Raw genomic sequence first — 144179 nt, 5'->3', positions numbered from 1 at the left:
ACTGAATATTGTAACCCACAAATAGTCCAAAATTAAACCAATAATATACCTATTCAAAAAGGCAGATAAAAATTCACTTGACGCTTTCCTGAGAGACAATCTCCACTCATTCCAAATTAATAATATAAGTGTAAACCAGATGTGGCTTGAATTCAAAGAAACAGTATCGGCGGCAATTGAGCGATTTAGACCAAATAAATTAACAAATGACGAAGCTGATCCTCCTTGGTAGACAAACGGGTTAGAACACTGTTGCAGAAACAACGAAACAAACATGCCAAATTTAAACAGACTCAAAATCCCCGAGATTATTATAAGCATCTCGCATTGAAGTCCGCGCGAAATTTCAAGCTTCTGTGAAAGTTCGCCAGTTTCCACAACGAAACGTTGTCCCGAAACCTGGCAGAAAATCCAAAGAGAATCTGGTCGTATGTGAAGTATGTTAGCGGCAAGAAACAATCAGTGCCTTCTCTGCGCGATTGCAATGGATATACTACTGAAGACAGTGCTGCCAAAGCAGAGTTACTGAACACAGTCTTCCGAAATGCCTTCACAAAAGAAGACGAAGTAAATACTCCACAATTCGAATCGAGAACGGCTGGCAACATGAGTAACGTAGAAGTCAATATCCTCAGAGTAGTGAAGCAACTTAGATCACTTAATAAAAGGAAGTCTCTGGTCCAGACTGTATACCAATTAGGTTCCTTTCGGAGTTTTCTGATGCATTATATCCATACTTAACAATCGTATTCAACCGTTCGCTCGACAAAGATCCGTACCCACAGACTGGAAAGTTGCACAGGTCACACCAATATTCAAGACGTAGGAGTAATCCACTAAATTACAGGGCCATATCGTTAACGTCGATATGCAGCAGGATTTTGGAACACATATTGTGTTCGAACATTATGAGTTACCTCGAAGGAAACTGTCTATTGACACACAATCAACATGGGTTTAGGAAACATCGTTCCTGTGAAATACCACTAGTTCTTTATTCACATGAACTGTTGAGTGCCATTGACAAGGGATTTCAGATCAATTCCGTAATTCTGCGCTTCCGGAAGGCTTTTGACACGTTACTACACAAGCGGCTTATGGAATATCGTCTCAATTATGTGACTGGATTGGCGATTTTCTGTCAGAGAGGTCACAGTTCGTAGTAATTGACGGAGAGTCATCGAGTAAAAAAAAGAAGTGATTTCTGGCGTTCCCCGTGGTAGTGTTATAGGCCCTTTGCTTTTCCATATCTATATAAACGATTTGGAAGACAATCTGAGCTGTAATATTAGGTTGTTTGCAGATGATGCTGCAGTTTATCGACTACTAATGTCATCAGAAGATCAAAACAAATTGCAAACCGATTTAGAAAATATATCTGTATGGTGCGAAAATTGGCAACTGGAACTGGAAGGAACACATAGAAAATGTTGTGGGAAAGGCTAACCGAAGACTGCGTTTTATTGGCAGGACACTTGGATAATGTAACAGATGTACTAAGGAGACTGCCTACACTGCGCTTGTCCGTTCTCTTTTAGAATACAGCTGCGCGGTATGGGACACGTACTAGGTGGGACTGACGGAGTACATCGAAAAAGTTCAAAGAAGTGCAGCACGTTTTGTATTATCGTGAAACGTGGGAGAGAGTGTCACAGAAATGATACAGGATTAGGAATTTCGTGAGAAGAGTCCGTCGCAGCTAAACACGCCTTACTTTATGTGATGTCCAGCCCAATCACCAACTTTCTCCTTCGAATGCGAACATATTTTATTGACTTACATAGGGAGAAACGATCATCACGATAAAATAAGGGAAATCAGAACTCGTACGGTAAGATATTGGTGTTCATTCCTTCCGCGCGCTATACGAGATTGGAATAATAGAGAATTGTGAAGGTGGTTTAATGAAACCTCTGCCAAGCACATAAATGTGATTTGCAGAGTATCCATGTAGATGCAGTCGCAGAATGATGGTGTGAATGGGAAGTAAGATATTACATGATTATTATTATGCCTATCGACTAAGTACACATAAGCGTGAGAACTGTGATTGTACAGAAAAAGTAAATTACAGTCTCAAAGATATTTTGTAATGTACAACAATGGAAGTTATGGAATTGGGAAAACAAGAAATACATTTCGAAAATTCTGTTATTTAACCCTCCGTTAGAAAGGTGAATCCTATAACACCAACAGAAAGGAGGGGTGAGGCATACATTTCATTGTTCGAAGTGTGTGAGCGCTCGGATGTAGGGAGTTTATGTAGTTTAAAACGGAAATGAAGGAAAGAAAACCATTTTACCATGTACTTTTGTCCGTCTGTTATCACAGTAATAGCTTCGAAGTATACCAATATACTTGAGATCCATATAAACCTGTTCAGAGTTGCATTAATTAAACGCTAGTGATGATACAGCTTTGCGGTCTAATACACATTTAAAATTTCATAGATATAAGAGTGAACGTGAGACACGAAAAATAATACAAGCTGACCTACTCTCTCTTTCTTACCACGCATTAATTCCGACTTGCGGGGTCTGCTGTTTTGCTGCATCTCCTTCATTTCTCCCTGTCGTTGACATCTTCTGGTGTTAAGCCAACAACGTGCTTGTCACCCCTGACGTTGTCAGTCCATCTCTTTGCCGGTCTTCCTCGTATTCTTGTTCCTCCAGGGTTGATGTGGAGCGCTGTTTTTGCGACTGAGTTGTCTTGCTTCCTCATGACACAAGCTAACCTACTGCACCAGGAAAAAATATCACTCTTGTTTTTGGTAGAAAGTACTGTGACTAAAGAAGTTCAGAATAAATTTTGGCTTTGACACCGATTCACCGTTACGGTATTAAACCAAGAAAAGGAAATATGTAAAGCATTCATTCCTTGTACACTTCAGTGCATTCTCGCAAAAAGCAAAAATAGCATACAAAGAACACGCATTGTACAAGTACAGTTTATGAAAATACAACTCTCGTACCAGCAGTTTGGCCCCAGTATGTATATGTCATATACAAGAAATGTAAGAAAAAACTTCACTCTCATTACTTTTGTATCATAGTTTTAATTTTTTCAACAAGAATATTGTCCACTCCTAAGTAGTTCCATTCAGGAGGTGCACTCCGGTGGAGTCACTCCAGTCTTGGTATAAGACCTGAAGGGCTTCAATTGTTAGGTCATTTAACATGGTTATCACACTCCTTTGAATGTTGTTCAGAGTTCTAAAATTACGCCCATTTAAATTATTTTTCAGTTTTGGGAAAAGAAAAAGTGGCAGAGACTGAAATCAGGTTAATAGTAGGGGTTATGGAACAACAGAAATGCCGTTTGATGTCAAAAAATCTGTGATGGATGAGACCACTTGAAGTGGACTGTTGTCATAATCCAGCAGCATCCACCTGCCTGTAATGTCCAGCCTCACTCGATTCACCCTTTTCGTGGCTTTTAAAGGACAACTTTGTGAAACTCTTGCTTGATGGTTTGTCGTGGATGAAGTATCTCACAAGAGCCCACACACGTTCGATCTTTTGGTCGGATTTTGAAGTTGAAGGCTCTCTCTGAGCACAGTCCTTCTTCAACGTGTTCTCGGTCTTCCTAAATCTATTAGTGAGAGTGAAAAACTTGCGTTCTTTGTAGAATTGTTTCTTAAGGACCAGTTTCTAGTTATCTAAGGTCACACTCGCGGATTCCCCAATTCAACATCAAACTTGATGGCATAGCGTTGCTCTAAATTCCGCCGTTCCATTTTCGGACCAGACAATAAAAACTCAACACCACTGATGGCACTATCAGGAATCACATAATGTATGTACAGAGGTGAAGCTCAGAGTATCAGGGAGGTATTAAAGCATTGGTCTACGCAAGAACAACAAAACAGTGTTTCCAGATCTCTCGCATTGTTGCACACACTTTGCTGCAGAGTTAAAATCTCATTCAGAAAAGCAACGAGACTGACAACACTGCGAACTGATCTGGCAACGCTGTAAAGTTCTACTTGTGCAGACCGACGTGTTCATCCCTTCCAGATGCTCATCCGAGTTTCAGCTCCATGCAGCCATCAGGGGATGTTCGAGGGTGCCATCAGCGAAGTAGTATCCTTGTTGTGTGTTACGAAAATGGAACAGTGGAATTTAGAGCAACGTTATGTCACTACGTTTAGTGTCGAACTTGGGCAATCCACATGTGTGACCTTTGAGAAGTTGAAACAGGCCTATGGGGAACATTTATAATAAAAGGCCCAAGCTTTTTGATGGCACAAGTCATTTTTGGAAGGCCGAGAACACGTTGAAGATGAATCTCCCTTAGGGAGACCAGTTTCATAAACCAATGAAAACAAGGGAAATGTGTGTGCTGTTGTGAGACTGCTGCTCCCGGAAGAACTGACAACCAAGAGTTGTAAAAAGCTATCTGTGAAAGACTCAGGGAAAGGGTGACACGAGGGAGACCAGACACTACAGACAAGTGGATGCTGCGTCATGGCAATGCCCCATGGCACAGGGCCACTTCCATCACGGAATTTTTGGCCTCAAAAGGGACCCCTGTCATTGAGCAGCTCCTGTTTTCGCCTGATATAAGTCCTTGTAACTTTTTTATTCACCCTAAACTGGAAAATGTCTTAAAAGGACGTTATTTTGGTATTTTGTGACTTGGAGAACACTGTCAAGAATGTGCCCGGCACGTTAAAGGCCTTTCAGCGCCGCTACCAAGACTAGAACAACGACTCCACTGGTGTGTATCTGACGAAGGGAAGTACTCTGAAGAGGAAAATATCGTTGTTTGAAAGCAATATAAACATTGGTAGATAGTAAAATCAGTCTTATTGCTTTCCTTACACATCTCGTTAATTCACTCATAGCCCTGTGCCACATTCATCCAGCTAACGGCACCCAGCGTTAGATGGCATTTGGAATACGGCTGGCAGCCAGTGGCCACTGAAGGCGAGGAACCTCTCAAGCATAAACTGTTCTGATCTTGACGCAGCCACGAGCTGTTTTAAAGAATAGTTTCTGGAAGGTTTTGTTATTACAACTGGATTAGAAGGTGAAGCGTACCATATTTCAGTCAATCTAAATGCTATTTGAAAATAAAGGGAATGGAGTGAACAAAACTCGAAACTTTATTCCTACATTGGACGGTGCCTAGCACTATCCCCTGAGCAGACACAGCACTGCGACAGCTCGTGGAGGGTGACAGCACTTCCTCCATACACGTTTGCATCCTACAGTGTTGCCAGATAGTGCATATGGCCAGACATAGAAAGCTTATGGGCGGCTGGTTATAGTGGCCATCTTGAGTGAACGATTCTGACAGCCTTTGTGGGAGCTGGACACGGGCCAGGTTTTATGTCTAAGACTGTACACGATCCCTGGTTGTAGACAGTTCCATAGGCAGTCAGCAAACAGCATCTTGAACCATGGTTCATCAGGATTTCAGCTTAATTTTTTCGGGAATCCCATTTAATTGGGTATTGTTCCTTTCACGTCCTACATCCTGCTTTACTGCAAAGTTTTCACTGCATGCAATTCCATCTGTATCTGCGAGATTTTTTCTCACAGTCTGAGACCTAAGCCTCGATGTCCTCCGTATTTCACAAAACGAAACTCACAATACAAAACAGGCACTGTTTGTGTGAAGGTGTTTAATTCACGGCAAAGTTCACTTGTACATATGGCCACATGCTGTGATGTCAGAGCAGTCTTACGTGAGTACATAATTTTGTACTGAGGTTGTAATCAAGACAAATACTTATTGCAATCGCTATCCATACGGGGCAACATAAATTTATTACTTGTGAAATACTGAGTATTCATTGAAACGGAGTGTGTGTAGATACTGACACGAAGTTTATAAAAAAGGGTGTCAGTGCTTTACGTCTGTTGTGATGATCGACGTGGATGAAGGGTATCAGACTGATGCCATATTCCTTGACTTCCGGAAAGCTTTTGACTCGGAGTCCCACAGCAGACTCCTAACTAAGGTACAAGCATATGGGATTGGTTCCCAAATATTTGAGTGGCTCGAAGACTTCTTAAGTAATAGAACCCACTACCTTGTCCTCGACGGTGAGTGTTCATCGGAGGTGAGGGTATCATCTGGAGTGCCCCAGGGAAGTGTAGTAGGTCCGCTATTGTTTTCTACCTACATAAATGATCTTTTGGATAGGGTGGATAGCAATGTGCTGCTGTTTGCTGATGATGCTGTGGTGTACGGGAAGGTGTCGTCGTTGAGTGAAAAAATGGTTCAAATGGCTCTGAGCACTATGGGACTTAACTTCTAAGGTCATCAGTCCCCTAGGTTGGTTAGGTTTAAGTAGTTCTAAGTACATCACGCACATCCATGCCCGAGGCAGGATTCGAACCTGCGACCGTAGCGGTTGCGCGGTTCCAGACTGTAGCGTCTAGAACCACTCGGCTACTCCTACAGTCACTCAACGAAGCCGGCCGGAGGATACAAGTTGAATTGGACAGGAATTGTGATTGGTGTAAAGAATGGCAGCTAAATCTAAATATAGATAAATGTATATTAATGCAGATGAATAGGAAAAAGAATCGAGTAATGTTTGAATACTCCATTAGTAGTGTAGCGCTTGACACAGTCACGTCGATAAAATTTTTGGGCGTAACATTGCACAGCGATATGAAGTGGGACAAGCAAGTAATGGCAGTTGTGGGGAAGGTGGATAATCGTCTTCGGGCCATTGGTAGAAATTTGGGAACATGTGGTTCATCTGTAAAGAAGACTGCTTATAAAACACTTATACGACTCATTCTTGAGTACTGCTCGAGCGTTTAGGATCCGTATCATGTCGGATTGAGGGAGGACAAATTTTTACTCACCACTGGTTGCATAGCTAAAGCTTTCTTAGTACGTTACCTCTGTGACTCGTGTGTTGACGGCTTCTTCGTGCAGCCCCTCCATCCAGCTGCAGCGGTCCTGGGCGCTTCCGAAATGCTTCAGCACCCACGCAGACACCATCTCGTGCTTCTCCTTCGTGTAGGTTTCCTGCAACAGAAAACCACAGATTAATTCAGGATTACTTTCCCCGTTAAAGAAACATGTGCCGATCACAACCAAGAGGTGTCACTGTTTGTATTCCAAAAGAAAACCGATTTTCCGATCTTCTGATATTCATCTAGTCTACACTTCCGTCCTGCAACAGGTGACGACACTGAAGTCAGTATAGGGTTAACGAACCGCTAGGTCTGTTTAAATAAAACTTTTCTCTATACTGAGTGTTAGATCACTGTTGTAAATGGTGGCGTGAACGAAGAATGCATAGAGAATGCGAGCCATTCGGTGTTGGTCCGTAATGATCTTACAAACTCTCAGAGGTGATGGAGAGGGATATATATATAAATCCGACGCATCTCGTCTTAATTTGCAAGCGAAAGTACTTTTGATACCTCTGACAGTGGACTACTTCTACTGTAAATTCTTGGTTTTTCATGTTTTGGGATTAGGTAGTGTGAACCAAAACAACAAAAATATCCAGTAAACAAGGGCTCTAAAACGCATACCTAATGAACCATGAGTAGTTGTTCAGCAGAAGAGATGTATTTCACAGTAGCAAAAGTTAACAACTGCTCATAGCACTTCTGGTAAGCATATTTACTGAACCATTTTGATTTTTTCGAGCCATTCTAATTTCTCCCCACGTACGACTACGAAGGATCTGCAGCAGAAGGGCGACTGACAGACACACCGGAGCAATTTCCGCTTATAACATCCGATTCGGTCGTTTCCTGACCATGGCTGCTTTCGTCCTGTTGATACAGTCTACAGTCTGATTCCATGATGATAGTAGGCCTAAAAACTCTCAGGATTGATAGAAAAAGATAAATGAATGTTATCCTCCAATGATAACATTGCCGATAAGTACCATTTGTATACTTCTTGGGGACAATATTATGGACTTTGTTTATGATTCAACACTTCATACAGTAGCATCTATGCTTCCTATTGCTAATATATGAAGAGTTGAATGAGAAACAAAATATGTTTACATTAGCGCATCTTCTTGTATCTGTAACTAATCAAAATGGTCAGTACTCACACACCCTTTTATTAACGTATCTACAATGTGTGTATTAATGCGTCAGGTAAATTGAGAAATACGTGACAATTGTGAAATTTTTTGTTGATTACGCCTGTTCTGTATGTATCAACGTGCGATATAGAGGAATAAAGACAAGAACTTTTCAGATTGTATGCTAGTATGTAAAATCCCAGCCCGTCTTTATCTGCAGGAAATCCCAACGTCTAACGCAAGTCCTTGTGTCCTTAAATATGTAGCATTTCTGGTTGACATATGAGAACACATCAGTTTGGATGTTACCAGCCAGCAGCTAACGCAAGTGCAATTTGACCTATGATATACCCAGAAGGTTTAATGTAGCCAGGGGATTTCTTGATTTCGAATAACGGAGAGGTGGCTGCAATGGCTTACAAACAAGACAGATCTCCGAAAACAGTGGACAGAACCAGGAAATTGTAACCCCCTTTAATTTTGATTAGATAGAAACGTGACCCAGCAGGAATTATCAAGGGCATATTCCTAAGCATGTGTAACAGGGCAGAGTCGGTGATTTTCCTGACGAGTGTTACAGGTAAACTGCAAATGTTGAGAAGATAGTGAAGTTTACTGAGTTACAATATCAAGGCTATCAAAATTTCGTCTCAGAAAATGTCACATTCAGTAAAATAAATTAAAAATTATTCCTATTCCCCTGTTGCAAACAAGTATTTCGAAAGCTTACCTTAATTTAAAGACATATTCCAATCTGGAAAACTTCGCTAAATATTTCCAGATGGGGAACCGTCTGATTACTACCAAGTCAGCTGCCCTGTAATTGACTGTGACTGTGGATCCTACCTCAGACAACCAACACTACTATATGTGGTAGAGAATGAAAAGTATAAAAAGATGATAATTTCAAATTTTTACTTTTTACCATTTCCTTAATTGCAGAATATCATTTCTTTTACAGGTAGAGCCATGGTTATATCGTGACTCATACATTAGACCGCATACGCAGACTGAGTTACTATTTATTGCTAGTGTTTTTTCAATTAAGCTTCGCTAGGCTTCTGTCGTGATGAGTACAATTAACCATATATTTTCTTTCAGGTGAAATGATGCCAAGTACCCTCTATCATTACGCAGATAACTATTAATCAAACTAAAGAAATGGCTAGGGAACAAGCAGTGACATCTTACATGCCTTTAGAAAGATGTCATAAGTTTTGTATGTGTTTCTTTCAATACATACTGGGATTTTGTTGGCTGCGCTCACTTCCTTAGGCTGACTACCTAGTGTCGGCGTTTCTTCAGGATGAACTCTGAAACAAATTAAATATTTTTAGTTTTATTTATTCGTAAATTTAAAATAGTTTTTACACAAATTATTCATACAATAAACTAGGCATGTAGCTTCCATGCAAAACTGTTATATAGTTATCTTTACATTATTTTGATTAAAACACATACATGATTATCTCACATAAATAACCCAAACTCGTTGATACTTGAGTTACTGTTACAATTTGAATTTTTCTCATTCTTCACAGGCATTCTTTGAACTTGATTGAGCTATTTCCCTACAATCAAAATTCTGAAGAATGATAATTAACACTCAAGTCCCTGCACACAGCTTCAGAACATAAATTTGGATAATCCCAAACACCCCTCCCGCACTCCCTCCAACCCTAGAGGTCACTGTGTGGGACAGTACTGACGGCATATTCACGAACTGAGCTGCGCTACACGGTAAGTGCCATGCTGAAGAATTCTGTAGACATGGCACAACAGGCGAGACTCTCCTGGTGGTCCTCCTGGACCTGCGGCCTCCCGGCAGCCTAATGCAGAGGCAAGCCAGCAGCCGCCGCGGCAGGACTTGGCCTCCCTCACCTCCTCCTCCTCACTCTGCCTCAACCACATCGCGGTGCTGCTGCGGCTGCTGCTGCTGGGCTGTTTCGCCTCCGCCTTGCCTCTCTTGCACCTTACCTGCCGCCACGTTTGGTACTACGTACGTGAGCGCGGGTCTCGGGGATGGCCCAAACTACGTCGTGGCGGTAGAAGTGTCCTGAAAAATAAAAGTTCACCACTAATATCAACAACATGTATCCGCCAAAGGTCACTGTCATCCACTGCTACAGACTAATAATGTGTCATCATTTCAGTATGTACTGTCTTAGTCTCTGTGGCGGCCGGCTGGCGGTCAGTTTTTATGTCTAAGACTGTACATAGACAGCAGTAATCCAGAATGAGATTTTCACTCTGCAGCGGAGTGTGCGCTGATATGAAACTTCCTGACAGATTAAAATTGTGTGTGGCAGACCGAGACTTGAACTCGGGACCTTTGCCTTTCGCGGGCAACTGCCCTACCATCCATCTTTTTTTTCCGTTGCATCTGCTCGGGGCGGACGTCGTAAGAGACCCGTTTAAGCCTCTTGTTGATGGCTTAACTCAGTTTTTTTTATTACAGAGGGCAGCTAACTCTCTGACCGAAGCATCTGAGCTACCCAAACACGACTCACGCCCCGTCCTCACAGCTTTACTTCTGCCAGTACCTCGTCTCCTACCTTCCATACTTTACAGAAGTTCTCCTGCGAACCTTGCAGAACTAGCACTCCTGAAAGAAAGGATATTGCGGAGACATGGCTTAGCCACAGCCTGGGGGATGTTTCCAGAATAAGATTTTCACTCTGGAGCGGAGCGTGCGCTGATATGAAACTTCTTGACAGATTAAAACTGTTTTCTGGTACACACTTTTAATCTGTCAGTAAGTTTCGACAGCTATAATACTTGATATTACTGCTCGTGCATGTCAGAAAAGGTGAATACATCTTCTAGTACTTACTGCTATCCAACGTTGCTGACGCAGTTGGCGGACAAATAATAATGAAGTTAGTACCGTCTGTGAACAGAAATTTATTTGACATGATCAAATATTCATGAAGTGATCTAGTGTTTAAGAAGTATGAGACACCAGTGATGACCATCTCCTTTCCACTAAATACTGTACTGCTAATGGGCAGTACACTGTCCTCTATGACACAACCTTCTGTTTTAGAACCACTGTAGTGTATTAAGATCTCCTCGTTGTTTTCTCTAACTTTGTTACTACCACATGGATCTAGCTGATAGTTACATCAGGAAGGAGTGCACTCAATGACAGAGGAGTAGCTAGGACAAAGTCCATGAATTCCGTCTGTCAGGCTAATGAAGAGAATACGACCTGTAAAAAGTTGATACTCAGATACAAGTGGTCGGTACAGAGCTATTTGCTGTAAGACTAGCAGAACTGAATATCCTTCCCATAGCAAATATAACAGATTCCCCAAATCACGTTACGTATAAAGCAGACTACAACAAAGTAACAAAGAAGTTCCAACGCTACATTCATTTCGTGTTTATTTGAGCAGACGCAGATGGGATACGGAAACAAGTTGCTGATAACAAACGTAAGCTGTGTAACAAAGCCACTTCATCAAAACCATTACACTACTAGAATCATTACTACTCGTATCCTCGGCACACCAAAAGGTACTCACGGTACTGGAACAAGACCTCCACGTCTTGCTCCCGTAGAGGCCGTAGAGGTGGATTGGTCCTACGCTCTTCATCACTACTCGTGACAGAGATAATGAATGCAGTGAGTAATTGGTGTTACGCTAAATAAGAAGACACGGAATTTTATGAATAGAAGTAAATGTTTGTAAAACCTCCAGAAAAAACTTTTGACCGATATTCAATCCAGTAATAACTCCTACACAGTGATATTAGGACAAACTCGTATGCAATATTGTGAATGCAAAAATGGGAAAAATCGTCTGCTTGCATCGATATAAAAAGGAATTCTTTTAGCCATTTGTTAGTCATGACGATAGTTTCCGAGTAGGGCATGTCGGTAGAATGTACCTACATTCGGCAGCAGTACTTACGACCTGGAACAGAGACACAGAATGCAATGACTGAGGGGTATTATGCTGTATCAAAAGTGACGGTATTTTCTCAATGTTAGTCAACATATTGTAAAACTCACATCAAAATTTTTGTCAACATTCAGTTCAGTAATTGTTATAAAAAGTATTTCATCATGCACCATCATTAATAAGAACAAGATAAAGCGTCTTGCACCGACGTGCTAAGTGAAACTTTCAAGATTCTTCTGTAAATCACGTATAAAGCACTTCGAATGAATGGTTATTAGTCATATACACTCCTGGAAATGGAAAAAAGAACACATTGACACCGGTGTGTCAGACCCACCATACTTGCTAGCTGCGCAGCATTTGTGCACCGCCGCCGTCAGTGTCAGCCAGTTTGCCGTGGCATACGGAGCTCCATCGAAGTCTTTAACACTGGTAGCATGCCGCGACAGCATGGACGTGAACCGTATGTGCAGTTGACGGACTTTGAGCGAGGGCGTATAGTGGGCATGCAGGAGGCCGGGTGGACGTACCACCGAATTGCTCAACACGTGGGGCGTGAGGTCTCCACAGTACATCGATGTTGTCGCCAGTGCACGTGCCCGTCGACCTGGGACCGGACCGCAGCGACGCATGGATGCACGCCAAGACCGTAGGATCCTACGCAGTGCCGTAGGGGACCGCACCGCCACTTCCCAGCAAATTAGGGACACTGTTGCTCCTGGGGTATCGGCGAGGACCATTCGCAACCGTCTCCATGAAGCTGGGCTACGGTCCCGCACACCGTTAGGCCGTCTTCCGCTCACGCCCCAACATCGTGCAGCCCGCCTCCAGTGGTGTCGCGACAGGCGTGAATGGAGGGACGAATGGAGACGTGTCGTCTTCAGCGATGAGATTCGCTTCTGCCTTGGTGCCAATGATGGTCGTATGCGTGTTTGGCGCCGTGCAGGTGACCGCCACAATCAGGACTGCATACGACCGAGGCACACAGGGCCAACACCCGGCATCATGGTGTGGGGAGCGATCTCCTACACTGGCCGTACACCACTGGTGATCGTCGAGGGGACACTGAATAGTGCACAGTACATCCAAACCGTCATCGAACCCATCGTTCTACCATTCCTAGACCGGCAAGGGAACTTGCTGTTCCAACAGGACAATACACGTCCGCATGTATCCCGTGCCACCCAACGTGCTCTAGAAGGTGTAAGTCAACTACCCTGGCCAGCAAGATCTCCGGATCTGTCCCCCATTGAGCATGTTTGGGACTGGATGAAGCGTCGTCTCACGCGGTCTGCACGTCCAGCACGAACGCTGGTCCAACTGAGGCGCCAGGTGGAAATGGCATGGCAAGCCGTTCCACAGGACTACATCCAGCATCTCTACGATCGTCTCCATGGGAGAATAGCAGCCTGCATTGCTGCGAAAGGTGGATATACACTGTACTAGTGCCGACATTGTGCATGCTCTGTTGCCTGTGTCTATGTGCCTGTGGTTCTGTCAGTGTGATCATGTGATGTATCTGACCCCAGGAATGTGTCAATAAAGTTTCCCCTTCCTGGGACAATGAATTCACGGTGTTCTTATTTCAATTTCCAGGAGTGTATCTAGTTATGTCCCTATCTCCTATTAAATTACTGAATAACATCACGGAAAGATTTTCTGAAGTAACATTATATATTTTTATTTCTGTACCAGCAGAGCTGCAAATTATTTATCAGTGTCCAAGGCGTATGAAGAAACGCAGCAGGATCACGAAACTATACGAAGAGTTATGCGGTAATCGCAATCGATTTTTGAAACACGATTTGCAACACCAAACATCTACTAGGAGATTATCCTTTAATCACATTACTTTAGGTTCCAGAATTACGAAAAATTGTAGCTCGCAATCACCAAACCTCAGTCGTATGATTTAATTTCTTCTGCTTTTCTAATTGTAACATTACAATACAACATAATTGAAGACAGAGAATTGTTTTACTGAAAGTGACCTGCAGATGAGTAGGCCGATCCACAGGGGGAACCTCCGTCGTCGTTCTGCTCTTCACTGTGTTAGAGATTAAATGGCGAGAACACAGATAACATCAGATTACGTGTCATACGCTGCCATTACAATTAACCGACACTTCTTATAACCTTCGTCGAATCTCCTTGCGTTTTGAGCTAAAAAAGCATTTTAACACTCAAACGAAGTAAACGTTTCTAAGCGATATTTGTCTACCAACACCATTTTGTGTGGTGCATCACAAAATTTGTGAGTTTCTAGCCTGTACTACCGGAAAAGAAATATCCTTTTCGATAAAGGAAATTGGAATGGACAGTGTCTTGGAAGAAGGATACAAGATGAACACCAACAAAAGCAAATAGAGGGTAATTGGATGTGACGCTGAGGGAATTAAATTAGAAAATGAGACAGTTGAAGTAGTAGAGAAGTTTTGCTATTTGGGAAGCAAAATACCTGATAATGGTCGAGCCAGCTGGAGTGGCCGTGCGGTTCTAGGCGCTACAGTCTGGAACCGAGCGACCGCTACGGTCGCATGTTCGAATTCTGCCTCGGGCATGGATGTGTGTGATGTCCTTAGGTTAGTTAGGTTTAATTAGTTCTAGGCGACTGATGATCTGAGAAGTTAAGTCGCATAGTGCTCAGAGCCATTTGCACCATTTGATAATGGTCGAAATAGAGAGGACATAAAATGTTTCTGAAGAAGAGAAATTTGTTACCATGGAGTAAGGATTTAAGTGTCAGGAAGTCTTTTCTGAAAGTATTTGTGTTGAGTGTTGCCATGTATGGAAATGAAACATGGACGATAAACAGTTTACACACGAAGAGAATAAAACCCTTTGAAATGTGGTGCTACAGAAGAATGCTGAATATTAGATGGGTGGATCACGTAAGTAATGAGGAGGGTACTGAATACAATTGGTGAAAAGAGAAATTTGTGGCCCACCTGACCAGAAGAAGGGATGGTTGTGTAAGACATATTCTGAGGGATCAACTGATCACCAATTTAATACTGGAGGGATTCATGAGGGGTAAAAAGCGTAGAGGAGACCAGGAGATGAATACACAAGCAGATTGAAAAGGATGTAGGTTCCAGTAGTGACTCGGAGATGAAGAGACTTCCACAGGATAGAGTAGCATGGAGAGCTGCATCAAAGCACTCTTTGGATGGGATATCACAACAACGGCAACAACAGCAACAAACAAAAATTTTCACTGCTTGGCTTAGCATTCGTCAAACAATTTAACATTTACCATATATCTTACAGACAATTACCATGTGCTTCTAACAATTTATTGTTCGCTGTCTAATTGAATGCAGAAACTGCACGGTAATAATTCATACTGATGGAAATAAAATCAGACTGACAACCCCTTCTAGAAAAATCTGTAGAAACTTTGTCGCAAAACTGTGATTGTTGCCAATATCAAGTAATTGTAAAAAAACGTCTTATGTTGAGATTTATACTGAGAAAACGAGACACTTAAATTCAATGCAGCTGCGCAATACACACATCAAAAAAGTTTTGTATCATCCCGGTTTCCAGACCTCTTGAAGATAGACGTTGATTGTGGATACTGTATCACAGACACAGTCCCTCTGACTGTTCAGAGATGTTACTAAACCCGCCCAAAGATGTAAACAACTATGCATGAGCAGCGCCTATTGGGCGGAGGGCGTCCGCTAGCCGATCACTTCCAGTCATTCCACCAGGAGGGAGGTACACGGCTCGTAGTCAACCATGCCTAAACGGTTAATACCGCGGTTCGATCACGTCCGCATTGTTACTTTTCCCTTGTTGATAGCCCTTCCTGGGATGGTGTCCAGGCGTTTCGGAGTGAACCAAAGTGATGTTGTTTGCACATGGAGGAGATACAGAGAGACAGGAACTGTCGATGACATGCATCTCTCAGGCAGTCCAAGGGCTACTACTGCGAAGTATGACCGCTACCTTCGGGTTTTGGCCTGGAGGAACCCAGGCAGCCAAGCCACCATGTTGAATAATGCTTTACGTGCAGACACAGGACGTCGTATCCAGCTCAAACTGTGCACAATAGGCTGCAGGATGCGGGAATTCTCTCCCGACGCCCATCGCGAGGTCCATCTTTGCAACCACGACACCATGCAGTACGGTGCAGATGAGCCCACCAACATGCCGAATGGACAACTCAGAATTGGCATCATGTTCTCTTCATCGATGAGTGTAGCAAACGGCTTCAACCAGACAATCGTCGGAGGCGTGTTTGTGTCTAAAGCGTACAGCCTGACGTGGTTACCCCCATTGTCCAGCGAGTGCCGCAAACTGGAGGTTCCCTGCCGTCTTGGGTGGGATTATGTGGGGACGACGTACGCCACTGACGGTCATGGAAGGCGCCGTAATGATTGTACGATACGTGAATGCTATCTTCCGGCCGGTACTGCAACTATATCAGCAGCATATTGGCGAGGTATTTGTCTTCAGGGCGACAATTCGCGCACCCATCTGCACATCTTGTGAATGACTTCCTCCAGGATAAATACAACGCTCGACTAGAGTGGCCAGCATGTTCTCCAGACATGAACCCTATCGCAGATGCCTGTGACAGATTCAAAAGAATTGTTTATGGACGACGTGACCCACCAACCACTCTGAGGGATCTGCGCCGAATCGCCGTTCAGGAGTGGTCCAATCTGGACCAACAGTGGTTTGATGAACTTGTGGGTAGTATGACATGACGACTACAGGCATGCATCAATGCAAGAGGATTCGCTACTGGGTATTAGAGGTACCGGCGAGTACAGCAATCTCGACCACCACTTCTGAAGGTCTCGCCGTACGGTGGTACAACATGCAATGTCTGGTTTTCATAAGGAATATAAACGGCGAAATAATGTTTATGTTGATAAGCCAAACACAGAATCGATATGCAAACGCATCTCACACCTCCTGTCTTGTCAGGACTCACTTCATTCACCCTGGTTGCTACACAGCATCGGTATAAGCCCAAAGTAGTTCACCGGAAAGACACATAGCGGATTCGTTCTCAAATCTTAACACAAACAGAATCAAATACCGTCAGATCAAGTTGTTCCGCAAGCCAATTTTGCAATTCGAGGTACCTTCGCGCCTTTCAGTCGAAGCGTTGTTGGGAAGATCGTAGTTAAAGTGATTTTCTTGTCGATGCAACAAGTAGTGATGAACTTGTGTTTCAACGAAGGTATATTAAATAATAATGGACCAAACGCGGGGGAGGGGGAAAACGAGAGGCACTTTATACCCGCCTTTTCGAAATATTGCTATCGAGTCATTTACTAGACTTGTGTAGACTTAGAGAAAGCTTTTGACAATGTTGACTAGAAGGAGTAAAACACACGGAGCGAAAGGCGATTTACAATTTGTACAGAAATCAGATGGCAGTTATAAGAGTCGAGGGACATGAAAGGGAAGCAGTGGTTGGGAAGGGAGTGAGACCGGGGTGTAGCCTCTCCCCGATGTTATTCAGTCTGTATATTGAGCAAGCCGTAAAAGGAACAAAAGAAAATTTCGGAGTAGGTATTAAATCCACGGAGAAGAAATAAAAATTTGAGGTTCGCCGATCACATTGTAATTCTGTCACAGACAGCAAAGGACTTGGAAGAGCAGCTGAACGGAATGGACAGTGTCTTGAAAGGAGGATTTAAGATGAACATCAACAAAAGCAAAACGAGGATAATGGAATGTAGTCGAATTAAATCGGGTGATGCTGGGGGAATTAGATTATGAAATGAAACACTTGAAGTAGTAAAGGAGGTTTGCTTTTTGGGGAGCAAAATAACTGATGATGGTCGAAGTAGAGAGGATATAAAATGTAGACTGGCAATGGCAAGGAAAGCGTTTCTGAAGAAGAGAAATTTGTTAACATCAAGTGTAGATTTAAGTGTCAGGAAGTCATTTCTGAAACTATTTGTATGGAGTGTAGCCACGTATGGAAGTGAAACATGAACGATAAATAGTTTAGACAAGAAGAGAATAGAAGCTTTTGAAATGTGGTGCTACAGAAGAATGCTGAAGATTAGATGGGTAGATCACATAAGTAATGAGGAGGTATTGAATAGGATTAGGGAGAAAAGGAGTTTGTGCCACAACTTGACAAGAAGAAGGGATCGGTTGGTAGGACATGTTCTGAGGCTTCAAGGGATCACCAACTTAGTATTGGAGGGCAGCGTGGAGGGTAAGAGTTGTAGAGGGAGACCAAGAGATGAAAACACTAAGCAGATTCATCTCCCAGTACCTACTGCAACCTACATCCTTCTGAATAAGCTTGCACATGGGAGAGTTGCATGGAGAGCTGCATCAAACCAGTCTCGGGACTGGAGACAACAACAACAACAAGAGTCTTTTACTTTACATTTTAAAATTTTGAATGAAATTGTTGTTTTTAATTAATTGTCCTACCAGATTACATTTTTTTTAATTTTTCACTTAAATTTAACCCAAAAATTTAAGCTGTAATTGTGGAAGCCATTTCTCTGATGTATTTTCAAGTTGAGGACATCACTTACGCATCTGTACCTCTTTAAATAGTAAGTTGTGAGTAAATTTCAAATTTGCGTTTCTTAAATAAAGTAAAAAGACCAGTTTGGATTCCGGAACGATAGAGGAACCAGAGAAGCAATATTTGCTCTAAAACTAATAACAGAGAAACGACTAGATAAGAACCTGGACATCTACATTCGTAGATGTAGAGAAATCCTTTGATAATGTTAAATGGAATAAGATATTTGAGGTACTCAAAAAAGTAGGAATAGACCATAAAAATAGAAAACTGATATGGAACCTGTACAAAAACGAGACAGCAGTTATCCATGGACGGACAAAACAAGAAGAGGTGCAGACACGGAAAGGTGTCCGACAAGGTTGCGCACTATCCCCTGTTATCTTTACTTTTTTCAGCGCCTCTTCATTGTATACGTTAAAGGAAAACTCACAGACATTTGTAGTAATTCATGTCCAACGAATAGATATGATAAGATATGCCGATGATATAGCTGTCCTGGCTGAAAGTGAAGAAGATCTTGTAGTCCTACTGAATAGAATGGATAAAGTTATGGGTGAAGAATATAATATGAGAATTAATAAAGCAAAAACAAAAGTAATGGCATGCGACAAAGAAGGTAAAGTGAAAGTGAAAGTCCAAGTTCATGTAGGCAATGAACCGCTTGAACAAGTTGATAAATTTACTTATCTGGGCAGCAATATTACCATGGGTGGAAGGAGCAAGGCAGAAGTGAGAAGTAGAATAGCTCAAGCAAAGGCTGCTTTTAACAAGAAGAAAAACATATTAACATCTAAGAGCATCACCCATGAAATCAGGAAAAGATTTTTTAAATCATATGTGTGGAGTTTGGCATGCTATGGGTGTGAAATATGGACTCTCGGGACAGAGGAAGACCAGAAGCTAAATTCTTTTGAAATGTGGTGCTATAGACGCATGTTCAAAATAAAATGTATCGACAAGGTCACAAACGAAGTGATTCTGGAAAGAGCAGGTGAGAAGAGAAGCTTCTGGAGTTTCATTGTTAAAAGAAGAGTCCAATTTACAGGCCATCTATTAAGACATAAAGGACTCCTGAACACAATCATAGAGGGATATGTCGAGGGAAAAAGACCAAGAAGAAGACCACGACTGAGATATATGGATCAAATCGTGAAAGATGTGGGATGTAACACCAATAAAGAAATGAAGAGAAAAGGTGAAAGGCGCACAGAATGGAGTCAAGCTGCCATTGTAGCTGCTGCAAACCAATCCTTGGATTGACCACTACAGAAGAAGAAAAATAATGTACCCCATCCCGTTTGTAGTACACGTTACTGAAGGTGTGTTGTTATTGTGAAGTGTGCTAAGAGATATTTGCAGGTTCTGGAGCCTACTTAACATCAGTATGTCTTCAAAAACTATGTTGCTGATACAGCTCAAAAATAAATAACGAATTTTAATAATTATTTCGATACTATTTTAGGGTTGACAGTAAGTACGCCAAACCCGCTGCCCTTGGTGAAGCGCGTTATGAAAATTCGTTGGTATTAATACTGCCAAATTTCTCACCAGATGTGAGCTGTCACTTGATCGGAAGCCACTTGAAGTGAGAGTTGTGCTAATGCATTACTTTTGTTGTATTAACAAAGACATGTTCGTAAAAGAAGTTTGGAAGGTAGGAGACGAGATATTGGCAGAAGTAAACCTGTGAGTACCGGGCGTGAGTCGTGCTTCGGTAGCTCAGATAGTAGAGCACTTGCCCGCGAAAGGCAAAAGTCCCGAGTTCGAGTCGCGGTTGGGCACACAGTTTTAATCTGCCAGGAAGTTTCATATCAGCGCACACTCCGCTGCAGAGTGAAAATCTGATTCTGGAGACATGTTCGTACATTGCAAGAAATACAGAACCGAGGTCATTATGTCAAGCAGGCACAGAAAGGGGCAAAAGATATTTATTTAATGTACTGCAGCGTCATTCATTAATATTTTCAAAGTACCCAGATGTGATTACAAATTCTTCTTTTCAGTTTATATGGCAGGAGCATAGCAAGTTCATTGTCAGGCCCTGATCTACACCATAGGCTTATATAGACAGGATACAGGCAGAAATAGAAAAGGTATTACAGCAGCGTGTCATTGAACCAACGGTTAGGTCTTACAATAATCTGTTGTTAATTACCCCAAAGAAAAGAGTCAGAATTTTATCGTCCACTGATTTGAGATAGTAGTATTGGCAGAAACGGTTGCATCCGTCGTGTCCAAGATATACGTCATCTTTGTGTAATGCCTCTTGTCATTACCTTCACAAACTGCCTCTTAGACTGACGATAAGTTTGGCTACTTCCATTAGATGTTTCAGTATTATTTTTCGTTCTGATTTAAGACAGTGTGTAAGAATGGATCTTCATGATATCTTGAAAGCAGAAAATAGTTGGTACAGGCATATTGATGGGTTAGATTTTTAAGCGTGATTGAAAACTGTAGGGTGCATGGTAACACAGAGAAAACAGATTTTAGTATGTGGGGCTTCTGTATCCTCCCACATCAGAATGTTCGTTACATTTTGGATATGTTTCGTTTTTCTATTGCAGGGTGTGATCTGCCAGTTTTTGTTTTGCCAGATTATAAACGTTTGATGAACATAAATATTTTGGCTACTCCTTTTGTTTGTGGACAAAATGGTAAAAATTCCCCATGTACTAGGGATGCCCAGGTGCAAACTGACTGTAGTGTGAAACACGTTTATTATGAGGCTTCTCTCTTAACACAGCTTGATTTGAGTAAGGATCTTTCTGTTTCGTTGAACAGTTGTAGAACTGGTCTTAGTCTAGAGCTCTTTGAAGAGTTAGAAGTCGATGATGTTATGTGTCATCTAACTGTTGTTTCTGAGAGCTGAGTACTCACAAAATTTGAATGTTACTATATAGTTATTGCACTGGAACATTGATGGTTACATGGGGATTTGTTAATTTCGTTCTTATCTGTTCGGTTACGCGAGCAAGGTACCCATGCACCACAGAGCTTTACAGTTTCTGATGAGTTTAAACATCCGTGATTTATCAGATGAGTGCTATAACTGATTTGATTTCACTGTTACTAAAATCCTAGAAAAAAATGTATTACTACTGATACTCTCCAGCGCTGCATAGTGAGAGCAAGGAGAGTCATAATGAGAATAGGTTAATTTTCTTTTATTTGCCGGGATTTCTTTCCGAAAGTTTTATTACACGTTCACTTGCCAGAAGTGGTAACAAATGGTACAAGAATCCTTCTTGGAAGGGAGTGAATTCAAAGCGGATAGTTCACTTCACTATTGCAATTTGACAATACTAGGTAGTTGAAAATGACTTTTTCTTTATGAGAAAGTATATCAGCAATTAGTGTAAGGGGACTTTTATACCGTCTTTATAATACCTGATGCTTCGTTAACATAGAGAAAAGATTCAGTAAGCCACAGCTTCACGAAAATCTTGCCTGAAAGGTAAAGCTAATGACTCTACCTCAATGCTGCCTGTACCTGCGATGAAACATCACTATCCTAGCAGCTATGTTTCAGGAGATTGTGCCAATGCCTGGTGTTTGAAAATTAAAGCACTGTAACATGGTGGTCTCTTGAACTCATCGCACATCTTGCATTTCTTTCCCACCTTCTCAGTATAGCCCATCGCATATTCCTATAACATAATTCACGCTGTAACAAAGGTGCTGGTGAAATCTCAAAAGTTAACGAGCAAGATAAATACATTGCCACTTGAGTTTTTCCTGTTTTATGCCGAACCAGTTTTGGTAATGTAAGTGGAGCAATGTAATGCTGAGGACAAAACTGTGTTGTGCCCTAGAACAATGTACCGAAACCTGGAAATTGTCTGTCACATTTGCGCTTTCCATTTCTGAATTTCGAGCATTTGCTGAAAAGTAATGAGTCCACACTTTTTATGTGAAATCTCTGAACTGAATTCCGTATGTTTAATGTGAGGATAATGCATTTCAGATGTGTTTGAAATTGCTTTCACTGACAAAGTTTCATGAGCAGCAGTGTTTTTTTGAAAATATCTAAATAACGCAATGTTGTAGTAATAACTTATAGTTTGAAGAGACAGGGAGGATTATTTTTCTCAATTAAACGTGTGCTGTTGTATACAAATTGTTGTTTATAAAACACTTCCCTCTGGGTGAAGCTGACGTCTGTGTCTGTATTAATTGTATTGAAATGTATATATTTGTAATTTTTCGTCTCACGAACTGCAAATTTTCAGTATCTGGCAGCTCAATGTCAACGTCTCGCGTCATTTCAGTTAACGCTCTGCAAGGTGTTCATTGCATGTTCAGTAGTGAAGTGTAAAGATAGAACTAACAGTACGTCTACATCTCCAGCTACAGCCACAAGTCACTGTATGGCGCACGGTGCAGGGTACCTTGTACTACTAGTCGTAATTTCCTTCCTTTTTCCACTCGTAAATGGAACGAGGTATAAACGACTGTCTATATGCATCCGTGGGGCCACTAGTTTCTCTTATCTTGCCATTGTGACCGTAACCATAATGTATGTGGTGGTAGTAGAATCGTTCTGCAGTCAGCTTCAAATTCCGGTTCTTTAAAACTTCTCGGTGGTGCTTCGTGACAAAGGAAGTCGTCTTCCCTCAAAGGATTCCCATTTGAGTTCCCAAAGCAACTCTGTAATACCTGCAAGATGATCTCACGTATCGAAAACAAGTCTAAGCGGCACACGTCAGAACTGCTTTCTTTCTTTCTTTGATCGCACCTGTTGGGAATCGCACACAGTTGAGCAATACTGAAGTATTCCTTGAAAAATGAGTGACGTTTTCCTAAAATTCTCCCAGTAAGCCGAAGTCATCCATTCTCCTTCGCTACCACGGCCCTTACGTGCTCGTTTCATTTCAAGTAGATTTGTGACGTCACCCCTACACAGTTTAACGACGTGCACACCACTCATGCTTTATTCGAACGTTACAGGATTATTTTTCCTTCTCATCCGCATTAACTTACATTTTTCAACTTTTAGAACATGCTGCTATTCGGCACACCAACGTGAAGTTCTGTCCAATTCATTTTGTATCCTCCTATAGTCGCCTAACGATGACACCTTCATGTACACCACAGCATCACAAGCAAACAGCCGCAGATCTCTGCCCACCCTGTCCACCAGATCATTTACATATACAGAGAATGAGGGCGCTCCTGTCACACTTGTAGGACGCAATCCTGACGACGCCCTCCCTCTGACGAATACCTGCCGTTGAGGACAACTCACTGTGTTCTATTGCTAAAGATGTCCTTGAGCCAATCACGAATGTGAGAATATAATCCGTATGCTCGGACTATATCATTCTGCAGCGGACACTGTACCAAACGGTTTCCGAAAATCTAGGAATATGGATTCTATGTGTTTCTCTTCACCCATGGTTTGCAGGAAATCACGTGAGAAACCAGTAAGCCGTGTTCTGCACGAGCGTTGCTTCATAAATCGGTGCTGGTTTACGGAAAGTAGCTTTTCTGCCTCAAAGAAATTTATTATATTCGAACTGCGAATATCCTCAAGAATTCTGCAGGAAACTGATATTAAGTGTATTGAGCAGTAATTTTGCGGCTCCATTCATTTAGTCACATCATACACATGTGCCATTCGAGGTTTGATCCCAGGTAAGAGAGGGTTTCGCAATAAATTCAAGCTAAGGAAATGTCAAATGCCGAACAGTCCTTGGTATAAAAATAAATTGTGTTTCTACCCGGTACAGGCGGCTTGTTTTCAAATTTTTCAGGACGTATGTTTCACTATCCCCCTCACGGGAGTCTGCGCGACGCTCATACGATTCTCCTTAATGATGACTTTTTAAACAAAAATTAAAATTTCAGTCTGGAAAGAAACCGTCGACTCGTTCAGTGGTTACTATATAACGATGGAAATTGTTGTATGCTTCGGGGCTCGACCTTTTTCTACATGCACGAATTGCTAATTTTGCCTGTCGATATTTCCGCCTTCCTTTTCTAATCCTGAGCATTTTCTGAATGTTATTATTAAACCACGATGGGTCTTACGCGCTTAGTCGCCACATGCTACTCCAGAGCGCGATTTGCAGCCAGATTAGTCTTGGCCAATGATGCATCCACGCTAATCGTATTGGAACTAAGTGCTGTTGATTTATAGTCTATGTGGAATGCTAACAACTGTTGATCCGCTCTTTGGAGTTTAAAGAACGGTCCTAGCTTTCTTGATCGACTGAATTTAAACTTTGTATTATTTCCAGCTACTCGGTTCAGCACCAATGACTACGGTAGATTTTAATGGCATGTGTCTATTCTAGCATCTTCAGAAACCTCATTTATCTATCTGCGCCTCATATTCTCGCGAGTCAATGTCCCTTTTATCTTTCCTCATCCGCATCAGAGACTTTCACAATGAGTGAAAATTTAAGTTCGTCATTGCTCTCTCAGTCATTCCTGGAAACTCCCTCCTGACGACAAAAATAAGACAGAGGTAGTGTCATTGTCTCTCCTCCCACGACGTGGGTGTCGGGCCTTACCCAAAAACGTTGCTCTCTGCTGTTCTATTCCTATCATGAATGGCTTCTGTGGATCTTAGCTGCAGACGAATTTAGAAAGATAACGAGAATTAGTTCAACTGCAGAGGAATTTGGTGAGTATACAACAGAACGACAGGTGGTTGAATGGTAACGAAATAAATTGCGTAACGGTGATAATGTAAATAGATAGAAAGACCAGTGGGTTCTACACAAAGGTATCTTGTTTAATACATGCAGATATGGTTTAGAACGAAGGAGAGTGTGTATTCCTTTGGATTATAGATGTGAATTCATTTGGTATATCTACTAGACTTACGGTCATTTTGGTATTAAGAAATATATAGCTCACTTAAGGAGATATCACTATTGTAAAAGCATTAATCGAATTATCAGACAGAAATTAAGTACATGTAAGCTATGCCAACAAACCAAGTATGCATTAGACACTAGGCTGGTACTCATTTTCCATTTATACGTAGGAAGTACGCTGACATTTCTTCAACTGACACGTTTTGCCGGTTACCGAGAGGAATAGATGGTATATGTTAAATTATAGTCACGGTAGACTTATGTTCGAAGTTCCTTACATTACATCCTGTCAAAGCTGCCACTGGCGAAGCTGTTTCTATCGGGATTCCATATCTAATGCTGGGAAACCTGAGAGGTAACATCTGACATTGGAGTGCAGTTTATATATAGAGAATTAAAGAATTCAAAAAATAACTGGTGTAGCACGTGGCTACATTCAGCACCCACACCTAATATGTTCCATACCCACTTACTCCTAAATATAAAAATCAGTGCCAATTTTGAGCACACTAATTAAAATCTACATAGAAATTAAAAAAAATTATTTTTAAATGTTTGCCATCCTGAGCGAACTAGAATTAAAAAAATAATAATTTGATGTTCAATAGCATTAAATATTATTTTATAATCAGTCAACAAATTTTCAGCAACACCTTTTGATTGGAAACGTACCAGGTTTTTTTCTGGTGGTACTCTCTTTATTTCATTTCAACCCACTAATTTTTTTTTAGTCAGTATCGCTTTTGGACTGCGATTCACCCATCGTCTTCTTCTTCTTGTTCTTCTTCATCTGGCATCCTCTTGGCAACAATTTCTGCAGATGGTGCAGTTGCTAATAACAGATGTCCTCATTTTCTTTTTGATGTGCTCAAGCAAATAACAATAGTATTGGCCAGGCAAATGTAAACGTTATTTGCTTGCCTGTGGAGACAGCTGAATAGCTGTAGGTTTTAAGTTGTATGTACAGTTAGTATTTGAGAACAAAGCTGATTTAAGAACAAAAATGAGACACCAGCTTGCGGTTTCCTGGTCCAGCTCCAGCTGCTAAGGCTGTCCAGGAAGCTGTGGCTGGACAGCACGGCGCGGCCTCCCCGCCGCTCCGGATGGCGATCAGAATGTGAGAGAGACACAGGTCACTCAGGAGGCAGGTGCTAAGCTATATTTCACGCCAGCCAGCCTGCTGAATTGATCTAATTTCTTTGATTTTTCAGCCAAATATTAACCAGTTTTAAAAATTCAAAATTCTGGTATAATCTACATGAAAATGGATGTTGTTGTGGTCTTCAGTCCTGAGACTGGTTTGATGCAGCTCTCCCTGCTACCCTATCCTGTGCAAGCTTCTTCATCTCGCAGTACCTACTGCAACCTACATCCTTCTGAATCTGCTTGGTGTATTAATCTCATGGTCTACCTCTACGATTTTTACCCTCCACGCTGCCCTCCAATACTAAATTGGTGACCCCTTGATGCCTCAGAACATGTGCTACCAACCGAGCCCTTCTTCTAGTCAAGTTCTGGCACAAACTTCTCTTCTCCCCAATCCTATTCAACACTTCCTCATTAGTTATGTGATCTACCCATCTAATCTTCAACATTCTTCTGTAGCACCACATTTCGAAAGCTTCTATTCTCTTCTTGTCTAAACTATTTAGCCATGTATGGAAGTGAAACATGGACGATACACTCCATACAAATACTTTCAGAAACGACTTCCTGACACTTAAATCTGTACTCGATGTTAACAAATTTCTCGTCTTCAGAAACGCTTTCCTTGCCATTGCCAGTCTACATTTTATATCCTCTCTACTTCGACCATCATCAGTTAATTTGCCCCACCAAATAGCAAAACTCCTTTACTACTTTAAGTGTCTCATTTCCTAATCTAATACCCTCAACATCGCCCGACTTAATTCGACTACATTCCATTATCCTTGTTTTGCTTTTATTGATGTTTATCTTATATCCTCCCTTCAAGACACTATCCATTCCGTTCAATTGCTCTTCCAAGTCCTTTGCTGTCTCTGACAGAATTACAATGTCATCGGCGAACCTCAAAGTTTTTATTTCTTCTCCACGGATTTTAATACCTACTCCGAATTTTTCTTTTGTTTCTCTCACTGCTTGCTCAATACACAGATTGAATAACATTGGGGAGAGACTACAACCCTGTCTCACTCCCTTCCCAACCACTGCTTCCCTTTCTTGCCTCTCAACTCTTATAACTGCCATTTGGATTCTATACAAATTGTAAATTGCCTTTCGCTCCCTGTATTTTACCCCTGTCACCTTTAGAATTTGAAAGAGCGTATTCCAGTAAACATTGTCAAAAGCTTTCTCTAAGTCTACAAATGCTAGAAACGTAGGTTTGCCTTTCCTTAATCTAGCTTCTAAAATAAGCCGTAGGGTCAGTATTGCCAGACGTGTTCCAATATTTCTACGGAGTCCAAACTGATATTCCCCAAGGTCGGCTTCTACTAGTTTTTTCCATTCGTCTGTAAAGAATTCGCGTTAGCATTTTGCAGCCGTGACTTATTAAACTGATTGTTTGGTAAATGTCACATCTGTGAACACCTGCTTTCTTTGGGATTGGAATTATTATATTCTTCTTGAAGTCTGAGGGTATTTCGCCTGTCTCATACATCTTGCTCACCAGATGGTAGAGTTTCGTCAGGACTGGCTCTCCCAAGGCCGTCATTAGTTCTAATGGAATGTTGTCTACTCCCAGGGCCTTGTTTTGACTCACTGCGTGAAGAGTTTGACAGAGCACTGAAAGACCTATCATATCTCCCATTTCATCTTCATTTGCATCCTCTTCCATTTCCATAATATTGTCCTCAAGAACGTCTCCCTTGTATAGACCCTCTATATACTCCTTCCACCTTTCTGCTTTCCCTTCTTTGCTTAGAACTGGATTTCCATCTGAGCTCTTGATATTCATACAAGTGATTCTCTTTTCTCCAAAGGTCTCTCTAGTTTTCCTGTAGGCAGTATCTATCTTACCTCTAGTGAGATAAGCCTCTAAATCCCTACATTTATCCTCTAGCCATCCCTGCTTAGCCATTTTGTACTTCCTGTCGATCTCATTTTTGAGACTTTTTTATTCCTTTTTGCCTGCTTCATTTACTGCATTTTTATATTTTCTCCTTTCATCAATTAAAATCAATATTTCTTCTGTTACCCAAGAATTTCTACTAGCCCTCGTCTTTTTCTCTACTTGACCCTCTGCTGCCTTCAATACTTCATCCCTCAAAGCTACCCATTCTTCTTCTACTCTATTTCTTTCCCCCATTCCTGCCATTTGTTCCCTTACGCCCTCACTGAAACTCTGTGCAACCTCTGGTTTAGTCAGTTTATCCAGGTCCCATCTCCTTAAATTCCCACCCTTTTGCAGTTTCTTCCGTTTTAATCTACAGTTCATAACCAATAGATTGTGGTCAGAGTTCATATCTGCCCCTGGAAATATCTTGCAGTTTAAACCTGGTTCCTAAATCTCTGTCTTACCATCATATAATCTATCTGAAATGTGTTAGTATCTCCAGGCTTCTTCCATGTATACCACCTTCTTTTATGATTTTTGAACCAAGTGTTAGCAATGATGAAGTTGTGCTCTGTGCAAAATTCTACCAGACGGCGCCCTCTTTCATTTCTTACCCCCAATCCATATTCACCTACTACGTTTCCTTTTCTCCCTTTTCGTACTACCGAATTCCAGTCACCCATGACTATTAAATTTTCGTCTCCCTTCACTATCTGAATAATTTCTTTTATTTCATCATACATTTCTTCAATTTCTTCGTCATCTGCAGAGCAAGTTGGCTTATAAACTTGTACTACTGTAGTAGGCGTCGGCTTCGTGTCTATCTTGGCCACAATAATGCGTTCACTATGCTGTTTGTAGTAGCTTACCCGTCTTCGTATATTTTTATTCATTATTAAACCTTCCCCTGCATTCCCCCTATTCGACATTGTATTTATAACCCTGTATTCGCTACACCAAAAGTCTTGTTCGTCCTGCCACCGAACTTCACTAATTCTCACTATATGTAGGTTTAACCTATCAATTTCCCTTTATAAATTTTCTAATCTACCTGCCCGTTTAAGGGATCTGACATTCCACGCTCCGATCCGTAGAACGCCAGTTTTCTTTCTTCTGATAACGACGTCCTCTTGAGTAATCCCCGCCCGGAGATCCAAATAGGGGACTATTTTACCTCTGGAATATTTTACCCAAGAGGACGCCATCATCTTTAACCATACAGTAAAGCTGCATGCCCTCGGGAAAAATTACGGCTGTAGTTTCCCGCCGGCCGCGGTGGTCTCGCGGTTCTAGGCGCGCAGTCCGGAACTGTGCGACTGCTACGGTCGCAGGTTCGAATCCTGCTTCGGGCATGGATGTGTGTGATGTCCTTAGGTTAGTTAGGTTTAAGTAGTTCTAAATTCTAGGGGACTGATGACCACAGCTGTTAAGTCCCATAGTGCTCAGAGCTATTTGAACCATTTTTTGTAGTTTCCCCATGCTTTCAGCCGTTCGCAATACCAGCACAGCAAGTCCGTTTTGGTTAGTGTTACAAGGCCAGATCAGTCGATCATCCAGACTGTTGCCCCTGCAACTACTGAAAAGGCTGCTGCCCCTCTTCAGGAACCACATGTTTGTCTGGCCTCTCAACAGATAACCCTCCGTTGTGGTTGCACCTACGGCATTGCCATCTGTATCGCTGAGGCACGCAAGCCTCCCCACCAACGGCAAGGTCCATGGTTCATGGGGGGAGGTGAAAATGGATGTTCAGAAAAATTATAATGAATAAAATTGGGTATGACAAGTATACAGTTTTTCTGTTTAAATGTTTTCAGTAGGTATTCTGTGTTGAGCTTCCCATCTAAGTTTTTTCTTACTATACATGAGTATATAGAGAAGTGTGTCTTTTGATACCTTATCATTAAACGGACCCGCCAAATTCATTGGTGTCTTTTGACTTGTAACTATTTTGTCCAAGTGTCATGTTGATCACATATGAAGGACAATGTGTTATGAAATTAGGGGGATTTATACCAGTACCTCTTTTGTTGAGTAACTCGTTTAAAATAAAGAGAAGTGTCACAAGCTTTCAGATAATTATCTACAGGTTCTAAATTCCAAGCTTCTTGTGGAAACATGTCCTTTTTTCCGATTTTCATATACAGATTATACAGCCTTAGACGATCATAAATTGACTATCAGGAAACTGGAGGAGAGAGTCACTGCTCAGAATAACATCAAATTTGAGTAACATATTATTGATGCAGCGGGGAAATGCCATGGGATAAAAAACATTTAACGAAAATTTGACCAATAGATGGCACTGTAAGCGTCAGAATCTGCTTACCAATAGACGCACAGCACATAGCCCTCCCAGAATTGCGATTCATCTGTCAACGATAGCCGATTCCAGTTATGTTAAGACCCTTACAGCGCCATCTGGTGGGAATATTCGTCTCCATGATGTTTCCCCCTGTGTCAATTATATGTTGTTCAAATATAGCGTCAATCTGAGTATTGTTTCTCATTCTACGGCGTTTTGAAACGAAAAATTTAATTACGGACATCCTATGTGTGTGTATGTATGTATGTATGTATGTATGGTCCACAGCAGTTCCTAAATCACTGTCCCGATTTCAACCACAATTGGTACAAATACCATTTACGATCTGGAGAGAAATACTGTCGAGTTAAGAACTGCCATCCTCCTAGTGGGGTGGGGTCGGTAACTTCAGAGAGTGAATGGGGGAGGAGTAGGCTGTCATAAACAGGGGAAGGAGGAATTGTGCAGAGAGAATGTGGAGGAAGAAATAGGCCGAGACTGGGGGATGGAGGATAAGGTTGGTGATGATGTTTGGTTTGTGGAGCGCTCAACTGGGGGATGGAGGAAGTGGATAGGGAGCAGAGTCAAGGGAAGCAGGAGACAGATGGGATGGTGGTGAGGGGGGAGAGAATGTGATGGACAGAGAGAGGGGTAAGGGGGAGATGGACAGAGAGAGGTGAAGGTGGAGATGAACGCTTGCAAGACTGGGATAAAAAAATATGTGGGCCATACCAGGTACTCAGTAAGTTCATTATAATTGCTTCATTGGCAAAAAGCCAGGAACAATCGAATGCCCATTTTAATATTCATAACACTATCTGTCTAAAATCGTGTCCTAATCTTTTACTTCTATTGTGTTTTGTCTTAAATAATAACTGGTTCCTAGGCAATGGTCTAGGGGTAGCGTCTTTGATTAATAATCAAAACTTCTTCGGTCCCGGGTTCGATCCCCGCCACTGCCTAAATTTTGATAAATAATCAGCATTGGCGGCCGAAGACTTCCGGCATTAGAAGTCAGCCTCATTCTGCCAACGGCCTTGTCAAAGAGGGCGGAGGAGCGGATAGAGGTTCAGGGCACTCTCTTGTCCTAGGGGTGGGAAATTGCCCCTGCCGCCGTTGGATAAGCAGCTGCAGCAGCAAGTCGTATACTCCTAGCTCACTCATTTGTTACATAGTTTAATTCTTAATTTCTTTGCGTGTTTTTGGTACTTGCATTGTGTAATTCATAAATTTCGGGCGTATTATAGTATTTGAGAGTTGTAGCATCGCGTTTTAGTACCTGAATAGTGTAAATTCGCGTAGTCGTTTGTCTACTGTTTTGTTTTGAACGGCCAGTGTCGGTTGGTCGCAGTCAGTGTGCTCCCTGCCGCCGTTGGATAAGCAGCTGCAGCAGCAAGTCGTATACTCCTAGCTCACTCATTTGTTACATAGTTTAATTCTTAATTTCTTTGCGTGTTTTTGGTACTTGCATTGGTTAATTCATAAATTTCGGGCGTATTATAGTATTTGAGAGTGTAGCATCGTGTTTTAGTACCTGAATACTGTAATTTCGCTTAGTCTCCTTCCGCCGCCGAGCAGTGTCAGCAGTGCGCAAGTAGCAGCATTACTGCATTTACTAGGCAATCTTGTATTTTAATAACCGTTTAAATTTTGTCGATTTGTTTGCGCTCTCTGTAGATTAGTTCAGACGTTCTTAGCAAAACAGTTTTTAGCATGGATAGTGACTGCAACTGCTGTGTTGGCTTCGGTCACACAGCTTGAGGCTGTTGCCAATGGGCATCACTGTGGGGGTCGGGATGGGGGTTTGTCGGGGACGGCCAGCTCGTCCCACGCATCCCCTGATCGGACTACGACTGTGGTTGCCCGGGATACTGCCCGCATTGAGGCTGATCCCTCACCTGTGGTAGAGTGGGAGGTCGTTTCAAGGTGTGGCAGGGGGCGAAAGACATTCCGGAGGGCTGAACGGAAAGCCTCTCCAGTTTGTCTGACGAACCGGTTTCAGGCTCTGTCTCAGGCTGATACTGATCTTCGGCCTGACATGGCTGCTTGTCCTGTTCCAGAGGTTGCCCCTCAGTCTGCAAGATCCGGGCAGTCGCAGAGGGTGGGCTTACTGGTAGTTGGGAGCTCCAACGTCAGGCGCGTAATGGGGCCCCTTAGGGAAATGGCAGCAAGAGAGGGGAAGAAAACCAATGTGCACTCCGTGTGCATACCGGGGGGAGTCATTCCAGATGTGGAAAGGGTCCTTCCGGATGCCATGAAGGGTACAGGGTGCACCCATCTGCAGGTGGTCGCTCATGTCGGCACCAATGATGTGTGTCGCTATGGATCGGAGGAAATCCTCTCTGGCTTCCGGCGGCTATCTGATTTGGTGAAGACTGCCAGTCTCGCTAGCGGGATGAAAGCAGAGCTCACCATCTGCAGCATCGTCGACAGGACTGACTGCGGACCTTTGGTACAGAGCCGAGTGGAGGGTCTGAATCAGAGGCTGAGACGGTTCTGCGACCGTGTGGGCTGCAGATTCCTCGACTTGCGCCATAGGGTGGTGGGGTTTCGGGTTCCGCTGGATAGGTCAGGAGTCCACTACACGCAACAAGCGGCTACACGGGTAGCAGGGGTTGTGTGGCGTGGGCTGGGCGGTTTTTTAGGTTAGATGGCCTTGGGCAAGTACAGAAAGGGCAACAGCCTTAACGGGTGCGGAGCAAAGTCAGGACATGCGGGGACCAACGAGCAATCGGTATTGTAATTGTCAACTGTCGAAGCTGCGTTGGTAAAGTACCGGAACTTCAAGCGCTGATAGAAAGCACCGAAGCTGAAATCGTTATAGGTACAGAAAGCTGGCTTAAGCCAGAGATAAATTCTGCCGAAATTTTTACAAAGGTACAGACGGTGTTTAGAAAGGATAGATTGCATGCAACCGGTGGTGGAGTGTTCATCGCTGTTAGTAGTAGTTTATCCTGTAGTGAAGTAGAAGTGGATAGTTCCTGTGAATTATTATGGGTGGAGGTTACACTAAACAACCGAACTAGGTTAATAATTGGCTCCTTTTACCGACCTCCCGACTCAGCAGCATTAGTGGCAGAACAACTGAGAGAAAATTTGGAATACATTTCACATAAATTTTCTCAGCATGTTATAGTCTTAGGTGGAGATTTCAATTTACCAGATATAGACTGGGACACTCAGATGTTTAGGACGTGTGGTAGGGACAGAGCATCGAGTGACATTATACTGAGTGCATTATCCGAAAATTACCTCGAGCAATTAAACAGAGAACCGACTCGTGGAGATAACATATTGGACCTACTGATAACAAACAGACCCGAACTATTCGAATCTGTATGTACAGAACAGGGAATCAGTGACCATAAGGCCGTTGCAGCATCCCTGAATATGGAAGTTAATAGGAATATAAAAAAAGGGAGGAAGGTTTATCTGTTTAGCAAGAGTAATAGAAGGCAGATTTCAGACTACCTAACAGATCAAAACGAAAATTTCTGTTCCGACACTGACAATGTTGAGTGTTTATGGAAAAAGTTCAAGGCAATCGTAAAATGCGTTTTAGACAGGTACGTGCCGAGTAAAACTGTGAGGGACGGGAAAAACCCACCGTGGTACAACAACAAAGTTAGGAAACTACTGCGAAAGCAAAGAGAGCTCCACTCCAAGTTTAAACGCAGCCAAAACCTCTCAGATAAACAGAAGCTAAACGATGTCAAAGTTAGCGTAAGGAGGGCTATGCGTGAAGCGTTCATTGAATTCGAAAGTAAAATTCTATGTACCGACTTGACAGAAAATCCTAGGAAGTTCTGGTCTTACGTTAAATCAGTAAGTGGCTCGAAACAGCATATCCAGACACTACGGGATGATGATGGCATTGAAACAGAGGATGACACGCGTAAAGCTGAAATACTAAACGCCTTTTTCCAAAGCTGTTTCACAGAGGAAGACCGCACTGCAGTTCCTTCTCTAAATCCTCGCACAAACGAAAAAATGGCTGACATCGAAATAAGTGTCCAAGGAATAGAAAAGCAACTGGAATCACTCAATAGAGGAAAGTCCACTGGACCTGACGGGATACCAATTCGATTCTACACAGAGTACGCGAAAGAACTTGCCCCCCTTCTAACAGCCGTGTACCGCAAGTCTCTAGAGGAACGGAGGGTTCCAAATGATTGGAAAAGAGCACAGATAGTCCCAGTCTTCAAGAAGGGTCGTCGATCAGATGCGCAAAACTATAGACCTATATCTCTTACGTCGATCTCTTGTAGAATTTTAGAACATGTTTTTTGCTCGCGTATCATGTCATTTCTGGAAACCCAGAATCTACTATGTAGGAATCAACATGGATTCCGGAAACAGCGATCGTGTGAGACCCAACTCGCCTTATTTGTTCATGAGACCCAGAAAATATTAGATACATGCTCCCAGGTAGATGCTATTTTTCTTGACTTCCGGAAGGCGTTCGATACAGTTGCGCACTGTCGCCTGATAAACAAAGTAAGAGCCTACGGAATATCAGACCAGCTGTGTGGCTGGATTGAAGAGTTTTTAGCAAACAGAACACAGCATGTTGTTATCAATGGAGAGACTCTACAGACGTTAAAGTAACCTCTGGCGTGCCACAGGGGAGTGTTATGGGACCATTGCTTTTCACAATATATATAAATGACTTAGTAGATAGTGTCGGAAGTTCCATGCGGCTTTTCGCGGATGATGCTGTAGTATACAGAGAAGTTGCTGCATTAGAAAATTGTAGCGAAATACAGGAAGATCTGCAGCGGATAGGCACTTGGTGCAGGGAGTGGCAACTGACCCTTAACATAGACAAATGTAATGTATTGCGAATACATAGAAAGAAGGATCCTTTATTGTATGATTATATGATAGCGGAACAAACACTGGTAGCAGTTACTTCTGTAAAATATCTGGGAGTATGCGTACGGAACGATTTGAAGTGGAATGATCATATAAAACTAATTGTTGGTAAGGCGGGTACCAGGTTGAGATTCATTGGGAGAGTGCTTAGAAAATGTAGTCCATCAACAAAGGAGGTGGCTTACAAAACACTCGTTCGACCTATACTTGAGTATTGCTCATCAGTGTGGGATCCGTACCAGGTCGGGTTGACGGAGGAGATAGAGAAGATCCAAAGAAGAGCGGCGCGTTTCGTCACTGGGTTATTTGGTAACCGTGATAGCGTTACGGAGATGTTTAATAAACTCAAGTGGCAGACTCTGCAAGAGAGGCGCTCTGCATCGCGGTGTAGCTTGCTCGCCAGGTTTCGAGAGGGTGCGTTTCTGGATGAGGTATCGAATATATTGCTTCCCCCTACTTATACTTCCCGAGGAGATCACGAATGTAAAATTAGAGAGATTAGAGCGCGCACGGAGGCTTTCAGACAGTCGTTCTTCCCGCGAACCATACGCGACTGGAACAGGAAAGGGAGGTAATGACAGTGGCACGTAAAGTGCCCTCCGCCACACACCGTTGGGTGGCTTGCGGAGTATCAATGTAGAATTTAGATGTAGATGTAAAGGCGGAAGAATCCGCAATGTTCAACGACATGAGGATGCAGAAGGCAATGGAAACCACTGCATTAAAGACACGTAACGTGTATCCACATCCATGTGGCCTGTAATTGAAGAAGTGTCATGATGATCTCTCCATTGGTAAAAGATTCCGGAATAGTCCCCCATTCGGATCTCCGGGAGGGGACTGCCAAGGGGGAGGTTACCATGAGAAAAAGATTGAATAATCAACGAAAGGATAACTTTCTACGAATCGGGGCGTTGAATGTCAGAAGCTTGAACGTGGTAGGGAAACTAGGGGAAATGCAAAGGCTCAATCTAGATATAGTAGGGGTCAGTGAAGTGAAGTGGAAGGAAGACAAGGATTTCTGGTCAGATGACTATCGGGTAATATCAACAGCAGCAGAAAATGGTATAACAGGTGTAGGATCCGTTATGAATAAGAAGGTAGTGTGTTACTGTGAACAGTTCAGTGACCGGGTTGTTCTAATCAGATTCGACAGCAGACCAACACCGACAACGATAGTTCAGGTTTACATGCCGACTTCGCAAGCTGAAGATGAACAGATAGAGAAAGTGTATGAGGATATTGAAAGGGTAATGCAGTATGTAAAGGGGGACGAAAATGTAATAGTCATGGGCGACTGGAATGCAGTTATACGGGAAGGAGTAGAAGAAAAGGTTACAGGAGAATATGGGCTTGGGACAAGGAATGAAATAGGAGAAAGACTAATTGATTTCTGTAACAAGTTTCAGCTAGTAATAGCGAATACCCTGTTCAAAGATCACAAGAGGAGGAGGTATACTTGGAAAAGACCGGGAGATACAGGAAGATTTCAATTAGATTACATCATGGTCAGACAGAGATTCCGAAATCAGATACTGGATTGTAAGGCGTGCCCAGGAGCAGATATAGACTCAGATCACAATATAGTAGTGATGAAGAGTAGGCTGAAGTTCAAGGCACTAGTCAGGAAGAATCAATACGCAAAGAAGTGGGATACGGAAGTACTAAGGTATGACGAGATACGTTTGAAGTTCTCTAACGCTATAGATACAGCAATAAGGAATAGCGCAGTAGGCAGTACAATTGAAGGGGAATGGACATCCCTAAAAAGGGCCATCACAGAAGTTGGGAAGGAAAACATAGGTACAAAAGAAGGTAGCTGCGAAGAAACCATGGGTAACAGAAGAAATACTTCAGTTCATTGATGAAAGGAGAAAGTACAAACATGTTCCGGGAAAATCAGGAATACAGAAATACAAGTCGCTGAGGAATGAAATAAATAGGGAGTGCAGGTTGGCTCTGAGCACTATGGGACTCAACTTCTGAGGTCATTAGTCCCCTAGAACTTAGGTTAGTTAGATTTAACTATTTCTAAGGACATCACAAACATCCATGCGCGAGGCAGGATTCGAACCTGCGACGTAGCGGTCTTGCGGTTCCAGACCGCAGCGCCTTTAACCGCACGGCCACTTCGGCCGGCGGAAGTGCAGGGAAGCTAAGATGAAATGGCTGCAGGAAAAATGTGAAGACATCGATAAAGATATGATTGTCGGAAGGACAGACTCAGCATACAGGAAAGTCAAAACAACCTTTGGTGACATTAAAAGCAACGGTGGTAACATTAAGAGTGCAACGGGAATTCCACTGTTAAATGCGGAGCAGAGAGCAGATAGGTGGAAAGAATACATTGAAAGCCTCTATGAGGGTGAAGATTTGTCTGATGTGATAGAAGAAATAGGTGTCGATTTAGAAGAGATAGGGGATCCAGTATTAGAATCGGAATTTAAAAGAGCTTTGGAGGACTTACGGTGAAATAAGGCAGGAGGGATAGATAACATTTCATCTGAATTTCTAAAATCATTGGGGGAAGTGGCAACAAAACGACACTTCACGTTGGTGTGTAGAATACATGAGTCTGGCAACATACCATCTGACTTTCGGAAAAGCATCATCCACACAATTCCGAAGACGGCAAGAGCTGACAAGTGCGAGAATTATCGCACAATCAGCTTAACAGCTCATGCATCGAAGCTGCTTACAAGAATAATATACAGAAGAATGGAAAAGAAAATTGGGAATGCGCTAGGTGACGATCAGTTTGGCTTTAGGAGAAGTAAAGGGACGAGAGAGGCAATTCTGACGTTACGGCTAATAATTGAAGCAAGACTAAAGAAAAATCAGAACACTTTCATAGGATTTGTCGACCTGGAAAAAGCGTTCGACAATATAAAATGGTGCAGGCTGTTCGAGATTCTGAAAAAAGTAGGGATAAGCTATAGGGAGAGACGGGTCATATACAATATGTACAACAAGCAAGAGCGAATAATAAGAGTGGACGATCAAGAACGAAGTGCTCGTATTAAGAACGGTGTAAGACAAGGCCGTAGCCTTTCGCCCCTACTCTTCAATCTGTACATCGAGGAAGCAATGATGGAAATAAAAGAAAGGTTCAGGAGTGGAATTAAAATACAAGGTGCAAGGATACCAGTGATACGATTCGCTGATGACATTGCTATCCTGAGTGAAAGAAAATGAAGAAGAATTAAATGATCTGCTGAAAGGAATGAACAGTCTAATGAGTACACAGTATGGTTTGAGAGTAAATCGGAGAAAGACGAAGGCAATGAGAAGTAGTAGAAATGAGAACAGCGAGAAACTTAACATTACCATTGATGGTCACGAAGTCAATGAAGTTAAGGAATTCTGCTACCTAGGCAGTAAAATAACCAATGACGGACGGAGCTAGGAGGACATCAAAAGCAGACTCGCTATGGCAAAAAAGGCATTTCTGGCCAAGAGAAATCTACTAATATCAAATACCGGCCTTAATTTGAGGAAGAAATTTCTGAGGATGTACGTCTGGAGTGGAACAGAAGAGAATCGAAGCATTTGAGATGTGGTGCTATAGACGAATGTTGAAAATTAGGTGGACTGATAAGGTAAGGAATGAGGAGGTTCTACGCAGAATCGGAGAGGAAAGGAGTATGTGGAAAACACTGATAAGGAGAAGGGACAGGATGATAGGACATCTGCTAAGACATGAGGGAATGACTTCCATGGTACTAGAGGGAGATGTAGAGGGCAAAAACTATAGAGGAAGACAGAGATTGGAATACGTCAAGCAAATACTCACCACCACTTCCATGTTTCCAAGATCGTAATTTTATAATGTAAGACCGAAAGTCTTCGTAGAGGTCTACGATGATGATGCAGAAATGTCAGTCTAGCTCGCACTTAGCTTGGTAAAACGCATTATCAATTTGAAGAAACAGTCTTTATGAAATTTGTCATAAGACAAAAAAGGAAAGAACACTGCGTACACATTATTTCACATGACATTAAAAATAAGGTTTACCCATTAACTGATGAAAGAAAATTTCCTTCAAAAGGAATCTGAAAAGTAGTTCATCGTATCGCGTCAAGTGGAATACGATAGTAGCGAGTATAAGAGCATTTTGGTTATATCAGAGTCACAGGAGAAGAAGTTAGTTGTACATTGGCTACCAGGTTGCGCCCACAATAAAAGAAAAACATAGTCTACATTAATAGAAGAACAACAGGCACAAACGTAAGTAAAATGAAAGTTACATTAAAAATATTGTTTTCGTTTGTCTTTCCATACTTCGGTACACAAAAATTAGCACATAACAACGATAAATATACAAGTTTAGCAAATTCTAATTGACTTGAGGACTAAAAAATATCAGACAGCTCTACAATAGAACGACATAACATTTTTCACATAAAATGAAAAGTTCGGACAATGGATGCAATACCCCAGGAAGTTACTTTGATGAGGAATCTACCATTACGTCTTGCAATGCATTAGGAGCTAAGGTTCTGCAGAGTCCAAAATTTGCAGTGACAAAGAGATGGAGTACAATGGAAATCCTTCTAAGTTGAAGTTCAACAAGTACTACTTTGGAACATTAAAGATAACTTCTCTTCTGAAAATAGGGAAAAAGAAAAAATTGGAATTATTTCTACAGAAGACTCATATATAAAAGTTGGCAGTAGAGGAAACAACATTTTTAGATAAGAATGTGATTGATAGACAACATTAGAATTTAGAAAGGTAGCCCAACAATAAAAATAGTGGAAAACACGCCAGTGTTTGAAACAGCAATTTATGTAAGCAAAAAATTGTTGGTAGTATAACAGAATTTACGTCTACATCAGAAAAATATGCATGCTAACACCAAAGCGCAAGAATAAAAGCTATAGTGTTACAAATTTCCATGCACTATAAATGATTACAGAAGAAATTTGCAGGAAGTAAATCAGTTTTGGGGTCTTTTAGATTCTGAAGTCACCAATACACCTAAAACCAACGTTACACTTCTTTTCCTTCCCAGCTTGGACGTTGAAGTGACCGAGAAGTATTTTAAGAATATTGTAGGCGTATATCCAGCACACTTACGAACAAACAGAAATGGAGAAAGTCTGATAATGTGCGTAAAATGTTGCACTTAAAACGATCTCCTGCACATTTTCGCAAACTACCAAGAAAAGCCAAAACTTAGATATCTCCAAATCAAAAAGTAGGAGAATATCAACTGGATCACATAGCCACATGTAACAGGCGTTTCATGGTAATCATGGACGTTAAAGCAATCAAATGTGCGGAATTTTATTGAAGCCATTAGCACAGTATAGTTAAAATACGATTTCTCCCCTTTAACAACAGTAGTACAACCAAGAAAGTAATCAGATAAAGTCTCGGAGCAACATAAAATATCGACATCACTTTAGCTTATACAGAAGCGGCGCGCCGTGTGAAAGGCAATGGATTGACGTCAAGTTACAATACCGTACACTATACCACCACTGGGAGGGAAATCCAAAACGCACAAGGCCCAAATACATCATCATGAAGGCTAACTGGGAAGAACTAAGAAGGGTGTTTCAGCGTCCGGGAAGTTCATCCCGCAAGAACTGACAGTGGCTATACATAGAGCAATGGAGGCATCCATACCTGCCGGCGCAGGTCATTCTAAAGGAGTGCCTTGCATCTGGACTGAGGTGCTGAAGAAACTAAGATGTGAAGCAGGAAGAGCCAGGAAGCTATACCTGAACAGCACGCCCCAAGGAGAAAGAATCCAAAGGTTGCATAGATACAGATACGTTAAGTAACATTTTACGGAAGACAAATGTAGGAAACAAAAATGGAACGATAAAAGCAGTTCGTGGAGGCCAACTTAGAAACCAATCCTTGGGGTATACCGTATAAAATAATCTGCGAGAAAATACGATCATTGGCAGTTTAGCCCACGCTCAAAACAAATGATGGACGGTAACAGGAAGTTGGCAACAGTCAGCTGCCCTGCTAATGGAAACACTACTTCCTGATGATGGAGATGACAGCTAGACAGAAGGTGACCATAGTTTACAAAACTGTTATGGGAAGACTACAGAAACAATAAATTTGTGAAACCCTTCGCACAAGAAGACGCTAGGCAAATAATTTTAAGGCTGAAGAAGAAGAAAACCTCCAGGACCGAAGAGACCCCTGCTGAAGTAATACAAGCTCTATGTGACCAATTAGATGGTTACTTGTGCGAACTATACAACAAATGTCTCTTGCAAGGAAGGATCCGTGTAGTGTGCAAGACTGCTGAAATGGTAGTAATTACTAAAGGGCAAGACAAGGATATCCGAATCCTACATACCAATCTGTCTAATGCAAGTTTTCCATAAGACATCTGAAAACTATTATTCAAATCGTTACAAGGTTATTGGCTGCTACATGGGATAAGCCGTCACGAGTGCGGGCTCAGAGGAGGCACGTCAACTGAAGACGTAATTAATAAGGCGATTTCGCTAACGACAGATACTCATTCTATGTACTCTCTAACGATAATGTTCGAACTGAGTGTCCTGGAGCACCGTTCCACTGCCTGAGAGATTATTGCCACCTCTGACGCGCTTCTTTAACATGCCCAGGAAAGACAATAACGAAGAGAATAAGAAAAGATTGTCCACAGGATCACTGGGCGGTCCAGAATTTTGGGATGTAGCACTGGAGCCTATACTACAAAAGTTGCATGATAGCTGCAACATAACACGTAACTGCAAATGCTACCAGACCGCTTAAGAGAAAGCAGACAGAACAGGTACAAACTTGATGAATAAAATTATAGAAAATGCAAATAGGCTATTTAGGACTCAGAGTTTACCACCAATATATATTTGCATCAGTCGTGGAATGTGGTGTGAGCGTTTGGGCCTGTAGACTGCAGATAGCGAAGCTAGCCTCAGTAGTAAGAGGAGTTCAACGAGGAGTGTTAGTAAGATTAATGTGCGCCTGCAGTGCTACACCGAATGATACCTTGGTAGTAATTCTAGGAATAGCCGTGCTTGACTTGCCAATTAGAAAAAGGCGAGCCTTTTACTGGTTAAAGAACGACAGTGAAACGTAAGTACGAAGGGTGCATGAAACTGTGGCGAATACAAAAAAGGCAATAAAAGATGGCATATTACAACTATGGCAAAATTAATGGGACACTTCGGGCCCAGGCATGGGAACATACGAATTTCACTCTAACATGAGAGACAGCCGAAAACATTTCTTAACCCATCGACTGAGTTGGTAAATTATCTGACAGACAGTGGCCCATATTCTGTAGGTCTATTCAAAATCAAAAGAAAGATGAATGATAGCAGCGCGTGCGGCTTTGTGGGCATACCACAATTCCATAGTGGGTCTGCACGCTTTATCGAGATGGGGTGGGCAATGGAGTAACGCTTCAAACGGTCTGTGCTTGGAACCACTGCTGGGAGTCCAGCAGTAGATTCCGATGCATCACTACAGGCTCACTGTAACCCTTGGACCTTCACAATGGCGACGAAACATAGAAATTGCATCGGGATTGAATAGAAAAGGCACAATGCCGACTTATGTCCATAGGGAGTAACGCTTCAAACAGTCTGTGCTTTGCACCTTACCTCGAAGACCACTATCAGGATCTGATGCACCACTAAAGGTTTACTATATCCCTTGGACCTTCACATTGACGCTGAAACACAGAAATTGCATCGGAATTGAGTACAAATGTCACAATGCCGACATATGTCCATGGGGAGTAACGGTTCAAACTGTCTGTGCTTGGAACCGTTCCTGGGAGGCCATTATTAGATTCCATTGCACCACTGAATGTAGACTGTAACCAATGGACATTGAAATAGAGGATGAAACACAGAATTTCCATCGGGAATGTGTACAAAAGGCACAAGGCCGACTTTTGTCCAGGGTGAGTATCGCTTCAAAAAGTCTGTGCTTTTAACCTATCCTGAATGTCCAGTAGCAGATTCCGTTGCACCACTGCAGGTTTACTGTAACCCTTGGACCTTCGCACTGGCCATGATGCACAGAAATTACAAATACAAATGGCACAATGCCATCTTCTGTCCACGTTGAGTAACGCCCCAAACAGTCTGTGAATTGAACCTTTCATATAAGACCACTAGTAGATTCCGATGCACCACTGGAGGTTTACTGTAACACTTGGTTCTTCACATTGACCCTGAAGCACAGAAATTGCATCGGTATTGAATACAAAACGCACAATGCTGACTTCTCTCCAGGGTGAGTAACGCTTCAGACAGTCTGTGTTTGAACCTTTCCTGGGACACCAGTAGTAGATACTGATGCACCACTGCAGGTATACTGTAATCCTTGGACCATCACATTGACGATGAAACACATAAATTACATGGTGATAGAATACAAAAAGCACAATGCCGACTCCTCAAACAGGCGGTGCTTTGAACCTTTGCTGGGTGTCTAGTAGTAGATTCCGATGCACCACTGCAGTTTTACTGTAACCCTTGTACCTTCACATTGACGATAAAACACCGCCACAACAAAATCATATTCAGATGCCACAAGGGAATTGTGCACAAACACGCAACACAAACCAACAAATGACATCAGTCAACGGAAAACAGACAGGCGATTGGCAAAGACAAAATCCTAATGTAAATATTATTGTGGTAGCTAATGAAACTAAAACTACAATTACCAATGACCAGGCAAACTAGAACCAGTGATTACTGAGCCCTAGGTCGTGACTGAGTAACGTTTGGGTGCCAACTTCAATTTAGAAACTATGTTTGAATACACTCTTGCTAGTGAAACTGTGAAACAAGAAAAATTATCATTTACACAACAAGAGTTGCCTGCACTATTCTTAAGATATAATTAAAGTGGAAACTTAGCTGATGATCTGATAAATGACAACACACAATGTAAAGAAAATATTGGTTCTGTCTTCCTCCTCAGGCATTGTTGGAGGTATACCTATTAACGTAATTATTGATACAGGAGCTGCTGTCAGTGTGATTTCTCACAGTTTTATACTATGATGAAGGAAACTTATATGATACCAGAGTTCCCAGTTCAAAACTGTTTAATATTAACTGCATTAGGTAATAAGTTAAGTAGGGTTAACAAGCAGGTATTAGTGACTGTTAATATGGGAAATGGAATCGTACAAAAGCCTTTCCTAGTTGTCCAAAACCTTGCTGCTAATTGTGTATTGGGCTTTGGTTTTCTTTGCGAGAAGGACTGCACTATAGACTTCTCCAAAGGCATTTGTTATTTTAAGCATGAAAGCAGATACATAGTTTTGAACTTGGACACTCGACTAGTAGACCATAACATGCGCTGTTCTGGCTACAAGATACAGATTATACATGAGACTGACGTAGATTCCACACAAAACCTGTATAACACTGTGAGGTAGTGAATGATAGAATTAATTTGTTTAAGTACAACTTATCAGAATGTGATGCTATTAATGAAGAGGAGAGGTCCCGTCTTAAACATATTTTATTTAAGAATAAGGATGTTTTCACTAGTAAGCCAGGTAGGATTAACACATATATGTATACGAAGTCAAGGCTCACCAAATCTATTACCGTTAAGTCATACTTCTACCATACCTCTAGCTCTGCGACCTGCGGTTTGGGAAAAACTAAAGAAAATGATTACATGGAGTATTATAGAACCATCAACACTCCATATTGTAGCCCTTTGCATGTAGTGAAAAGACACCATGGAAGTATCAGGTTAGTATTAGATGCAACAGCTATCAACCAAATTATCTTACCTGTGAGGACACAACCAGCGAATTTTTAGAGAATTAAACAGATTCATGAGAATAAATACCTCAACACAGCACACAAACAGGCTACATTGCCTAGCACTTTTGGGGGAAATACACTACAATTTAAGTATATACAACACACCCTACACTCCCAGAGAAATCATGTTTGACGCAAAGGAAACTAATGAATGGAGCAACCCACTACCAAAATTTTCTGACACCAAAACTTCACACGAGGAAAAGATAAGGGATGTACTCATCGCAAGTACTGAACAAGCTAACATTAGAAATAAGAACTATGAAGCTAATCTTAAAAGAAGGCAAAACTTTACACTTGGCATGCAAGTTTTACTTAAGACCCACTATAAATCGTCATCACCTCTAAAACGTAATGTTAAGTGGCGTTCATTATATGACGGTCCTTAAACAATCATTGATATACCACACACTGGAGCATATCTTCTACAAAACCGCAATAATAAGAGAATTTTAGGTTAGTACCCTCACAAAGATTTGAAAACCTTTAACCTATAGCCTTTAGCCCTTAGCAGAGCATGCTGATACAACAACAAGGTAAGTCACATATGGTGCATCAAGCTGGAAGAAGAAGAAGACATAAGCTATAATCTTAAGTACCTACATTTTACAGCACCAGCAACGACAGCAGCGTCAAGAAGATAAGACACAGGAAGAACTAACAATTTTCATACAATGCACAGCTACAGATTATATTTATTAATACCCTGCAGACAAGCTGACAGACTAAATGACCGGAGACAATTTCTGCCCTGAACCTGATATATTAATTGGCATGATAGACACTTGATTTGCTATTCACGCTCACACCATAATCCACATGAACAAACATGCACAAAAAACATTGAACAAGGAATGACAAATGAGATTAATTGAGCAAGGCTATATACTTTATTTTATTTGTAAATGGTACTTTGTGCATGTGCTAATTTGTAAATGATTGTGGGTGTGACGTGTTGTGTCTTATTGTAATCATGACTTTTCAGGACAGATCATCTCCAAAATGTTTTCTAATCTACTATGAAAGTTTGTGTTGCAGGAAACATTTAATGAGGAAGAACACTTATTGTCTAGTACTGATGTAAAGGAAAATATACTTAAAAGCAAAACTTTATTAAAAAAAAAACACTGAACCTATAAGATAATTTTTTCTGTGTCTGACCCATATGTATTTGTAAATATCTAGTTTAATGCAACTGCAAAATGTAAAATGTGTATATGTATTACCAAACAATGTAATGTCAATGTATAGGTACATGTTTCACAGAAAAGTTTTTATATCTACGTAGATATGTAATAGAACACTTTACTCAATGTGAAGTATAAATTGTTATGTTTTGTGCTCTCTGTTGTGAACGAACATATTGTTTTGCAATTAACAATGTATGAACAAGTTGTGTGCAAATTGTTAAAAAACGGTTCACTGCGCTCGTGATGGGACACTATAGGTGACGTGAGTCGCAAAACCACGGCACACTTTTCGACGAAACGACGACACAATATCCAGGAGACGATATACGCCTTTCGGAAGACGAAATATGGAGGTTACTGACTTGATGTAACACGGACTGGTCAGTATGGAACCACTGACACCATGTATTCCTACCAAGACGAAACCACATTTTAACTACGTCTTCCAAAGCACACTTCATTGCGCGATTGTTGATCTCCAACTTATTTCTTCAAGAACTTTCGTCTCAACGTAAACTAAACGTGTGACATGTGATGTTTATTTTAAAGTGCAAAGACTTTAGCACAGTGTAAACCATTTCTAACAAGCGACATTCTACAGAGAATACGTTCACATATCTTTGAATATGCACAAAAAACGTTAATTATTTTTATTCATTGAGTGAACATGTGAAATAACAATTTGAAGTGAAAGAGAACATTTGACTATACACCCAACAATTTTTTACAAAGTAACAGCACAAATGAATACGAACTGTGAAATGAATGTTAAGGTCTATCTTGTACAATAGCCAGACACTTGTAGCAACAAGCATCAGTAGTATCAGTCTGGCTTTAGCTGTCGCCGCGGTCGCACGCTCCTCAAGTTTGCTCCGTGAACGTTCAGTGTTTACGCCAGTGTTTTCGTGTTTCGTGATTGTTTATTGGCGTTTTTCACGTGAATAAATAGAGGTTTTGGTCTTCGTTCGTGTCGTCTTTCTACGCAGTGCCGTTGGGATTTCGGCGTTGTCCGAAATTTCTTCGCTGCAAAACACCATGGCAAACTCCGTGAGAAAAAACACCGTGATTTTCACTTTCGACAAGTAAACCCGTCGAGAACAGCCCTCTGCACTTGAAATACACGACTGGATTACCGACGTAATTGGCCTTCATTCTGAATCTGTTCATACCATGCAGCTAGACTCCTATGAATACTGCATTTTTGTATGTTAACGGTCCCGTAAGTGTAGACTGCTTTCAGGAAAGATTTGGTTATGAAACGGAATTTATACACCGTGATGGTACAAAAAGTACTGTAAAACTCAGGAATTATGAGTCTGCAATTAGAAATGCTAGGTTTGTGAATATTCCTATAGAAGTAGATAACTCGAAAATTAAAGATGTCCTTTCAAAGTATGGGGTTGTGAGGCAAATAGTCAACGAAAGGTGGGCTTCGCATTTCAAGCTGCAGTGCTTTAATGGCATTCGCTCCGTGGAGATGAAAGTGAAGGCAAACATTCTCTCCCACATCTTTGTTGACGGGTACAAGGCGCATGTTATTTACTCAGGGCAAACCCCTACATGTCATGTAAGTAACGAGTCTGGTCACCTCCGTCAGCCGGCCGGTGTGGCCGTGCGGTTCTAGGCGCTTCAGCCTGGAACCGCGTGACCGCTACGGTCGCAGGTTCGAATCCGGCCTCGGGCATGGATGTGTGTGGTGTCCTTAGGTTAGTTACGTTTAACTAGTTCTAAGTTCTAGGGGACTAATGACCTCAGAATTTCAGTCCCATAGCGCTCAGAGCTAGAGCCACCTCCGTCAGGACTGCCCTCGCCGTATTTTTGTGCTAAGAAATAACCTTACGCAACGCCGGAAATTAACACTCAACGATTTGTTGCCAGCCAGTAATACAACTGAGCCGGCGGCTGCCGTGGATCCTGTTACTACCTCTTAAAGACTGAAATTCATTAACATTGAGTGCAACATTTGCAAACCTGCTTTAACTGCTGAAATTCCGTCCCGTGACAGCGAGATTCCCACCAAAAAGCGTCCTCTAGAGGACACTGAAAAAATGTTGATGAGGACTCTCTCCCTGTGAAACACCCGTTGCCAGGAAGCAGAAGCCAAGTCCTGAAGATTTGTTGGAAGTGAAAAAGAAGAAGAAATGCAGGTCTATGTGGCTCCCACTTACGCATAAGGAATTATGCGGCCACGAAAAAGATAGTGACGCAGCTGGTAGTTACCTTTAACAGAAATGTGACCCTGAGCCTTAGGTCACAGCGGCAATAACCGCATCAAGTGCGCAGCCCATACAGTGCGAACAGTACGAGGAAGTACCAAGTAAACAACGTGCCGACACCGAAGCGCAACACCGCGCCGAAAGAGGAAATAAACAAGCATCACCGCCTCGCCAGGAAGACAACACAACAGACAACACGCCGGAGCCAAATATCGACGACTCGCAAGCCACCGCCGTTGCGCCAGAAGGCCACCGTCGGAGGCTGCGACCGAAGCCAGGTTTTGCTGCCACGCGTCATCGTGCAAAAGCCACACCAGAGAAGAAAGACACCAAGAAAAAGAATAATAAATATGAAGTCATCAGGGCCAACACTGACGAGGAGAAAGAGAATGACCACAGTGACTTATAGCAATGCATTGTCAGAATTTCAGGATAATTTTCTTTTCAAGCACCTTGTTTAAAAGCAGTAAAAAATTTTTCTACGAAGTTTGTACTTGTAATGGGCACACAGCTTGTAAAGATCGTGACTTGTAACGAAGCACGTTGCTGCTATGATCATACCGATCCTCATCCCAAATAGCTTCTTCTGGCATGTCTGTGATGAAGCTTATAGCATTACTACTATTAACATTAATAAAATACAGTCACCGTCGAAATTGGCAGCGCTAAAAGAATTCTTGTACCAGTGTGGGACAGATCGCGTTGCTACAAGAAGTTGCGATAACGGAATTTCGGATCCCAGGCTTTTTTGAAATTTTTGGTGTTTCTACGGAAGCCAATAGCGGTACAGCCATTCTTATAAGGGACGGCATTCCAGAGACTGAAATCGAACGACTAGAATCAGGAAGAGCCGTAGGCATAAAAATTTTCGATGTGACCGTGCTTAACCTTTACGCCCCTTCAGAAAATTCCCATGAATTGGATCGTGCGAAGTTTTTTCAAGATGAACTAATTTATTTATAGAGGAAAAATCCGTGTTCTCTTATACTAGGTGGGGATTTTAACTGTGTTTTAAACCAGAAAAATGAACAACCCAGTTTCAACTACTCGCCACAGTTAAAAAAGTTAGTAAGTTATCTACATCTTAAGGATGTGTGGGAACTTCAGTACCCGACGTCAGTCGAGTTCACGTATATAACCAGCCACTCCCGCAGCAGACTAGATATAATTTATGTGTCACCAAATTTGCAACATTTTTTATTAAACGTTGAAACTGTTCCCGTGTATTTTAGCGAACACAGTACACTTTGAGGCACAGTCGATTCAGAGGCCAATGGAATTTGAATATCTCTGTTTTAACTGACGAGGAACTGGAACAGGCAATAAGAGTAGCGTGGACTATGTGCCTCCGCACAGCAGACAAGCACCCAACAGTCATTGACTGGTGGACTAGGAGGGCTAAGCCGAAGCTGCGGAAAGTTGTCATTTAGTATAGTGTAGCGAGGCACAAGGAGTTGAGGAATGCAATGGAGTTTTATTATAATGTATTAAGAGACTTATATCAACAGGCACATGATGACGTAATTCGTCTGAATGATATAAAAAAATAAAAGCCAAGTTATTAAGAATTAAACAGCAACAGATGGAGGTACTAAAAATTAAATCGAAAGCCACATCAGTAGTAGCAGATAAAACAGCTTCTCTGTATCACTTGGTGCGACATGCTAAAAACAAACGTCAAACTTTTATTGATGAAGTTCAGACGCATACTGGTACTAGGCTCACATGCCAGAAAGAAATACTGGACGGAGTCCACAGGTACTATGACAACTTATATGCCCCTACCACAGTGGACGATGCAGCTCTCGATGACTTTCTCACTATTTTAGTTCCACAGTTGTCGGTAACAGAAAACGCTGACATCCTGCCACCTATTACTAAAGATGGAGTGCATGAAGCAGTGCGTAACTCACGTCTCAAAAAATCTCCGGGACTTGATGGCCTCCCTGTGGAGTTTTATGCCCGCTACTGGTCCATAATTAGGGATAAGATCATTTCCATGGCGAATGACGTCCTAAATGGAAAAGTGGTCCCTGCAGAGTTTAAGGAAAGTAAAATAGTACTGATTCCTAAGAGTAAAGGCAAAACTAACTTAAACAATTTTCGGCCTCTTTCGCTACGAAATTCTAATTACAAAATAATTTCGCATTGCCCTTTTTCAACAAAATATTGAGTCATCATCAATCTCGTTCTCCAGCCAGAACGATATTCGAAAGGCTATCTGCATACAGAGACGTCATTGCAATCACCACAGTGACGAGTGTAAAATGCGCTTTAATCTTCATAAATTTCAACAAAGCTTTTTACCGCGTTAGTCATAGATACCTCTTTGCGACACTGTCAAGAATGGCTTTCCACCCTCAGAGCGTCAACATGCTAAGAAATACAGGGTGTTACAAAAAGGTACGGCAAAGGTTCGGGAAACATTCCTCACACACAAACAAAGAAAAGATGTTATGTGGTCATGTGCCCGTAAACGCTTAATTTCCATGTTAGAGCTCATTTTAGTTTCGTCAGTATGTACTGCACTTCCTCGATTCACCGCCAGTTGGCCCAATTGAAGGAAGGTAATGTAGACCTTGGTGCTTGTGCTGACATGCGACTCATTGCTCTACAGTACTAGCATCAAGCACATCAGTACGTAGCATCAAATCACATTAATCATGGAATGGAAACACACAGCAACAGTACGTACCTGCATGACTTCAAACACTTTGTTACAGGAAATGCTGAAAAACTCCTCGTTGGCGGGGATACATGCATCCACCCTCCGTCGCGTGGAATCCCTGATGCGCTGATGCAGCCCTGGAGAATGGCGTATTGTTTCACAGCCGTCCGCAATACGAGCATGAAGAGTCTCTCATTTATGGGGGCATTTAAAAGCTCTTGTCTACGCAACCCCGGGACCAAATGTAGAGACTCTTCGTGCTCGTATTGTGGACGGCTGTAGAGCAATGAGTCGCATGTCAGCAGAAGCACCAAGGTCCACATTACCTTCCTTCCATTGGGCCAACTGGCTGTGAATCGAGGAAGTGCAGTACATACTGACGAAACTAAAATGAGCTCTAACATGGAAATTAAGCGTTTCCGGGGACATGTCCACATAACATCTTTTCTTTATTGGTGTGTGAGGAATGTTTCCTGAAAGTTTTGCTGTACATTTTTGTAACACCCTGTATTACAACAGGTATAAATGCGAAAATAGCAATCAATGGCCAAACATCTAAACACATACAGATAAGGCGAGGGGTTCCACAGGGCAGTCCCTTATCTATGTTTTTGTTTTCCGTATCATTAGAGCCCTTTCTGAGCACTGTCCACGCAATATTAACAGGCATAACATTGAATGGCGAGAAAACTGTCATACGAGCTTATGCTGATGACGTGGGTGTTGTAATAAGGAATAAGGAGGAGACAGTTACACTGGAAAGAGAAATCCAAAAGTATTGTCTAGCGTCGGGAGCGACAACAAATGAAAACAAAAGTAAGGTATTGAATCTGCGGGGCCTAAATCACCTCCGACTGGCATGACCAAAAAAAGGCAACAAACATAAAACTTTGAGAATAACCTTAATGGCATGTCCGATGAGGATAGCTGCTTTTAACTGGACGAAAACTAGGAGGAAAGTTCATGGTGCCGTAATGGAGTACATCCATCGAACTATGAACCAGGTGCAAAGAGTGAGATTCATCAACTACTGCATTTTGTCTAAAGCGTTTTCCACTGCACAGGTATTTCCAATCTCCAAACTACTAGCGAAAGGGATCATGTCCAATGTTACCAATTATTTATGGTGAGGAGACATATTCAGGGTTGGTGCGACTACCGTTATACTGGATGTCAGAAACGGTGACCTCGGTTTTGTGGATATTCGAAATAAAGCATCTGCTCTGTTCCTAAAATGGACTTTCCATATACTCAGAGAATTTCCACAATGTGTAAAAGCAAAGCTCTTTGAGGCTGTGACACCCCATAGACTGCAAGCACCGATTAATGGGCGAAGCATTAATGCCCATCTTTAGTTAAAAAAAATGGTTCAAATGGCTCTGAGCACTATGGGACTTAACATCTGTGGTCATCAGTCCCCTAAAACATAGAACTACTTAAACCTAACTGACCTAAGGACATCACACGCATCCATGCGCGAGGCAGGATTCGAACCTGCGACCGTAGCAGTCATGCGGTTCCGAACTGAGCGCCTAGAAGCGCTAGACCACCGCGGCCGGCTAGACGATATTTAATTTACTGAACTTAGATTATATGTATCGATTTCTTAAAACAAGAGAACGCAAAACAAAGGAATTAACACCGCTCTCTTTTCGCAGCCAGTAGGCATCAACTCACTCTTATGTCATTCGTTGCCCTAGAAGGACGTAATATTTTGTGTAGCTCCATATTCATACTTATTTGAAGAACAGGGGATCAGAATTAATAAGTCGCTCTCATTTGTGAATTATCAGCAATTATTTAACTAGAATTTTACGTAAGTGTCATTAATATCGTAATGTATATGTTAAAACGAATACATGTTTTATTTAATCGTATATTTTTCTCTTTTTTAGTAGTTTTAGCCACCCCATTGTCATGATTGAAGCTGAGGTCAGATATCAGACTTTGTCTAAGAAAATATATAATGAGCCCTGGCTACGTTGAGTACATCTTCGGACGTGCGAAGCTCGATAAATTTGCGGCGTAAATTACATTTAGTTTATTGTGTGACCTCAAAGAACAATGCTACGTAAGACTATATGAAACATTAAGCAACTCAATTCCAGTCTTAAACGCGAAACAAACTTTAATCTCTCAATTACTTATCCAAACAACAAAAATTATTATTGTTAAAAATTATTATTATTATTTTATTTTTCATTTTATTTGTTAAAGAGTACGGTATTAGAATCAGATGCACCACTGCAGGTTAACTGTAACCCTCGGACCTTCACATTGACAATAAAACAGAGAGACTGCGTCGGGATTGAAAACAAGAGGCACAATGCCGACATCTGTCCATTGAGACTAACGCTTCAAACAGTCTGTGCTTAAAACCTGTTCTGGGACTCCAGTAGTAGATACCGATGCACCATTGCAGGTTAATGTAACACTCGAACTTTCACATTGAAGATAAACCACAGAAATTGCATCGGGATAGAACACAAAAGGCACAATACCGACTTTTGTCCAGGGGGAGTAACGCCTCAAACAGTCTGTGCTTTGAACCCTTCCTGGGAGTCCAGTACTAGATTACAATCCACCACAGCAGGTTTACTATAACCCTTGGCCCTTCACATTGCCGATGGAACACAGATATTGCATCGGGATTGAATACAAAACACGCAATACCGAGTTTTGTCCAGGAATTGTAACGCTTCATACAGTCTGTGTTTCGAACCTTTTCTGGGAGACCAGTATTAGATTCCAATCTCCCGCGGCAGGTTTTCTTTACTCCTTGAACCTACACATTGACGATAAAACACAGAATTTACATAGGTATTGAATACAAAGGGCACGTTGCCGACATCTGTTCAGGGAGAATAAAGTCTCAAACAGTCTGTGCTTTGTTCCTTCCCTGGGAGTGCAGTAGTAGACTCCGATGAACCACCGCCGGTTTCCTGTATCCCTTCTACCTTCACATTGACGATGAAACACAGAAATTGCATCGGGATCGAATACAAAAGGCACAGTGCCGACTTCTGTCCAGGGGGATTAACGCATTAGTCTGTGCTTTGAACTTTTCTGGGAGACCAGTATTAGATTCCGATGCACCACTGTGGGCTTACTGTTACCCTTGGACCATTACATTGACGATGAAATACAGAAGTTGATTCAGGATTGAAAACAAAAGACACAATGCCGACTTCTATGCAGGGGGTGTAACGTTTCAGACGGTCTGTGTCGGAAACGTTCCTGTGAGACCAGTATTAGATTCCGGTGCACCACTGTAGGTTTTCTGTAACCTTTGTGTAGACTTATCAGTCCGTCGCTGACACAGAAGACTGCAAACCTCCCTTCCTTCCCGTCTGGGCATCCTGTGCAGTGACTAGAGTACATGTAAAGCTTGCTGGGACAGGGTAAATGCCAGCTACAATGAAGTCGGGAATTCCATCGTATTATTGCCATCTTAATTTTGTATTCCCCACAACTGACAAAGTCTACAAAAAAAATGTGAATTTCTTGTCCATCAACACACTCCTGAGAATGGCTCATTTACAATTTCCAGTTTCGCGCCCCTATTACCGGCAGCTGCGCTGATAAATACTCGGCACCTCGCAAGGCTATCTTCTGGATCGAGAGTATTGGGTAAGTTGTTGGAAGTGGTTGGGCGTTGGTGAAAATCTCGCTTCTAAGCTCACAAAGATCTCTAACCGCAGAACTCTGCACGGAACACGCGTTGGTGCAATGCTGCGATACAGGCCGTATATCTTTCTACGAAACGATGGCGAAGACGCCGTCTCCAAGGCCGTACTGCTCGATGGCTGAAGGCGAAGTCCTTCCACAATTCTCTCGGCTCGCACGCGCACGAAAAGGCGGCGGAAAAATACTCAATTTCGGCCAATGTCGATCGCTCTATCATCCCCGAGATCCCTCCACTGAGATCTACCCGATGATTGAGTAGGTCATAACGCCCCTTGGCAAACGAAACTCCCGTCCTCGCAACGTATTGCCCAGCACAGATGGCTCCGGATGCTACCCCTAAAACCGCCGTATTGTCCCGCGTTTCCGGTGACCGCTAACTACCGCCCACGGCGGCCCGGCGAGCTACGGCCATCTGCAGACTTTACGTTCCGCAACTCTCAACTTCCAACGCTTTTCGCCAACACTTTAAGATAGTGGCTCAATCCTGCAGACATGCAGGGAGTACCGCTCGAGAGTGCCTCATATTTAACAATATTCTATAGAGTCATGATCTGATGCCCCTGCCAGTCCCTTTATTATTAATACTAATGTCGGTAAGCTAATGTGTAAGTGCCCATGTCCTGGCACTTTACACAGCCCCCACCTTTGTAAAAAAAAAATTTGTTAGTATCAGTGAACCAGTGGTTATGGTGAGCGAATGGAAAATTTTTTCAGGTGTCCCGAGACTAGATACTACCCATGTGCCATTCTCCTTATTCACACACTCATACAATCTTTGTGAGACATGAATTAATGGGAAATCTACGAAAAGCAGGACTGAATCCCATTAGTTTTACCGACACTGCTTGATGGGAGCTTGTTGCCGTGCCGTCCCCACGAACATTCCCCTACCAAAATGTAATCTACATAACACGTGACGCGCTCATTCAACGTCTCATTCATATCGTTCCCAGACCGCGAATGAATGCAGCTGAAGATACATTTAGCCCGAATGGTAAACATCGGAATCTAGTAACATCGGCCGAATGCTAGAAAGGCTGTATATTTGCGACACTCTGGCGCCAACTGTATTTGCCAAAAACTATTTCGCAAATCGATCGAAGAAAAGATCGATACGCCGTCAAACTTCAGCAACAGCTCTTCTAGCGTCTCCGATCTATCCGTTTCTGGAATGATGGCGGTGTTAATTTCACGGGAGTCTAGGACCATGTGGATTTTTCCATTCTTTTTCTCTACTACACGCAAGGGGTTGTTGTACGTGGACGCAGCCTCTTCTAATACTCCGTCTCTTAGCATTTCCTGAAGTTCGAGCGCCACCTGTTTCCGATATACCAGTGGAGTGGGATAGGGAGATACACGGAAGGGAACATGCGTCCTTAATCTAAACCTATATTGAAACCGTTTTATTTCTCCTGGTTTCGAAAGAAATACCTCCGCATTTCTTCTGAGTACTGTCTCTAATTCTATTCTCTCTGCAGCAGTTATGTCTTCCAGTAACGCCACTTTTCCTTGTATTGCATCATGGATTTCTGTCAGTGCTTCGTCTCTATCCTGACAGCTCGTTTGTAATTGGTCCTGTGCAGAATACGGTCGCTCACCCTGACTCTGGTCTCCAGTAATCCTTAGATTCAGACAATCCACTGGTAGTTCACCTTTCGTCTTTTATTCTGCAAACCTAATGCACGTTTCGCCCTTTTCTCCTAACGGCAGTGTGCCTAGGCCGACATTGATTATCGCTTTGTGTTGGGTCCTAAAATCAATCCCAATGATCATTTAAACCGCGAGATGTGGTACGATGAAAAAATTTCCGTGTTGTACATACCCCTGACAACTAAACTCCAGTCTTGTCTCTCGCCTAATTTCAGTGGGTTTCCCTCTGACGGCACCTCGGATTTTAATCTTCTGGGCCTTTAGTGTCGGAGGTTTCAACATGTTGCATCTGTCAAATAGGGTTTCCGAGATCGCTCAGATTTCGCTCCCGCTATCTAGTACAGCCTCAGCTGTTACGTCACCTAGTTTAATCTTAACGACCGCGTGCAGATCTCGCGTAACATCTTCCTCCCTCTCTTCTAAGAGCGATTCCCTAATATCCTCATACATGAGCATGCAGCTGTGGCGGTTTCCGATACGTGGTGCGGGTTTTTGTGCCACCGTTCCCGCAACGTTGGCTAGTCATGGCTGTTCGTGCACCTCTTCTATCTGTGCACGCGCAGGATTTGGCCCTCTAATATCTATTGTCTGCGGATTTTTTTCTCGCCCTTTGTGAGATGCAAAGTTCGGTTGTGGGTGTCCTTGCGACCACGGCTGGTTGTTACCCCACTTTTCTTTCTTCCATCTATTACCGATATTCGTTTTTGCTTCCTGTTGACCGTTATGCATTTGCCAGCTCTTACTACTATGCCATTGGTTCATCCGTTTATGATCTGCTTGTGCAGTGAAATTTTGTGACTACTTTCGTTTCTGTATCACTCTTACGGTTACGCGCCAGCTCCTCGTTCAACACCAATTCGACTTCTTTTAGTATATTTCTGAAGCCCTCCACATCGTCTCCGCATTTACCTATAAGATTTTGTTGGTGACGTGAGAGAAGCTTCATGCAGCAAATACGGATAATCTCGTTATTCGTATACGGGTTGTCTAGGAATTCATTCTTCTTGACCTTCTGGTCGAGGAATTTCACTGTGCTCTTAAAGCCTGCAGGTTCCATGTCCTTATCCATCATCATTTCGTGTTTTATTCTGGTCTGAGTACTTTGTGACCTGTATCGATTGAGAAATATTGGCGAAATTCTTCGAAAGACTCGCAAGACATCCCACACTTAAGCATCGTTTCTGCCACTAACCCTTCTAAATGTGCACATACAAAGTTGATCTGTTTCCACGCTCGCCAATGCGGTGGAAATGCTTCTGTGGTTTGGGAGATAAAAGTCCGTGGGTGCATAACATTATTGTCCTCTCGGTAGTGTTGGAATCTTCTTAGGCTTAAGTACTTTTCATGGCCGAACTGCTCCTCGTATCTTGGAGTACGTTCATTTCCATGACCCTGCTGTATATTGTAGTGTGTCGGCGGTGTACTGTCTCCTCCGTTCGTACTGATTTGTGTTTCCGTACTACCGGAATTTCCGCTCTGCGAGTTGCACCGTTGCAGAGGTAAACTGTTCTCATGGCTGCTTCGTACCGACCTCGGCTCTGCAACCATGAGAGCCACCGTACCTTTCCTCATCACGACCTGTCTAGCTGCTTGAGTGGGACTTGGTTCGTAAGTGGGAGGTGGAGGACCTGATTGCTTCTGTCCCGCGCTACCTGCACTGCCACCGTTCAGAAACTCTGTGTCCCCAGTTAGCGGTGTTACATTTCCTGCACTCTCTTTTGATTGCACCGCGTCCCCAGTTATCTGCGTGCGAAGATATTCGCGTTCTTGCTGCACGACCTGCACGACCCTTTCGTCGATGGACTTTTCCATCTCCGCCACTCTCTCTTCAACTACTTCCTCGACATGAATCTGTAATGATTTTCCCGCAACTTTCGCTAGTTTGTCCAGGCGATGTTTCAGTTTAGTCAGTTACTTTGTTCCGACGGAGGTCGCCGTCTTAGTAAGCTCGCGAGCCTCTTGGGCAAACCGTTTCGTACCGCGTGCGTCTCGTCTCGCCAGAACTGCGTCCCCCCCCTGCGGGTCTGGGGGTTAGAATAGACCCGAGGTATTGCTGCCTGTCTTAAGAGCCGACTAAAAGGAGTCCATCCCCCTCAAGGGGGTAGTTAGCACCTGCGTCCGGAGACGGACGGTTCCACGACTCATATTTGCGGTCATTTTGGTTTCTCACTTATTCTGGTTTCTTCCTTCCTTTGGATGGTTCCTTTCTTTGTTCTTCTCCATCTCACTGTCTTACTTACTCTTTCCCTTGCCTTCTTCTCCTTGCTTTCTTCTCCTTGCCTTCTTCCCCTTGCCTTCTCTGGTCTCCGCCTCGGCGTTTGAGACAGTCCTTTCTCTACCTCTCTCCCTCTTCTTCCTTCCTCCCTGTGCGTGCCTGAAGGCCGACCCACGCGTTCGCACGCGTAGCCGGTGACGGGGTAATTCCCCGCCCTGGGTAGACAAGTAAAGCACGCATGTACCCCCTGGTAAAGGCCAGGCCCAGGAAGGGGTGATTGCCTGAGTGGGCATCTTCCGACCATGCCGATTGGTCCCTCCGTCCGTTTCTCGGGAGGTGTGACCTGAGGTGTAAACATTCACCTAAGGCGGGAGTGCCCTCTGAGAGGGTCCCCACAAGGAAGGAGCGCGCCATCGGAGATGCTGGCAATCATGGGGGATTCCTCCGCAATGGATTTCTCTCCTTCTTCTCTCTCGACTTCTGCCCAAAAACGGAAACTTGACCAGCCACCAATGACAAAAGTACTACCGCCTGCCCCACAGTTCCTCGTAGTTTCTCGATCTGAGGACGAAAAGGATTTTTCCTGTGCCAACCCTTTCGTTATATAGAAGGGCGTAGATGCCATAGCCGGTTCTGTCAAGTCTTGTACCAGGCTGCGTAACGGTACCTTGTTACTAGAAACTGAGAGCGCCTTTCAGGCACAAAAACTGCTTCGGGCCACATTCCTGTACACGTTCCCTGTCCGGGTGGAGGCTCACCGCACTTTGAATTCGTCTCGTGGTGTGGTATATACTGGATCATTCGACGGATTGACTGACGAGGAGATTCAGTCTTTCCTCGCTGAGCAGGGCGTGACAGCTGTCCATAGGGTCATGAAAAATGTCAAAAATGACCTTGTACCGACCCGGACACTTTTTTTGACCTTTGATAGTGTTCAGCTGCCGTCGCGCATCAAAGCGGGCTACGAGGTTATTTCTGTTCGCCTCTATGTCCCGACACCTACGCGCTGCTATCAGTGTCAGCGTTTTAATCACACTCGCCAGGCTCGTTCAAATGCGGCTAAATGTGTCACTTGTGGCACGGATGCCCATGAGTGTGACTGTCCACCTCCGTCTCCTCGTTGTGTGAACTGTCAGGGTGACCATGCAGCGTCCTCCCGCGACTGTCCCATCTACAAGGAAAAACGCTGTATACAGGAAATTCGGGTCAAAGAGAAAGTGTCCACCTCGGCTGCTGGCAAGATATTTGCTAGTAGGAAACCCACACTGCCCCCAAACGGGGAAATACGGTACCGTCCTCGCCTCTCCTCGGACTACCAGGGAGGTGGCGACGCAGACATGCGATCTGACCTTCAGTACTATGGTCGTCCGTTCGGCCAGTGCTAAGATCGCCCGGTCAACGTCTTCTCTTCCTCCCGTCACCCCTCAGACACGAGCACCTTCAGCAGCTTCTGCCAAGAATACCCAGAAGTCAGATGCACGGGCCTTCAAGAAGGAACTGTCCCGTGCAGACTTCCTACGTACCTCGAACTCTCAGCCATCGACCAGTACTTCCACCAAACGACCTTCCAAGAAGGCTCATAGGAAGCAAAGTTCTCCTTCTCCGCCACGGCGCTTTTCTTCTCCTGGGCCACCCAGCGGTTGCCGCCCCAGGCCGTCATCCGTTTCGCCTGGCCGCACCGCTGGCTGCCGAACATCTGGCCGTTCACCGGCGGAGGAAGCTCCCCCTCCCGGCCATCTTAACAAGATGGCCCATGAACCTATTGAACCAATGGACGACGACTGTCCGCCTACCGATAGCGGTGGCAGTGCTAGCTCGAAGCAAGGCGCTCAGTGGCCTTCGAGGTGACCCCTTCTTGCATCTTCTTTTTCTTTTTCTTCTCACGATGGCACTTATTCACTGGAATATTCCCAGTATTCGCTCCAACCGAGAGGACTTGAAGTTCCTGCTCCGCTTGCACCGTCCGCTTGTCGTAGCCCTCCAGGAAACGAAGCTACGCCCATGAGATCAAATTGCCTTGGCACACTACACCTCTGTGCGTTTTGACCAACCCCCTGTGGCAGGTATTCCGGCTCATGGAGGAGTTATGTTGCCGGTCCGGGATGATATTTACTACGATCCCATCACATTGCACACCGGCCTGCAGGCAGTTTCCGTCCGAATTACTCTCCCCACTTTCACATTTTCCATTTGTACCATTTACACTCCATCGTCGTCTGCCGTTACCAGGGCAGACATGATGCAAATTATTGCTCAGGTACCTGCACCATTTTTGTTAACTGGAGACTTCAATGCCCACCATCCCCTTTGGGGCTCTCCAGCATCCTGCCCGAGGGGCTCCCAGATAGCAGACCTTTTCAAGCAGCTCAGTCTTGTCTGCCTCAATACTGGCGCCCCTACTTTTCTTTCGGACACATCTCACACCTATTCTCATTTAGACCTCTCTATATGTACTACCCAACTTGCACGCCGGTTCGAGTGGTATGCACTTTCTGATACTTATTCGAGCGACCACTTCCCGTGTGTTATTCATCTCCTGCCTCCTGCATCATACCCCCTCTCCGTGCTCAACTAGTTGGAACATCTCCAAAGCAGACTGGGGGCTCTTCTCTTCCAGGGCGACCTTTCAGGATCAAACCTCCACAAGCTACGATAGTCAGGTCGCACACCTCAGGGAATTCATTCTCACTGCTGCTGAATATTCCATCCCTCACACTACTTCTTCTCCACGTCGCGTACCGGTCCACCGGTGGTCCGCAGCATGTATAGATGCTTTACGGGCTCGTCGACGTGCTTTACGCACCTTTAAACGCCACCCTACAGTGGCGAATTGTATCAATTATAAACGATTACGTGCGCAGTGTCCTCGTATTATCAAAGAAAGTAAGAAAGCGAGCTGGGCTGCTTTCACAAGCACCTTCAACAGTTTTACTCCTTCTTCTGTTGTCTGGGGTAGCCTGCGCCGGATATCTGGCACTAAGGTCCACTCACCAGTTTCTGGCTTGACGGTCGCGAATGACGTCCTTGTGGCCCCTGAGGATGTCTCCAATGCCTTCGGCCGCCTTTTCGCAGAGGTTTCGATCTCCGCTCATTACCACCCTGCCTTCCTCCCCCGAAAACAGGCAAAGGAGGCTAGGGCACCTAACTTCCGCTCCTCGAATCATGAAAGTTACCTGTGTTGCATCGTTCTGCCTGCATTTGCTCATGCTCAAACGGACCCTCGTGAACTTCTGCGGCTACCAACGTTCTATTTTCCTCACTATGGCCTTCCATATTTCTCTCACGAGCCTGCGTTCGCACTTCCGCCTTGGCCTGGCTACGCGTCCTCATGAACTAACGATTATTAAACCCAAAATAACAATTAACTACACAAAATGCAGCACATAAAACACAAATCAAATCACAAAAGAATTCAAATACAACTTACAGCAAAAGACAAGAAGAAGAGAAAAACAAAATATCAACGATTTTGCGAAAACTACACTTATGCACGATATAGGAAGCCCATCACATGTGCGATTTCTGTGTCACTGTCCCACCAATATTTCAACATAGTCGTAGGCTACTGTCTCGCCTCAATACATATACAAGAATATACAAACTACATAATGTATCTAATATCCTGAAAAACGGAAAAAAATCGCAACGATTCAGCAACAACACAAGAAATCATTTATCTTATATCGCACAATTGCTGCCTCAAACCTCCTACATTATTCAGTAGCGAGAGTTTACAACACCACAACCAATCGCTGAAATTAAGGTCACCTTTAACAAAAATTTAGAAAATATGACAACGTCACAAAAAATGCCTATTTATGAACAATCCTGGCTCTGATGCACCTTGTGTAAACTTAGCAGTCCGTCGCTGACATAGAAGACTGCAAACCTCCCTTCCTTCCCGTCTGGGCAAGCTGTGCAGTGACTAGAGTACATGTGAAGCTTACTGGGACAGGGAAAATGCTAGCTATAATGAAGTCGATAATTCGATCGAAATACTGGCATTTTAATTTGATATTCACCAAAACTGACAAAATTTACAAAAAAAAAAAAATATGAATCTCTTTGTCCACAAACTCACTCCTGAGAATGGCTCATTAACAATTTCCAATAACGCGCCCCTATTAGCGGCAGCTGCGTTGATAAATACTCTGCACCTAGCAAGGATAACTTCTGGATCGAGAATATTGGGTAAGTTGTGAGAAGTGGTTAGGCGGTGGTGAAAATCTCGCTTCTGAGCACACAAAGAGCTCTAACCGCAGAACTCTGCACGGAACACGCGTTGGTGCAATGCTGCGATACAGACCGTATATCTCCCTTCGAAGACGATGGCCAAGACGCCGTCTCCAAGTCCGTACCGCTCGATGGCTGAAGGCGAATTCCTTCCACAATTCTCTCGTTTCCCATGTGTACGAAAACGCGGCGGATGAATACTCAACTTCGGCCAATGTCGATCGCTCTATCATCCCCGAGATCCCTCCACGGAGATCTACCCAATGATCGAGTAGGTCATGACGCCCCTTGGCAAACGAAACTCCCGTCCTCGCAACGTATTGCCCAGCACAGGTGACTCCGGATGCCGGGCTACCCCCAAAACCGCCGTACTGTCCCACGTTTCCGGTGACCGCTAACTGCCGCCCACAGCGGCCCGGCGAGCTACGGCCATCTGCAGACTTTACGTTTCACAACTCTCAACTTCCGACGCTTTTCGCCAACACTTTAAGATAGTGGCTCAATCCTGCAGACATGCAAGGAGTACCGCTCGAGAGTGCTTCATATTTAACAAAATTCTGTAGAGTCATGATCTGATGCCCCTGCCAGTCCCTTTATTATTAATACTAATGTCGGTAAGCTAATGTGTAAGTGCCCATGCTCTAGCACTTTACACTTGTACCTTCACATTTACGATGAAACACAGAAATTGAATCGGAATTGAATAAAAAGCCACTATGACGACCTCTATCCAGGGAGAGAAAAGCCTCAAAAAGTGTGTGATTCCACCGATGTACCAGGGCAAGTTTACTGTAACCGTTTGACACTGAAATAAACGATGAATCACAGAAATTGCATTGGGATTGAATACAAAAGGCACAAAGCCGACTTCTGTCAAGGGGGAGTAAATCCTCAAGCTGTCTGTGCTTTGAATCTTTCCTGGGAGTGCAGTAGTAGATTCCAATGCACCACTCCAGGTTTACTGTAACCTTTGGACATTCACATTATCGATCAAACAAAGAAACAGCATCGGGATTGAATACATAAGGCACATTGCCCACTTCTGTGAAGGGCGAATAACGCTTCAGTCAGTGATTGAACCTTTCCTGCTAGACCAGTATTAGATATCGATACACCATTACAAGTTTCATCGTCAAAGTGAAGGTCCAAACGTTACAGTAAACACAGAAATTGCAAAGGAATTGAATACAACAGCCAAAATGACGACTTCTTTATAGGGGGAGTAACGCTTTAAAGAGTCTGTGATTTGAACCTTTCCACGTAGTCCAGTAGGAGATCGCGATGCACCACTGCAGTTTTACTGTAACCCTTCGACTTTCACATTGACGATGAAAAACAGAAGCCGGCTGGAGTGGCCGTGCGGTTCTAGGCGCTACAGTCTGGAGCCGAGCAACCGCTACGGTCGCAGGTTCGAATCCTGCCTCAAGCATTGATGTGTGTGATGTCTTGAGGTTAGTTAGGTTTAAGTAGTTCTAAGTTCTAGGGGACTGATGACCTAAGGTGTTAAGTCCCATAGTGCTCAGAGCCATTTGAACCATTTTCTTGAAAAACAGAAATTCCATCGGGGTTAAAAACAAAAGGCACAAAGCCGATTACTGCTTAGGGCGAGTAACTCCTCGAACAGTCTGTGCTTTGGAACTTCCTGGGAGGCCAGTGTCCGATTCCGATGCACCACTAGAGGAGTTCCGGAATCCTTGGACCTTCACATTGACAATGAGACACAGAAATTTCATCGGGATTGAATACAAAAGGCACAAAGCCGACTTCTGTCCAGGGGGAGTAACACCTCAGAGAGTTGGTGCTATGAAAACTTCCTGGAATGCCAGTGTTCGATTCCGGTGCACCTCTACAGATATTCTGCAACCCTTCGATCTTCACATTGACGAAGAAACACAGAAATTGCATCGGGAGTGAATACAAAAGCCACAATGCCGACTTCTGTCCAGAGGGACAAACACCTCAAAGAGTCGGTGCTTGAAACCTTTCCTGGGAGGCCAGTGTTCGATTCCGATGCACAACTACACGTTTTCCGCAACCCTAGAACCTTTACATTGACGATGAAACACAGAAAATGCATCGGGATTGAATACAAAAGGCACAACGCCGACTTCTGTCCTGGTGGAGTAACGCCTCAAAGACATGGTGTATGAAAATTTCCTGGGATGCCAGTGTTCGATTCCGATGCAACACTACAGGTTTTATGCAACACTTGGAACTTTACATTGACGATGAAACACACAAATGGCATCGGGATCGAAAACAAAACCCACAATACCGACTTCTGTCCAGGGGGAGTAACGCCTCCAAGAGTCAATGCTATGAAAATGCCTGGGAGGCCAGTGTTTCGATTCCGATGCACCAGTACAGGTTTTCTGCAACCCTTAAACGTTCACATTGACGATGAAACACAGAAATTACATTGCGATCGAATACAAAAATCACAATGCCGACTTCTGTCCGAGGGGTGTATCGCCTCAAAGAGTCGATGCTTAGAACCTTTCCTGGGATGCCAGTGATAGATTCCGATGCACCACTAGAGGTTTTCAGCAACCCTTGGTATTTCACATTGACGATGAAACACAGAATTTGCATCGGGATTGAATACAAAAGGCACAATGCCGTCATCTGTCCAGGGGGAGTAACGCCTCAAAAAGTCATTGCTATGAAAATTTCCTGTGATGCCAGTGTTCGATTCCGATGCACAACATCAGGTTTTCGGCAACTCTTTGACTTTCACATAGAAGATGAAACACAGAAATTACATTGGGATTGAATACAAAAGGCACAAGGCCGGTTTCTGTCCAGGGGGAGTGACGCCTCCAACAGTCGGTGCTTAGAACCTTTCCTGGGCGACCAGTGATCGATTCCGATGCACCACTACAGGTTTTCTGCAATCCTTGGACCTTCCCATTGACGATGAAACACAAAAATTGCATCGGAATTCTGTACAAAAGGCACAATGCCGACTTAAGTACAAGAAGACTGACTTTTCTTAGTGTCTAGGTGTTGAGCTCTTCCTGTGAGACCAGTTTTAGACTCCGATGCTTCACTTCTGGTTTACTGTGTCCCTTGGACCTTTACATTTACGATGAAACACAGAAATTGCAACTGAATTAAATACAAAAGGCATAATGCCGACTTAAGGACTAGAAGACTGAGTCATCTTACCGTCTAAGTTTTGAGCCTTACCTGTGAGACCAGTTTTAGATTCCGATGCTTCACTTCAGGTTCACTGTTTCCCTTGGACCTTCACTTTGACGATGAAACACAGAAAATGCATCCGAATTAAGTACAAAAGGCACAATGCTGACTTAAGTACAAGAAGACTGACCTTTCTTAGTGACTATGATTTGACCATTTCCTGTGAGAGCGGTTTTAGATTCCGAAGCTTCACTTCAGGTTTACTGTATCCCTTGGACATTTGCTTTGACGATGAAACACAGAAATTGCATTGGAATTAAATACAAAAGGCACAATGCCGAATTAAGTACAAGAAGACTGAGTCTTCTTACAGTCTATGTATTGAGATTTCCCTGTGCGACCAGTTTTAGATTCCGATGCTTGACGTCAGGTTTACTATATCCTTTGGACCTTCAACTTGACGATGAAACTCAGAAATTGCAGCGGAAGTAAATACAAAATTCACAATGCCGACTTAAGGATAAGAAGACTGAGTCTTCTGACTGTCTATGTTGTGAGCCATCCCTGTGAGACCAGTTATAGATTCGGATGCTTCACTTCAGTTTTACTGTATCCCTTGGACCTTCACATTGACGATGAACCACTAAAATTGCATCGCAATCTTAAGTTCAAGAAGACTGACTTTTCTTAGTGTCTAAGTTTGAGCTTTTCCTGTGTCACCAGTTTTAGTTTCCGATGCTTTACCTCAGGTTTACTGTATCCCTTGGACCTTCACTTTGACGATGAAACACAGAAATTGCATCGGAATTAAATACAACTTGCACAATGCCGACTTAAGTAAAAGAAGACTTAGTCTTCTTACAGTCTATGTATTGAGCCTTTCCTGTGAAACCAGTTTTAGATTCCGATGCTTCACTTCAGGTTGACTGTATCCTGTGGACCTTGACTTTACGATGAAACACAGATATTGCATCGGAATTCAATACAAAATGCTCAATGTCGACTTAAGTACAAGAAGACTGAGTCATCTTACCGTCTGTGTTTTGAGCCTTTCCTGTGAAACCAGTTTAAGATTCCGATGCTTCACTTCAGCTTTAATGTATCCCTTGGACCTTCTCAATGGCAATGAAACACAGAAATTGCATCGGAATGAAATACAAAAGGCACAATGCCGACTTAAGTAGAAGAAGACCGAGTCTTCCTATCGTCTATGCTTTGGACCTTTCCAGTGAAACCAGTTTTAGATTCCCATGCTTCACTTCAGGATTACTGCAACCTTTGGACCTTCACTTTGACGATGAACGACAAAAATTGCATCGGAATTAAATACAAAAGGTACAATGCCGCCTGAAGCACAAGAAGACTGACTTTTCTTAGTGTCTACGTTTGAGCCTTTCTGTTTCACCAGTTTTTGATTCCGATGCACAACTGCAGGTATTCTGTATCCCTTGGTCCTTCACATTGACAATGAAACACAGAAATTGCATCGGAATTAAATACAAAAGGCACAATGCCGTCTTAAGTACAAGAAGACTGAGTTTTCTCACTGTCTATGTTGTGAGCCATCCCTGTGAGACCAGTTATAGCTTCTGATGCTTCACTTCATGTTTTTGTATCTCTTGGACCTTCACATTGACGATGAACCACAAAAATTGCATCTGAATTAAATACAAAAGGCACAATGCCGTCTTAAGTTCAAGAAGACTGACTTTTCTTAGTGTCTATGTTTGAGCTTTTCCTGTGTCACCAGTTTTAGATTCCGATGCACAACTGCAGATCTACTGTATCCCTTGGAACTTCACATTGACAATGAAACACACAAATTGCATCGGAATTAAAGACAAATGGCACAATGCCGAGTTAAGTTCAAGAAGACTGAGTCTTCTTACTGTCTATGTTCTGAGCCTTTCCTGTGAAACCAGTTTTAGATTCTGATGCTTCACTTCAGGGTTTCTATATCCCTTGCACCTACACAGTGACGATGAAACACAGAAATTGCATCGGATTTAAATACGAAAGACACAATGCCGACTTAAGTAAAAGAAGACTGAGACTTCTTTCTGTCTCTGTTTTGAGCCATCCCAGTGTCACCAGTTTTAGATTCCGTTGCTTCACTTCACGTTTACTGTATCCCTTGGACCTTCAATTTGACGATGAAACACAGAAATTGCATCGGAATTAGATGCAAAATTAACAATACCGACTTAAGTACAAGAAGACTAACTTTTTTAGTGTCTTTGTTTGATCTTTTCCTGTGTCACCAGTTTTAGATTGCGATGCACATCTGCAGGTTTACTGTACCCCTTGGCCCTTCACATTGACAATGAAACACAGAAATTGCATCGGAATTAAATGCAAATGGCACAATGCCGACTTAAGTACATGAAGACTGAGTCTTCTCAATGTCAATGTTGTGAGCCATCCCTGTGAACCCATATATACTTTCCGATGTTTCACTTCAGTTTAACTGCATCCCTTGGACCTTCATTATGGCGATGAACCACAAAAATTGCATCGGAATTAAATACAAAATGCACAATGCCGCCAAAAGTACAAGAAGACTGACTTATCGTAGTGTCTGTGTATGAGCCATTCTTGTGACACCAGTTTTAGATTCAGATGCACAACTGCAGGTTTACTGTATCCCTTGGACCTTCACTTTGACGATGAAGCACAGTAATTGCATCGGAATTAAATACAAAAGGCACAATGCCGACTTAAGTACGAGATGATTGACTTTTCTTAGTGTCTATGTTTTGAGCATTTCCTGTGAGACCACTTCTAGATTCCGATGCTTAACTTCAGGTTTACTGTATCCCTCGGATCTTAACTTTGACGAAAAAACACAGAAATTGCATCTGAATCAAATACAAAAGGCACAATGTCGTCATATGTACGAGAAGACAGAGTCTTCTTACTGTCTATGTTTTGAGCCTTCCCTATGTGACCAGTTTTAGATTCCGATGCTTCACGTCAGGTTTAGTGTAGCCCTTGGACCTTGACATTGACGATGAAACACAGAAACTGTATCGGAATTAAATACAAAAGGCACAATGCCGACTTATGTACACGAAGACAAAGTCGTCTTACTGTCTATGCCTTGAGTCTTTCCTGTGTCACCAGTTTTAGATTCCGATCCTTCACCTCAGGTTTACTGTATCCCTTCGACCTTTACTTTGACGATGAACCACAAAAATTACATCGGAATGAAATACAAAAGGCACAATGCCGACTTAAGTACAAGAAGACTGAGTTTTCTCACTGTCTATGTTGTGAGCCATCCCTGTGAGACCATTTATAGATTCCGATGCTTTACTACAGGTTTACTGTATCTCTTGGACCTTCACATTGACGATGAACCACAAAAATTGCATCTCAATTAAATACAAAAGGCACAATGCCGTCTTAAGTTCAAGAAGGCTGACTTTTCTCAGTGTCTATGTTTGAGCTTTTCCTGTGTCACCAGTTTTAGATTCCGATGCACAACTGCAGATCTACTGTATCCCTTGGAACTTCATATTGACAATGATACACACAAATTGCATCGGAATTAAAGACAAATGGCAAAATGCCGAGTTAAGTACAAGAAGACAGAGTCTTCTTACTGTCTATGTTGTGAGCCTTCCCTGTGCGACCAGTTTTAAATTCGGATGCTTCTTGTGAGGTTTTCTGTATCCCTTGGACGTTCACATTGACGATGAAACACAGAATTTGAGTCGGAATTAAATACAAATGGCACAATGCCAACATAAGTACAAGAAGACTAAGTCATCCTACTGTCTATATTTTGAGCCTTTCCTGTGTCACCACTTTTAGTTTCCAATGCTTTACTTCAGGTTTACTGTATTCCTTGGACCTTCACTTTGACGATGAAACACAGAAATTCCATCGGAATTAAATACAAAATGCACAATGCAGACTTAAGTACAAGATGACTGAGTCTTCGACCGTCTATGTTTTGAGCCTTTCCTGTGAAACCAGTTTTAGATACCGATGCTTCACTTCAGGTTTTCTGTATCCCTTGCACCTTCACATTGACGATGAAACACGGAAATTGCATCGGATTTAAATACGAAAGACACAATGCCGACTTAAGTACAAGAAGACTGAGACTTCTTTCTGTCTCTGTTTTGAGCCATCCCTGTGTCACCAGTTGTAGATTCCGATGCTTCACTTCACGTTTACTGTATCCCTTAGACCTTCACTTTGACGATGAAACACAGAAATTGCATCGGAAATAGATGCAAAATGCACAATGCCGACTTAAGTACAAGAAGACTAACTTTTTTAGTGTCTTTGTTTGATCTTTTCCTGAGTCACCAGTTTTAGATTGCGATGCACAACTGCAGGTTTACTGTAACCCTTGGTCCTTCACATTGACAACAAAACACAGAAATTGCATCGGAATTAAAAGCAAATGGCACAATGCCGACTTAAGTACATAAGGACTGAGTCTCCTCACTGTCAATGTTGTGAGACATCCCTGTGAACCCATATATACTTTCCGATGCTTCACTTCAGCTTAACTGTATCCCTTGGACCTTCACTTTGACGATGAACCACAAAAATTGCATCGGAATTAAATACAAAAGGCACAATGCCGCCATAAGTACAAGAAGACTGACTTATCGTAGTGTCTGTGTTTGAGCCCTTCTTGTGTCACCAGTTTTAGATTTCGATGCACAACTGCAGGTTTCCTGTAACCCTTGGTCCTTCACATTGACAATGAAACACAGTAATTGAATCAGAATTAAATACAAAAGGCACAATGCCGACTTAAGTACAAGAAGACTGAGTCTTCTTACCGTCTATGATTTCAGAATTTCCTGTGATACCAGTGTTAGATTCCGATGCTTCACTTCAGGTTTACCGTATCCTTTGTACCTTCACATTGACGATGAATCACAGAAATGGCATCTTAATTAAATACAAAGGGCACAATGCGGACTTAAGTACAAGAAGACTGAGTCTTCTCACTGTGTATGTTGTGAGCCATCTCTGTGAGACCAGTTATAGATTCCGATGCTTCACTTCAGGTATACTGTATCCCATCGGCCTTCACATTTACGATGAAACACAAAAATTGCATCTGAATTAAATACAAAAGGCACAATGCCGACTTAAGTACAAGAAGACTGAGTCTGCTTACCGTTTACGTTTTTGAGAGTTTCCTGTGAAACCAGTTTTAGATTCCGATGCTTCACTTCAGGTTTACTGTATCCTTTAGACCTTCATTTTGACGATGGAACACAGAAATTGCATCGGAATTAAATACAAAAGCACAATGCCGACTTAAGTACAAGAAGACTGAGTCTTCTCACTGTCTATGTTGTGAGCCATCCCTGTGAGACCAGTTGTAGATTCCGATGTTTCACTTCAGGTTTACTATTTCCCTTGGACTTTCACTTTGACGATGAAACGCAGAAATTGCATCTGATTTAAATACAAAATGCACAATGCCGACTTATGTACAAGAAACTGAGTCTTCTTACCGATTATGTTTTCAGCGCTTCCTGTGAAACCAGTATTAGATTCCGATGCTTCACTTCAGGTTTACAGTATCCTTTGGACCTTCACTTTGACGATGAAACTCAGAAATTGCTTCGAAATTAAAATACGAAATGCACAATGTCGACTTCAGTACAAGAAGACTGACTCCTCTTACCGTGTATGTTTTGAGCCTTTCCGGTGAAACCATTTCCCGATTCCGATGCTTCAATTCAGGTTTACTGTATCCTGTGGACTTTCACTTTACGAAGAAACACAGATATTGCATCGGAATTAAATACAAAAGGCACAATGCCGACTTAAGTACAAGAAGACTGAGTCATCTTACAGTCTATGTTTTGAATCTTCCCTGTGCGACCAGTTTTAATGTCCGATGCTTCTCGTCAGGTTTACAGTATCCCTTGGACGTTCACATTGACGGTGAAACACAAAAATTGCATCGGAATTAAATACAAAAGGCACAATGCTGACTTAAGTACAAGAAGACTGAGTCTTCTCACTGTCTGTGTTGTGCGCCATCCCTGTGAGACCAGTTATAGATTCCGATGCTTCATCTCAGGTTTACGGTATCCCTTGGCCCTTCACTTTGACGATGAAACGCAGAAATAGCATCGGATTTAATTACAAAATGCGCAATGCCGACTTAAGTACAAGATGACTGAATCTTCTTACAGTCTATGTACTGAGCCTTCCCTGTGAGACCAGTTGTAGATTAGGATGCTTGACGTCAGGTTTACTACATCCCTTGGACCTTCACTTTGATGATGAAACACAGAAATTGCATCGGAATTTAATACAAAAAGGCACCATGCCAACTTAAGTACAAAAAGACTGACTTTTCTCAGTGTCTATGTTTTGAGCTTTTCCTGTGAGACCAGTTTTAGATTCCAATGCACAACTGCTGGTTACTGTTCCCTTGGAAATTTACATTGACGACGAAACACAAAAGTTGCATCGGAAATGGATAGAAAAGGCACAATGCCGACGTAAGTACAAGAAGATTAAGTCTTCTTACTGTCTATGATTTGAGCCTTCCCTGTGAGACCTGTTTTAGAGTCTGATGCTTCACGTCAGGTTTACTGAAGCCCTTGGACCTTCACATTGACAATGAAACACAGAAATTGCATCGGAATTAAATACAAAAATCACAATGCCGACTTAAGTATAAGAAGACTGAGTCTTCTCACTGTCTATGTTGTGAGCCATCCCTGTGAGACCAAATATAGATTCCGATGGTTCCCATTAGGTTTACTGTATCTCTTGGACCTTCACTTTGACGATGAACCGCAAAAATTGCATCGGAATTAAATACAAAAGCACAATGCCGACTTAAGTACAAGAAGACTGAGTCTTCTCACTGTCTATGTTGTGAGCCAACCCTGTGAGTCCAGTTGTAGATTCCGATGCTTCACTTAAGGTTTACTGTTTCCCTTGGACTTTCACTTTGACGATGAAACGCAGAAATTGCATGTTAATCAAATACAAAATGCACAATGCCCACTTATGTACAAGAATACTGAGTCTTTTTACTGTCTATGTTTTGAGCCTTTCCTGTGAAACCAGTTTTAGATTCTGATGCTTCATTTCAGGTTTACAGTATCCTTTGTACCTTCACTTTGACGATGAAACACAGAAATTGCTTCGGAATTAAAATACAGAATGCACAATGTCAACTTCAGTACAAGAAGACTGAGTCTTCTTACCGTGTATGTTTTGAGCCTTTCCGCTGAAACCAGTTTTAGATTCCGATGCTTCGCTTCAGGTTTACTGTATCCTGTGGACTTTCACTTTACAAAGAAATACAGATATTGCATCGGAATTAAATACAAAATGCACAATGCTGACTCATGTACAAGAAGACTGAGTCTGCTTACCGTCTACGTTTTGAGCCTTTCCTGTGAAACCAGTTTTAGATTCCGATGCTTCACTTCAGGTTTACTGTATCCTTTGGACCTTCACGTTGACGATGAAACACAGAAATTGAATCGGAATTATATACAAAAGGCACAATGCCGCCTTAAGGGGCTCCAGAAAGGCTCAAAATCATGAAAAGTTCAATTTTTACTTTTTTGTGTTTTCTGAATCTGCAGACTATTAATAGACATATAATTTATTCAATTCCGAAGGCTACAACTATTTTTAAATTTTTTATTGAAATGTGTCGTACATGGGCGTGACCCACTGTGGCGCTGTTAAACTGCTGTCCAATGGTGTTATTATTAACGTCCGGTTTCATCAGGTACATTTTAGTGATGTGCGATAAAGTATGTGTTGTGGCTAACCTGTGATGGATCAATATATATCGCTGGTGTGATTGTCGATTGTTTCATGTTTATTTACTCAGTCGTTATCTCGAAAATATTCGTAATTAATTCTGTTTCTTGAGTATCAGTTTTGTTGAAGTATAATAATGAGTAAAATTAAAGTTATTAGAAATCCTCTGAAGGCTTTTAAGAAAAGGAGAAATGTTGGAAAGCCAAAGGTATGTGTTATTACTGTAAACAATAAAGACGATAACCAAGTGAGTGAACCTAACCTCTCAAGTAGACCTGCCCATAGCAGTCAAAGTGGGAAAGAAAATACTTCACAGAAGAAGCTTGGTTCAATGAGTGAAAACTATGAATGTTTTATGGGCGAATCGGATGTGAATGAAATATTTGATATGTTGGTTCTCAAAGGAATGTTTTCAAACTGTGTCAGATGTATTCATTGTAGTGAAGTTGGTCTGGAACTCTCCATAATAAAGCACGTAGGACTTGCTAGTGAAATACAACTGAAATGTGATAAGTGTTCATACATGACAACCTTTTGGAACAGTGTTGCAGTAACTGCAACTGAAGAAAATGGTAGCAAAATCTACGAACACAACAACGAGCGATGCTTGCTTTAGACAAGGAACGCCTTCGGGCTGCAGACAGGACTGTAAAGAGTCTAGAAATACAAGCAAGGGTAAACAGGAGGAGGAACAAGAGGACGCTGGAGGAGGAGTGTGCAGATGATGAAGATAATCCATCCTATGGACCTGGAATGCACTAAAAAGTTAATCCAATCTTTGTCGCTCGATACCCAAAACTATTATTTTCTCATACTAATTACATGTTTTCTATGGACCTTCCAAACATATTTGTTTCAAACTTTCAGTAAATGTTACACAGTACCTTCTGCATAATCTAACACAGCCTTTTTCCAAAAAACTATATATTTTTGAATATATAAATAAAAAATTGCAAAAAAATGTTGTGAATTTTCATTACAATTGAAAAAAAGTCATCTATAATAATTGAACTAAAATTTTGTAAAATCCCTGTGTTAAGTGGTAGCCCATATTCCAATAAATAATCTGTAAAATGTTCAACTTCGTACCTCAAATACTTTGTGAGGAAAGATGTAATTTAAAAGCGTTATTTTAACATTGCAAGTATAGGGCGTTCCGGAGCCCCTTAAGTACAAGAGGACTGACTTTTCGTAGTGTCTTTGTTTGAGCCTTTCCTGTGTCACGAGTTTTAGATTCCGATGCACAACTGCAGGTTTACTGTATCCCATGGACCTTCACTTTGACGATGAAACACAGTAATTGCATCGCAATTAAATACAAAAGGCGCAATGCCGACATAAGTACAAGAAGACTGACTTTTCTTAGTGTCTATGATTTGAGCTTTTCCTGTGTCACCAGTTTTAGATTCCGATGCACAACTGCAGATTTACTGTATCCCTTGGACCTTCTCATTGCGGTGAAACACAGAAATTGCACCGGAATTAAATACAAAAGGCACAATGCCGACTTAAGTACAAGAAGACTGAGTCTTCTCACTGTCTATGTTGTGAGCCATCCCTGTGAGACCAGTTATAGATTCCGAGGCTTCACCTCAGGTTTACTGTATCCCTTGGACCTTCACTTTGACGATGAAACGCAGAAAAAGCATCGGAATTAATTACAAAATGCGCAATGCCAACTTATGTACAAGAAGGTTGAGTCTTCTTACCGTCTATGTTATGAGCCTTTCCTGTGAAACCAGTTTTAGATTCCGATGCTTCACTTTAGGTTTACTGTATCCTTTGGACCTTCACTTTGACGATGAAACACAGAAATTGCATCGGAATTAATTACAAAATGCACATTGCTGACTTAAGTACAAGAAGACTGAATTTTCTTAAAGTCTTTTCATTCAGCCTTCCCTGTGAGACCAGTTGTAGATTAGGATGCTTGACGTCAGGTTTACTATATCCCTTGGACCTTCACATTGACTATGAAACAAAGAAATTGCATCTGAATTAAGTACAAACGGCAGAATGCCGACGTATGTACAAGAAGACAGACTATTCGTAGTGTATATGTTTTGAGCCTTTCCTGTGAGACCAGTTTACGATTACAATGCTTGACTTCAGGTTTACTGTATCATTAGGACCTTCACTTTGACGATGAAACACAAAAACTGCATGTGAATTAAATACAAAAGGCGCAATGCCGACTTAAGTACAAGAAAACTGACTTTTCATGGTATCTATGATTTGAGCCTTTCCTGTGTCACCAGTTTTAGATTCCGATGCACAACTGCTGCTATACTGTTCCCTTGGACCTTTACATTGACGACAAAACACAAAAATTGCATCGAGATTGGATACAAAAGGCACAATGCCGACATAAGTACAAGAAGATTAAGTCTTCTTACTGTCTATGATTTGAGCCTTCCCTGTGAGACTTGTTTTAGATTCCGATGCTTCACGTCAGGTTTACTGTAGCCCTTGGACCTTCACATTGACGATGAAACACAAAATTGCATCGGAATTAAGTACAAAAGGCAAAATGCCGGCTTATGTACACGAAGATGAAGTCTTCTCACTGTCTATGCTTTGAGACTTTCCTGTGTCTTCAGTTTTACATTTAGATCCTTCACCTCACGTTTACACTATCCATTGGACCTTCACTTCGACGATGAACCACGAAAATTGCATCGGTATTAAATACAAAAGGCACAATGCCGACTTAAGTACAAGAAGACTGACTTTTCTTAGTGTCTATGATTGAGCCTTTCCTGTGTCACCAGTTTTAGATTCCGATGCACAACTGAACGTTTACTGTATCCCTAGGACGATCACTTTGACGATGAAAGACAGTAATTGCATCGTAATTAAATACAAAAATCACAATGCCGACTTGAGTACAAGAATAGTGACTTTTCTTGGTGTCTATGTTTTGAGCTTTTCCTGTGTGACCAGTTTTAGATTCCGAGCACAACTGCAGATTTACTGTATACCTTGGACCTTCACATTGACAATGAAACACAGAAATTACATCGCAATTAAATACAAAATGCACAATGCCGACTTAAGTAAAAGAAGACTGACTTGTCTTATTGTCTATTTTTTGAGCTTTTACTGTGTCACCAAATTTATATTCCGATTCACAACTGCAGATTTACTGTATCCCTTGGACCCTCCCATTGACGATGAAACACAGAAATTGCATCGGAATGAAACACAAAAGGCACAATGCCCCCTTAAGTACAAGAAGACTGAGTCTTCTTACAGTCTATGATTTGAACCTTCCCTGTGCGACCAGTTTTAAATTGCGATGCTTCTCGTCAGGTTTACTGTATCCCTTGGACCTTCACTCTGACGATGAAACACGGAAATTGCATCGGAATTAAATGCAAAAGACACAATGCCGACTTAAGTAAAAGAAGACTGAGTCTTCTCACTGTCTATGTTGTGAGCCATCCCTGTGAGACCAGTTGTAGATTAGGATGCTTGACGTCAGGTGTACTATATCCCTTGAACCTTCACATTGACGATGAAACACAGAAATTGCATCGGAATTAAATAAAAAAGGCAGAATGCCGACGTAAGTACAAGAAGACTGACTTTTCTCAGTGTCTATGTTTTGAGCTTTTCCTGTGAGACCAGTTTTAGATTGCGATGTTTCACTTCAGGTTTACTGTATCCCTTGGACCTTCGCTTTGACTATGAAACACAGAAATTGCATCGGAATAAAATACAAAAGGCACAAAGCCGACTTAAGTACAGGAAGACTGAGTCTTCTTACCGTCTATGTTTTGAGCATTTCCTGTGAGACCAGTGTTAGATTCCGATGCTTCACTTCAGGTTTACCGTATCCTTTGTACCTTCACTTTGACGATGAAACACAAAAATTGCGTCGGAATTAAATACGAAAGGCACAAAGCCACTTAAATACAAGTAGACTGACTCTTCTTACAGTCTATGTATTGAGCCTTCCCTGTGAGAACAGTTCTAGATTCCGATGTTTGACGTCAGGCTTACTACATCCCTTGGACCTTCAAATTGACGATGAAACACAGAAATTGCATCGGAAGTAAATACAAAAGACAGAATGCCGACTTGAGTACAAGAAGACTGACTTTTCTTAGTGTCTATGATTTGAGCCTTTCCTGTGTCACCAGTTTTAGATTCCGATGCACAACTGAACGTTTACTGTATCAATTGGACCATCACTTTGACGATGAAACACAGTAATTGCATCGTAATTAAATACAAAAATCACAATGCCGAATTAAGTACAAGAAGACTGACTTTTCTTTGTGTCTATGTTTGAGCCTTTCCTGTGAAACCAGATTTAGATTCCGATGCTTCACTTCAGGTTTACTGCAACCTTTGGACCTTCACTTTGGCGATGAACCACAAAAATTGCATCTGAATTAAATACAAAAGGTACAATGCCGCCTGAAGTACAAGAAGACCGACTTTTAGTAGGGTCTACGTTTGAGCCTTTCTGTTTCACCAGTTTTTGATTCCGATGCACAACTGCAGATTTACTGTATCCCTTGGTCCTTCACATTGCCAATGAAACACAGAAATTGCATCGGAATTAAATACAAAAGGCACAATGCCGACTTATGTACACGAAGACAAAGTCGTCTTACTGTCTATGCCTTGAGTGTTTCCTGTGTCACCATTTTAGATTCCGATCCTTAACCTCAGGTTTACTGTATCCCTTCGACCTTTACTTTGACGATGAACCACAAAAATTACATCGGAATGAAATACAAAAGGCACAATGCAAACTTAAGTACAAGAAGACTGACTTTTCTTTGTGTCTATGTTTGAGCCTTTCCTGTGAAACCAGATTTAGATTCCGATGCTTCACTTCAGGTTTACTGCAACCTTTGGACCTTCACTTTGGCGATGAACCACAAAAATTGCATCTGAATTAAATACAAAAGGTACAATGCCGCCTGAAGTACAAGAAGACCGACTTTTAGTAGTGTCTACGTTTGAGCCTTTCTGTTTCACCAGTTTTTGATTCCGATGCACAACTGCAGATCTACTGTATCCCTTGGAACTTCACATTGACAATGATACACACAAATTGCATCGGAATTAAAGACAAATAGCAAAATGCCGAGTTAAGTACAAGAAGATAGAGTCTTCTTACTGTCTATGTTGTGAGCCTTCCCTGTGCGACCAGTTTTAAATTCGGATGCTTCTTGTGAGGTTTTCTGTATCCCTTGGAAGTTCACATTGACGATGAAACACAGAATTTGAGTCGGAATTAAATACAAATGGCACAATGCCAACATAAGTACAAGAAGACTAAGTCATCCTACTGTCTATATTTTGAGCCTTTCCTGTGTCACCACTTTTAGTTTCCAATGCTTTACTTCAGGTTTACTGTATTCCTTGGACCTTCACTTTGACGATGAAGCACAGAAATTCCATCGGAATTAAATACAAAATGCACAATGCAGACTTAAGTACAAGATGACTGAGTCTTCGACCGTCTATGTTTTGAGCCTTTCCTGTGAAACCAGTTTTAGATTCCGATGCTTCACTTCAGGTTTTCTGTATCCCTTGCACCTTCACATTGACGATGAAACACGGAAATTGCATCGGATTTAAATACGAAAGACACAATGCCGGCTTAAGTACAAGAAGACTGAGACTTCTTTCTGTCTCTGTTTTGAGCCATCCCTGTGTCACCAGTTGTAGATTCCGATGCTTCACTTCACGTTTACTGTATCCCTTAGACCTTCACTTTGACGATGAAACACAGAAATTGCATCGGAAATAGATGCAAAATGCACAATGCCGACTTAAGTACAAGAAGACTAACTTTTTTAGTGTCTTTGTTTGATCTTTTCCTGTGTCACCAGTTTTAGATTGCGATGCACAACTGCAGGTTTACTGTAACCCTTGGTCCTTCACATTGACAACAAAACACAGAAATTGCATCGGAATTAAATGCAAATGGCACAATGTCGACTTAAGTACATGAAGACTGAGTCTTCTCACTGTCAATGTTGTGAGACATCCCTGTGAACCCATATATACTTTCCGATGCTTCACTTCAGCTTAACTGTATCCCTTGGACCTTCACATTGACGATGAACCACAAAAATTGCATCGGAATTAAATACAAAAGGCACAATGGCGCCATAAGTACAAGAAGACTGACTTATCGTAGTGTCTGTGTTTGAGCCTTTCTTGTGTCACCAGTTTTAGATTTCGATGCACAACTGCAGGTTTACTGTAACCCTTGGTCCTTCACATTGACAACGAAACACAGTAATTGAATCAGAATTAAATACAAAAGGCACAATGCCGACATAAGTACAAGATGATTGACTTTTCTTAGTGTCTATGTTTTGAGCATTTCCTGTGAGACCAGTTTTAGATTCCAATGCTTAACTTCAGGGGTACTGTATGCCTCGGACCTTAACTTTGACGATGAAACACAGAAATTGCATCGGAATAAAATACAAAAGGCACAATGTCGACTTAAGTACGAGAAGACAGAGTCTTTTTACCGTCTATGTTTTGAGCATTTCCTGTGAGACCAATTTTAGATTCCGATGTTTCACTTCAGGTTTACCGTATCCTTTAGATCTTCACTTTGACGATGAAAAACAAAAATTGCATCGGAATTAGATACAAAAGGCACAATGCCGACTTAAGTACAAGAAGACTGAGTCTTCTTACCGTCTATGATTTCAGAATTTCCTGTGATACGAGTATTAAATTCCGATGCTTCACTTCAGGTTTACCGTATCCTTTGTACCTTCACATTGACGATGAAACACAGAAATGGCATCTTAATTAAATACAAAGGGCACAATGCGGACTTAAGTACAAGAAGACTGAGTCTTTTCACTGTGTATGTTGTGAGCCATCCCTGTGAGACCAGTTATAGATTCCGATGCTTCACTTCAGGTATACTGTATCCCATGGGCCTTCACATTTACGATGAAACACAAAAATTGCATCTGAATTAAATACAAAAGGCACAATGCCGACTTAAGTACAAGAAGACTGAGTCTGCTTACCGTTTACGTTTTTGAGCGTTTCCTGTGAAACCAGTTTTAGATTCCGATGCTTCACTTCAGGTTTACTGTATCCTTTGGACCTTTATTTTGACGATGGAACGCAGAAATTGCATCGGAATTAAATACAAAAGCACAATGCCGACTTAAGTACAAGAAGACTGAGTCTTCTCACTGTCTATGTTGTGAGCCATCCCCGTGAGACCAGTTGTAGATTCCGATGCTTCACTTAAGGTTTACTATTTCCCTTGGACTTTCACTTTGACGATGAAACGCAGAAATTGCATCGGATTTAAATACAAAATGCACAATGCCGACTTATGTACAAGAAACTGAGTCTTCTTACCGATTATGTTTTGAGCGCTTCCTGTGAAACCAGTATTAGATTCCGATGCTTCACTTCAGGTTTACAGTATCCTTTGGACCTTCAGTTTGACGATGAAACTCAGAAATTGCTTCGAAATTAAAATACGAAATGCACAATGTCGACTTCAGTACAAGAAGACTGAGTCTTCTTACCGTATATGTTTTGAGCCTTTCCGGTGAAACCAGTTCCAGATTCCGATGCTTCAATTCAGGTTTACTGTATCCTGTGGACTTTCACTTTACGAAGAAACACAGATATTGCATCGGAATTAAATACAAAAGGCACAATGCCGACTTAAGTACAAGAAGACTGAGTCATCTTACAGTCTATGTTTTGAATCTTCCCTGTGCGACCAGTTTTAATGTCCGATGCTTCTCGTCAGGTTTACAGTATCCCTTGGACGTTCACATTGACGGTGAAACACAAAAATTGCATCGGAATTAAATACAAAAGGCACAATGCTGACTTAAGTACAAGAAGACTGAGTCTTCTGACTGTCTGTGTTGTGCGCCATCCCTGTGAGACCAGTTATAGATTCCGATGCTTCATCTCAGGTTTACGGTTTCCCTTGGACCTTCACTTTGACGATGAAACGCAGAAATAGCATCGGATTTAATTACAAAATGCGCAATGCCGACTTAAGTACAAGATGACTGAATCTTCTTACAGTCTATGTATTGAGCTTTCCCTGTGAGACCAGTTGTAGATTAGGATGCTTGACGTCAGGTTTACTACATCCCTTGGACCTTCACTTTGATGATGAAACACAGAAATTGGATCGGAATTTAATACAAAAAGTCACCATGCCAACTTAAGTACAAAAAGACTGACTTTTCTCAGTGTCTATGTTTTGAGCTTTTCCTGTGAGACCAGTTTTAGATTCCAATGCACAACTGCTGGTTTACTGTTCCCTTGGGAATTTACATTGACGACGAAACACAAAAGTTGCATCGGAAATGGATAGAAAAGGCACAATGCCGACGTAAGTACAAGAAGATTAAGTCTTCTTACTGTCTATGATTTGAGCCTTCCCTGTGAGACCTGTTTTAGAGTCCGATGCTTCACGTCAGGTTTACTGAAGCCCTTGGACCTTCACATTGACAATGAAACACAGAAATTGCATCGGAATTAAATACAAAACTCACAATGCCGACTTAAGTATAAGAAGACTGAGTCTTCTCACTGTCTATGTTGTGAGCCATCCCTGTGAGACCAGTTATAGATTCCGATGGTTCCCATTAGGTTTACTGTATCTCTTGGACCTTCACTTTGACGATGAACCGCAAAAATTGCATCGGAATTAAATACAAAAGCACAATGCCGACTTAAGTACAAGAAGACTGAGTCTTCTCACTGTCTATGTTGTGAGCCATCCCTGTGAGTCCAGTTGTAGATTCCGATGCTTCACTTCAGGTTTACTGTTTCCCTTGGACCTTCACTTTGACGATGAAACACAGAAATTGCTTCGGAATTAAAATACAGAATGCACAATGTCGACTTCAGTACAAGAAGACTGAGTCTTCTTACCGTCTATGTTTTGAGCCTTTCCTGTGAAACCAGTTTTAGATTCTGATGCTTCATTTCAGGTTTACAGTATCCTTTGTACCTTCACTTTGACGATGAAACACAGAAATTGCTTCGGAATTAAAATACAGAATGCACAATGTCAACTTCTGTACAAGGAGACTGAGTCTTCTTACCGTGTATGTTTTGAGCCTTTCCGCTGAAACCAGTTTTAGATTCCTATGCTTCGCTTCAGGTTTACTGTATCCTGTGGACTTTCACTTTACGAAGAAATACAGATAATGCATCGGAATTAAATACAAAATGCACAATGCCGACTCATGTACAAGAAGACTGAGTCTGCTTACCGTCTACATTTTGAGCCTTTCCTGTGAAACCAGTTTTAGATTCCGATGCTTCACTTCAGGTTTACTGTAGCCTTTGGACCTTCACTTTGACGATGAAACACAGAAATTGAATCGGAATTAAATACAAAAGGCACAATGCCGCCTTAAGGGGCTCCAGAAAGGCTCAAAATCATGAAAAGTTCAATTTTTACTTTTTTGTGTTTTCTGAATCTGCAGACTATTAATAGACATATAATTTATTCAATTCCGAAGACTACAACTATTTTTAAATTTTTTATTGAATTGTGTTGCACATGGGCGTGACCCACTGTGGCGCTGTTAAACTGCTGTCCAATGGTGTTATTATTAACGTCCGGTTTCATCAGGTACATTTTAGTGATGTGAGATAAAGTATGTGTTGTGGCTAACCTGTGATGGATCAATATATATCGCTGGTGTGATTGTCGATTGTTTCTTGTTTATTTACTCAGTCGTTATCTCGAAAATATTCGTAATTAATTCTGTTTCTTGAGTATCAGTTTTGTTGAAGTATAATAATGAGTAAAATTAAAGTTATTAGAAATCCTCTGAAGGCTTTTAAGAAAAGGAGAAATGTTGGAAAGCCAAAGGTATGTGTTATTACTGTAAACAATAAAGACGATAACCAAGTGAGTGAACCTAACCTCTCAAGCAGACCTGCCCATAGCAGTCAAAGTGGGAAAGAAAATACTTCACAGAAGAAGCTTGGTTCAATGAGTGAAAACTACGAATGTTTTATGGGCGAATCGGATGTGAATGAAATATTTGATATGTTGGTTCTCAAAGGAATGTTTTCAAACTGTGTCAGATGTATTCATTGTAGTGAAGTTGGTCTGGAACTCTCCATAATAAAGCACGTAGGACTTGCTAGTGAAATACAACTGAAATGTGATAAGTGTTCATACATGACAACCTTTTGGAACAGTGTTGCAGTAACTGCAACTGAAGAAAATGGTAGCAAAATCTACGAACACAACAACGAGCGATGCTTGCTTTAGACAAGGAACGCCTTCGGGCTGCAGACAGGACTGTAAAGAGTCTAGAAATACAAGCAAGGGTAAACAGGAGGAGGAACAAGAGGACGCTGGAGGAGGAGTGTGCAGATGATGAAGATAATCCATCCTATGGACCTGGAATGCACTAAAAAGTTAATCCAATCTTTGTCGCTCGATACCCAAAACTTTTATTTTCTCATACTAATTACATGTTTTCTATGGACCTTCCAAACATATTTGTTTCAAACTTTCAGTAAATGTTACACAGTACCTTCTGCATAATCTGACACAGCCTTTTTCCAAAAAACTATATATTTTTGAATATATAAATAAAAAATTGCAAAAAAATGTTGTGAATTTTCATTACAATTGAAAAAAAATCATCTATAATAACTGAACTAAAATTTTGTAAAATCCCTGTGTTAAGTGGTAGCCCATATTCCAATAAATAATCTGTAAAATGTTCAACTTCGTACCTCAAATACTTTGTGAGGAAAGATGTAATTTAAAAGCGTTATTTTAACATTGCAAGTATAGGGCGTTCCGGAGCCCCTTAAGTACAAGAGGACTGACTTTTCGTAGTGTCTTTGTTTGAGCCTTTCCTGTGTCACGAGTTTTAGATTCCGATGCACAACTGCAGGTTTACTGTATCCCATGGACCTTCACTTTGACGATGAAACACAGTAATTGCATCTCAATTAAATACAAAAGGCGCAATGCCGACATAAGTACAAGAAGACTGACTTTTCTTAGTGTCTATGATTTGAGCTTTTCCTGTGTCACCAGTTTTAGATTCCGATGCACAACTGCAGATTTACTGTATCCCTTGGACCTTCTCATTGACGGTGAAACACAGAAATTGCACCGGAATTAAATACAAAAGGCACAATGCCGACTTAAGTACAAGAAGGTTGAGTCTTCTTACCGTGTATGTTATGAGCCTTTCCTATGAAACCAGTTTTAGATTCCGATGCTTCACTTTAGGTTTACTGTATCCTTTGGACCTTCACTTTGACGATGAAACACAGAAATTGCATCGGAATTAATTACAAAATGCACATTGCTGACTTAAGTACAAGAAGACTGAATTTTCTTACAGTCTTTTTATTCAGCCTTCCCTGTGAGACCAGTTGTAGATTAGGATGCTTGACGTCAGGTTTACTATATCCCTTGGACCTTCACATTGACTATGAAACAAAGAAATTGCATCTGAATTAAATACAAACGGCAGAATGCCGACGTATGTACAAGAAGACAGACTATTCGTAGTGTATATGTTTTGAGCCTTTCCTGTGAGACCAGTTTACGATTACAATGCTTGACTTCAGGTTTACTGTATCATTAGGACCTTCACTTTGACGATGAAACACAAAAACTGCATGTGAATTAAATACAAAAGGCGCAATGCCGACTTAAGTACAAGAAAACTGACTTTTCATGGTGTCTATGATTTGAGCCTTTCCTGTGTCACCAGTTTTAGATTCCGATGCACAACTGCTGGTATACTGTTCGCTTGGACCTTTACATTGACGACAAAACACAAAAATTCCATCGAGATTGGATACAAAAGGCACAATGCCGACATAAGTACAAGAAGATTAAGTCTTCTTACTGTCTATGATTTGAGCCTTCCCTGTGAGACTTGTTTTAGATTCCGATGCTTCACGTCAGGTTTACTGTAGCCCTTGGACCTTCACATTGACGATGAAACACAAAATTGCATCGGAATTAAGTACAAAAGGCAAAATGCCGGCTCATGTACACGAAGATGAAGTCTTCTCACTGTCTATGCTTTGAGACTTTCCTGTGTCACCAGTTTTACATTTAGATCCTTCACCTCACGTTTACACTATCCCTTGGACCTTCACTTTGACGATGAACCACGAAAATTGCATCGGAATTAAATACAAAAGGCACAATGCCGACTTAAGTACAAGAAGACTGACTTTTCTTAGTGTCTATGATTGAGCCTTTCCTGTGTCACCAGTTTTAGATTCCGATGCACAACTGAACGTTTACTGTATCCCTTGGACGATCACTTTGACGATGAAAGACAGTAATTGCATCGTAATTAAATACAAAAATCACAATGCCGACTTAAGTACAAGAAGAGTGACTTTTCTTGGTGTCTATGTTTTGAGCTTTTCCTGTGTGACCAGTTTTAGATTCCGATTCGAAACTGCAGATTTACTGTATCCCTTGGACCCTCTCATTGACGATGAAACACAGAAATTGCATCGGGATTAAACACAAAAGGCACAATGCCCCCTTAAGTACAAGAAGACTGAGTCTTCTTACGGTCTATGATTTGAACCTTCCCTGTGCGACCAGTTTTAAATTGCGATGCTTCTCGTCAGGTTTACTGTATCCCTTGGACCTGCACTTTGACAATGAAACACAGAAATTGCATCGGAATTAAATACAAAAGACACAATGCCGACTTAAGTAAAAGAATACTGAGTCTTCTCACTGTCTATGTTGTTAGCCATCCCTGTTAGACCAGTTGTAGATTAGGATGCTTGACGTCAGGTTTACTATATCCCTTGGACCTTCACATTGACGATGAAACACAGAAATTGCATCGGAATTAAATACAAAAGGCAGAATGCCGACGTAAGTACAAGAAGACTGACTTTTTACAGTGTCTATGCTTTGAGCTTTTCCTGTGAGACCAGTTTTAGATTGCGATGTTTCACTTCAGGTTTACTGTATCCCTTGGACCTTCACATTGACTATGAAACACAGAAATTGCATCGGAATAGAATACAAAAGGCACAAAGCCGACTTAAGTACAGGAAGACTGAGTCTTCTTACCGTTATGTTTTGAGCATTTCCTGTGAGACCAGTGTTAGATTCCGATGCTTCACTTCAGGTTTACCGTATCCTTTGTACCTTCTCTTTGACGATGAAACACAAAAACTGCGTCGGAATTAAATACGAAAGGCACAAAGCCACTTAAATACAAGTAGACTGACTCTTCTTACAGTCTATGTATTGAGCCTTCCCTGTGACAACAGTTCTAGATTCCGATGTTTGACGTCAGGCTAACTACATCCCTTGGACCTTAAATTGACGATGAAACACAGAAATTGCATCGGAAGTAAATACAAAAGACAGAATGCCGACTTGAGTACAAGAAGACTGACTTTTCTTAGTGTCTATGATTTGAGCCTTTCCTGTGTCACCAGTTTTAGATTCCGATGCACAACTGAACGTTTACTGTATCAATTGGACCATCACTTTGACGATGAAACACAGTAATTGCATCGTAATTAAATACAAAATTCACAATGCAGAATTAAGTACAAGAAGACTGACTTTTCTTGGTGTCTATGTTTTGGGCTTTTCCTGTGTCACCAGTTTTCAATTCCGAGCACAACTGCAGATTTACTGTATCCCTTGGACCTTCACATTGACAATGAAACACAGAAATTGCAACTTAATTAAATACAGAAGGCACAATGCGGACTTAAGTACAAGAAGACCGAGTCTGCTTACCGTTTACGTTTTGCGCCTTTCCTGTGAAACCAGTTTTACATTCCGATGCTTCACTTCAGGTTTACTGTATGCTTTGGACCTTCATTTTGACGATGGAACACAGATATTGGACCGGACTTAAATTCAAAATGCACAATGCCGACTTAAGTAAAAGAAGACTGATTTGTCTTAGTGTCTATTTATGAGCTTTTCCTGTGTCACCAAATTTATATTCCGATTCACAACTGCAGATTTACTGTATCCCTTGGACCCTCTCATTGACGATGAAACACAAAAATGGCATCGGAATTAAATACAAAAGGCACAATGCCCCCTTAAGTACATGAAGACAGAGTCTTCTTACAGTCTATGATTTGAACCTTCCCTGTGCGACCAGTTTCAGATTCCGAGCACAACTGCAGATTTACTGTATCCCTTGGTCCTTCGCATTGACAATGAAACTTAGAAATTGCATCGGAATTAAATACAACAGGCACAATACCGACTTAAGTACAAGAAGACTGAGTCTTCCCACTGTCTACGTTGTGAGCCATCTCTGTGAGACCAGTTATAGCTTCTGATGCTTCCCATCAGGTTTAATGTATTTCTTGGACCTTCAGTTTGACGATGAACCACAAAAATTGCATCGGAATTAAATAAAAAATTCACAATGCCGACTTCAGTACACGAAGACTGAGTCTTCTAATCGTCTATGTTTTGAGCCTTTCCTGTCAAACCAGTTTTAGATTCCGATGCTTCATTTCAGGTTTACTGTATCCCTTGGACCTTCACAATGGTGATGAAATACAGTAATTGCATTGGAATTAAATACAAAAGGTACAATGCCGACTTAAGTACAAGAAGACTGACGTTTCTTAGGGTGTATGTTTGAGTTTTTCCTGTGTCACCAGTTTCAGATTTTCGATGCAAAACTGCAGATTTACCGTATCCCTTGGAACTTCACATTGACAATGAAACACAGAAATTGCCTCGGAATTAAATACAAATGGCACAATGCCGACTCAAGTACAAGAAAACTAAGTCTTCTTACTGTCTATGTTTTGAAACTTCCCTGTGCGACCTGTTTTAAATTCGGATGCTTCTCGTGAGGATTACTGTATCCCTTGGACGTTTACATTGACGATGAAACACAGAAATTGAAACAGAATTAAATACAAAAAGCACAATGCCGACCTAAGTACAAGAAGACTAACTTTTTTAGTGTCTATGTTTGATCTTTTCCTGTGTCGCCAGTTTTAGATTCCGACGCACAACTGCAGGTTTACTGCATCCTTTGGACCTTCACTTTCACGATGAAACACAGAAATTGCACCGGAATTAAATACAAAAAGCACAATGCCGAGTTAAGTACAAGAAGACTGAGTCTTCTCACTGTCTATGTTGTGAGCCATCCCTGTGAGACCAGTTATAGATTCCGATGCTTCACGTCAGGTTTACTGTATCCCTTGGACCCTCACTTTGACGATGAAACACAGAAAATGCATCGGAATTAAATAGAAAATGCACAGTGCCGACTTAAGTACAAGAAGACTGAGTCTTCTGACTGTCTATGTTGTGAGCTATCCCTGTGAGACCAGTTGTAGATTCCGATGCTTCACTTCAGGTTTACTGTGTCCCTTGGACCTTGACTTTGACGTTGAAACGCGGAAATTGCATCGGAAGTAAATACATAATGCACAATGCCGCCATAACTACAAGAGGACTGACTTTTCGTAGTGTCTTTGTTTGAGCCTCTCCTGAGTCATGAGTCTTAGATTCCGATGCACAACTGCAGGTTCACTGTATCCCTTGGGCCTTCACTTTGACGATGAATCACAGAAATTGCATTGGAATTAAATACAAAATGCGCAATGCCGACTTAGGTACAAGAAGACTGACTTTTGTTAGTGTCTATGTTTTGAGCTTTTCCTGTGTCACCAGCTGTAGATTCCGATGCACAACTGCAGATTTACTGTATCCCTTGGACCTTGTCATTGACGATGAAACACAGAAATTGCATCGAAATTAAATACAAAAGGCACAATGCCCACTTAAGTACAAGAAGACTGAGTCATCTTACCGTCTATGCTTTGAGCCTTTCCTGTGAAATCAGTTTTAGATTCCGATGCTTCACTTCAGGTTTACTGTATCCCTTGGACCTTTCTCATTGACGATGAAACACAGAAATTGCATCAGAATTAAATACAAAAGGCACAATGCCCACTTAAGTACAAGAAGACTGAATCATATTACCGTCTATGTTTTGAGCCTTTCCTGTGAAATCAGTTTTAGATTCCGATGCGTCACTTCAGGTTTACTGTATCCGTTGGACCTTCTCATTGACGATGAAACACAGAAATTGCATCGGAATTAAATGCAAAAGGCACAATGCCGACTTAAGTTCTAGAAGGCTGACTTTTCTTAGGATCTGTTATTTTAGCATTTCCTGTTTAATATATTTTGTGTGGAATCTAAAATTTAAAAGCCTCTCTCACACCGGCCTGATTTAGCTTCACTGATCAGGATAGTAGAAACATCCCTATGTTAAGTGAATTTTCATTCACAAGGCAGGCTTATCACTTTCACACAGTTCAATACTGTTCTGTCCTGATTAAATTGAGCTCAACGTAAATTCCTTAAGGCAGTGAAGCCTTTTCGAAGTCTCGGTGTGAGAAATATTTTTATGTTTTAGATTCCACACAAAAAATATATTAGATTTGCCTCATAGCAAAAAAAAAAAGGCTTTTCTAACTTCTTAAAATTTATAGGAACGTATGTTTCACAAATTCTAACGAGTTAGCTAAGCCAATAGTTAGCTCGCAAGGTGGATGCATATCAACTTTGCTCGCAGCGAGGGGCGATGTAATGTCTCTTGCAGCGGTCTCTCCGCGATATTTTCAGAAATTTTATAAATTATATAACTCAGTACATGTCTCGAAATATCTCTTCTTATCTTACCGATTAGCAATGCAAAGTAGTTTCAAGCCCAATTATTCCTTGGAGCGTCCATTTACTCCATGGAATAGCTTCTCTGCTATCTATGTTTTCTCTTAGGGAAGAGAATAGAGGACTTCTTGCCGATTAGTCGTGAAAGGAGGATGTATATGTATGTATTGTTGGGCTAGTCGCCATCTTGATGAGATTCTGAGTGAGAAGAAATTTAAACATGAACTAAACTAAAGTAAGTGTGTTCGCGTATTATTTAACTAATTATTATTGACAGTGTCTGCATACTACGCTGTGTTGCACGGGGTCAGTGGGGAACGTCTGATTTACACTGGACGAACCTGCCGTTTTCTATGCTCAAGATATCCAGTTACTTCAAATAAATAGGCTAACACGGTCTTACCAGCAGATCTCCGGTCTTCCCCATGTGATCACCGAAAGTTAATAATTATTACAAATGTTTGCAGGAGATCGACTGACAATTTTCATCGCACCGAGTCTTCGAAATGGCTTCACTGCCTTATGGAATTTAAGTTAAGCTCAATTTAATCAGGATAGAACAGTATTGAACTGTGTGAATGTGATAAGTCTGCTTTGTCAATGAAAATTCCCTTAATATACGCATGTTTTTACTATCCTGATCAGTGAAGCTAAATCAGGCCGGTGTGAGAGAGGTTTTTTAAAATTTAGATCCCACACAAAATATATTAAATTTGTTTTTTTACAACACTGACACCTGACCACCGAGATGCTACGCTGCTAATAGTACAGGTGGTGCCACTGACGAAACACATACAGCACTGCTGACCACTTCGGCAGAGTACGTAGGTAGGAACAGAGTATTAGGGTGTTAAAAAAAATAAATAAGTATAGTGCGACAAACAGTATGCCTCAGCTACTGTGATAGGTTAATTGACAGCATGCCAAGCATCTGTGATAGTTTAATGAACAGTAAGCGATTGCTTCTGTGATAGTATAGGAATATTTAGAAAAGTAAGTGGAACTGTAGCTACTGCTGCTGTGAAGACTTACGGATTATCTGTCTACACGATGATCACCAAAGAAGCTTGTGCATGTGAAATAATATACATTCAGGGAGTGTTAATCTCCAGTGAGAATAAGTTTACTGAAACTATATGATCGAATACGGTGCTTGCGTGTGAAGTTAGTGTTTGTAAACTGACAGTTCACAGGAGAACAAATGAACCGCGTTAGGAAATTAGAATGGATTGCTACTGTCCACAGATATAAAGACTCGCTGTTTTTTCTTTTTCTTTTTTTTTTTTTTTTTTTTTTTTGGCGCGAGCTAAATTCTATTCAAGAGAATTTAAGTAACCAGCTTGGTGTGTGTCTATAAAGTTAGAGTTAATAAGAAAGTTCTTCACTGAATTTGTAATAATGTGTCATTTTCCAGTTGGATTTGTTTATTGTTATATTGCATTCATATATGTTCATGAGAAAATGCGGCATTTGGAGTATAAAAGAGAAAAATTTTATCGTCAATAACAAAGATTAATTTCAGCTGGAGAGATCATGCAGCAAGACTTAATTAAACGTTCTCTTTCAGCAAAATTTCAATTTAAACGTGTATGACTAAGATATAATTTTTTTTGGAAATTGTCTCAAATAATAAAGATTTTAATATTCTGACATGCTATCCACATTCGTACACGAAACCAAATTAGGAAAGATTCAGATTTACTTCCACCTGGAAAAGCCAACGAAAAAAAATTAAATAAATAAATAATTAAAACCAGGATTACAACCTTTTGGCTTACTCAAGAAGATGGATGAAATCATCCATGTTTTCAAAAATTGTTTTCCGATCTGGAGTTGTGATATTGTGCAACCACAGTATCGGTTAAGACACCTAGGTGTGGAAAGTATAAGGCGAATGGATTTTCCCATTCCTCAGATGGAAGATTGGATGGATCAGGTCCATATTTGAGTTCAAAATGAATCTGGAAAATTTCGACCAACCATTCTCTTCCTGGAATCTTTAATAGTTAACCATTCCATAGACGGATTTCGATTGTTTCATGCCACAATCCTGAGTGCCTGTTCCTGAGGTTCCTTCTGGTCTCTCAAATCCCTTACGTCTCCTGTCTGGTACGCCAATGCGACGCCTGTCCTCCGTGCCGTGTCCCATGTTCCTGTTCTATCAGTTTCACCGCAGTTCAGCAAAACATCGATGAAGAAAATATTTCAGAAGATTGTAAAAAAAATTTGCATGTGTAAAGTTTTTTTTTTTTTGGCTATGAGGCAGATTTTATCTTTCCTATGAATTCTAGATAACTCTCAAATTTCTAAATTATTCTCTCTTTCCTATCATCTGTGATACCTAGTTGGGGTCTAAGCCTCCAGGTTTTACGGGGTTACCCTGTGAAGGCCAGTTCCTGAATAGGTAGACCTGATTAAAAACTATGTAAGTCCATCTTCCCTGGTTGTGTACGTGAGATGCGGGTCCGACCCAGTACACGTGAAAGCAAAAACTAGGTATCTGATAACGAAGATAATTAAATAAAAAGGCACAATGCCGACTTAAGTACAAGAAGACTGTGTCCTCTTACTGACTATGATTTCAGCCTTTCCTGTGAGACCAGTTTTAGATTCCGATGCTTCACATCAGGTTTACTGTATCCCTTGGACCTTCACAGTGACGATGAAACACAGAAATTGCTTCGGAATGAAATACTTAGGGCACAATGCCGACTGAAGTACTAGAAGACTGAGTCTTCTTACTGTCTACGTTTTGAGCCATTCCTGTGAGACCAATTTTAGATTTCGATGCGTCACTTCAGGTTTGCTGTATCCCTTGAACTTTCACTTTAACGAAGAAGCACTGAAAGTGCATCGGAATTATATACAAAATTCACAATGCTGACTTAAGTACGAGAAGACTGACTTTTCTTAGTGTCTATGTTTCGAGCCTTTCCTGTGTCACCAGTTATAGATTCCGATGCACAACTGCAGGTTTACTGTATCCCATGGAGCTTCAGACTGACGATGAAACACACAAATTGCATAGGAATTAAATACAAAAGGCACAATGCCGACGGAGCGAGGTGGCGCAGTGGTTAGCACACTGGACTCGCATTCGGGAGGTCGACGGTTCAATTCCGTCTCCAGCAATCCTGATTTAGGTTTTCCGTGATTTCCCTAAATCGCTTCAGGCAAATGCCGGGATGGTTCCTTTGAAAGGGCACGGCCGATTTCTTTCCCAATCCTTCCCTAACCCGAGCATGAGCTCCGTCTCTAATGACCTCGTTGTCGACGGGCCGTTAAACACTAACCACCACCACCAGAATGCCGACTTAAGTACAAGAAGACTGGGTCTTCTTACTGTCTATGTTTTGAGCCTTTCCTGTGAGACCAGTTTAAGATTCCGATGCTTCACTTCAGGTTTAATGTATCCCTTGGACCTTCACATTGACGATGAAGCACCAAAATTGCATAGAAGTTAAATACAAAAGGCACAATGCCGACTTAAGTACAAGAATACTGACTTTTCTTAGTGTCTATGTATTGAGCCTTTCCTGTATCACCAGTTTTAGATTCCGATGCACAACTGCAAATTTACTCCATCCCTTGGACCTTCACATTGACGATGAAACACAGAAATTGTATCGGAAATAAATACAAAGGGCACGATGCCGACTTTAGACTGACTATTCTTAGTGTCTATGTCTCGAGCCGATCTTGTGTCACCAGCTTTAGATTCCGATGCAGAACTGCAGGTTTAGTGTATCCCTTTGACCTTCACATTGACGATGAAACACAGAAATTGCATCGGAATTGAATACCAAAGGCACAATGCCGACTTCAGTAGAAGAAGATTAAGTTTTCTTGCTGTCTTTGATTTGAGCCTTCCCTGTGAGACCAGTTTTAGATCCCGATGCTTCACGTAAGATTTCCTGTATCCCTTGGACCTTCACATTGAAGATGAAATACTGAAAATGCATCGAAAATAAATGCAAAAGGCACAATGCCGACTTGAGTGCAAGTGGACTGAGTATTCTTACCGTCTATGCTTTGAGCCCCTCCTGTGAGACCAGTTTGACATTCCGATGCTTCACTTCAGGTTTACTGTAGCCCTTGGACCTTCACATTGGCGATGAAACACAGAAATTGCATCGGAAATTAAATACAAAAGGCACAAAGCCGACTTAAGTACAAGATGACTGACATATCTTAGGGTCTATGTTGCGGGCCTCTCCTGTGTCACCAGTTTTAGAATCCGATACTGAACTGCAGGTTTACTGTCTCGCTTCGACCTCCACATTGACTACGAAACACAGAAATTGCATAGGAATTAAATACAAAAGGCACAATGCCGACTGAAGTACAAGAAGACTGACTCTTGTTAGTGTCTATGTTATGAGCCTTTCCTGTCTCACCAGTTTTAGATTCTGATGCACATTTGTAGATTTAGTTTGTCCCTTGGTACTTCACATTGACGATGAAACACAAAAATTGCACTCGAATTATATACGAAGGGCACAATTCCGACTTTAGTATAAGAAGACTGATTTTTCTTGCTGTCTATGTTTTGAGAATTACCTGTGAGACCAGTTTTAGATTCCGATGCTTCACGTTATGTTTACGGTATACCTTAGACCTTCACACTGGCGATGAAACACAGAAATTGCATCGGAATTAAATACAAAACGCACAATGCCGACTGAAGAACAAGAAGACTGAGTCTTCTTTCTGTCTATGTTTTGAGCCTTTCCTGTGTCACCAGTTTTAGATTCCGATGCACAACTGCAGGTTTACTGGATCCCTTAGACCTCCACTTTGACGATGATACACCGAAATTGTATCGGAATTAAATACAAAATGCACGATGCCGACTTAAGACGGACTTTTCTTAGTTTCTATGTTTCGAGCCGTTCCTGTGTCACCAGTTTTAGACTCCGATGCACAACTTATGGTTTACTGTATCCCTTGGACCGCCACATTGGCGTTGAAACACAGAAATTGCATCAGAATTGAATACAAAAGTCACAATGCCGACTTAAGTAGAAGAAGACTGAGTTTTCTTGCTCCCTATGTTTGAGCCTTTCCTGTGTCACCAGTTTTAGATTCCGATGCACGACTGCAGGTTTACTGTATCCCTTGGACCTTCACTTTGACGATGAAACACAGTGATTGCATCGGAATTAAATACAAAAGGAACATTGCAGACTTAAGTACAAGAAGACTGCCTTATCTTAGTGTGTATGTTTGGAGTCTCTACTATGAGACCAGTTTTCGATTCCGATGTTCACTTCAGATTTGCTGTATCCCTTGGACCTTCACTTTGACGATGAACCACACAAATTGCATCGGAATTATATACAAAATGCACAATGCCGACCTAAGTACAAGAAGACTCAGTTCTCTTACCGTCTATGTTTTCACTCTTTCCTGTGAGACCAGTTATAGCTTCCGATGCTTCACTTTAGGTGTACCGTATCCCTTGAACCATCACATTGACTTTGAAACACAGAAATTGCGTCGCAATAAACACAAAGATCACAATACCGATTTAAGTACATGATGACTTACTTTTCTTAGTGTCTATGTTTCGAGCTTTTCCTGTGATACCAGTTTCAGATTACGATGCACAACTGCAGGATTACTGTATCCCTTGAACCTTCACTTTGACGATGAAACACTGAAATTTCATCGGAATTGAATACAAAAGGCACAATGCCGACTTAAGTAGATGAAGACTGAGTTTTCTTGCTGACTGTGATTTCACCTTTCCCTGTGAGACCAGTTTTAGATTCCGATGATTCACGTCAAGTTTTCTGTATCCCTTGGTCCTTCGCATTGTAGATGAAACACTGAAATAGCATCGGAAATTAATACAAAAGGCACAATGCCGACTTAAGTACAAGAAGCCTGAGTATTCTTACAGTCTATGTAATGAGCCTTTCCAGTGAGACCAGTTTTAATTTCCGATGCTCTACTTTAAGTTTACTGTAGTCCTTGGTCCTTCACATGACGATGAAACACAGAAATTGCATCGGAATTAAATACAAAATGCAAAATGCCGACTTAAGTACAAGAAGATTGACATTTGTTAGTGTCTATATTTCGGGCCTTTCATGTGTCACCAGATTTAGAAGCCGATACAGAACTGCATGTTTACTGTATCCCCTGGACCTTCACTGTGACGATGAAACACAGAAATTGCATCGGACTTAAATACAAAAGGCACAATGCCGACTTAAGTAAAAGAAGACCGGGTCTTCTTACCGTCTATGTTTTGAGCCTTTCCTGTGAGACCAGTTTTGGAATCCGATGCTTCAATTCAGGTTTACTGTATCCCTTGGACCGACACATTGACAATGAAACACAGAAATTGCATCGGTATTAAATACAAAAGGCACAATACCGACTTAAGTACAAGAAGACAGACTTTTCTTAGTGTCTATATTTTGAGCCTTACCTGTGAGACAAGTTGTAGTTTCCAATGCTTCACTTCAGGTTTACTGTAACCCTTCGACCTTCACATTGACGATGAAACACAGAAATTGCATCGGAACTAAATACAAAATGCACAATGCCGACTTAAGTACTAGAAGACTGAGTCTTCTTACCGTCTTTGTTTTGAGCCTCTGCTGTGGGATCAGTTTTAGATTCCGATGCTTCACTTCAGGTTTCCATATCCCTTGCACCTTCACACTGACGATGAACCACAGAAATTGCTTCAGAATTAAATACAAAAGGCACAATGCCACCTTAAGTACAAGAAAGCTGACTTTTCTTAGTGTCTATGTTTCGAGCCTTTCCTGTGAGACCAGTTTTAGATTCCGATGCTTCACTTCAGGTTTACTGTATCCCTTGGACCTTCACTTTGACGATCAAACACAAAAATTGCATCGGAATTAAATACAAAAGGCACAATGCCGACCTAAGTGCAAGATGACTGAATTCTTTAGAGTCTATGTTTTGAGCCTTTCCTGTATCACCAGTATTAGATTGCGATGCACAACTGCAAATTTACTGTTTTCCTTGGACCTTCACATTGACGATGAAACACAGTAATTGCATCGGATTTAAATGCAAAATTCACAATGCCGACTTAAGTACAAGAAGACTGAGTCTTGCTACTGCCTATGATTTGAGCCTTTCCTTTGAGACCAGTTTTAGATTCCGATGCTTCACGTCAGGTTTACTGTATTCCTTGGACCAACACGTTGACGATGAAACACTGAAATTGCATCGGAATTAAATACAAGAATCACAAAGCCGACATAAGTACAAAAAGACTGAGTCTTCATACTGTCTATGTTTTGAGCTTTACGTGTGTCACCAGCTTTAGATTCCGATGCTTCACTTCAGGTGTACTGCAACCCTTAAACCTTCACATTGGCGATGAAACACAGAAATTGCATCGGAATTAAATTCATAAGGCACAATGCCGACTTAAGTACAAGAAGTCTGACTTTTCTTTGTGTCTGTGTTTGAGCCTTTCATCTGACATCAGTATTAGATTCCGATGCAGAACTGCTGGTTTACTGCATCACTTGGACATTTACATTGATGATGAAACACAGAAATTGCAATGGAATTAAATACAAAGGGCACAATGCTGACTTAAGTAGATGAAGACTGAGATTTCTTGTTGTCTATGTTTGAGCCTTCCCTGTGAAACCAGTTTTAGATTCCGATGCTTCACTTCAGGTTTACTGTATCCCTTGGACCTTCACTTTGACGATGAAACACAAAAATTGCATCGGAATTAAATACAAAAATCACAATGCCGCCTTAAGTACAAGAAGTCTGACTTTTCTTTGTGTCTGTATTTGAGCCTTTCATCTGACACCAGTATGAGATTCCGATGCAGAACTGCTGGTTTACTGCATCACTTGGACATTTACATTGACGATGAAACACAGAAATTGCAATGGAATTAAATATAAAGGGCACAATGCTGACTTAAGTAGATGAAGACTGAGTTTTCTTGTTGTCTATGTTTGAGCCCTCCCTGTGAAACCAGTTTTAGATTCCGATGCTTCACTTCAGGTTTACTGCATCCCTTGGACGTTCACTTTAACGATGAAACACAGAAATAGCATCGGAATTAAATACAAAAGGCATAATGCCGAATTAAGTACAAGAAGACTGAGTGTCCGTACGGTCTATGTTTTGAGCCTTTTCTGTGACACCAGCTTTAGATTCCACTGCTTCACTTCAGGTTTACTGTATCCCTTGGACCTTCACATTGACAATGAAACACAGTAATTGCATCGGAATTAAAAGCAAAATCCACTATGCGGATTAAGTACAAGAAGAGTGAGTCTTCTAACTGTCTATGTTTTGGCCTTTCCTGTGAGGCCAGTTTTAGATCTCGATTCCACGCTTCAGGTTTACTGAATCCCTTTGACATTCACTTTGACAATGGAACACAAAAATTTCATCGCAATGAAATGCAAAAGGCACAAGGCCGCATTAAGTGTAAGATGATTGACTTTGCTTAGTGTCTATGTTTGAGCCTCTCCTGTGTTACCAGTTTTAGATTCCGGTGCACGATTGCAGGTTTACTGTATCCATTGTACCTTCACTTTGACGATGAAACACAGTAATTGCATCGGAATTAAATGCAATGAGCACAATGCCGGCTTATGTACAAGAAGACTGACTTTTATTAGTGTCTATGTTTTGAGCCTTACCTATGAGACCAGTTTTACATTCCGATGCTTAACTTCAGGTTTACTGTATCCCTTGGACCTTCACTTTGACGATGAAACACAAAAATTTCGTCGGAATTAAATATAAAATGCACAATGCCGACTTAAGTACAAGAAGACTGACATTTCTCAGTGTCTATGTTTAAAGCCGCTCCTTTGTCACCAGTTTTATATTCCGATGCACAACTGCTGGTTTACTGTATCCCTTGGACCTTCTCATATACGATGAAACACAGTAATTGCATCGGAATTAAATTCAAAAGGCACATTGCCGACTTAATTACAAGAGGACTGACACTCTAACTCTCTATGATTTGAACCTCTCCTGTGAGTCCAGTTTTAGATTCCGATGCTTCACTTCAGGTTTACTGTATATCTTGCCCATTCTTATTGACGATGAAACACAGAAATTGCATCGGCATTAAATTCAAAAGGCACAATGCCGACTTAATTACAAGAGGACTGACACTCTAACTCTCTATGATTTGAACCTCTCCTGTGAGTCCAGTTTTAGATTCCGATGCTTCACTTCAGGTTTACTGTATACCTTGCACCTTCTTATTGACGATGAAACACAGAAATTGCATCGGAATTAAATCCAAAAGGCACAATGCTGACTTAAGTACAGGAGGACTGACACACTCTATCTTTCTATGATTAGAACCTCTCCTGTGAGTCCAGTTTTAGATTCCGATGCTTCACTTCAGGTTTACTGTATCCCTTGGACTTTCTTAATGACGATGAAACACAGAAATCGCATCCGAATTTAATACAAGAGGCACAACGCCAACTTCAGTACAAGAGGACTGACACTCTAACTTTCTATGATTTGAACCTCTTCTGTGAGTCCAGTTTTAGACTCCAATGCTTCACTTTAGGAGTACTATATACCTTACACCTTCTTATTGACGATGAAACACAGAAATTGCATCGGAATTAAAATCAAACGGCATAATGCCGACTTCAGTACAAGAGGACTGACACTCTAACTTTCTATGATGTGAACCTCTCCAGTGAGTGCATGTTTAGATTCCGATGCTTCACTTCAGGTTTACTGTATACCTTGCACCTTCTTATTGTCGATGAAACACAGAAATTGCATCGGAATTAAATTCAAAAGGCACAATGCCGACTTAATTGCAAGAGGACTGACACTCTAACACTCTATGATTTGAACCTCTCCTGTGAGTCCGGTTTTAGATTCCGATGCTTCACTTCAGGTTTACTGTATACCTTGCACCTTCTTATTGACGATGAAACACAGAAATTGCATCGGAATTAAATTCAAAATTCAGAATGCCGACTTAAGTACAAGAGGACCGACACTCTCTAACTTTCTATGATTAGAACCTCTCCTGTGAGTCCAGTTTTAGATTCCGATGCTTCACTTCAGGTTTACTGTATCCCTTGGACTTTCTTATTGACGATGAAACACAGAAATTGCATCGGAATTTAATACAAAAGGCACAATGCCGACTTACGTACAAGAGGACTGACACTCTCACTTACTATGATTTGAACCTCTCCTGTGAGTCCAGTTTTAGATTCCGAGGGTTCACTTCAGGTTTACTGTGTACCTCGGATCTTCTTTTTGACGATGAAACACAGAAATTGCATGGGAATTAAATTCAAGAGGCACAATGCCGACTTAAGTACAAGAGGACTGACACTCTAATTATCTATGATTTTAACCTCTCCTGCAAGTCCAGTATTACATTACGGTGCTTCACTTCAGGTTTACTGTATCCCTTGGACCTTCTAATTGACGATGAAACACAGAAATTGCATCCGAATTTAATACAAAAGGCAAATTGCCGACTTAAGTACAAGAGGACTGACACTCTCCCTCTCCATGATTTGAACCGCTCCTGTGAGTCCAGTTTTAAGATTCCGATGCTTCACTTCAGGTTTACTGTATCCCTTGGACCTTCTTATTGATGATGAAAGACGGAAATAGCATCCGAATTTAATACAAAAGGCACAATGCTGACTTAAGTAAAAGAGGACTGACACTCTCACTTTCTATGACTTGAACCGCTCCTGTGACACCAGTTTTAGATTCCGATGCTTCACTTCAGGTTTACTGAATACCTTGCACCTTCATATTGACGATGAAACACAGAAATTGCATCCAAATTTAATACAAAAGGCACAATGCCGACTTAAGTACAAGAGGACTTACACTCTCACTTTCTATGATTTGAACCTCTCCTGTGAGTCCCGTTTTAGATTCCGATGCTTCACATCAGGTTTACTGTACACCTTGCACCTTCTTATTGTCGATAAAACACAGAAATAGAATCGGAATTAAATTCAAAAGGCACAATGCCGACTTAAGTACAAGAGGACTGACACTCTAACTTTCTATGATTTGAACCTCTCTTTGAGTCCAGGTTTAGATTCCGATGCTTCACTTCAGGTTGACTGTATCCCTTGGACCTTTATATTGACGATGAAACACTGAAATTGCATCGGAATTAAATTCAAGAGGCACAATGCCGACTTAAGTACAAGAGGACTGACACTCTAACTTCCTATGATTTGAACCTCTCCTGCAAGACCAGAATTAGATTCCGATGCTTCACTTCAGGTTTACTGTATCGCTTGGACCTTCTAATTGACGATGAAACACAGAAATTGTATCCGAATTTAATACAAAAGGCACAATGCCGACTTAAGTTCAAGACTACTGACACTCTAACTTTCTATGATTTGAACCTCTCCTGTGAGACCAGTTTTAGATTCCGAAGGTTCACTTCATTTTTACTGTATCCCTTGCTACTTCTTATTGACGATGATACGCAGAAACTGCACCGGAATTAAATTCAAAAGGCACAATGCCGACTTAATTACAAGAATACTAACACTCTAACTTTCAATGATTTGAACCTCTCCTGTAAGTCCAGTTTTAGATTCCGATGCTTCACTTCAGGTTTACTGTATACCTTGCACCTTCTTATTGACGATGAAACACAGAAATTGCATCGGAATTAAATTCAAAAGGCACAATGCCGAATAAAGTACAAGAGGACTGACACTCTCTAATTTTCTATGATTAGAACCTCTCCTGTGAGTCAAGTTTTGGATTCCGATGCTTCACTTCAGGTTTACTGTTTCCCTTGGACCTTCTTATTGACGATGAAACACAGAAATTGCATCCGAATTTAATACAAAAGGCATAATGCCGACTTAAGTACAAGAGGACTGGCACTCTATCTTTCTATGATTTGAACCTCTCCTGTGGTTCCAGTTTTAGATTCCAATGCTTCACTTCAGGTTTACTGTATACCTTGCACCTTCTTATTGACGATGAAACACAGAAATTGCATCCGAATTTATTACAAAAGGCACAATGCCGGCTTAAGTACAAGAGAACTGACACTCTAAATTTCAACGATTTGAACTTCTCCTCTGAGTCCAGTTATAGATTCCGGTGCTTCACTTCAGGTTTCCTGTATCCCTTGGACCTTCTAATTGACGATGAAACACAGAAAATGCATCCGAATTTGGTACAAAAGGCACATTGCCGACTTAAGTACAAGAGGACTGACACTCTCCTTTTGCGTGATTTGAACCGCTCCTGTGAGTCCAGTTTCAGATTTCGATGCTTCACGTCAGGTCTACTGCAACATCCCTTGGACCTTCTTATTGATGATGAAAGACAGAAATTGCATCCGAATTAAATACCAAAGGCAAAATGCTGACTTAAGTAAAAGAAGACTGACACTCTTACTTTCTATGATTTGAACAGCTACTGTGACTCCAGTTTTAGATTCCGAGGGTTCACTTCAGGTTTACTGTGTACCTCGGATCTTCTTTTTGACGATGAAACACAGAAATTGCATCGGAATTAAATTCAAGAGGCACAATGCCGACTTAAGTACAAGAGGACTGACACTCTAACTTTCTATGATTTTAACCTCTCCTGCAAGTCCAGTATTACATTCCGGTGCTTCACTTCAGGTTTACTGTATCCCTTGGACCTTCTAATTGACGATGAAGCACAGAAATTGCATCCGAATTTAATACAAAAGGCACATTGCCGACTTATGTACAAGAGGACTGACACTCTCCCTCTCCATGATTTGAACCGCTCCTGTGAGTCCAGCTTTAAGATTCCGATGCTTCACTTCTGGCTTATTGTATCCCTTGGACCTTCTTACTGATGATGAAAGACAGAAATAGCATCCGAATTTAATACAAAAGGCACAATGCTGACTTAAGTAAAAGAGGACTGACACTCTCACTTTCTATGATTTGAACCGCTCCTGTGACACCAGTTTTAGATTCCGATGCTTCACTTCAGGTTTACTGAATACCTTGCACCTTCATATTGACGATGAAACACAGAAATTGCATCCAAATTTAATACAAAAGGCACAATGCCGACTTAAGTACAAGAGGAATTACACTCTCACTTTCTATGATTTGAACCTCTCCTGTGAGTCCCGTTTTAGATTCCGATGCTTCACATCAGGTTTACTGTATACCTTCCACCTTCTTATTGTCGATAAAACACAGAAATTGCATCGGAATTAAATTCAAAAGGCACAATGCCGACTTAAGTACAAGAGGACTGACACTCTAACTTTCTATGATTTGAACCTCTCCTGCAAGACCAGAATTAGATTCCGATGCTTCACTTCAGGTTTACTGTATCGCTTGGACCCTCTAATTGACGATGAAACACAGAAATTGTATCGGAATTTAATACAAAAGGCACAATGCCGACTTAAGTTCAAGAGGACTGACACTCTAACTTTCTATGATTTGAACCTCTTCTGTGAGACCAGTTTTAGATTCCGAAGCTTCACTTCATTTTTACTGTATCCCTTGCAACTTCTTATTGACGATGATACACAGAAAGTGCACCGGAATTAAATTCAAAAGGCACAATGCCGACTTAATTACAAGAATACTAACACTCTAACTTTCAATGATTTGAACCTCTCCTGTAAGTCCAGTTTCAGATTCCGATGCTTCACTTCAGGTTTACTGTATACCTTGCACCTAATTAATGACGATGAAACACAGAAATTACATCGGAAGTAAATTCAAAAGTCATAATGCCGGCTTAAGTACAAGAGGACTGAAACTCTAACTTAATATGATTTGAACCTCTCCTGTGAGTCCAGTTATAGATTCCGATGCATCACTTCAGGTTTACTGTAATCCCTTGGACCTTCTTATTGACGATGAAAAACAGAAATTGCATCCGAATTTATTACAAAAGGCACAATGCCGGCTTAAGTACAAGAGAACTGACACTCTAAATTTCAATGATTTGAACTTCTCCTGTGAGTCCAGTTTTAGATTCCGATGCTTCACTTCAGGTTTACTGTATCGCTTGGACCTTCTAATTGACGATGAAACACGTAAAATGCATCCGAATTTGGTACAAAAGGCACATTGCCGACATAAGTACAAGAGGACTGACACTCTCCTTTTCCGTGATTTGAACCGCTCCTGTGAGTCCAGTTTCAGATTCCGATGCTTCACGTCAGGTCTACTGCAGCATCCCTTGGACCTTCTTATTGATGATGAAAGACAGAATTTGCATGCGAATTAAATACAAAAGGCAAAATGCTGACTTAAGTAAAAGAAGACTGACACTCTCACTTTCTATGATTTGAACTGCTACCGTGACTCCAGTTTTAGATTCCGATGCTTCACTTCAGGTTTACTGTATACCTTGCACGTTCTTATTGACGATGAAACACAGAAATTGCATCGGAAATAAATTCAAAAGGCACAATGCCGACTTAAGAACAAGAGAACTGACACTCTCTGTCTTTCTATGATTAGAACCTCTCCTGTGAGTCCAGTTTTAGATTCCGATGCTTCACTTCAGGTTTACTGTATGCCTTGGACTTTCTTATTGACGATGAAACGCAGAAATTGCATCCGAATTTAATACAAAAGGCACAATGCTGGCTTAAGTACAAGAGGACTGACACTCTAAATTTCAATGATTTGAACTTCTCCTGTAAGTCCAGTTTTAGATTCTGATGCTTCACTTCTGTGTTACTGTATCCCTAGGACCTACATATTGACGATGAAACACAGAAATTGCATCCCAATTTAATACAAATGGCACAATACCGACTTACGTACAAGAGGACTGACACTCTCACTTTCTATGATTTGAACCTCTCCTGTGAGTCCAGTTTTAGATTCCGAGGGTTCACTTCAGCTTTACTGTATACCTCGGATCTTCTTATTGACGATGAAACACACAAATTGCATCGGAATTAAATTCAAAAGGCACAATGCCGACTTAAGTACAAGAGGACTGACACTCTAGCTCTCTATGATTTGAATCTCTCCTGTGAGTCCAGTTTTAGATTCCGATGCTTCACTTCAGGTTTACTGTATACCTTGCACCTTCTTATTGACGATGAAACACAGATATTGCATCCGAATTTAATACAAAAGGCACAATGCCGACTTAAGTAGAAGGGGACTGACACTCTTACTTTCTATGATTTGAATCGCTCCTGTGAGTCCAGTTTTAGATTCCGATGGTTCACTTCAGGTTTACAGTATCCCTTGGACCTTCTTATTGACGATGAAACACAGAAATTGCATCCGAATTTAATACAAAAGGCACATTGCCGACTTAAGTAAAGAGGACTAACACTCTCCCTCTCTATGACTTGAACCGCTCCTGTTAGTCCAGTTTTACATTCCGATGCTTCACTTCAGGTTTACTGTATCCCTTGGAACTTCTTATTGACGAATAAACACAGAAATTGCATCCGAACTTTTTACATAAGGCACATTACCGACTTAAATAAAAGAGGACTGACACTCTCACTTTCTGTGATTTGAACCGCTCCTGTGAGTCCAGTTTTAGATTCCGATGCTTCACGTCAGGTTTACTGTATACCTTGCACCTTCTTATTGACGATGAAACACAGAAATTGCATCCAAAGTTAATACAAAAGGCACAATGCCGCCTTAAGTACTAGAAGACTGACACTCTCACTTTCTATGATTTGAAACCCTCCTGTGAGTCCAGTTTTAGATTCCAATGCTTCACATCAGGTTTATTGTATACCTAGCACCTTCATATTGACGATGAAACACAGAAATTGCATCGGAATTAAATTCAAAAGGCACAATGCCGACTTAAGTGCAAGAGGACTGACACTCTAACTTTCTATGATTTGAATCTCTCCTGCGAGTCCAGTTTTAGATTCCGATGCTTCACTTCAGGTTTACTGTATCCCTTGGACCTTCTTATTGATGATGAAACACAGAAATTGTATCCGAATTGAATAGAAACGGCACAATGATGGCTTAAGTACAAGAGGACTGACACTCTAAATTTCTATGATTTGAACTTCTCCTGTGAGACCAGTTTTAGATTCCGAAGCTTCACTTCAGGTTTACTGTGTCCCTTGGACCATCTTATTGACGATGAAACACAGAAACTGCATCCAAAGTTAATACAAAAGGCACAATGCCGACTTAAGTACAAGAAGACTGACACTCTCGCTTTCCATGATTTGAACCTCTCCTGTGAGTCCAGTTTTAGATTCCGATGCTTCACTTTAGGTTTACTGTATACCTTGCACCTTCTTATTGACGATGAAACACAGAGATTGCATCGGAATTAAATTCAAAAGGCACAATGCCGACTTAATTACAAGATGACTGACACTCTAACTCTCTATGATTTGAACCTCTCCTGTGAGTCCAGTTTTAGATTCCGAAGCTTCACTTCAGGTTTACTGTATACCTTGCACCTTCCTATTGACGATGAAACACAGAAATTGCATCGGAATTAAATTCAAAAGGCACAATGCCGACTTAAGTACAAGAGGACTGACACTCTAACTTTCTATGATTTGAACCTCTCCTGTGAGTCCAGTTTTAGATTCCGATGCAACAGTTCAGGTTTACTGTATCCCTTGGAATCTTCTTACTGACGATGAAACACAGAAACTGCATCCGAATTTAATAGAAAAGGCACAATGCCGACTTATGTACTAGAGGACTAAATCTCTAACTTTCTATTATTTGAACCCTTCCTGTGAGTCCTGTTTTGGATTCCGATGCTTCACTTCAGGTTTACAGTATACCTTGCACGATCTTATTGACGATGAAACACAGAAATTGCTTCCGAATTAAATACAAAAGGCACAATGCCGACTTTAGTACAATAGGACTGACACTCTCCCTTTCTATGATTTGAACCGCTCCTGTGAGTCCAGTTTTAGATTCCGATGCTTCACTTCAGGTTTACTGTATACCTTGGACCCTCTTATTGACGATGAAACACAGAAATTGCATCCGAATGTAATACAAAAGGCACAATGCCGACTTAAGTACAGGAGGACTGACACTCTCCCTTTCTATGATTTGAACCGCTCCTGTGAGTCCAGTTTTAGATTTCGTAGCTTCACTTCAGGTTTGCTGTATACCTTGCACCTTCTTATTGACGATGAAACTCAGATATTGCATCCAAATTTAATACAAAAGGCACAATTCCGACTTAAGTACAAGAGGAGTGACACTCTCACTTTCAATGATTTGAACCTCTCCTGTGAGTCCAGTTTCAGATTCCGATGCTTCACTTCGGGTTTACTGTATCCCTTAAACTTTCTTACTGACGATGAAACTCAGAAATTGCATCCGAATTTAATACAAAAGGCACAATGCCGACTTAAGTACGAGAGGACTGACACTCTAACTTTCTATGATTTGAACCTCTCCTGTGAGTCCAGTTTTAGATTCCAATGCTTCGCTTCAGGTTTACTGTATACCTTTCACCTTCTTATTGACGATGAAACACAGAAATTGCATCGGAATTAAATTCAAAAGGCATAATGCCGACCTAAGTACAAGAGGACTGACACTCTTACTTTCTATGATTTGAACCTCTCCTGTGAGTCCAGTTTTACATTCCGATGCTTCACTTCAGGTTTACTGTATCCCTTGGACCTTCTTATTGACGATGAAACACAGAAATTGCATCCGAATTTAATACAAAAGGCACAATGCCGACTGAAGTACAAGAGGACTGACACTCTAACTTTCTATGATTTGAACCTCACCTGTGAGTCCAGTTTTAGATTCCGATTCTTCACTTCAGGTATACAGTCAACCCTGCACCTTCTTATTGACGATGAAACACAGAATTTGCATCCGAATTTAATACAAAAGGCACAATGCCGACTTAAGTACAAGAGGACTGACACTCTCCCTTTCTATGATTTGAACTGCTCCTGTGAGTCCAGTTTTAGATTCCGATGCTTCACTTCAGGTTTACTGTATCCCTTGGCCCTTCTTAATGACGATGAAATACAGATATTGCATCCGAATTTAATACAAAAGGCACAATGCCGACTTAAAAACAAGCGGACTTACACACTCCCTTTCTATGATTTGAACCGCTCCTGTGAGTCCAGTTTTAGATTCCGATGCTTCGCTTCAGGTTTACTGTATACCTTGGAACTTCCTATTGACGATGAAACACAGAAATTGCATCCGAAATTAATACAAAAGAAACAATGCCGACTTAAGTACGAGAGGACTGACACTCTAACTTTCAATGATTTGAACCTCTCCTGTGAGTCCAGTTTTAGATTACGATGCTTCACTTCAGGTTTACTGTATCCCTTGGACCTTCTTATAGACGATGAAACACAGAAATTGCATCTGAATGTAATACAAAAGGCACAATGCCGACTTAAGTACAAGAGGACTGACACTCTCACTTTCTATGATTTGAACCTCTCCTGTGAGCCCAGTTTTAGATTCCGATGGTTCACTTCAGGTTTACTGTATACCTCGGACTTTCTCATTGACGATGAAACACAGAAATTGCATCGGAATTAAATTCAAAAGGTACAATGCTGACTTAAGTACAAGAGGACTGACACTCTAACTTTTTATGATTTGAACCTCTCCTGTGAGACCAGTTTTAGATTCAGATGCTTCACTTCAGGTTTACTGTATACCTTGCACCTTCTTATTGGCGATGAAACTCAGAAATTGCATCCAAATTTAATACATAAAGGCACAATGCCGACTTGAGTACAAGAGGACTGACTCTCTCACTTTCTATGATTTGAACCTCTCCTGTGAGTCCAGTTTTAGATTCCGATGCTTCACTTCAGTTTTTCTGTATACCTTGCGCCTTCTTATAGACGATGAAACACAGAAATTGCATCGGAATTAAATTCAAAAGGCACAATGCCGATTTAATTACAAGGGGACTGACACTCTAACTCTCTATGATTTGAACCTCTCCTGTGACTCCAGTTTTAGATTCCGATGCATCGCTTCAGGTTTACTATATACCTAGCATCTTCTTATTGACGATGAAACACAGAAATTGCATCGGAATTAAATTCAAATGGCACAATGCCGTCTTAAGTACAAGAGGACTGACACTCTCTAACTTCCTATGATTAGAACCTCTCCTGTGAGTCCAGTTTTAGATTCCGATGCTTCACTTCAGGTTTACTGTATCCATTGGACCTTCCTATTGACGATGAAACACAGAAATTGCATCCGAAATTAATACAAAAGGCACAATGCCGACTTAAGTACGAGAGGACTGACACTCTAACTTTCAATGATTTGAACCTCTCCTGTGAGTCCAGTTTTAGATTACGATGCTTCACTTCAGGTTTACTGTATCCCTTGGACCTTCTTATAGACGATGAAACACAGAAATTGCATCTGAATTTAATACAAAAGGCACAATGCCGTCTTAAGTACAAGAGGACTGACACTCTCACTTTCTATGATTTGAACCTCTCCTGTGAGCCCAGTTTTAGATTCCGATGGTTCACTTCAGGTTTACTGTATACCTCGGACTTTCTTATTGACGATGAAACACAGAAATTGCATCGGAATTAAATTCAAAAGGTACAATGCCGACTTAAGTACAAGAGGACTGACACTCTAACTTTCTATGATTTGAACCTCTCCTGCGAGACCAGTTTTAGATTCCGATGCTTCACTTCAAATTTACTGTTTCCGTTGGACCTTCTTATTGACGATGAGACAAAGAAAGTGTATCCGATTTTAATACAAAAGGCACAATGCCAACTTAAGTTTAAGAGGACTGACACTCTAACTCTCTACGATTTGAACCTCTCCTGTGAGACCAGTTTTAGATTCTGAAGCCACACTTCAGGTTTACTGTATCCCTTGGACCTTCATATTGACGATGAAACACAGAAATTGCATCCGAATTTAATACAAAAGTCACAATGCCGACTTAAGTACAAACGGACTGAAACTCCAACTTTCTGTGATATGAACCTCTCCTGTGAGTCCAGTTTTAGATTCCGATGCTTCACGTCAGGTTCACTGTGTACCTTGGACTTTCTTATTGACGATGAAACACTGAAATTGCATTCAAACTTAATACAAACGGCATAATGCCGACTTAAGTACAAGAGGACTGACACTCTAACTTTCAATGATTTGAACCTCTCCTGTGAGTCCAGTTTTAGATTCCGATGCTTCACTTCCGTTTTACTGGATCCCTTGGACCTTCTTATTGACGATGAAACACAGAAATTGCATCCGAATTTTATACAAAAGGCACAATGCCGATTTAAGTACAAGAGGACTGACACTTTAACTTTCTATGATTTTAACCTCTCCTGTGATTCCAGTTTTAGATTATGATGCTTCACTTCAGGTTTTCTGTATCCCTTGGACTTTCTTATTGCCGATGAAACACAGAAATTGCATCCAAATTTAATACAAAAGGCACAATGCCGACTTAAGTACAAGAGGACTGACACTCTCCCTTTCTATGATTTGAACCGCTCCTGTGAGTCCAGTTTTAGATTTCGTAGCTTCACTTCAGGTTTACTGTATACCTTGCACCTTCTTATTGACGATGAAACTCAGATATTGCATCCAAATTTAATACAAAAGGCACAATGCCGACTTAAGTACAAGGGGACTGACACTCTCACATTCTAGGATTGGAACCTCTCCTGTAAGTCCAGTTTTAGATTCCGATGCTTCACTTCAGGTTAACTGTATCCCTTCGACCTTCTTATTGACGATGAAACACAGAAATTGCATCCGAATTTAATACTAAAAGCACAATGCCGACTTAAGTACTAGAGGACTGACACTCTAACTTTCAATGATTTAAACCTCTCCTGTGAGTCCAGTTTTAGATCAAGATGCTTCACTTCAGGTTTACTGTATCCCTTGGACCTTCTTATTGGCGATGAAACACAGAAATTGCATCCGAATTTAATACAAAAGGCACAATGCCGACTTAGGTACAATAGGACTGACACTCTAACTTTCTATGATTTGAACCTCTCCTGTGAGACCAGTTTAGGAATTCCGAAGCTACACTTCAGGTTTACTGTATCCCTTGGACCTTCTTATTAACGAAGAAACACAGAAATTCCATCCGAATTTAATACAAAAGTCACAATGCCGACTTAAGCACTAAAGGACTGACACTTTAACTTTCTATGATTTGAACCTCTCCTGTGAGTCCAGTTTTAGATTCCGATGCTTAACTTCATGTTTACTGTATACCTTGGAACTTCGTATTGACGATGAAACACAGAAATTGCATCGGAATTAAATTCAAAAGGCTCAATGCCGACTGAAGTACAAGAGGACTGACACTCAAGTTTTCTATGAATTTAACCTCTCCTGTGAGTCCAGTTTCAGATTCCGTTGCTTCACTTCAGGTTCACTGTATCCCTTGGACCTTCTCATTGACGATGAAACACGGAAATTGCATCCGAATTTCATACAAAAGGCACAATGCCGACTTAAGTACAGGAGGACTGACATTCTAACTTTCTATGATTTGAACCTCTCCTGTGAGTTTAGTTTTAGATTCCGATGCTTCACATCAGGCTTACTGTATACCTTGGACCTTCTTATTGACGATGAAACACAGAAATTGCATCGGAATTAAATTCACAAGGCACAATGCCGACTTCGCTACAAGAGGACTGACACTCTAACATTCTATGATTTGAAACTCTCCTGTGAGTCCAGTTTTAGATTCCGATGCTGCACTTCAGGTTTACTGTATCCCTTGGACTTTCTTATTGACGATGAAACACAGAAATTACATCCGATTTTATACAAAAGTCACAATTCCGGCTTAAGTACAAGAGGACTGACACTCTCACTTTCGATGATTTGAACCTCTCCTGTGAGTCCAGTTTTAGATTCCGAAGCTTCAATTCAGGTTTACTGTATCCCTTGGACCTTCTTATTGACGATGAAACACAGAAATTGCATCCGAATTTAATACAAAACGCACAATGCCGACTTATGTACAAGAGGACTGACACTCTCACTTTCTATGATTTGAACCTCTCCTGTGAGTCCAGTTTTAGATTCCGATGCTTAACTTCAGGTTTACTGTATACCTTGGACCTTCGTATTGACGATGAAACACTGAAATTGCATCGGAATTAAATTCAAAAGGTACAATGCCGACTTAAGTACAAGAGGACTGACACTCTAACTTTCCATGATTTGAAACTCTCCTGTGAGTCCAGTTTTAGATTCCGATGCTTCACGTCAGGTTCTCTATGTACCTAGACATTCTTATTGACGATGAAGCACAGACATTGCATCTGAATTAAATTCAAAAGGCACAATGCCGAGATATGTACAAGAGGACTGACACTCTAACTTTCTATGATTTGAACCTCTCCTGTGAGTCCAGCTATAGATGCCGATGCTTCACTTCAGGTTTACTGTATCCCTTTGACCTTCTTATAGACGATGAAACACAGAAATTGCATCCGAATTTAATACAAAAGGCACAATGCCGACTTAGGTACAAGAGGACTGACACTCTAACTTTCTATGATATGAACCTCTCCTGTGAGACCAGTTTAGGAATTCGGAAGCCTCACTTCAGGTTTACTGTATCCCTTGGACCTTCTTATTGACGAAGAAACACAGAAATTGCATCCGAATTTAATACAAAAGTCACAATGCCGACTTAAGTACTAAAGGACGGACACTTTAACTTTCTACGATTTGAACCTCTCCTGTGAGTCCAGTTTTAGATTCCGATGCTTAACTTCTTGTTTACTGTATACCTTGGACCTCCGTATTGACGATGAAACACAGAAATTGCATCGGAATTAAATTCAAAAGGCACAATGCCGACTTAAGTACAAGAGGACTGACACTCAAACTTTCTACGATTTTAACCTCTCCTGTGAGTCCAGTTATAGATTCCGATACTTGAAGTCAGGTTTACTGTGTACCTTGGACCGTATTATTGACGATGAAGCTCAGAAATAGTATCGGATTTAAATTCAAAAGGCACAATGCCGAGTTAAGTACAAGAGGACTGACACTCTAACTTTCTATGATTTGAACCTCTCCTGTGAGTCCAGCTTTTGATTCCGATGCTTCACTTCACGTTTACTGTACCCCTTTGAAGTTCTTATTGACGATGAAACACAGACATTGCATCCGAATTTCATACAAAAGGCACAATGCCGACTTAAGTACTTCAGGACTGACACTCTCACTCTCTATGATTCGAACCTCTCCTGTGAGTCCAGTTTTAGATTCCGATGCTTCACTTCAGGTTTACTGTATACGTTGCACCTTCTTATTGACGACGAAACACAGAAATTGCATCCGAATTTTATACAAAAGTCACAATGCCTACTTAAGTACAAGAGGACTGACATTCTAACTTTCTATGATTTGAACCTCTCCTGTGAGTTTAGTTTTAGATTCCGATGCTTCACATCAGGTTTACTGTATACCTTGGACCTTCTTATTGACGATGAAACACAGAAATTGCATCGGAATTAAATTCAAAAGGCACAATGCCGACTTCGCTACAAGAGGACTGACACTCTAACATTCTATGATTTGAAACTCTCCTGTGAGTCCATTTTTAGATTCCGATGCTTAACTTCAGGTTTACTGTATACCTTGGACCTTCGTATTGACGATGAAACACTGAAATTGCATCGGAATTAAATTCAAAAGGTACAATGCCGACTTAAGTACAAGAGGACTGACACTCTAACTTTCTATGATTTGAACCTCTCCTGTGAGTCCAGTTTTAGATTCCGATGCTTCACGTCAGGTTCACTATGTACCTTGGACCTTCTTATTGACGATGAAGCACAGACATTGCATCTGTATTAAATTCAAAAGGCACAATGCTGACTTATGTACAAGAGGACTGACACTCTAACTTTCTACGCTTTGAACCTCTCCTGTGAGTCCAGCTATAGACTCCGATACTTCACTTCAGGTTTACTGTATCCCTTTGACCTTCTTATAGACGATGAAACACAGAAATTGCATCCGAATTTAATACAAAAGGCACAATGCCGACTTAGGTACAAGAGGACCGACACTCTAACTTTCTTTGATATGAACCTCTCCTGTGAGACCAGTTTAGGAATTCCGAAGCTTCACTTCACGTTTACTGTATCCCTTTGACCTTCTTATTGACGATGAAACACAGAAATTGCATCCGAATTTAATACAAAAGGCACAATGCCGACTAAGTAAAAGAGGACTGACACTCTAACTTTCCATTATTTGAACCTCTCCTGTGAGTCCAGTTTCAGATTCAGATGCTTAACTTCATGTTTACTGTATATCTTGGACCTTCGTATTGACGATGAAACACAGAAATTGCATGGGAATTAAATTGAAAAGGCACAATGCCCACTTAAGTACAAGAGGACTGACACTCAAACTTTCTATGATTTGAACCTCTCCTGTGAGTCCAGTTTCAGATTCCGATGCTTCACGTCAGGTTTACTGTGTACCTTGGACCTTCTTATTGACGATGAAGCTCAGAAATTGCATCGGAATTAAATTCAAAAGGCACAATGCCGAGTTAAGTGCAAGAGGACTGACACCCTAACTTTTTATGTTTTGAACCTCCCCTGTGAGTCCAGCTTTAGATTCCGATGCTTCACTTCACGTTTACTGTATCCCTTTGACCTTCTCATTGACGATGAAACACAGAAATAGCATCCGAATTTAATACAAAAGGCACAATGCCGACTAAGTAAAAGAGGACTGACACTCTAATTTTCTATGATTTGAACCTCTCCTGTGAGTCCAGTTTCAGATTCCGTTGCTTCACTTCAGGTTCACTGTATCCCTTGGACCTTCTTAATGACGACGAAACACAGAAATTGCATCCAAATTTAATACAAAAGGCACAATGCCTACTTAAGTACATGAGGACGGACACTCTCACTTTCTATGATTTGAACCACTCCTGTGAGTCCAGTTTTAGAATCCGATGCTTCACTTCAGGTTTACTGTAGCCCTTGGACCTTCTTATTGACGATGAAACACAGAAATTGCATCCGAATTTCATACAAAAGGCACAATGCCGACTTAAGTACTTGAGGACTGACACTCTCACTCTCTATGATTCGAACCTCTCCTGTGAGTCCAGTTTTAGATTCCGATGCTTCACTTCAGGTTAACTGTATACGTTGCACCTTCTTATTGACGACGAAACACAGAAATTGCATCCGAATTTTATACAAAAGTCACAATGCCGACTTAAGTACAAGAGGACTGACACTCTAACTTTCTATGATTTGAACCTCTCCTGTGAGTTTAGTTTTAGATTCCGATGCTTCACATCAGGTTTACTGTATACCTTGGACCTTCTTATTGACGATGAAACACAGAAATTGCATCGGAATTAAATTCAAAAGGCACAATGCCGACTTCGCTACAAGAGGACTGACACTCTAACATTCTATGATTTGAAACACTCCTGTGAGTCCAGTTTTAGATTCCGATGCTTCACTTCAGGTTTACTGTATCCCTTCGACCTTCTTATTGACGATGAAACACAGAAATTGTATCCGAATTTAATACAAAAGGCACAATGCCGACTTAAGCACAAGACCACTGACACTCTAACTTTCTATGATTTGAACCTCTCCTGTAAGTCCAGTTTTAGATTCCGATGCTACACTTCAGGTTTACTGTATCCCTTGGACATTCTTATTGACGATGAAACACAGAAATTGCATCTGAAAGTAATACAAAAGGCACAATGCCAACTTAAGTACAAGATGACTGACACTCTCACTTTCTATGATTTGAACCTCTCCTGTGAGTCCAGATTTAGATTCCGATGCTTCACTTCAGGTTTACTGTATCCCTTGGTCCTTCTTATTGACGAGAAACACAGAAATTGATCCGAATTTAATACAAAAGGCACATTGCTGAATTAAGTAAAAGAGGACTGACACTCTCACTTTCTATGATTTGAACCTCTCCAGTGAGACCAGTTTTAGACTCCGATACCTCACTTCAGGTTTACTGTATCCCTTGGACCTTCTTATTGACGATGAAACGCAGATATTGCATCCGAATTTAATACAAAAGGCACAATGCCGACGTACGTACAAGAGGACTGACACTCTCACATTCTATGATTTTAACCTCTCCTGTGAGTCCAGTTTTAGAATACGATTCCTCACTTCAGGTTTACTGTATACCTTGCACCTTCTTGTTGACGATGAAACACAGAAATTGCATGCGAATTATATACAAAAGGCACAATGCCGACTTAAGTACAAGTGGACTGACACTCTAACTTTCTATGATTTGAACCTTTCCTGTGAGTCCAGTTTTAGATTCCAATGCTTCACTTCAGATCTACTGTATACCTTGGACCTTCTTACTGACGATGAAACACAGAAATTACATCGGAATTAAATTCAAAACAGCACAATGCCGACTTAAGTACAAGAGGACGGACACTCTAACTTTCTATGGTTTGAACCTCTCCTGTGTGTCAAGTTTTAGATTCCGATGCTTCATTTCAGGTTTACTGTATCCCTTGAACCTTCTTATTGACGATGAAACTCAGAAATTGTATCCGAATTTAATTCAAAAGGCACAATGCCGACTTAAGTACAAGAGGACTGACACTCTAACATTCTATGATTTGAACCTCTCCTGTGAGTCCAGTTTTAGATTCTGCAGCTTCACTTCAGGTTTACTGTATCCCTTGGACGTCCTTATTGACGATGAAACACAGAAATTGCGTCCGAATTTAATACAAAAGTCACAATGCCGACTTAAGTACAAGAGGACTGACACTCTAACTTTTGTTTGATTTGAACCTCTCCTGTGAGTCCAGTTTGGATTCCGATTCTTAACTTCAGGTTTACTGTATACCTCGGACCTTCTTATTGACGATGAAACACAGGAATTGCATCATAATTAAATTCAAAAGCCACAATGCCGACTTAAGTACAAGAGGAGTGACACTCTAACTTTCTATGACTCGAACCTTTCCTGTGAGTCCAGTTTTAGATGCCGATGTTACACTTCAGGTATACTGAATACCATGGACCTTCTTATTGACGATGAAGCACAGAAATTGCATCGGAATTAAATTCAAAAAGCACAATGCCGGCTTGAGTACAAGAGGACTGAGACTCTAACTTTCTGTGATTTGAACCTCTCCTGTGAGTCCAGATTTAGATTCCGATGCTTCACTTCAGGTTTACTGTATACCTTGGACCATCGTATTGACGAAGAAAGACAGAACTTGCATCGGAATTAAATTCAAAATAGCACAATGCCGACTTAAGTACAAGAGGACAGACACTCTAACTTTCTATGATTTGAACCTCTCCTTTGAGTCCAGTTTTAGATTCCGATGCTTCACTTCAGGTTTACTGTGTCACTTGGACCGTCTTATTGACGATGAAACACAGAAATTGCATTCGAATTTAATACAAAAGGCACAATGCCGATTTAGGTACAGGAGGACTGACACTCTAACTTTCTATGATTTGAACCGCCCCTGTGAGTCCAGTTTTAGATTCCAATGCTTCGCTTCAGGTTTACTGTATCCCTTGGACCTTCTTATTGGCGATGAAAAACCGAAATTGCATCCGAATTTAATACAAAAGGCACAATGCCGACTTAAGTACAAGAGGACTGACACTGTAACTTTCTATGATTTGAACCTCTCCTGTGGGTCCAGACTTAGATTTCGATGCTTCACTTCAGGTATACTGTATACCTTGCACCTTCTTATTGACGATGAAACACAGAAATTGCATCCGAATGTAATACAAAAGAACCAATGCTGACTTAAGTAAAAGAGGACTGACACTCTCAATTTCTATGATTTGAACCTCTCCTGTGAGTCCAGTTTTAGATTCCGATGCTTCACTTCAGGTTTACTGAATCCCTTAGACCATCTTATTAACGATGAAACACAGAAATTGCATGCGAATTTAATACAAAAAGCACAATGCCGAATTAAGTGCAAGAGGACTGACACTATCAATTTCTATGATATGAACCTCTCCTGTGAGTCAAGTTTTACATTCCGATGCTTCACTTCAGGTTTACTGTATACCTTGCACCTTCTTATTGACGACGAAACACAGAAATAGCATCCGAATTTTTTACAAAAGGCACAATGCCGACTTAAGTACAAGACGACTGACACTCTAATTTTCTATGATTTGAACCTCTCCTGTGAGTCCCGTTTTAGATTCCGATGCTTCACTTCAGATTTACTGTATACCTTGGACCTTCTTAGTGACGATGAAACACAGAAATTGCATGGGAATTAAATTCAAAAGGCACAATGCCGACTTAAGTACAAGAGGACTGACACTCTAACTTTCTATGATTTGAACCTCTCCTGTGAGTCTAGTTTTAGATTCCGATGCTTCACTGCAGGTTTACTGTATCCCTTGGACCTTCTTACTGCCGATGAAACACAGAAATTGCATCCGAATTTAATACAAAAGGCTCGATGGCGACATAAGTACAAGCGGACTGACACACTCACTAACTATGATTTGTTCCTCTCCTATGAGTGCAGTTTTAGATTCCGATGCTTAACTTCAGGTTTACTGTATACCTTGGACCTTCTTACTGACGATGAAACACAGAATTTGCATCGGAATTAAATTCAAAAGGCACAATGCCGACTTAAGTACAAGAGGACTGACACTCTAACATTCTATGATTTGAACCTCTTCTGTGAGTCCAGTTTTAGATTCCGATGCTTAACTTCAGGTTAACTGTATACCTCGGAGCTTCTTTTTGACGATGAAACACAGGAATTGCATCATAATTAAATTCAAAAGCCACAATGCCGACTTAAGTACAAGAGGAGTGACACCCTAACTTTCTATGACTCGAACCTCTCCTGTGAGTCCAGTTTTAGATTCCGATGCTTCACTTCAGGTTTACTGTATACCTTGGACCATCGTATTGACGAGAACGACAGAACCTGCATCGGAATTAAATTCAAAATAGCACAATGCCGACTTAAGTACAAGAGGAGTGACACCCTAACTTTCTATGATTTGAACCTCTCCTTTGAGTGCAGTTTTGGATTCCGATGCTTCACTTCAGGTCTACTGTATTCCTTGGACCTTCTTATTGACGATGAAACACAGAAATTGCATGGGAATTAAATTCAAAAGGCACAATGCCGACTTACGTACAAGAGGACTGACACTCTAACTTTCTATGATTTGAACCTCTCCTGTGAGTCCAGTTTTAGATTCCGATGCTTCACTTCAGGTTCACTGTATACCTTGCACCTTCTTATTGACGATGAAACACAGATATTGCATATGAATGTAATACAAAAGGCACAATGCCAACTTTAGTACAAGAGGGCTGACACTCTCACTTTCTATGGCCTGAACCTCTCCTGCGAGTCCAGTTTTAGATTCCGATGCTTCACTTCAGGTTTACTATATCCCTTGGACCTTCTTATTGACGATAAACACAGAAATTGCATCCGAATGTAATACAAAAGGCACAATGCCGACTTAAGTACAAGAGGACTGACACTCTAACTTTCTAAGATTTGAACCTCTAATGTGAGTCCAGTTTTAGATTCCGATGCTTCACTTCAGGCTTACTGTATCCCTTGGAGCTTCTTTATGACGATGAAGCACAGAAATTGCATCGGAATTAAATTCAAAAGGCACAATGCCGACTTAAGTACAAGAAGACTGACACTCTATTAATCTATGATGTGAACCACTCCTGTGAGTCCAGTTTTAAATTCCGATGCTTCACTTAAGGCTTACTGTATCCTTTGGACCTTCTTATTGCCGATGAAACACGGAAATTGCATCCGAATTTAATACAAATGGCACAATGCCGAATTAAGTAGAAGAGGACTGACACTATCAATTTCTATGATGTGAACCTCTCCTCTGAGTCCAGTTTTAGATTCTTATGCTTCACTTCAGGTTGACTGTATACCTTGCACCTTCTTATTGACGACGAAACACAGAATTTGCATCCGAATTTTATACAAAAGGCACAATACCGACTTAAGTACAAGAGGACTGACACTCTAACTTTCTATGATTTGAACCTCTCCTGTAAGTCCAGTTTTAGATTCCGATGCTTCACTTCAGGTTTACTGTATCCCTTGGACCTTCTTATTGACGATGAAACACAGAAATTGCATGGGAATTAAATTGAAAAGGCACAATGCCGACTTAAGTACAAGAGGACTGACACTCTAACTCTCTATGATTTGAACCTCTCCTGTGAGTCCAGTTTTAGATTCCGATGCTTCACTTTAGGTTTACTGTATCCCTTGGACTTTCTTATTGACGATGAAACACAGAAATTGCATCCGAATCTAATACAAAATACACAATGTCGACTTAAGTACAAGAGGACTGACACACTCACTAACTATGATTTGAACCTCTCCTGTCAGTCCAGTTTTAGATTCCGCTGCTTAACTTCAGGTTTACTGGATACCTTGGACGATCTTACAGTCGATGAAACACAGAAATTGCATCGGAATTAAATTCAAAAGGCACAATGCCGCCTAAAGTACAAGAGGACTGACACTCTAACATTCTATGAATTGAACCTCCCCTGCGAGTCCAGTTTTAGATTCCGATGCTTCACTTGAGGTTTACTGTATCCCTTGAACCTTCTTATTGACGATGAAACACAGAAATTGCATCCGAATTCCATACAAAAGGCACAATGCCGACGTAAATACAGGAGGACTGACACTCTAACTTTCTTTGAATTGAACCTCCCCTGTGAGTCCAGTTTTAGATTCCGAAGCTTCACTTCAGGTTTACTGTATGCCTTGGACCTTCTTATTGACGATGAAACACAAAAATTGCATCCGTATTTATACAAAAGGCACAATTCCGTCTTAAGTACAAGAGGACTGACACTCTAACTTTCTTTGAATTGAACCTCCCCTTTGAGTCCAGTTTTAGATTCCGATGCATCACTTCAGGTTTACTGTATCCCTTGGACCTTCTTATTGACGATGAAACACAGAAATTGCATCCGAATTTAGTACAAAAGGCACAATGCCGACTTAAGTACAAGAGGACTTACACTCTCCCTTTCTATGATTTGAACCTCTCCTGTGAGACCAGTTTTAGATTACGATGCCTCACTTGAGGTTTACTGTATACCTTGCACCTTCTTATTCACGATGAAACACAGAAATTGCATCCGAATGTAATACAAAAAGCACAATGCCAACTTAAGTACAAGAGGGCTGACACTCTCACTATCTATGACTTGAACCTCTCCTGCGAGTCCAGTTTTAGATTCCGATGCTTCACTTCAGGTTTACTGTATCCCTTGGACCTTCTTATTGACGATGAAACACAGAAATTGCATCCGAATTAAATACAAAAGGCACAATGCTGAGTTAAGTACAAGAGGGCTGACACTCTCACTATCTATGACTTGAACATCTCCTGCGAGTCCAGTTTTAGATTGCGATGCTTCACTTCAGGTTTACTGTAACCCTTGGACCTTCTTATTGACGATGAAACACAGAAATTGCATCCTAATTTAATACAAAAGGCGCAATGCCGACTTAAGTAGAAGAGGACTGACACTCTAACTTTCTATGATTTGAACCTCTAATGTGAGTCCAGTTTTTGATTCCGATGCTTCACTTCAGTCTTACTGTATCCCTTGGAGCTTCTTTATGACGATGAAGCACAGAAATTGCATCGGAATTAAATTGAAAAGGCACAATGCCGACTTAAGTACAAGAAGACTGACACTCTATTAATCTATGATTTGAACCACTCCTGTGAGTCCAGTTTTAAATTCCGATGCTTCACTTAAGGCTTACTGTATCCCTTGGACCTTCTTATTGCCGATGAAACACGGAAATTGCATCCGAATTTAATACAAATGGCACAATACCGATTTAAGTACAAGAGGACTGACACTATTAATTTCTATGATATGAACCTCTCCTGTGAGTCCAGTTTTAGATTCCGATGCTTCACTTCAGGTTAACTGTATACCTTGCACCTTCTTATTGACGACGAAACACAGAATGTGCATCAGAATTTTATACAAAAGGCACAATGCCGACTTAAGTACAGGAGGACTGACACCCTAGCTTTCTATGATTTGAACCTCTCCTGTGAGTCCAGTTTTAGATTACGATGCCTCACTTCAGGTTTACTGTATACCTTGCACCTTCTTATTGACAATGATACACAGAAATAGCATCCGAATTTAATACAAAGTACACAATGTCGACTTAAGTACAAGAGGACTGACACACTCACTATCTATGATTTGAACCTCTCCTGTGAGTCCAGTTTTAGATTCCGATGCTTAACTTCAGGTTTACTGTATACCTTGGACCATCTTACTGTCAACGAAACACAGAAATTGCATCGGAATTAAATTCAAAAGGCACAATGCCGACTAAAGTACAAGAGGACTGACACTGTAACATTCTATGAATTGAACCTCCCCTGCGAGTCCAGTTTTAGATTCCGATGATTCACTTCAGGTTTACTGTATCCCTTGAACCTTCTTATTGACGATGAAACACAGAAATTGCATCCGAATTTCATACAAAAGGCACAATGCCGACGTAAATACAGGAGGACTGACACACTAACTTTCTTTGAATTGAACCTCCCCTGTGAGTCCAGTTTTAGATTCCGATGCTTCACTGCAGGTTTACTGTATCCCTTGGACCTTCTTATTGACGATGAAACACAGAAATTGCATCCGAATTTAATACAAAAGGCAAAATTCCGACTTAAGTACAAGAGGACTGACACTCTCACTTTCTATGATTTGAACCTCTCCTGTGAGTCCAGTCTTAGATTCCGATGCTTCACTTCAGGTTTACTGTATACCTTGCACCTTCTTATTGACGATGAAACACAGAAATTGCATCCGAATGTAATACAAAATGCACAATGCCGGCTTGAGTACAAGAGGACTGAGACTCTAACTTTCTGTGATTTGAACCTCTCTGGTGAGTCCACTTTTAGATTCCGATGCTTCACTTCAGGTTTACTGTATACCTTGGACCTTCTTATTGACGAAGAAGCACAGTGATTGCATCGGAATTAAATTCAAAATAGCACAATGCCGACTTAAGTACAAGAGGACGGACACTTTAACTTTCTATGATTTGAACCTCTCCTGTGAGTCCAGTTTTAGATTCCGATGCTTCACTTCAGGTTTACTGTATCACTTACACCTTCTGATTGACGATGAAACACAGAAATTGCATCCGAATTTAATACAAAAGTCACAATGCCGACTTAAGTGCAAGAGGACTGACACTCTAAATTCTATGATTTGAATCTCTCCTGTGAGTCCAGTTTTAGATTCCGATGCTTCACTTCGGGTTTACTGTGTACCTTGGACCTTCTTATTGACGATGAAATACAGAAATTGCATCCGAATTTAATACAAAAGTCACAATGCCGACTTAAGTACAAGAGGACTGACACTCTAACTTTCTATGATTTGAACCTCTCCTGTAAGTCCAGTTTCAGATTCTGATGCTTCATTTCAGGTTTACTGTATCCCTTGGACCTTCTTATTGACGATGAAATACAGAAATTGCATCCGAATTTGATACAAAAGTCACAATGCCGACTTAAGTACAAGAGGACAGACACTCTAACTTTCTATGATTTGAACCTCTCCTGTAAGTCCAGTTTTAGATTCTGAAGCTTCACTTCAGGTTTACTGTATCCCTTGGACCTTCTTATTGACGATGAAATACAGAAATTGCATCCGAATTTAATACAAAAGTCACAATGCCGACTTAAGTGCAAGGGGAGTGACACTCTAACTTTCTATGATTTGAACCTCTCCTGTGAATGCAGTTTTAGATTCCGATGCTTCACTTCGGGTTTACTGTGTACCTTAGACCTTCTTATTGACGATGAAGCACAGAAATTGCATCGGAATTACATTCAAAAGGCAAAATGTCGAGTTAAGTACATGAGGAGTGACACTCTAACTTTCTATGATTTGAACCTCTACTGTGAGTCCAGCTTTAGATTTCGATGCTTCACTTCAGGTTTACTGTAACCCTTGGACTTTCGTATTGACGATGAAACACAGAAATTGCATCCGAATTTAATACAAAAGGCACAATGCCGACTTAAGTACAAGAGGACTGACACACTCACTATCTATGATTTGAACCTCTCCTGTGAGTCCAGTTTTAGATTCCGATGCTTAACTTCAGGTTTACTGTATACCTTGGACCATCTTACTGTCAATGAAACACAAAAATTGCATCGGAATTAAATTCAAAAGGCACAATGCCGACTAAAGTACAAGAGGACTGACACTCTAACATTGTATGAATTGAACCTCCCCTGCGAGTCCAGTTTTAGATTCCGTTGCTTCACTTAAGGTTTACTGTATCCCTTGAACCTTCTTATTGACGATGAAACACAGAAATTGCATCCGAATTTCATGCAAAAGGCACAATGCCGACGTAAATACAGGAGGACTGACACACTAACTTTCTTTGAACTGAACCTCCCTTGTGAGTCCAGTTTTAGATTCCGATGCTTCACTGCAGGTTTACTGTATCCCTTGGACCTTCTTATTGACGATGAAACACAGAAATTGCATCCGAATTTAATACAAAAGGCACAATTCCGACTTAAGTACAAGAGGACTGACACTCTCACTTTCTATGATTTGAACCTCTCCTGTGAGTCCAAATTTAGATTCCCATGCTTCACTTCAGGTTTACTGTATACCTTGGACCTTCTTATTGACGAGGAAGCACAGTGATTGCATCGGAATTAAATTCAAAATAACACAATGCCGACTTAAGTACAAGAGGACGGACACTCTAACTTTCTATGATTTGAACCTCTCCAGTGTGTCCAGTTTTAGATTCCGATGCTACACGTCAGGTTTACTGTATACCATGCAGATTCTTATTGACGATGAAGCACAGAAAATGCATCGGAATTAAATTCAAAAGGCACAATGCCGACTTAAGTAGAAGAGGACTGACACTCTAACTTTCTTTGATTTGAACCTCTCCTGTGAGTCCAGTTTTAGATTCCGATGCTTCACTTCAGGTTCACTGTATCACTTACACCTTCTGATTGACGATGAAACACAGAAATTGCATCCGAATGTAATACAAAAGGCACAATGCCGACGTAAATACAGGAGGACAGACACGCTAACTTTCTTTGAATTGAACCTCCCCTGTGAGTCCTGTTTTAGATTCCGATGCTTCACTTCAGGTTTACCGTATGCCTTGGACCTTCTTATTGACGATGAAACACAGAAATTGCATCCGAATGTAATACAAATGGCACAATGCCGTGTTAAGTACAAGAGGACTGACACTCTAACTTTCTATGATTTGAACCTCTCCTGTGAGTCCAGTTTTAGATTCCGATGCTTCATTTCAGGTTTACTGTATCCCTTGGACCTACTTGTTGACGATGAAATACAGAAATTGCATCCGAATTTAATACAAAAGTCACAATGCCGACTTAAGTACAAGAGGACTGACACTCTAACTTTCTATGATTTGAACCTCTCCTGTAAGTCCAGTTTTAGATTCTGATGCTTCATTTCAGGTTTACTGTATCCCTTGGACCTTCTTATTGACGATGAAATACAGAAATTGCATCCGAATTTAATACAAAAGTCACAATGCCGACTTAAGTACAAGAGGACTGACACTCTAACTTTCTATGATTTGAACCTGTCCTGTAAGTCCAGTTTTAGATTCTGAAGCTTCACTTCAGGTTTACTGTATCCCTTGGACCTTCTTATTGACGATGAAATACAGAAATTGCATCCGAATTTAATATAAAAGTCACAATGCCGACTTAAGTGCAAGACGACTGACACTCTAACTTTCTATGATTTGAACATCTCCTGTGAGTCCAGTTTAAGATTCCGATGCTTCACTTCGGGTTTACTGAGTACCTTGGACCTTCTTATTGACGATGAAGCACAGAAATTGCATCGGAATTAAATTCAAAAGGCAAAATGTCGAGTTAAGTACATGAGGAGTGACACTCTAACTTTCTATGATTTGAACCTCTACTGTGAGTCCAGCTTTAGATTCCGTTGCTTCACTTCAGGTTTACTGTAACCCTTGGACTTTCTTATTGACGATGAAACACAGAAATTGCATCCGAATTTAATACAAAAGGCACAATGTCGACTTACCTACAAGAGGACTGACATTCTAACTTTCTATGATTTCAACCTCTGATGTGAGTCCAGTTTCAGTTTCCGATGCTTCACTTTAGGCTTACTGTATCCCTTGGAGCTTCTTTATGACGATGAAGCACGGGAATTGCATCGGAATTAAATTCAAAAGGCACAATGCCGACTTAAGTAGAAGAGGACTGACACTCTAACTTTCTATCATTTGTACCTCTCCTGTGAGTCCAATTTTAGATTCCGATGCTTCACTTCAGGTTTACTGTATCCCTTGGACCTTCTTATTGACGATGAAACACAGAAATTGCATCCGAAATTAATATAAAAGGCACAAAGCCGACTTAAGTACAAGAGGACTGACACTCCAACTTTCTATGATTTGAACCTCTAATGTGAGTCCAGTTTTAGATTCCGATGCTTCACTTCAGGTTTACTGTATCCCTTGGACCTTCTTTATGACGATGAAGCACAGAAATTAGATCGGAATTAAATTCAAAAGGCATAATGCCGACTTAAGTACAAGAAGACTGACACTCTATCTTTTTATGATTTGAAACTCTCCTGTGAGTCCAGTTTTAGATACCGATGCGTCACTTAAGGTTTACTGTATCCCTTGGACCTTCTTATTGACGATAAAACACGGAAATTGCATCCGAATTTAATATAAAAGGCACAATGCCGTCTCAAGTACAAGTGGACTGACACTCTCACTTTCTATGATTTGAACCTCTCCTGCGAGTCCAGTTTTAGATTCCGATGCTTCACTTAAGGTTTACTGTATATCTTGCACCTTCTTATTGACGACGAAACACAGACATTGCATCCGAATTTTATACAAAAGGCACAATGCCGACTTAAGTACAAGAGGGCTGACACTCTAACTTTCTATGATTTGAACCTCTCCTGTGAGTCGAGTTTTAGATTACGATGCTTAACTTCAGGTTTATTGTGTACCTTGGACCTTCTTATTGACGATGAAACACAGGAATTGCATCGGAATTAAATTCAAAAGCCACAATGCCGACTTAAGTACAAGAGGAGTGACACTCTAACTTTCTATGAATCGAACCTCGCCTGTGAGTCCAGTTTTAGAAGCCGATGTTACACTTCAGGGTTACTGTATACCATGGACCTTCTTATTGACGATGAAGCACAGAAAATGCATCGGAATTAAATTCAAAGGGCACAATGCCGACTTAAGTAGAAGAGGACTGACACTTTAAATTTCTATGATTTGAACCTCTTCTGATAGTCCAGTTTTAGATTCCGATGCTTCACTTCAGGTTTACTGTATTCCTTGGACCTTCTTATTGACGATGAAACACAGATATTGCATCCGAATATAATACAAAAGGCACAATGCCGACTTAAGTACAGGAGAACTGACACTCTAACGTTCTATGTTTTGAACCTCCCCTGTGAGTCCAGTTTTAGATTCCGATGCTTCACTTCAGGTTTACTGAATCCCTTAGACTTTCTTATTGACGATGAAACACAGAAATTGCATCGGCATTAAATTCAAAAGGCACAATGCCGAGTTAAGTACAAGAGGACTGACACTCCAACTTTCTATGATTTGAACCTCTCCTGTGAGTCCAGTTTTAGTTTCCGATGCTTCACTTCAGGTTTACTGTGTACCTTGGACCTTCTAATTGACGATGAAGCACAGATATTGCATCGGAATTAAATTCAAATGTCACAATGCCGAGCTAAGTACAAATGGACTGACACTATAACTTCCTATGATTTGAATCTCTACTGTGAGTCCAGCTTTAGATTCCAATGCTTCACTTCAGGTTTACTGTATCCCTTGGACCTTCTCATTGACGATGAAAAACAGAAATTGCATCCGAATTTAATACAAAATGCACAATGCCGACTTAAGTACAAGAGGACTGACACACTAAAATTCTATGATTTGAACCTCTAATGTGAGTCCAGTTTTAGATTCCGATGCTTCACTTCAGGATTACAGTATCCCTTGGACATCCTTTATGACGATGAACCATAGAAATTGCATCGGAATGAAATTCAAAAGGCTCAATGCCGACTTAATTACAAGAAGACTGACACTCTCTCTTTCTACGATTTTAACCACTCCTGTGCGTCCAGTTTTAGATTCCGATGCTTCACTTAAGCTTAACTGTATACCTTGCACCTTCTTATTGACGATGAAACACAGAAATTTCATCGGAATTAAATTCAAAAGGTACAATGCCGAGATAAGTACAAGTGGACTGACACTATAACTTTCTATGATTTGAACCTCTACTGTGAGTCCAGCTTTAGATTCCAATGCTTCACTTCAGGTTTACTGTATACCTTGGACCTTCTTATTGACGATGAAACACAGAAATTGCTTCCGAATTTAATACAAAAGGCACAATGCCGACTTAAGTACAAGAGGACTGACACTCTAAAATTCTATGATTTGAACCTCTAATGTGAGTCCAGTTTTAGATTCCGATGCTTCACTTCAGGTTTACTGTATGCCTTGGACCTTCTTTATGACGATGAAGCACAGAAATTGCATCGGAATTAAATTCAAAAGGCTCAATACCGACTTAATTACAAGAAGACTGACACTCTCCCTTTCTACGATGTGATCCACTCCTGTGCGTCCAGTTTTAGTTTCCGATGCTTCACTTAAGGTTTACTGTACCCCTTGGACACTCTTATTGACGATAAGACACGGAAATTGCATCCGAATTTAATACAAAAGGCACAATGCCGGCTTAAGTACAAGAGGACTGACACTCTCACTTTCTATGATTTGAACCTCTCCTGTGGGTCCAGTTTTAGATTCCGAAGCCTCACTTCAGGTTTACTGTATACCTTGCACCTTGTTATTGACGATGAGACACAGAAATTGCATCCGAATGTAATACAAGAGGCACAATGCCAACTTAAGTACAAGAGGACTGACACTCTCACTTTCTATGATTAGAACCTCTCCTGTGAGTCCAGTTTCAGATTCCGATGCATCACTTCAGGTTTACTGTATCCCTTGGACCTTCTTTTTGACGATGAAACACAGAAATTGCATCCGAATTTAATACAAAAGGCACAATGCTGACTTAAGTAAAAGAGGACTGACACTATCACTTTCTATGATTTGAACCTCTCCTGTGAGTCCAGTTTTAGATTCCGATGCCTCACTTCAGGTTTACTGTATCCCTTGGACCTTATTATTGACGATGAAAGGCAGAAATTGCATCCGAATTTAATACAAAATGCAAAATGCCAACTTAAGTACAAGAGGACTAACACTCTCATTTTCTATGATTTTAACCTCTCCTGTGAGTCCAGTTCTAGATTCCGATGCTTCACTTCGGGTTTACTGAATCCCTTGGACCTTCTTATTGACGATGAAACACAGAAATTGCATCCGAATTTGATACAAAAGGCAAAATGCCGACTTAAGTACAAGAGGACTGACACTCTCACTTTCTATGATTTCAACCTCTCCAGTGAGGCCAGTTTTAGATTCCGATGCTTCACTTACGGTTTACTGTATACCTTGCACCTTCTTATTCACGACGAAACACAGAAATAGGGTCCGAATTTTATCCAAAAGGCACAATGCCGACTTAAGTACAAGAGGACTGACACACTAACTTTCTATGATTTGAATCTCTCCTGTGAGTCCAGTTTTACATTCCGATGCTTCACTTCATGTTTACTGTATCCCTTGGACCTTCTTATTGACGATGAAATACAGAAATTGCATCCGAATTTAATACAAAAGTCACAATGCCGACTTAAGTACAAGAGGACTGACACTCTAACTTTCTATGATTTGAACCTCTCCTGTAAGTCCAGTTTTAGATTCTGATGCTTCATTTCAGGTTTACTGTATCCCTTGGACCTTCTTATTGACGATGAAATACAGAAATTGCATCCGAATGTAATACAAATGGCACAATGCCGTGTTAAGTTCAAGAGGACTGACACTCTAACTTTCTATGATTTGAACCTCTCCTGTGAGTCCAGTTTTAGATTCTGATGCTTCACTTCACGTTTGCTGTATCCCTTGGACCTTCTTATTGACGATGAAATACAGAAATTGCATCCGAATTTAATACAAAAGTCACAATGCCGACTTAAGTACAAGAGGACTGACACTCTAACTTTCTATGATTTGAACCTCTCCTGTAAGTCCAGTTTTAGATTCTGAAGCTTCACTTCAGGTGTACTGTATCCCTTGGACCTTCTTATTAACGATGAAATACAGAAATTGCATCCGAATTTAATACAAAAGTCACAATGCCGACTTAAGTGCAAGAGGACTGACACTCTAACTTTCTTTGATTTGAACCTCTCCTGTGAGTCCAGTTATAGATTCCGATGCTTCACTTCGGGTTTACTGTGTACCTTGGACCTTCTTAACGACGATGAAGCACAGAAATTGCATCGGAATTAAATTCAAAAGGTAAAATGTCGAGTTAAGTACATGAGGAGTGACACTCTAACTTTCTATGATTTGAACCTCTACTGTGAGTCCAGCTTTAGATTCCGATGCTTCACTTCAGGTTTACTGTAACCCTTGGACTTTCTTATTGACGATGAAACACAGAAATTGCATCCGAATTTAATACAAAAGGCACAATCCCGACTTAAGTACAAGAGGACTGACATTATAACTTTCTATGATTTCAACCTCTGATGTGAGTCCAGTTTCAGTTTCCGATGCTTCACTTTAGGCTTACTGTATCCCTTGGAGCTTCTTTATGACGATAAAGCACAGGAATTGCATCGGAATTAAATTCAAAAGCACAATGGCGACTTAAGAACAAGAAGACTGACGCACTATTAATCTATGATTTGAACCACTCCTGCGAGTCCACTTTTATATTCCGATGCTTCACTTAAGAATTACTGTATCCCTTGGACCTTCTTATTGCCGATGAAACACGGAAATTGCATCCGAATTAAATACAAAAGGCACAATGCCGGCTTAAGTACAAGAGGACTGACACTCTCACTTTCTATGATTTGAACCTCTCCCGAGAGTCCAGTTTTAGATTCCGATGCTTCACATCAAGATTACTGTACACCTTGCACCTTCCTCTTGACGATGAAACACAGATATTGCATCCGAATGTAATACAAAAGGCACAATTCCGACTTAAGTACAAGAGGACTGACACTCTCACTTTCTATGATTTGAACCCCTCCTGTAAGTCCAGTATTCGATTCCGATGCTTCACTTCAGGTTTACTGTATACCTTGGACCTTCTGATTGACGATGAAACGCAGAAATTGCATCCGAATTTAATACAAAAGGCACAATGCCGACTTATGTACAAGAGGACTGACACTCTCACTTTCTATCATTTGAACCACTCCTGTGAGTCCAATTTTAGTTTCCGATGCTTCACTTCAGGTTTACTGTATCCCTTGGACCTTCTTATTGACGATGAAATACAGAAATTGCATCCGAATTTAATACAAAAGTCACAATGCCGACTTAAGTACAAGAGGACTGACACTCTAACTTTCTATGATTTGAACCTCTCCTGTGAGTCCAGTTTTAGATTCCGATGCTTCACTTCAGGTTTACTGTATCATTTGGACCTTCTTATTGACGATGAAACACAGAAATTGCATCCGAATTTAATACGAAAGGCACAATTGCGACTTAAGTACAAGAGGACTGACACTCTCACTTTCTATGATTTGAGACTCTCCTGTGAGTCCAGTTTTAGATTCCGATGCTTCACTTCAGGTTTACTGTATACCGTGGACCTTCTTATTGACGAAGAAACACAGAAATTGCATCGGAATTAAATTCAAAATAGCACAATGCCGACTTAAGTACAAGAGGACGGACACTCTAACTTTCTATGGTTTGAACCCCTCCTGTGTGTCTAGTTTTAGATTCCGATGCTACACTTCAGGTTTACTGTATACCATGGACCTTCTTATTGGCGATGAAGCACAGAAAATGCATCGGAATTAAATTCAAAAGGCACAATGCCGACTTAAGTAGAAGAGGACTGACAATCTAACTTTCAATCATTTGATCCACTCCTGTGAGTCCAATTTTAGATTCCGATGCTTCACTTCAGGTTTACTGTATCCCTTGGACCTTCTTATTGACGATGAAACACAGAAATTGCATCCGAATTTAATATAAAAGACACAAAGCCGACTTAAGTACAAGAGGACTGACACTCTAACTTTCTATGATTTGAACCTCTAATGTGAGTCCAGTTTTAGATTCCGATGCTTCACTGCAGGTTTACTGTATCGCTTGGACCTTCTTTATGACGATGAAGCACAGAAATTAGATCGGAATTAAATTCAAAAGGCATAATGCCGACTTAAGTACAAGAAGACTGACACTCTATCTTTCTATGATTTGAAACTCTCCTGTGAGTCCAGTTTTAGATTCCGATGCGTCACTTAAGGTTTACTGTATCCCTTGGACCTTCTTATTGACGATAAAATTCGGAAATTGCATCCGAATTTAATATAAAAGGCACAATGCCGGCTTAAGTACAAGAGGAATGACACTCTCACTTTCTATGATTTGAACCTCTCCTGTGAGTCCAGTTTTAGATTCCGATGCTTCACTTCAGGTTTACTGATTCCCTTGGACCTTCTTATTGACGATGAAACGCAGAAATTGCATCCGAATTTAATACAAAAGGCAAAATGCCGACTTAAGTACAAGAGGACTGACACTCTCACTTTCTATGATTTCAACCTCTCTTGTGAATCCAGTTTTAGATTCCGATGCTTCACTTAAGGTTTACTGTATACCTTGCACCTTCTTATTGACGACGAAACACAGACATTGCATCCGAATTTTATACAAAAGGCACAATGCCGACTTAAGTACAAGAGGGCTGACACTCTAACTTTCTATGATTTGAACCTCTCCTGTGAGTCCAGTTTTAGATTCCGATGCTTAACTTCAGGTTTATTGTATACCTTGGACCTTCTTATTGACGATGAAACACAGGAATTGCATCAGAATTAAATTCAAAGGCCACAATGCCGACTTAAGTACAAGTGGAGTGACACTCAAACTTTCTATGAATCGAACCTCGCCTGTGAGTCCAGTTTTAGAAGCCGATGTTACACTTCAGGGTTACTGTATACCATGGACATTCTTATTGACGATGAAGCACAGAAAATGCATCGGAATTAAATTCAAAGGGCACAATGCCGACTTAAGTAGAAGAGGACTGACACTCTAAATTTCTATGATTTGAACCTCTTCTGTTAGTCCAGTTTTAGATTCCGATGCTTCACTTCAGGTTTACTGTATACCTTGCACCTTCTTATTGACGATGAAACACAGAAATTGATCGGCATTAAACTCAAAAGGCACAATGCCGAGTTAAGTACAAGAGGACTGACACTCCAACTTTCTATGATTTGAACCTCTCCTGTGAGTCCAGTTTTAGTTTCCGATGCTTCACTTAAGGTTTACTGTGTACCTTGGAACTTCTAATTGACGATGAAGCACAGAAATTGCATCGGAAATAAATTCAAATGTCACAATGCCGAGTTAAGTACAAGTGGACTGACACACTAAAATTCTATGATTTTAACCTCTAATGTGAGTCCAGTTTTAGAATCCGATGCTTCACTTCAGGTTTACTGTATCCCTTGGACCTTCTTATTGACGATGAAACTCAGAAATTGCATCCGAATTTAATACAAAAGGCACAATGCTGACTTAAGTAAAAGAGGACTGACACTATCACTTTCTATGATTTGAACCTCTCCTGTGAGTCCAGTTTTAGATTCCGATGCCTCACTTAAGGTTTACTGTATCCCTTGGACCTTGTTATTGACGATGAAACACGGAAATTGCATCCGAATTTAATACAAAAGGCACAATGCCGGCTTAAGGACAAGAGGACTGACACTCTCACTTTCTATGACTTGAACCTCTCCTGTGAGTCCACTTTTAGATTCCGATGCTTCCCATCAGGTTTACTCTATACCTTGCACCTTCTTATTGACGATGAAACACAGAAATTGCATCCGAATTTAATACAAAAGGCACAAAGTCGACGTAAGTACAAGAGGATTGACACTCTCACTTTCTATGATTTGAACCTCTCCTGTGAGTCCAGTTTTCGATTCCGATGCTTCACTTCAGGTTTACTGTATCCCTTGGACCTTATTATTGACGATGAAAGGCAGAAATTGCAACCGAATTTAATACAAAAGGCACAATGCTGACTTAAGTACAAGAGGACTAACACTCTCAATTTCTATGATTTTAACCTCTCCTGTGAGTCCAGTTCTAGATTCCGATGCTTCACTTCGGGTTTACTGAATCCCTTGGACCTTCTTATTGACGATGAAACACAGAAATTGCAGCCGAATTTGATACAAATGGCAAAATGCCGACTTAAGTACAAGAGGACTGACACTCTCACTTTCTATGATTTGAACCTCTCCTGTGAGTCCAGTTTTAGATTCCGTTGCTTCACTTAAGGCTTACTGTGTACCTTGCACCTTCTTATTGACGACGAAACACAGAAATTGCGTCCGAATGTTATACAAAAAGCACAATGCCGACTTAAGTACAAGAGGACTGACACTCTAACTTTTTTATGATTTGAATCTCTCCTGTGAGTCCAGTTTTACATTCCGATGCTTCACTTCAGGTTTACTGTATCCCTTGGACCTTCTTATTGACGATGAAACACAGAAATTGCATCGGAATTAAATTCAAAAGGCACAATGCCGACATCAGTACAACAGGACTGACACTCTAACTTATTATGATTTGAACCTCTCCTGTGAGTCCAGTTTCAGATTCCGATGCTTCACTTCAGGTTTACTGTATCCCTTGGACCTTCTTATTGACGATGAAACACAGAAATTGTATCCGAATTTAATACAAAAGGCACAATGCCAACTTAAGTACAAGAGGACTGACTCTCTAACTTTCTATGATTTGAACCACTCCTGTGAGTCCAGTTTTAGATTCCGATGCTTAACTTCAGGTTTACTGGATACCTTGGACCTTCTTATTGACGATGAAACACTGGAATTGCATAGGAATTAAATTCAAAAGCCACAATGCCGACTTAAGTACAAGAGGAGTGACACTCTAACTTTCTATGAATCGAACCTCTCCTGTGAGTCCAGTTTTAGATTCCGATGCTTCACTTCAGGTATACTGTCTCCCTTGGACCTTCTTATTGACGATGAAACACAGATATTGCATCCGAATATAATACAAAATAGACAATGCCGACTTAAGTACAGGAGGACTGACACTCTAACGTTCTAAGCTTTTAACCTCCCCTGTGAGTCCAGTTTAAGATTCCGATGCTTCACTTCAGGTTTACTGAATCCCTTAGACCTTCTTATTGACGATGAAACACAGAAATTGCATCCGAATGTAATACAAAAGTCACAATGTCGACTTAAGTAGAAGAGAACTGTCACTCTAAAATTCTATGATTTAAACCTCTAATGTGAGTCCAGTTTTAGATTCCGATGCTTCACTTAAGGTTTACTGTATACCTTGCACCTTCTTATTGACGAAGAAACACAGACATTGCATCCGAATTTTATACAAAAGGCACAATGCCGACTTAAGTACAAGAGGACTGACACTCTAACTTTCCATGATTTGAACTTCTCCTGTGAGTCCAGTTTTACATTCCGATGCTTCACTTCAGGTTTACTGTATCCATTGAACCTTCTTATTGACGATGAAACACAGAAATTGCATCGGAATTAAATTCAAAAGGCACAATGCCGACTTAAGTACAACTGGACTGACACTCTAACTATCTATGATTTGATCCTCTCCTGCGAGTCCAGATTTAGATTACGATGCTTCACTTCAGGTTTACTGTATCCCTTGGACCTTCTTATTGACAATGAAACACAGAATTTGTATCCGAATGTAATACAAAAGGCACAATGCCGACTTAAGTACAAGAGGACTGACACTCTATTTTTCTATGATTTGAACCCCTTCTGTTAGTCCACTTTTAGATTCCGATGCTTCACTTCAGGTTTACTGTATTCCTTGGAAATTCTTATTGACGATGAAACACAGAAATTGCATCCGAGTTTAATACAAAAGAACAATGCCGACTTAAGTACAAGAGGACTGACACTCTCAATTTCTATGACATGAACCCCTCCTGTGAGTCCAGCTCTGGATACCGATGCGTCACTTCGGGTTTACTGTATACCTTGCACCTTCTTATTGACGACGAAACACAGAAATTGCATCCGAATTTTATACAAAAGGCATAATGCCGACTTAAGTACAAGAGGATTGACACACTAACTTTCTATGATTTGACACTCTCCTGTGAGTCCAGTTTTAGATTCCGATGCTTCACTTCAGGTTTACTGTATACCTTGCACCTTCGTATTGACGATGAAACACAGAAATTGCATCGGAATTAAATTCAAAAGGCACAATGCCGAGTTAAGTACAAGAGAACTGACACTCCAACTTTGTATGATTAGAACCTCTCCTGTGAGTCCAGTTTTAGATTCCGAAGCTTCACTTCAGGTTTACTGTGTACCTTGGACCTTCTTATTGACGATGAAGCACAGAAATTGCATCGGAATTAAATTCGAAAGTCACAATGCCGAGTTAGGTACAAGTGGACTGACACTATAACTTCCTATGATTTGAACCTCTACTGTGAGTCCGCTTTAGATTCCAATGCTTCACTTCAGGTTTACTGTATCCCTTGGACCTTCTCATTGACGATGAAACACAGAAATTGCATTCGAATTTAATACAAAATGCACAATGCCGACTTAAGTACAAGAGGACTGACACTCTAAAATTCTATGATTTGAACCTCTAATGTGAGTCCACTTTTAGATTCTGATGGTTCACTTCAGGTTTACTGTATCCCTTGGACCTTCTTTATGATGATGAACCACAGAAATTGCATCGGAATTAAATTCAAAAGGCTCAATGCCGACTTAATTACAAGAAGACTGACACTCTCTCTTTCTACGATATTAACCACTCCTGTGCGTCCAGTTTTAGATTCCGATGCTTCACTTAAGGTTAACTTTGTACCTTGCACCTTCTTATTGACGATGAAACACAGAAATTGCATCGGAATTAAATTCAAAAGGCACAATGCCGAGTTAAGTACAAGTGGACTGACACTATAACTTTGTATGATTTGAACCTCTACTGTGAGTCCAGCTTTAGATTCCAATGCTTCACTTCAGGTTTACTGTATCCCTTGGACCTTCTTATTCACGATGAAACACAGAAATTGCTTCCGAATTTAATACAAAAGGCACAATGCCGACTTAATTACAAGAGGACTGACACTTAAAAATTCTATTATTTGAACCTCTAATGTAAGTCCAGTTGTAGACTCCGATGCTTCAATTCCGGTTTACTGTATCCCTCTCTACATTCTTTATAACGATGAAGCACAGAAATTGCATCGGAATTAAATTCAAAAGGCTCAATGCCGACTTAATTACAAGAAGACTGACACTCTCTCTTTCTACGATTTGAACCACTCCTGTGCGTCCAGTTTTAGATTCCGATGCTTCACTTAAGGTTTACTGTATCCCTTGGACCTTCTTATTGACGATGAAACACGGAAATTGCATCCGAATTTAATACAAAAGGCACAATGCCGGCTTAAGTACAAGAGGACTGACTCTCTCACTTTCTATGATTTGAACCTCTTCTGTGAGTCCAGTTTTAGATTCCGATGCTTCACTTCAGGTTTACTGTATACCTTGCACCTTCTTATTGACGATGAAACACAGAAATTGCATCCGAATTTAATACAAAAGGCACAAAGCCGACTTAAGTACAAGAGGATTGACACTCTAACTTTCTATGATTTGAACCTCTAATATGAGTCGAGTTTTAGAATCCGATGCTTCACTTCAGGTTTACTGTATCCCTTGGACCTTCTTTATGACGATGAAGCACAGAAATTACATCGGAATTAAATTCAAAAGGCATAATGCCGACTTAAGTACAAGAAGACTGACACTCTATCTTTCTATAATTTGAAACTCTCCTGTGAGTCCAGTTTTCGATTCCGATGCTTCACTTAAGGTTTACTGTATCCCTTGGACATTCTTATTGACGATAAAACACGGAAATTGCATCCGAATTTAATACAAAAGGCACAATGCCGGCTTAAGTACAAGAGGACTGAAACTCTCACTTTCTATGATTTGAACCTCTCCTGTGAGTCCATTTTGAGATTCCGATGCCTCACTTCGGGTTTACTGTATACCTTGCATCTTCTTATTGACGATGATACACAGAAATTGCATCCGAATGTAATACAAAAAAAAAAACAATGCCAACTTAAGTACAAGAGGACTGACACTCTCACTTTCTATGATTTGAACCTCTCCTGTGAGTCCAGTTTTAGATTCCGATGCATCACTTGAGGTTTACTGTATCCCTTGGACCTTCTTATTGACGATGAAACACAGAAATTGCATCCGAATTAAATACAAAAGGCACAATGCTGACTTAAGTAAAAGAGGACTGACACTATCACTTTCTATGATTTGAACCTCTCCTGTGAGTCCAGTTTTAGATTCAGATGCTTCACTTCAGGTTTACTGTATCCCTTGGACCTTCTTATTGACGATGAAACACAGAAATTGCATCGGAATTAAATTCAAAAGGCACAATGACGACTTAAGGACAACAGGACTGACACTCTAACTTATTAAGATTTGAACATCTCCTGTAAGTCCAGTTTTAGATTCCGATGCTTCACTTCAGGTTTACTGTATCCCTTGGACCTTCTTATTGACAATGAAACACAGAAATTGTATCCGAATTTAATACAAAAGGCACAATGCCAACTTAAGTACAAGAGGACTGACTCTCTAACTTTCTATGATTTGAACCTCTCCTGTGAGTCCAGTTTTAGATTCCGATGCTTAACTTCAGGTTTACTGGATACCTTGGACCTTCTTATTGACGATGAAACACAGGAATTGCATCGGAATTAAATTCAAAAGCCACAATGCCGACTTAAGTACAAGAGGAGTGACACTCTAACTTTCTATGGATCGAACCCCTCCTGTGAGTCCAATTTTAGATTCCGATGCTTCACTTCAGGTTTACTGTATCCCTTGGACCTTCTTATTGTCGATGAAACACAGATATTGCATCCGAATATAATGCAAAAGGCACAATGCCGACTTAAGTACAGGAGGACTGACACTCTAACGTTCTATGTTTTGAACCTCTCCTGTGAGTCCAGTTTTAGATTCCGATGCTTCACTTCAGGTTTACTGAATCCCTTAGACCTTCTTATTGACGATGAAACGCAGAAATTGAATCCGAATTTGATACAAAAGGCACAATGGCGGCTTAAGTACAAGAGGACTGACACTCTCACTTTCTATGATTTGAACCTCTCCTGTGAGTCCAGTTTTAGATTCCGATGCTTCACTTCAGGTTTACTGTATACCTTGGACCTTCTTATTGACGATGAAACACAGAAATTGCATCCGAAATTAATACAAAAGGCACAATGCTGACTTAAATAAAAGAGGACTGAAACTCTCTTTTTCTATGATTTGAACCTCTCCTGTGAGTCCAGTTTTAGATTCTGATGCTTCACTTCAGGTTTACTGTATACCTTGGACCTTCTTATTGACGATGAAGCACAGAAATTGCATCGGAAATAAATTCAAAAGGCACAATGCCGAGTTACGTACAAGAGGACTGACACTCCAACTTTATATGATTTGAACCTCTCCTGTGAGTCCAGTTTTAGATTCCGATGCTTCACTTCAGGTTTACTGAATCCCTTAGACCTCCTTATTGACGATGAAACACAGAAATTGCATCCGAATTTAACACAAAAGGCACATTGCCGACGTAAGTACAAGAGGAATGATACTCTCAATTTCTATTATATGAACCTCTCCTGTGAGTCCAGTTTTAGATTCCGATGCTTCACTTAAGGTTTACCGTACACCTTGCACCTTCTTATTGACGACGAAACACAGAAATTGAATCCGAATTTTATACAAAAGGCACAATGCCGACATAAGTACAAGATGACTGACACTCTAACTTTCTATGATTTGACCCTCTCCTGTGAGTCCAGTTTTAGATTCCGATGCTTAACTTCAGGTTTATTGTATACGTAGGACGTTCTTATTCACGATGAAGCACAGGAATTGCATCGGAATTAAATTCAAAAGCCATAATGCCGACTTAAGTACAAGAGGAGTGACACTCTAACTTTCTATGAATCGAACCTAGCCTGTGAGTCCAGTTTTAGATGCCGATGTTACACTTCAGGTTTACTGTATACCATGGACCTTCTTATTGACGATGAAGCACAGAAAATGCATCGGAATTAAATTCAAAGGGCACAATGCCGACTTAAGTAGAAGAGGACTGACACTCTATTTTTCTATGATTTGAACCTCTTCTGTTAGTCCAGTTTTAGATTCCGATGCTTCACTTCAGGTTTACTGTATTCCTTGGACCTTCTTATTGACGATGAAACACAGAAATTGCATCCGAATTTAATACAAAAACACAATGCCGACTTAAGTACAAGAGGACTGACACTCTCAATTTCTATGACATGAACCTCTCCTGTGAGTCCAGCTCTGGATTCCGATGCGTCACTTCGGGTTTACTGTATACCTTGCACCTTCTTATTGACGACGAAACACAGAAATTGCAACCGAATTTTATACAAAAGGCATAATGCCGACTTAAGTACAAGAGGACTGACACACAAACTTTCTATGATTTGACCCTCTCCTGTGAGTCCAGATTTAGATTCCGATGCTTCACTTCAGGTTTACTGTATACCTTGCACCATCTTATTGACGATGAAACACAGAAATTGCATCGGAAATAAATTCAAAAGGCACAATGCCGAGTTAAGTACAAGAGGACTGACACTCCAACTTTGTATGATTTGAACCTGTCCTGTGAGTCCAGTTTTAGATTCCGATGCTTCACTTCAGGTTTACTGTGTACCTTGGACCTTCTTATTGACGATGAAGCACAGAAATTGCATCGGAATTAAATTCAAAAGTCACAATGCCGAGTTAGGTACAAGTGGACTGACACTATAACTTCCTATGATTTGAACCTCTACTGTGAGTCCGCTTTAGATTCCAATGCTTCACTTCAGGTTTACTGTATCCCTTGGACCTTCTCATTGACGATGAAACAGAGAAATTGCATTCGAATTTAATACAAAATGCACAATGCCGACTTAAGTACAAGAGGACTGACACTCTAAAATTCTATGATTTGAACCTCTAATGTGAGTCCAGTTTTAGATTCCGATGGTTCACTTCAGGTTTACTGTATCCCTTGGACCTTCTTTATGATGATGAACCACAGAAATTGCATCGGAATTAAATTCAAAAGGCTCAATGCCGACTTAATTACAAGAAGACTGACACTCTCTCTTTCTACGATATTAACCACTCCTGTGCGTCCAGTTTTAGATTCCGATGCTTCACTTAAGGTTAACTTTGTACCTTGCACCTTCTTATTGACGAGGAAACACAGAAATTGCATCGGAATTAAATTCAAAAGGCACAATGCCGAGTTAAGTACAAGTGGACTGACACTATAACTTTGTATGATTTGAACCTCTACTGTGAGTCCAGCTTTAGATTCCAATGCTTCACTTCAGGTTTACTGTATCCCTTGGACCTTCTTATTCACGATGAAACACAGAAATTGCTTCCGAATTTAATACAAATGCACAATGCCGACTTAATTACAAGAGGACTGACACTCTAAAATTCTATTATTTGAACCTCTAATGTGAGTCCAGTTGTAGACTCCGATGCTTCAATTCAGGTTTACTGTATCCCTCTCTACATTCTTTATGACGACGAAGCACAGACATTGCATCGGAATTAAATTCAAAAGGCTCAATGCCAACATAATTACAAGAAGACTGACACTCTCTCTTTCCACGATTTGAACCACTCCTGTGCGTCCAGTTTTAGATTCCGATGCTTCACTTAAGGTTTACTGTATCCCTTGGACCTTCTTATTGACGATGAAACACGGAAATTGCATCCGAATTTAATACAAAAGACACAATGCCGGCTTAAGTACAAGAGGACTGACACTCTCACTTTCTATGATTTGAACCACTCCTGTGAGTCCAGTTTTAGATTCCGATGCTTCACTTCAGGTTTACTGTATACCTTGCACCTTCTTATTGACGCTGAAACACAGAAATTGCATCCGAATTTAATACAAAAGGCACAAAGCCGACTTAAGTACAAGAGGATTGACACTCTAACTTTCTATGATTTGAACCTCTAATATGAGTCGAGTTTTAGAATCCGATTTTTCACTTCAGGTTTACTGTATCCCTTGGACCTTCTTTATGACGATGAAGCACAGAAATTACATCGGAATTAAATTCAAAAGGCATAATGCCGACTTAAGTACAAGAAAACTGACACTCTATCTTTCTATAATTTGAAACTCTCCTGTGAGTCCAGTTTTCGATTCCGATGCTTCACTTAAGGTTTACTGTATCCCTTGGACATTCTTATTGACGATAAAACACGGAAATTGCATCCGAATTTAATACAAAAGGCACAATGCCGACATAAGTACAAGAGGACTGACACTCTAACTTTCTATGATTTGACCCTCTCCTGTGAGTCCAGTTTTAGATTCCGATGCTTAACTTCAGGTTTATTGTATACCTAGGACGTTCTTATTCACGATGAAGCACAGGAATTGCATCGGAATTAAATTCAAAAGCCATAATGCCGACTTAAGTACAAGAGGAGTGACACTCTAACTTTCTATGAATCGAACCTAGCCTGTGAGTCCAGTTTTAGATGCCGATGTTACACTTCAGGTTTACTGTATACCATGGACCTTCTTATTGACGATGAAGCACAGAAAATGCATCGGAATTAAATTCAAAGGGCACAATGCCGACTTAAGTAGAAGAGGACTGACACTCTATATTTCTATGATTTGAACCTCTTCAGTTAGTCCAGTTTTAGATTCCGATGCTTCACTTCAGGTTTACTGTATTCCTTGGACCTTCTTATTGACGATGAAACACAGAAATTGCATCTGAATTTAATATAAAAACACAATGCCGACTTAAGTACAAGAGGACTGACATTCTCAACTTCTATGACATGAACCTCTCCTGTGAGTCCAGCTGTGGATTCCGATGCGTCACTTCGGGTTTACTGTATACCTTGCACCTTCTTATTGACGACGAAACACAGAAATTGCATCCGAAT

This window comes from Schistocerca serialis, unplaced genomic scaffold (genome assembly GCF_023864345.2).
Source record: "Schistocerca serialis cubense isolate TAMUIC-IGC-003099 unplaced genomic scaffold, iqSchSeri2.2 HiC_scaffold_868, whole genome shotgun sequence".
Taxonomy (NCBI): Eukaryota; Metazoa; Arthropoda; class Insecta; order Orthoptera; family Acrididae; genus Schistocerca; species Schistocerca serialis.
Note: the sequence above shows the minus strand (reverse complement) of the source record.